This window comes from Crocuta crocuta, unplaced genomic scaffold (genome assembly GCF_008692635.1).
Source record: "Crocuta crocuta isolate KB4526 unplaced genomic scaffold, BGI_CrCroc_1.0 scaffold166, whole genome shotgun sequence".
NCBI classification, from domain to species: Eukaryota; Metazoa; Chordata; class Mammalia; order Carnivora; family Hyaenidae; genus Crocuta; species Crocuta crocuta.
The window spans coordinates 4,096,578-4,221,357 of NW_027531018.1; the positions used below are offsets into that span (position 1 = coordinate 4,096,578).

The 124,780-nt window shown below is 37.4% G+C and overlaps 1 protein-coding gene and 1 pseudogene across 3 annotated transcripts; one reads left to right on the plus strand and one right to left on the minus strand.

The window, feature by feature from the left end:
• Positions 1-23,153: 23,153 nt before the first annotated feature.
• On the minus strand, positions 23,154-23,589 carry LOC144237289 (ragulator complex protein LAMTOR3 pseudogene; annotated as a pseudogene).
• Positions 23,590-34,136: 10,547 nt separating this feature from the next.
• Positions 34,137-98,457, plus strand: GUCY1A1 (guanylate cyclase 1 soluble subunit alpha 1). 3 transcript variants are annotated; one of them, XM_077770936.1, is made up of 9 exons: positions 34,137-34,236; positions 66,251-66,619; positions 70,153-70,214; positions 73,274-73,332; positions 74,641-75,350; positions 76,184-76,669; positions 80,687-80,830; positions 85,055-85,209; positions 94,547-98,457. In XM_077770936.1, the coding sequence occupies exons 2-9, from the start codon at positions 66,365-66,367 to the stop codon at positions 94,746-94,748; spliced, it is 2,073 nt and encodes a 690-aa protein (XP_077627062.1). In that variant the 5' UTR covers positions 34,137-34,236; positions 66,251-66,364; the 3' UTR covers positions 94,749-98,457. The 3 variants fall into 3 exon arrangements, with proteins under 3 accessions (XP_077627062.1, XP_077627063.1, XP_077627064.1); XM_077770937.1 differs by lacking the exon at positions 34,137-34,236 and adding an exon at positions 57,976-58,032; XM_077770938.1 differs by lacking the exon at positions 34,137-34,236 and adding an exon at positions 57,988-58,032 and having other exon boundaries at positions 66,301-66,619.
• Positions 98,458-124,780: the final 26,323 nt, after the last annotated feature.

Genomic DNA, 124,780 nt, shown 5'->3' on the forward strand with positions numbered 1-124,780 from the left:
GTGGTGACAAATTCTTTCAATTTCTGTTTATTTGGAAAGGTTTTTATCTCTCCTTCTATTTTGAATGACAGGCTTGCTGGATAGAGGATTCTTGGCTGCATATTTTTACTGTTCATCACATTGAAGATCTCCTGCCATTCCTTTCTGGCCTGCCAAGTTTCAGTAGATAGGTCTGTCACCACTCTGATAGGTTTCCCTTTGTATGTTAGGACCCTTTTCTCCCTAGCTGCTTTCAGAATTCTCTCTTTGTCCTTGTATTTTGCCATTTTTACTATGATATGCCATGCTGAAGATAGATTCAATTTACCTCTGAGGGGAGTCCTCTGAGCCTCTTGTATTTCAACGTTTACTTCCTTCCCCAGGTTGGGGAAGTTCTCTGCTACAATTTGTTCCAGGACTCCTTCATCACCTTTCCCTCTTTCTTCCTCTTCCGGGATTTCTATGATACGGATATTGTTGCGTTTGACCGTATCGCTGAGCTCTCGAACTCTTCTTTCCTGTTCCTGGATCAGTTTGTCTCTTTTTTTGTCAGCTTCTTGTTTTTCTATAATGGTGTCTTCTAAATCACTCATTCTCCTTTCTGCCTCTTCAATCCATGCATTGGAGGCCTCTAATTTAGTATCTCATTCATCACATTTTTAAATTCATCATGCCTATCTTATTCTCCATGTTGTCTGTAGCCATAGTTTCTTTGATGTCCCCTATGCTTTTTTCAATCCCAGCTATTAATTTTATGATTATTATTCTAAAATCTTGTTCATTTATGCTGCTTATATCTGTTTTGAGGAGTTCACTAGCTGTCAGTTCTTCTTGGAATTTCTTTAGAGGAGAGCTCCTTCGTTTCGTCATTATAATTAGCTTTCTGGCTTTTGTTAGTTTTAAAGACTTGTTATGCTCTCTGCACCTGTGAGTGCTGCTGTATCCAAGAAGGCTCTTTGACTGTCCAGAGCCTATCCTTTCAGAGTGGTTTTTTTTTTTCCTTCTGAGTGGTATCTCTTAGTCTTTCTTGTTGAAACCTTGGTTATTTTATTTTCCTACTCATAGTGATATTTGGGACTATCCACCATGTGAACTTTGGCTTGTTTCTTGAGGTAGCCCTGGACTTTCCTTTTTCCTCCAACCTGGGATACAGACATTGTGACCCTTCCTCTTAGGGAAGTTCTTCAAGTTATTGTTTAGTTTTCTGTACTGGAGAAGTCACTAATGCCAATTCCACTGAGTTTCTGGTCCTATTTCTGGATTTAGCCTTGAAGACCATTCCTCTTGTTATAGCATTCAGGGTTAAGACTTCTTGAAAAACTGGCTTGAGCTGTGCGTAGATCTAATAATAGTCGCATTTCTTTCCTTGGCTATTATTTAACTTTTTTCGCTCCTCATCTCCCTCGCAGGGCAGGTGCTCTCTGGGATCAGTTACTGAAGTCTTTTATAACTCCTCGCTGGCTCTAAAGAGTCTCAGAATCTTTCTTGACCATCACTCCAGGCAGCCACTACCAATCACTTAGAATTGGCAAAGAAGAAAAACCAATTTTCCACCCTGAGACCAACAGTATAGATAGTGATAAACATCCAAAAACAAATGTATTTCATCCTACTTTATAGTAGATGTATCTTATTTGTAGATACAATCTTTGAGTGTAAAAAAATCTTTCTTGTAACTTAAATTATACTATGGGCATGAGATTTTACACAACTATTTTTTTTTACAGGCATCAACACAGGAATAAGGAATTATTATTTTTTTACCCCTACCCTCTGTTATTCTTTACTACCATCAAATATAATGAAATGCTAGCTAATTGTTAAACATTAAAAGCTCATCTAACAATGATCACTACACTCATTTCAAATAAACTTATTTTAGAAATGAGAACATGTTGACTTAAAATCTTATGCAGACTTTATCACTTCTATGACTACAGCTTTTTTTTTTCATATTTCAGCTTATCTTTTCATTACTGTTTGTAAAGCAATAACAAAATGGACATTTATTATACACTAATGTGGAAAGTTATCATTATTCTTCTGGAATGCATCCTTTTGCTTCTTCTTTAAGGGCATTTTTCTCTTTTTTTACATTATTTTAGTCTCTTCTAAATGAAACTCCACTAATTGCAATGTAAAGTCATATCAGGTAGCTTTTAAGATCATGTGGAGGTGTGTTGACAAAATAGCTATTTCAAACTATGTACATTGCCTTGAAGAAAGTGTTTTAATGACTAGGAAATGAGATTTGTTAAAGAAAATGAGTGGACTGAAGATAAGCAGCTGTTTCTGTTTTAAATATTCCACCTGTTGAACCACATTTTATGTCTTCAACAGATTCATCTTTTGGTATTTATTTAACAATAGATGTCTGTTATTTGTAGTTTTAATATATATATCAAGCTGTTTGGTGAATGTTATATTGGACCTCTCGGTTGGGGGCCGTTGGAAACTTTATTATAGTGCACAGTTCTTGGTTGACAGCATGAAACAGATTTCCAAGTGCTATGGGAAAATGCAATATCTCATTCCCCATAGCATCATAATGTGAGATCTTACCTTAATGTGAGGCAGGAAACCATCAAAATCCTAGAGGAGAACACAGGCAGCAACCTCTTTGATCTTGGCCAGAGCAATGTCTTACTAGACACGTCGCCAAAGGCAAGAGAAATGAAAGCAAACATGAACAATGAAGACCTCATCAAGATAAAATCTTCTGCCCAGCAAAGGAAACATTCAACAAAACTAAACTAAAGGGGAGCCTACAGAATGGGAGAAGATATTTGCAAATGACATATCTGACAAAAGGTTAGTATCCAAAGTCAATAAAGATCTTGTCAAATTCAACACCTCGACAACAAATAACATAGTTAAGAAATGGGCAGAAGACATGAATAGACATTTTTCCAAAGAAAACAGACAGTCTGAACAGACACATGAAACGATGCTCAACATTGCTCATCATCAGGGAAATATAAATCAAAACCACAGTGAGATACCACCTCACACCTGTCAAAATGGCTAAAATTAACAACACAAAAAACAACAGGTGTTGGTGAGGATGTGGAGAAAAAAAGAACACTTTTGCACTCTTGGTGGGAATGCAAACTGGTGCAGCCACTCTGGAGAATAGTACAGAGGTTCCTTAAGAAACTAAAAACAGAACTACCTCATGATCCAGCAATTTTACTATTAGGTATTTACCCAAAGGATGCAAAAATATAGATTTGAAGGGGTACATGCACCCCAATGTTTAGAGCAGCATTATCAACAATAGCCAAACTATGGAGAGAGCCTAAATGTCCATCAACTGATGAATGGATAAAAAAGATGTGGCATATATGTGCAGTGGAATATACTCAGCTATCAAAAGAATGAAGTCTTGCCATTTGCAATGATGTGAATGGAGCTAGAATATATTATGCTAAGCAAAATAAATAAATCAGAGAAAGACCAATACCATACGATTTCACTCATATTTGAAATTTAGGAAACAAAGCAGAACATATGGGAAGGGGATAGAAATAGAGAAGAGAGGGAAACAAACCACAGAAGACTCTTATGATAGAGAACAAACTATGGGGTTGATGGAGGGAGGTAGGTGGAAGACGGGTTAGATGGGTGATGGCCTCTAAGGAGGGCCCTTACTGGGATGAGCACTGGGCATGATATATAAGCAATGAATCACTGAATTCTATTCTTGAGGCCAATATTGCACTGTATGTTAACTAAAATTTAAATTAATATTTTTTTTAAATTAAAAATAATAACATAAGACCTTAGAAACGTAGTTCCTTAAAAACAAATCTTAATGTATTGGCTTTGTAACAACACTTAATATATCTCTTTGTAGGGAGTCCACATTTAAAACTCACTTTGAATCAATTTTAAAAACCCTTGCTTTGAAAACCTTTTTATGGCTACTTATCAAAGACTCTTTATGTTAAAATAATTACATGTCATTATTGTAATAATAATTATCATAAATTGTTATTTGTTGATTTTTTATCATTAATATGGTATACTTGTAGTAGTATACTCATTAAAATACATTCAGATTATGGGGTGCCTGGGTGGCTCAGTCGGTTGAGTGTCTGGCTCCTGGTTTCAGCTCAGGTCATGATCTCATAGTTTGTAAGTTTAAGCTTCATGCTGGGCTCTCTGCTGACAGCATTGAGCCTGCTTAGGATTCTCTCCCCTCTCCCTGGCCTCCCCCCTCCCCTCACTTTCTCTCTCTCTTCTCAAAAATAAAATAAAATAAATACATGCAGATTATTTATAGTAATCACTATTTAAACATCTTAAATAAATGGACTGATCCACTCAACATTAGGAGATTCTTACTAGCAGTATTTCTTAAAAATACACATGCCTATTCTCACATATATCCAACACTTCAGTCACCTAACATACCTCTTCTTCCATCAGATTTAGAGATACAAATATAATAAGACACAGCCCCTGTTTTTAAGGAGTTTATAATTTGGTGGAGCTTAAAGTCAAATAATCAGTCTGTTAAAAAACAAAAACAAAAACAAAACAGCAACAACAAAAACTTGAGCAAGATTTATTCACCTACTTAACTTGTTTGTTGACAAAATTAATTGAACAAATCACCAAAAAAAAAAAGTTGACAAATCACCTGTTGCAGTTTTGTTTTTTAATAAATTATAGGAGACTGATCTAATGAATGGACCTGGAACTGTCTGGAATGCATTATGGGTACATCAAAGGTCCATAACTTGGTAATGACATATCATATAATACCCTAGGAAGGGCCACAGAGACGCCATGTGCAGTTATGATTTACATGACTACACATGACAGGTACTCCCGGAACTGTGCAGGATGCAACATGTACAATCTTTGGTTGTCCTGAGAGCCTGCAAATGGCTTGATATTAATGTTTTGACTAATATGTTTGATGATTAATATGATTCTCACTTTTAGGTTAAGATTGGCCATAAGTTTGCTAAGAGACAATTTACTCTGTTCCATTCAGAGTGACTGTATTAAATGAGACAGAATTTCTAAATTATGGTTTGTTAAGGTTGAATTGTGAACGGTGTTCAAAACCTTATTAATTTTTAGCAAAACCTTCAAGTACAGGCAAGAGTTGCTTGAAAAATAAATTAAAGTAGATTCAAGGTTATCCCTACAATAGTGGCACTCTCATTTGCACCTCAAAGGGCTTTCTGGAATGACACCCTAAGTAAGCACCTCGAGGACTCTGTCTAACCAGTGCTCCCTCCTGCCTGCATTACGGTCCTTACTAGAGGTGGACCCATGGGAATGTGGGGCACGATGAACATCATTTTCTGTGTTGGGAAGACAAAAAAAAGAGGAAGTCTTCTCTGAAAAAATGAATTTGATTCACAAATGCAGTCTAATCAAGGGAAGTTCATACCTTTAAGAATAGGAAAGTAATAAACAACAACAACAACCTTGAGAACCAGAGTCAAGGGCAGCAGATTTGCATTGGCAGCTGTTTCTGGCCTGACTCAATGTCCCCTTTGGCCACATTTCCATGATTACTGCAAATGAAGACCTCCTGCTGACTAGGCCACTCATCTTAGATAAAGCTTCAAGGGAATGAATTCAATGTCAAAGTTCTAATTCTTTAGTAACTATGTAAGCTTTATTCTACTCATCCATTCAGTGAGTTTATATTAATTTCTAATCAATAAATATGACATAGTCTTTTTTCAAACCACTTATAGTCACGTAATGCAGACAGTTGTAAACAAAATAGTGCAATAAATAGTCTAAGTATTCTAAATTCTATAAATACATATATGTGAAAAACAAAAGAGAAGTATGCTCAATTTTTATTTAGGGTTTGGGGATAGAATGGGAGACTTCACACGTGAGAGGAAATTAGAGCAACAAGGGGGGCGAGACCCAGAAGAATGTCAGTGCCATACTTGGCTGCTCTAATCTTGAAATCTCCATGGAAAGGTGTGCAAGAGGCTGAGGTTGGGGCTTCTTGACAACAGAGCCAAATTCACCTACATCTTGCAGGAGGTGATGCTTTCTGAGAAGAAATACAAATCTATGAGAGAACAGAGTACACCATGGGTCCAAAGTGGACATGGAGATGAGAGAATGTGATCTCTGACTCCCCCCTGGACCACTGTACTTTGAAACACAGTTCGAAGTCAGAAGGTGTTCTTATACATTGCAAGACCACTATGACTTTCTCTCTGTCATTTCCACACCAGCTACACTCATCTCCCTTTCAGTTCTTCCAACATGCTATGTTCCCTATCCTCAGGACTCTTGCATATACTGTTCCCTCTGTCAAAAACACCCTTCCTTCCCCAACACTCCATTATATTCCTAAGCACACATCACATTTCAGCTTCTGCTTAACTCCCTCTGGGAGGCCCCTGACCACATATCCACCTCCCATCTGAGAAAATCAGATTGCCCCTTTGTAAGTTCTCATTCTTCCCTGTCCTTTGTTTTTTCATAGCACTTAGTGTATGTATTAGTGTGTATGTATGTATTAGTGTATAATCTCAAATACCCAAAGGAAAGTTATCTTTGCTTTTCTAAAAGTAAGGCTTAAAGGGAAAATCTTTAGTGTCCACTTTTTCATTTTTGCTGTTCTTTTGATACATCTAACTTGGCAGTTATAAAAATTTTCTTCTGAGAATGAAAAGACCTCTAAGCCACAGGCCTTTCTAAAGTGAGGCATAGGAAATTTCTGTTATAAACAGAGGAAGTTTGATGTTTCCTTTTCCATAACTTCTAAGAAAGTTATTATTGCTAACATCTATCCCCACCTAGGAATAAAAATAACTTAATAACAAATCCAAGAAGTCCCTCAAACAGAAATTTATTTGCTTCTTATCAACTTGACGGGAATATTTGTCATTTGTACCTAATATAGATAAGTATATTTTAGTTACTGTCAAGTCTACACCATTTTCTGCAAATGCAGGATGATTTTACAATTATCAAATATTTGAATATGGTAATGATAATTATATAATGAGTCATTATAGAGGAAACAGAAGACATTATAGTCAAACACTTGCACGGGGCTCTTAACTATAGGTTATCAAGTCCCCTCATACAATTTATAGTCAATTCAAACATTTTTGAAAGTGCAAGAGGATACTAACAGTAAAATTAAAATTATATAAATATAACTTTTTAAATGTTTAATTTTTTTCTGATATGACAGTGTTAGTACAATGTGGATTTTTTAAAAAATATGTCTATTTTCAAAAGTATTTTCTTCTTAAAAGTGACATATCTGGAGGTACCTGAGTGGCTCAGTTGGTTAAGCATCTGGCTTTTGATTTCAGTTCAGGTCATGATTTCATGGTTGTGAGATTGATCGAGCCCCATGTTAAGCTTTACATTGAGCACAGAGTCTGCTTGAGATTCTCTCTCTTTCTTTCTTTCTTTCCTTCTGCCCCTCTCTTCCACTTCTGCTCTCTCTCTCTCTCTAAAATAAAAAAGTAACATATTTGTATAAATTAAATCAAAATATTTTAATCTTTTCTATACTGATAACTTTGAATATAACCTGAACTTTTAATTTCATCTCTGACATGTAAAGAGCTAGGAAGTTGTCATTCCTTGTTTTTCAAAAAAAAAAAAAAAAAAGTTGAACAACAAGATTATCAGCTACTGTTTTAAGCCTACCAGAGAATTGAGGTGGCATGGCCAACCATACTCTCCGAATCTAAAGTGATAGGCGAATGGAGGGGACCACAGCTCGATCTGCCTACAACAGTAGAAGCCTACAACAGTAGAAGCCACTGGACATAAACTGGTAGGAACATTCACATGATCATTTTGATTAATTACCAGATGTTAAGAATGGTGGGATGAGAGTGAGAAACTCCTGAAGGCCATATTCTAAGAAAAATCCCCCAGGCTCCTGGGCAGCTCAGTTGATTAAGCATCTGACTTCAACTCAGGTCATGCTCAGGTCATAATCTCACAGTTCATGTGTTCCAGCCCTGCATCAGGCTTTGTGCTGACAGCTCAGAGCCTTGGGCCTGCTTCCGATTTTGCGTCTCCTTCTTTCTCTTCCCCTCTCCTGCTCATATTCTCTCTCTCTCTCTCAAATAAATAAACATTGAAAGAAAGAAAGAAAGAAAGAAAGAAAGAAAGAAAGAAAGAAAGAAAGAAAGAAAGAAGGCATCAAAAGTAGACTCAGGTGTGACACTGAAGTTAGAATCATTAGACCAGGAACTTAAAATAGACAAAATTCATATACTGAGGGCACTAATGGAAAAAGTGGACAATTTGCAAGAACAGATGGGTAATGTAAGCAGAGAGATGGGAACTCTTGAGAAAGAATCAAAGGAAAATGGTAGAAATAAAAAATAGGATAATAGAAATGAAGAATGACTTGGACTGATTTATTAGCAGACTAGGACACAGCCAAGGAAAGAATCAGGAAACTTGAAGACAGTTTAATGGAATTTTACAAACTGAAATGCAAAACCAAAAAAGAATGAGAAAACAGAACAGAACATTCAAGGACAATGGGAAAATTCCAAAAGATATAACATAATTGGAATGCTAGAAGGAGAAGAGAGAACAAAAGAAACATTTGAAATACTAATGGTTGAGAATTTTCCAAAATGAAGGACAGCAAACCACAGATGCAAGAATTTTAGGGGATACCAAGCAGGATAAATATAAAAAAAGAAAAAAGTGACACCAAAGCATACTTTATTCAAGCTGCAGAACTACAAAGGCAAAGAGAAAATTTAAAAAAAAAAAAAAAACTGGAGAGAAGTTGGGAGGGAGGAAATATAAACTGTAGAAGAATGAAGATAAGAATCATACTGGACTTCTCATCAGAAACACGCAAGAAGAAAGTAGAGTCAAATACTTAAAAGTATTTTAGTGAGGACCACGTGGATGATTCTCAGTCAGGGGAGCATGTGACTCTTGATCTCCAGGTTGTGAGTGTGAGCCCCATAATGGGAACAGAGATTACTTAAATAAATAACTTAAAAAAATAAACTATTAAGAGAAAAAAATCCACCCATCTACCATTATATGCCCAGCAAAGTTAACCTTTCCAAATGAAAAAGAAATAAGACTTTCTCAGACAAACAAAAACTGAGGAGGAGATTCATTGCCAACAACCAAGTAAGAAATGTATAAAGTTCTTCAAAGAGAAAGGGAATGATATAGGCCAAAAACTTGGATCCACATAAGTAACATGTTGGAGAAACAATAACAGTATTTTTTCTTTTTCTTATTTAAGCTTATGTAAAAAAAAGATTGTTCCTTTAAAGTAACAGTAGTAAAAGTGTGTTGAGTGATTATAGCATACAGATAAGTGAAGTGAATGACATTATGTTATGAGTTATCTATACTACATGTGAAGTAGTGTGTATATATATGTGTGTATATATACACACACATATATATATATATACACACATATATATACACACATATAGGAGGCGCCTGGGTGGCTCAATTGGTTGAGCATCGAACTTTGGCTCAGGTCATGATTTCATGGTTTATAAGTATGAGTCCTACATCGAGCTCTGTGCTAACAACTCAGAGACTGGAGCCTGCTTCGGATTCTGTGTGTGTGTCTCTCTCTCTGCTCCTCTCCCATTCATGCCTTCTTTCTTGCTCAAAATAAATGATATATATTATATTTACATATATATATATACACATATATATTGGAAAGTCTAGGGCAAGCCCTAAAAAATTTTTAAATGAGTGTAACTGATGTGCTAAGATGAAAGGTAAAACAGAATCATGTAAAATGCTCTTTAAAACCAGAGAAGGCAGAAAGCAGGAAGGGAAAAGAAACAATGAACAAATGTAATGAACAGAAAACAGTTGCGGATGTGGTGGATGTTAACTGTATCAGTAAACACCTTACATTTTATAAATAGGTCAATTAAAAAATAATACTTGTATGAGAGGATTATCTACAAGAAACCCACTTTAAATACAGACAGAGAGGCTAAAAGGAAAGCAGTGGAAAAAAATATACAATGCTAACACTAATTGAAAGGAAACTATAGTTGCTGTGTGAATCTCAGACCAAGTGGACTTCAGCATAAGGAAAATTATCAGTATATACAGTGGCTTTTGACAACAATAAGGTCAATTCTCCAATAAAGCATTACAGTCCTAAAGGTGAATGTACAAAACGACAGAGGATCAAAATGGGCAAAGCTGATTGATAAACAAATAAATCCACTATTATTGTTGAAGACTTCAACATCTCTCATTTAATGATTAATAGATTAAGCACGCAGAAAATTAATAAGCATAAGAATGACCTGAATAGCACCACTAATTAATTGGATCTCATTGCCATGTGTAGAATAATCCATCCAACAATAACAAATTACACATTCTTTTTAAGCCCATATGGACCATTTGCCAAGATAAACCACATTCTTGGCCACAGAACACACATTAACAAATTTAAAAGAATAAAAACAATATTAACACATTTATAAGAATACAAATCATAGGACATATTTTCTCAGATCACAATAAAATTAAACTAGAAATCATTAGCAGACAGAGACCTGGAAATTCCCCCAAATATTTGGGAATTAAACAATGTATTTCCAAATATGATGGTTCAAAGAAGTCTCAAGTGAAATTTAAAAATATTTTGAGCTAAATACAAATGAAAAGCTATGAAAGCATACTTAGAAGGAATTTATAGTACTCAATTCATATATTAGAAAAAAAGACAGATGTTTAAAAAAAATCTAAGCTTCTAACTTAGGAAACTAGTGAAAGAAGGGCAATTTAAGCCTAAATCAAGCTGAAGAAAAGAAATAGCAAAAATTAGTACAGATGGCAATGAACTTGAAAGTAGGAAACAATAGCTTGAAAGTCAACTCAAACACTGATCATTTAAAATGACAAATAAAATTGATAAATGTCTTAGGTAAATGAATTAAAAAAATAGAGAAAACAGAAATTATTAATACCAGAAATGAGAGAAGGGTTATCATCACTGATCATATGAATATTAAAGAATCTTATGAACAACTTTATGCCCATAAATTTGATAACTTAGCTGAAATGGACCATTTCTCTGAAAGACACAACTTAGCAAAGCTCACACAAGGAAAAATGAAAAGTCCTATATCTGCTAAAGAAATTGAGTAAAAAATCAATAACCTTCCAGAAAAGAAATCACCAGGGCTAGATGATTTCACTGGTGAATTTCACCAAATCTTAAAGGAATAAATTATAACAATTTTCAGCAATCTTTTTCAGAAAATAGAAGCAGAAGAAATATCTCCTAACTTCTTCTATGAAGCCAGTATTACCCTAATGTTAAGGCCAGAGAGACATTACAAGAAAGAAAACTACAGACCAGTGGATAGTATGGAAAGAGAGCATGCTATATGGGATTCTAAAAAAAAAGTATGCTATCACATAAAATCTAAGGGAATATGAATACACTGTGGAATTTAATTAATTGTAATTTATCATTATTGGTTTATTAATTTTATCAAATATACCATTTTAATGTAAGATGTTAATAACAAGGGAAACTGAATAGAGGGTATATGGGAACTCTCTGTAATAACTTCTGAAGTTTTCTATAAATATAAAACTTTTTTTTAATAAAATTCACTTAAGAAATTGTTGTGCTCTACAAAAGACACTATGAAAATAATGAAAAGTTGCATCATAAACTGGAAGAAAATCTTTGCAAACCATATACCTGATAAAAAAATTATGACCAACTATAGAAGAACTCTCAAGACTCAACAGCACAAAAACAAAATAAACTAATTTTAAAATGTATAAAGTATCTGAATAGGCACCTTACCAAAGAAGATATGCAGTTGGCAAATAATCACATGAGCAAAAATGCTCACATTATTTTACATGAGGGAATTTCAAGTTAAGACAACAGGATACTATAATACACATTACAATGCCTAAAACCCAAAAATCTGACAATACAAGTGGCTGGTGAAAATAAGAGCAACGTGAACTTCTATTTACTGCTGGTTGGAATTCAAAATGGTATAGCTACTTTATTTTTTTAAGCTATTTATTTATTTTGGCGGGGGGAGAGACGGAGAGAGAGTGGGAGAGAGAGGGAGAGAATGCAAGCAGGAACAGGGCCGAGAGAGAGGAAGAGAGAATTCCCAGCAGGCTCTGTACTCTCAGTGCAGAGCCTGGCATGGGGCTCGACCTCTCAAACCGTGAGATCAGGACTTGAGCAGGAATCAAGAATCAGACACTTAACCAACTGAGCCACGCTGATGCTCCCAAATTTTAATTCTTCCTGCTTCAAAACTTTTACTCCATTCTCAACAATAGCTGCAGGAAATTGACATGATGCATTTTCAGATGTCAAACAAAAGAATAGTACTGACGGACCTCTTTAAAAGGGCTAATAATTTAAAATGTCTATCAGAGGGGCGCCTGGGTGGCTTAGTCGGTTAAGCGTCCGACTTTCGCTTAGGTCATGATCTCGCGGTTCGTGGGTTCGAGCCCCGCGTCGGGCTCTGTGCTGACTGCCAGCTCAGAGCCTGGAGCCTCTTTCAGAGTCTGTATCTCCCTCTCTCTGACCCTCCCCTGCTCACGCTGTCCCTCTCTCTCTCTCCTAGGAATAAATAAAAATATTTTTTAAAAAATTAAAAATAAATAAATAAAATGTCTATCAGAGGCACAGCAAAGAGGCAATGAAAATACCCTGCATGATACTATATCACATGTCATGATACATGACATTATACATGTGTCCAAAGCCATGGGATATACAACATCAAGAGTGAACCCCAGTGAAACTGTGAACTTTGCAGATGATGTGTCAATGTGGGTTGATCAATTATAACAAATGTATCACTGTGCAGGGTGGGATGTTGACAGTGGGGAAGTTATGCATGTATAGGCACAAAGGGTTATGTGGAAAATCTCTATCGCTTCCTTTCAACTTTTCTGTGAGCCTAAAATTGTCCTTAAAAAATAAATCTTTCAAAAATTATCACATTCAAACTCTAAAATAATAAAATTTTCATAAAAGATCACAAGGGTTACCTAAACAAATATGGATTATATAATGTTACTAAATATAAATGGCCTCTTGTTTAAATCTTCAGTCAAAATTAAATACAGAAGATAAAGGCATTTATTACTCTGAAAACAAAATTACTTATTTTTAAAGACTGAATATGAGTGGAAGATTTTTTTGGATCTAGTACATATTTAATCTCTGAAGTGGTCTTTGCAATAGTGATGTTCCCTTTACATCTAAAATGCCAATTTTTATATTTAAATATGACTACCAATTTTTAGGGGATTTGTTATAAGTTCTTCTAAAATTCTTCATGTTATAAGTCCTTCTTGTTATAAGTCCTTCTAAAAACTCATCAGCTTTACATTGTTTCAAGTAACTAAAGACAACCTAAGTGGAGCAAAGTTTATTCCTGGAAAATTATTTTTTATGGGATTCATTTTTTTCCATTTAAAATTAAAATAATACTCTTTAATCTTGTGGAGAAAATGATATTTTAGTAGTAAAGATTACTTGTACTTGACTACACAATAGCATGTTAGTGAGGAAATGTATATTGCAATTTAGCCGGAGGACAAAATGCTAACTCTTTTGGAGAAGTGGCCCCCATGGAAGCTGTTTTCTAATAAATCTGTTATTTAGAGTTCTAAAGTTCACAAAAACATCTTTACCAGCATTATTTGATTTTATTCTTTTTAAAATTTTTTTTAATGTTTTATTTATTTCTGAGAGACAGAGAGTGACCAAGGGAGTGCCAGAGAGAGGGAGATACAGAATCTGAAACAGGCTCCAGGCGCTGAGCTAGCTGTCAGCACAGAGCCCGAAATGGGGTTCGAACCCATGAACCGTGAGATCATGACCTGAGCTGAAGTCGGACGCTTAACCGACTGAGCCACCCAGGCGCCCCTATTTGATTTTATTCTCGAGACAATCCCTTTGAAGTACATGTATCATGTTCTCCACTTTGTATTTGGAGAAACTGAGGCTCAAATGGTGACTAGTTCATGGAAAGTGTAGAATTAAGATGTCTGCAGTTTATTGTCCTCTGCGCCACATTTACTGAGCTCCAGTGGTGTACCCACGTTGTGCCCCAGAGTAAGCGGGAGGGGCAGAAAGAGAAGGAGAAAGAATCCGAGGCAGGCTCCAGGCTCTCAGCAGTCGGCACAGAGCCTGATGCGAGGCTTGAACTTATGAACCACAAGATCATGACCTGACCCAAAGTCAGACGCTTAACCAACTGAGCCACCCAGGTGCCTTAAAAGATTACAAATTAAAAAAAAAACTAGACACAATTTTGAAATGGCAATGTTCATATGAATGAAATAAAAATGTCCAGAGAGTTTTACAAACCTGTTTTATTTCCTTTTTAATTTTCTTATGTCATTTATCTTATTTCATAAGAGTTCCAAAAGCATTGCATAGGCTGTTTTATTCCAAGAATATTGAAACTCCCATAGACCTTGAACTTGCTCCATTTTTTATAACCTCTAGTGGCATGTGCAGAAATACACTGCAGCATTTTACACAGCATGGATTCTGAACAACTACTTCTTGCCTTAGTTTTATTTCAAAAATTTGTCTAATTAATGATATATTTATCATGGCAACATTATTATACCTGATAATTGTGCTTTAATTGCCCCCATGAGGGGGAACCATTGCTAATGCTGGAAGAAATAGTTCTTTCATAAATGTGTAAGTTGTTTAAAAAACAACTATGGCCTGGGAGCCTGGGTCTGTTAAGTTTCTGACTCTTGGTTTCAGCTGAGGTCATGATCTCATGGTTTGAGAGTCTGAGCCCTGCATTAGGCTCCACACTGGCAGTGCAGAGCCTGCTTGGGATTCTATCTCATTCCCTCTCTCTGCCCCTGCTCAGCTTGCACTCTCCCTCCATCTCTCTCTCACTCTCTCAAAATGAATAAACTTAAAAAAAAACAAAAAACCATGGCTTAAAGACAAAAACAATCTTTGACCTAGCAGTTATATTTCTGGGAATTTATCCTTAGTAATCACCTATTAATATTTAGAAATATTTAGAGTAATTGATGGTAAAGAGAATGTAATGTCATTTTAAGAAAGAAAATATGGTTTGATTTCTGCATTATTTGAAGTAGGCATGTGGATGAATAAAATAATAAGGATATATCTACCAAATATTACAAAATGGTGAATGTTACATGAGGTTTTAATTTTAATTTTTAAGTTTCTCTATAGTGTCCATATTTTTTCCAATAAGTTTGTGTTGCATTATTAACAAATAAATAAATGAATGTTACAAGAAATTCAAGGTTATATTGAAATGCTGACATAGCTAAACTCCATTATCACAGTTACAGAATCTCAGAGATGGGTGGGTTACAATCAGATGTCACCTTTCCTAAGTATCTTCCCAGCACAACCTAGTACCCTTGATGGAAGGTCAGCCAGCATTTCTTGACATTATTTCCAGTGAAAAACTAGACAGGGTCTGTGCTCTTAGGCTATAATTTTGGATTATAACTCACTATATGAGAGATTTTTCACTTCAGTAGGAACCACTTTGTCTAGAGAGTCTCTTGAAAACCAATTATCCCAATATAAATATTTAGAATTTAAGTTAGAATGCTTTTGTATGTAACAAAAGATATTAAAACAATCAAAAGCAATTTAAGTAAACTGCTTTTGGCTTTTCTAGCAAATTTAATCTTGTATTGGCACATAAAAGTTGCTCTGTATTTGAGTTAATGTAACTACTTAAAAGTTGAACAAAAGAAGTTTCAAAAATTCACTTTGAAAAAAGTGACTAATTTACCTCAACTCTGATCATAAAATCAATAGTTTGATCATGACTGCTATTTAAAATGCAGAGAAAAATACTAGCACCTTAAAGAAATCAATATGAAATAAATAAATAATTAGTCTGACCCTCTGGTAATACATTGAGAGAATATGGTTTTAAACAAGAACTATTAAGAAAACTATTAGAAACTATTGTAACCAGGAAAAAAATTAAAAGGATGCTTCAAAGATAATTGCAGAAATACACTTTAAGAAATAAGTGACTAAAAACTATTCTGGCAAAGCTACAGTTAAGTTTAAATTTTTATTGGAGAAAATCTAATTAGACACAAAAACATATATATGTACGACTATGATATAGATATGGAGTTATATACATATTAATATAGAAATTTACATATATTGACATATATTGAATTATATAATGTACTTTTAATATGTTTTATATATAGTATGTGTAGAGGGAGAAAGAGATAAACAGAGGTAGAAAGAAAGACAGAGGAAGATAGACAGGCAGAGACATACACACAGAGAGTGAGCTGTGAGTCCAGAAGGGGATTTATAACAAGTGGTTTGGAAATAAAATATCAATCAGTCTATGGTGAATACAGTATCACTAGTTGGTTTCTTTACACTATTTAAAGACTAACATATGTGGCAAAATATATATATTATAAATAGATCTATCCTGATGCATAAGGAAACATATCAATATAAGTGGAAGCCTACAAATAAACCAAATTTTGTTGTAGACAAATTCTTGAATATATATTTTTATAAGAAATATATTTAAGGGACACCTAGGTGGCTTAGTCGGTTAAGCCTCTGACTTCGGCTCAGGTCATGATCTCAAGGTTTGTGGGTTTGAGCTCCGCGTCAGGGTCTGTGCTGACAGCTCAGAGCCTGGAGCTTGCTTTGGATTCTGTGTCTCTGTCTCTCTCTGCCCCTCCCCCACTTGTGCTCTCTCTCTCTCTCTCTCTCTCTCTCTCAAACATGTAAAATTTTTTAAAAGAAATATATTTTAATAATTAATGTGTTCATTTTAAGTAAAAATTTGTCTTTCACTCATTTTTAATTATGTAACCCTTGTTTGTTTGAGGCTGATTAATTTCCTCTAAAATCATGATACTCTGTGAGAGTATCTTTTAAAATGACATTGATCTTTCCTGTGGAAAAATAAACTAGATTCATTGAAAAGGAAAAGATGAAGAATAGATTTTATTTCCATTGTTTGGGTACAGCACAAAAGGAAGTGATAATTTTATAAGACCATCAGTATTGCAAATGGCATAATGTAATCATTATCACAGTATCACAATTACAGACTCTTAGAGATGGATGGGTACAGTTAGAGGTCACCTTTCTTAAGTTCCTAATTTCTTGTGTTTATGACAAGATAGCCTGCCAAGTCAGGTGTAGTGAGTTGAATCGTGACCCCTGAGAGATAGGTCTACCTGCAACCTCAGAATTTGACCTTATTTGGAATAAGGGTCTTTGCAGATGTGATTAAGATATGAGTCTCAAGATGAGATCTTCCTGGAGTAGGATGGGCCCTAAATCCAATGACAAGTGTCTTTATCAGAGACAGAAGAAGAGAAGACATGGAGACAGAGAGGAGGAAGTCCTGAAGATAGAGACAGAGATGGAAGTGAAGCAGGAAGAAGCCAAGGAAGGTCAAGCATTGCTCCTTCTCAGCAAGAGAAGCTCTGAGAGTGGGATGGAAGGGCTGCTCCCTGAGAGCCTCCCTGGCAACACCTTGACTTCTAACTTTGGGCTTCCTGAACTGTGGGAGAAGATATTTCTGTTTGTTATAGGCTACCAAGTTTGTGATAATGTGTTATGGCAGCCCTAAGAAATTAACTTATGTGGTGATTCTCAAAGGATGTATGAAGGAAAAGATGGCCTACAGATTTAGGATTCTATAGCTCCATCTTAGGATATAGAAATGGGGGTATAGCTGAATAATAATAAAAGAACTAGCATCAATAACATTTAGTTTGCTCTCTTTTTTCAATATCTAAAACAAGAGTATGCTCTCAAGGAGATTTGGAATTATCTTAAGGCTAGTGCTCATTGGATTAAATTTATTTATTTTTAAATTAAAAAAAATTAATCCCAGTATAGTTAATGTGCAGTGCTATATTAGTTTCAGGTGTACAATATAATGATTCAACATTGATTCAATTTAGTTGAGTAAGATGAATGTTGGGAAACTGAGTGAATTAGTTTTGTTTTCAGGACAGGCAAAGGTTTTGGATAATTCTGATATCTTCCTTCTTGTGTTGTGATAAGTAAACTTTGCCTCTCAATATGGTGAAATTCATATCCTATGACCTAAAAAAGGAGCTAAAGCATTCTGATAATTGTTTTATCACTACAAAAATATGCTATGCTCTGTGCCAAGCACTCACCCAAAAACATCCACAATAAAAATAGATATTTATACAAATACATTTATATTCTCACTATGAATTTCTGCCAGTAAGAGCAGAAATGAGGGCACCTCAAATGAAGAAGAAAACACTGGAAAAGCTGAGCTATTATCTTTCTCAAAAATTTCAGAAAAACGTTCTTTCCTTATAGAAGTTAAGACATAAGTAGAAGACAAACTTTAGTGATTTGTTGAGCTACTCAGTTTACAAGGAAACTTAAATAATTCTTGAAAGAATCCAGCTACAAGATGTTATACTCACTGAGAAAGTTTCATTCTTCATTTCTGAGAAAGTAGTTATGGAATATAATCAAGGCTAAATTAAGCAAATTCTGAGAATAAAGTTTATGCTGAAAGAAAATAAAATAGACTAAATTAAGAGTCCAATGTTAATTAATGCTTTACTAATTCCAGATAATAGTTCCTGCAGTTTTGCACTGTTCTAGAAAGTTTAAAACATACTTCTTGAATTATTTTATATCCATAGTAATCACTGTTACTTGAACTAAGCTTTGCTCTCTGCAGTAGAAGCATGAGAGAAGGTGTACAAAGTGTTATCCTGTCCTGTTCAAAGAAAATATGGTGGAACCTCAAAAAAGATTGAATTATAGAGCAAATTTTACTCCATCAACTTTAACCATGCCCCCAAATCATGCTTCCAAATTGTTATGGGAACTTGAAATTCCATACTCCGTTATAATATTCATCTAAGAAGTCACATTTATTTTCTTATGAAACTCCCTATTAACGAGGAGAATTACTGTAAAGTATTTCCTATTTTTAAAGGACACTGCACTGTCTTTTTACATTGGTTGAATTAATTAAAAGGATATCGATGAGTTAATAATTAGTATATTAATTGTCATAGAGGTGGTGAGTAAAATTTCCTTCTTATGATAAATATGATTTTATAACTAAGTGAACAAGTATAATTTTCTACAAAAACACTAATGTTCTCAAAATTGTATCTCAGTTGTATATATTGAAACATATACTTCATAAAATAAGCCGATTCTTTGCCTCTTTTAGGGAATACAATTAAAGTGAAAGAGCTTTTGGACATAAGATACACAATATGTATAAATTAAACTTGTTACATGAACACAGGTATACAAATATTTTCTAGCTAAAAAATAAAAAAGCTAGTACTTTACCCAGTACTTTGCTTTATGTGTTCTCAAAGAACTAGCATCAGTAACTATTTTACTTCTGTTAAAGGTGCTTGTTTTGAAGCTTTATCCTTTCTACTCAACGTAATTTTAACAAAGGTTAAACTACAGGCATTTGAACTTACAATGTTTATTTTCTACTTAATAGATTTCTTCTTTAAATTGATATATGCCTATTTCTAGTACATATAAAAGAAATGAAAAAGAATACACTTTTTCTGATTTTTATCCCAACCCCTTAAATGTCCTCACAATATTCATATGATAACAAGCTTGTAACCCAGGAGGGGCTCTGGAGATGATTCAGCGTCACTCTCACCCCACCTCAAAGGAAAATAAAAAACACTGGGTGCTGAAAAGCTTATAGTTTGCTAATAGTCTCCTTACCAAATCGGTGTGCCTGCCCTAGGTCGAGTTACTCACCGTAAAATAGTTATAAATAAGAGCTCACAAAAATAATTTAAAACTCTTGAAAAGTAACTGAGCAGTTCAATGTAAAACACAAATAATTTACTCGAAATCAATGAGTATCTGAGAAGGGTTAATAACCACCAGCAGCCCAAATTGCAGTAGTCTTTTTATTGAAGCAACAGAAGATAAAAATTGCAATAAAATAAAATAAATAAAATACTAACATTAATAATATGTTAATGGTTAATCTACTGCACTGTGATTTACCAAGAGCAGAAGGAAGTCCAGACATCAGATTCTATCATCTGTTTCATTTGTATAACCACAAAGCTGTATTTGTTCTTCACTTTCTCTTTTATTGTTTTTCTGGTATCTATAAAAATAACTTACATGGATACATTTTCTTTCTTAATATTACACAAAAATCAAATGTCTTCTCAGTTTCTCTCTCTCACTCACTCTCTCTCTCTTTCTCTCTTTTCCTGACCCACAACTGTGATTTTAAGCACAGAAAATCCTGTTCCTCCATCTTCCATTTCCTCAGATCCCTTCACCACAAAGTCCCATATGCCTGTGAGCCACATTTATGTAGCACACATAGCTGCTGCTAATTTCCTTACTGCATCTGACAGGAGAAACCATAGGCAGGAATAATATGGCTAACCAGTCCATCGTGACTTTGACATTGTAGAGATAGGGGAAGAAGTCCTGAGTAAAATGGGAGATGGAAGAACCTTTAAGACTGGAGAGATGGCAAACTAAGAAAGGATTCCAAATTGCAATGTCTGACAGTCTAGAAGAGCATATGGGTGATGGGGACAGAGGGTTTATGTTCAGTAAAATGTATTGTCCTACATTCCCACCACACTGTTTGGGGGGGGTAGGATGTGGGGAGCATAGGAGTATTGATAGGGAAAGAGATAGAGACAATTTGCCCAGTGGTAATTCTTGTTTTACATCTATTGTCCGAAAATAATAATCGTTCATACCCTTTTCATTCTCATAAATGGTTGTTTAGACAAGTCATCCTGCCAACCTCAGACCCATCACCAGTTCTGATTCTTGAATAATTTAATATAGCCAGGTCTTTTTATTACCTCATTATAACTGTCTTGCTTCGCTAATCTTCTATACCAAAATGCCAGACAAAGTTTATTACTAAATATGCTAAATTATTTTGCATTATAAATTATTTCCATATTTCAGCGGATGGTCTTAAAGTCCTTAAAAATAATTCTATTACATGCACCAAATTATCTTTGCACAAAGAAAGAAAAATTAAGCCATAGAAATTTTACTGCTATTACTGTGCTTTTCTATCTAGCCACAATTCTTCTTTAACATATCAAATTTCTAGATACTTTAATTTACCCATTTTAACACCCAAAAGAACAAGTTATATTTGTAGAAGAAAAGCATACAGGTAATTGGATAAAAATGCTCTCATTCCTCCATTATGGTTAAAATAATTAATTTACTTGACAACCCATCAAAAGTGCCTGTAGATGTGCTACTTGCTTTCCATGACCTCTAGGTTAAAATAATTGTTCTGTAAAAGCAGTGGTCTGAGTTGGTTCTTGTATTTTTGATCTCTAATTTAGATTACAAATTTACAGGAAAAATAGAAAGTATTTGGGATTTCTTAATAGTAATTTGTTGAATTATAAAAAGCCATAATTAAAATCTATGAACGTAGTTGTGAATTTTCTTGAAGATTTCACTTGCCTTCTTGGTTTCCCTAGTTATGACCATCTAACATAATTATGTAGGTTCTTTAGGCAAGTTCAAATTATTTGTTCTTTTTTTTCATTGTTGGTGTTGTTTGGTAGGTTATTATCACAATTAAAATTTTGTCTTCTTTCATTTTTTTAAAGTTTATTTATTTATGAAAGACAGAGACAGAGTAAGTCGGAGACGGGCAGAGAGATAGAATCTCAGGTAGGCTTTGCATTGTCAGTGCTGAGCCTGATGCAGGGCTCAAACTCACAAACACGAGATCATGACCTGAGCCTCAGTAAGAGGCCACACAGGCGCCCTAAATATTGTCTTTTTTAATAAAGTACATCATGATTCTTTAAAAAACAAATCTGATTCAAGCACTAAGCATTATCTAAAATTTCAAAATATAAACCTTAGAAAACTTCAATAATGTTAAAATCAATAATATTCTCAACCCCATTTCTCGACACTAAATCACCCTTCGTCCTTCCATCCATTCAATAAATGTTGATATTAGGAGTCTCTGTTCTGTGGTAGACACTATGCGAAATACTGTAGGACTTCACAAGATTACTTAGCCTCTCTGTCAATTACTGGTCTGTAAAATTGGAATAATAATGTGTACTTCCATTTAGAAAATTATAGACAGCCCTGACATCTCAATTCAAACATCATCAAGCCTTTAAATTGTTCATGACCCTTCATGGGGTCCTAGGGCACACTCTGACTATTTCTATCATAGCATTTGCATTTCTGCATTGCAATTATTTTTCAATTTTCCTTTCCATTTTTAAACTGAAAACTTCTGGAGGGCCATAATTAGATCACTTTTGTAAAAAAGAAAATTCCCAACAGTTAGGTTAATAGGCAACTAATGACATATTATTGAATCAAGTGAAAGAATTAATTAATTAATTGAAGCATTATTATTAATGGCATTAGTTTATCTCCTGAGATGGTAGAATGTTTCAATGTGTGAAATCAATGAATAAATCTGGAAAATAGTTGATTGAATTAAAGTTCATATTGCTTTTCATGCTTTACACTTTCTATATTTACCAAAGAGCTCATAAAGGGCATGGCAATAGAACTGTTCTTTCTCTCAGCCCCCCACCCCGCCTTCCCACAATGCTCTCTTCTGATCTGCTCTTTATCTTCTTTGTTCCTTTCTTTTCCCTTCCTTCCTTCCTTCCTTCCTTCCTCCCGTTCTTTCTTTCTTTCTTTCTCTTGTGGTTGTATCAATTTTATTACTTTTACTAAGCCATTTTATCTTCCTCACACTCAATGCAAAGAAATAAAACAATACAAAGAAAAATATGCCCTCATTATTATTCATAGTAAAAAGGGTCTGCTTCCATTCTGCAGTCCTGGGCATATTCTATAATAAGGAGCACTTAATGGCCTATGTGGACCAAAGCACCGTTTTGATTCTGACCCACCAAATAGAATCTCATGCATATTTGGTGACTGGACTAACTTCATGGGAATAGTGATGTATTGAACTATTTCTGTGGTAGCCCCATATCTCACAAAATAAGAAAAAAACCCTATATACACAAAAGAAAAAAACAATTAATCTGTCTATAAATTATATCTTTCGGCTCTTTTCTTTAGTGTAAGGTAGAAAAAGGGGCTCTTTCTTGAGTACATAGACTCAAGTATAATTGTGGTCTAAAGATTGTTGGATTGCTATTGTGTCTGTTATGATGAAAATACAGTGTACATCAAAACCAGTACCAGATAAAGACATTTCCACAACTTCTCTCAATTCTTCAAATAACAGAGCAAGCTCCTTTTCTAAGCTGACAATTAGTCCTGTACAGGCATTGCTGCTGGCTATGAAACTCACTACCAAATGTAAATGATCAAATTGAACCACCTGGGAGATGATATTTTTTTGAAAGAAGTTTGCTCCTTTGGTCTGTTGTTGCAAAGGCAAAGGTAGATAAGAAACCAGGTCTCAAGGCATGCTCTGGAGCTTTATATTTGGTCACTGAAATAACTCCATCTCTATCTGATACAACACTAGCATGGAGTCCTTCAACACTTGGTAGTTTTTTATACAGAAATTGCTTTAGGTCATCCGCCATGATGAACCCCTTTCTCTGCAGGATCAATCTCCACACCCGGCTTTCTGGACTGCTGGCTAATTAACTCATGAGTTTATTTATACCTTAGATGAGCAAATTCTATACCCTATAACAAATATATTGTATAGGCTAATAGGACAAAAACACACTTACGCAGGTTTTGCAATAATAAATTTATTTCACACTTTGTTGGTATACCAGTCTTGTAAACTGAACATAAGTCCTGCCCTTTCTTGTATTGTTGCAGTTCAAAGATGCAAGCTGAAGCATGGAAACTACAGTTCCCAGAATCCCTCACCAACAGGATTTAGTTTAAAACCTGAACTTTAGGTGACAGAGAAAAGGAGAAGTCCCATTTCCCTCTGGCAGCAGCAGGCACCTGCATTGACAAAGAGACTTGTGAGATTTGTATCAGCCACAGGCGTGCTACATACAGGCAGCTAGCGTCATCAATGGTGTCTTCCTCTGATCTGTACGTTCCTCCTCAAGGTCTTCCGGGAGTTCTCTCAACACCTCTTCCTGCTTGAAATGCACGATGATTTCTGCTTTCCTGAGGAAAACGATCCTGATGTAGTGATTATAACAAAACTTAAATATTTGATAACTGAGATTTTTTTTTTTAATCCTGCTTGGTTGAACAGTTGAACCTCCTCCTTACCACCTCACCTCCGACTTCCTTCTCTGCTTTATTTTTCTCCATGGCACAAATCACTGTCTGACACTCTGTATATTTTACTTTTTAATCTCTTTAATTGCCCATCATAGAAAAAGTGCCATGACAACAAGGACCCTTGTTTATCATACTGTTGAGTCCCCAGTTTCTAGAACAGTGCCTGTTATGTAATAGCTTCTCAATACAAATATTTAAATAAATGGGTGAATCTGAGGATTTGTCTTTTCATTCTTCTTGAGGGTCAAACAGAAAAAAAAAAGGAAAAAGAAAGGAGGCCCCAATTATGGTAAGAAGAAACAGAGCATGCATATTTTAATTTTAAGTAAGTCCTTATCCTATTTGACTAGTCTTGAAACTGTGTTCTTCCTTCATTGTCCTGTTATGGTCATCATAAGTCTTACCTAACTTGAAAAGGGTAATAATCAGGCCAGCACTGAGTAGTATTTTTCTCATGGTTTATATTAAATTCCATTGCGATCTATAGTTGCTTGTAATTTTAATCAAGAAGAATTCAATTTGGGAGGTGATAATTTTGGTAATTCAGAAGAATATTCTAAGTATATAAGCAGATCCTTCAAATAAATTAGGAAGAAAGCACTACTACTTCAACTAGAGGCAAAGGGCATAAACTGCGTTTCAAAAAAAAAGGGATAGTGATCATATAATAACCAAATAAGTATATAAATAAGGTATTTAAAATCATTTTTGAAACTAGTACAATTTGAGATTCACTTTTCATGAAAATGCTTGACGTAAAATAAATGCCTAATTAAAATAATAGCAAGCATGTGGAATATCCTTTGTATAAAATTCATGTTACAAATTGATTAAAACTTATTAAATGATCTGGCAAGTGGCATAAGTAACCATAAAATAACTCATTTTCTAGAACCCAAATCCCTGGGAATGAATAAAGGAAAATACAAGGCAGGTGAATAAACCCAACAAAGTTGTTCATCCATTGTTAATTATGTGTTGTCAATAACTTCAATTTATATATATTTTATCTCTTTACTGTCTTTTATAGTGTCTTTGATGAAAGGAAGTTCTTACATTAAAACTAGTCAGAGTTTCTCAATCAGTTGCTTTGTTTAAATTTATCTGAAACATATTAAAGTTTTACTTTTTTTTTTTTACTCACCCCTCTGTCTTGCTTTCAGATCATCTGACTTGAGACACTGTTTTTTCTAAAAACTTTTCTAGTAAAAATTGAGTATATCTTTAGAAATTGTGTTATTGAGATTGATTGTTATAAAATCACCCTAACTGCCAGGTCTTGCCAGTCACTTTTGTTGCATATACCATTTTAAATTTTTCTTCAGCACTTTCTAGCACCTTGAAGGTAATAGTGTATTTTCTTCTACCTTCAATTGCTTCTGCTCAAAAGTTAAAAAAATTTACAGTCAACTTAATTGTCATTCCATTGTACTAGGTGTTAATTTTATTTTATTTTTGGTCATTTTTAACATCTCTCGTGTGGTCATTTCATCAAATGCTTTATGAGTGGATTTTTTAAAACTGCGTTTTTCCTCCTTGAAAATTGTTGGACTAACAGAGGATAGGGTGACTGAATTAAATTCTGGAAAATGTTATCAATTGTCCCTTTTAATATCCTTTTAAATACCTTTAAATATCCTTTTAAATACCTTTCTACTCAAGCTCCATTCCTTCTAAGCAGTGTCTTCATCTGTCTTTTATATTTTTATCCAACTAACTGTCTAAATTGTGGTTATTTCTTTAGATCTATTTTCCAGGTTATTAATATTCTCTTCACTTTAATCTGCTATTTAACTCTTCCAGCAGAAGAGTTCTTTTTACAATCATTATATATGTATAATATGTATGTATACATATATATTAATACATTAATACATATATATTAATGTTTTTTTTGTTTTGTTTTGAGAAAGAGACAGAGTGGGAGCGGGAGAGGGAGACACAGAATTTGAAGAAGGCTGCAAGGTCCAAGCTATCAGCACAGAGCCCGACGTGGGGCACAAACCCACGAACTATGAGATCATGAACTGAGCCAAAGTTAGGTGTTTAACTGACTGAGCCACCCGGGTCCCCCTCAATCATTACATTTCTATTCCTGGAAGTTCCTTTTGGTTCTAGTTTCAGACTGGTCAAGTTTATATTCTGGTTTCTTTCTTAGACAATGAATATATATTATTTTATTAAATAGATTAAATATACATATTTTATATTTTTGAATAATTTCTCCTTGTAGGCCTGACTTCTAATTTATTGAGTTTTTTTTCTATAATTTATGGTTGCATTTTTCCTCAGAATTTGGAGACTTCCTTATTACAGACTCAGTTTTCCTAGGACTTTATCTGTAGAAATTATTTGAAGACTTTCTTTAAAGTGGATTCCCCCAGGGGGGATTTGTGTCTGCTTCCGCCAGGCTCCTGTAGCATTCACCAAACATGGCCACTTTAAAATAAAGGTTCTGCCTGCAGATTTTCAAGCCCCTGAATTTGTATTAATTTCCAATCCCAAACAGTGGCTTGGGATCAAAAATACTTAGGAGAGACTTGTTTTCTATCCTCTGCTCCATTCTGAGTTGATATCTTATGAGCTACATACATTGTGAACATACCTTTTCCAAGATTTCTAGTAAGTGTGTTGTCATTTCCTATTTGTATTTGGTTTTGTCTTCTAGGTTACATGTTGTCCAATAACCCAAGCTCTGGCCTACAGTAGATAAGCACATGACCATTAAACAATTGCCAGCTACTGGTCTTGTCTCCCAGGGAAGTCTTTTGTTCTCACTGTATCTAGCTTCAGCTTGTTACACTTTCTGGACATCCAGCTGGGTGAAGCCTTAAAATCATGTTTAATTTTGTATCCAGCCTTATCAAGTGTTGTGACCCAGGCGGGGTTTCTCTGTACATCTGCCATAGTGTTGGAAAGGGAAGGCCTTTTTTATTACTTGCGTTACTTTTATAATCAGACCCAAATAGAATATTTTATCAACTAAGAAGAGATTTGGTAAGGCACTATTTCCCTTAGGTACTATTGCCAAGTGTTTAAACACATTATTTTATAAATATAAAAGCAGCAGCTATAACTGTCATTTTTGCAAAATGAGATTTCAACAAGTCTGTCTCGCATAATTTGCCTATTTTTTTTACATCAAAACAGAGTTAAAACAGAGTTACTTTGAAACTTGAACCAGTCTCTTTTTTTAATCCGTGACCCAGGATACTCCTTTTGGCCCCGTCTGGTGGAACTATCATTCAAGAGCATCTCTGTCTCCTTGGCCGCTTTTTCCAGTTTTGAGGTCTATGTGTTTCACTTTTCCCAGAAGGAGAAGCATACATGAAACACTCTTATAAACAAAGCTCGAAGAAAACATCTTGGCTTTGGAAGTAAATTGAAAACTGAAAGCAAAATTGATACCCATTCAGCGGATGTTTCTGACACACACTCATTAGCTCATTAGTAGAACACATCATCAGTTGGTGAGTGTCCTGTGTTAGAATAATGAAAACTACCAGGACATGGTCCCACTGGGCTGCTTAGTGAGAGGTATACTATGTTTCTTATACCATATTTTGTGGCTTTATATTATAAAAGAGTAACACAGGAAGCAGCAAAGTTTTTATCTGTTACAATACTTAAAAGGAGAAAGGGTATCTTTACTGACTAAAGTATACTTTTCATTTCATTTACCATTATTTAAAAAATTAAAAATGTGTCTTTGCACACAGATGGTTCTCTTTTTTTATAGCTCAGTCAGTCATGTTGTCTTGGAATATTTCTTTTACCATTGAAGCACTGATAAATGTTCACATACTGATACTCACACATATAAATTCTCATTTTGATTAAATGTTTTCCTTTACAAGTAATATTCTATGAAGACTGTGATATTTTTAAACTCTACTTTAACTCAGCTATACAGGGACCACCTTGAAATAGTATTGTCATCCTTTGGAGGAAGATTTCTTGGGAGCCTCAACTATAGGAGCTCTGGGGTTGTTTATATGCATAGTGCCTAGAGATAAAAAGAGTTAGAGACTTTTCAACTCTCTGTATAATGTATTCATTTAATAGATGATTACTTTATCTTTTTAATGTTTATTTATTTTTAAGAGAGAGAGAACCAGTGGGGGAAGTGACAGAGAGAGAGGGGAGAGAGAATACCAAGCAGGCTACACACACACTGTTAATGCAGAGTCTGATGTGGGGCCCGAATTCACGAACAGCAAGATCATGACCTGAGCTGAAGTCAAACCCTCAACCAACTGAGGCATCCAGGCACCCCAATGATTATGTTTTAACATGTCTTGCTTTGAGAGAAAGCAAGAACAAATCAACCTTTATGACATTTGAAGAATTGGGAGAAAATTACCCAAGTGTATTTTCCTTAATAGTTTCTTCTATGAGGTGCTTTTTTGAATATACTCCCAATGCTTTGCCTACCTCTTCAGGAATCTTCCTAGCTCTTTCCTTCCCTTCCTTCATTCCTTCTCTCTCTGTCTCCCTTTTCTTTCTATAAATACATAATTAATAGAGAACATACTATCCCTATTTAGTTAGCCATTCTATTGAAAAATAAAGTTATTGAAACTTTTGTTCCCCATTGCTTACTTGGTAGCTTAAACTAATGTCAAGCAAAGAATTTAAGAGAATATATAAACAGTTTGAAGTACAAATTGTTGAAAATCCAAACCTATTATTTAATTGTGTCAGGAATACGTACCTATTCAAAGAATTCTCAGTAAGACAACTTTATTACCTTGAAATATTTGTTTCTGAGCATCCTATTCAACCATTGGAATGATCCACAGGTGTTTGTTAAAATGCAGGTTTTGGGAACCAACCGGTACCCAAAGAATTGGATTTTTTAAAAAATTTGATGTTTATTTATTTTTGAGAAACAGAGACAGAGCACAAGCAGGGGAAGGGCAGAGAGAGAGAGGGAGACACAGAATCTGAAGCAGGATTCAGGCTCTGAGCCGTCAGTGCAAAGCCTGATGTGGGACTCAAACTCACAAGCCATGAGATCATGACCTGAGCCAAAGTCAGACACTTGACCAACTGAGCCATTCAGATGCCCCACCAAAGAATGTGATTTAATACATCTGAACTGGGTCTCTTTACTTTGCATAATTAAGAAACTCTTTGCAAGATAACCATAGTGATTCATAACTCAGGATTATGAGCCAGATGGCCTGAGTCTGGGTCCTGTTTTGCCACTTGCTAGCTGTGTGCTTTTGGGAAAGTTACTTAATCTTCCTATACCTCAATTTTTCAAGTGTGAAGCAAATATAATAATAGTGTTTATGTCAAAGGATTACTGGAAGAAACGAATGACCTAATGTATATGGTGCTTTGAACTGTGTTTGGCACATATTTAATATCTTACTATGCCGACTATTATGATTCTCCTTGATAACTGAAATGTTAGAATCCCAGAAAAAGAAGTCATTCACCTTTCTTTTGATAACTTTGGTTGTTGTTAATGTTTTCAAATCAACTTTATTGAGATAAATGTACATACAATAAAATACACTCATTTTAAGTGCGTAGTTCGACGAGTTTTAATTTGTGTATATACCCTCAGAACAACCACCAAAATCATGATATAAAACATTTTCATCACCTAGAAAGTCACCTGTGGCCCTTTGCTGGCATCTTCCTATCCTGACCCCAAGCAACTACTAGTCATCCCTCTGTCATTACAGATTAACTTTGCCTTTTCTAGAATTGCATATAAATGCAATCATGCAGTATATGTATTTTTTTATGTTTCCCCCCCACCCCAGAACAATGTTTTTAAGATCCATCCTTGTTATTCTGTGTATTAGTCATTTCTTCTTTTCTATTGCTGAGTGGTATTCCATTATATGAATATACCATAATTTGCTCATCCACTTATCTGTTTCTAGATATCTGAGTTATTTTCAGTTTGGGGCTATTATAAATAGTCCAGATAACCTTTGCTAGAGGCTGACACTAGTTTTTCTATTTAAAAAATAGTAAAATAAGAGACTCAGAATACAGAATCTGCCTTTATATGGCCAATTATTTTGGAAAGCCTAGAAGTCTTGTAAAAGCATGGTAGGAAGTGGGGACTTAGCTAGAGAAGAAAAAGTAATATTGAAAACTAAGTGTGTTTTGAATTAAGCTCGAATGACAGCTTAACCATAACTAGGGGCTTTTTGCTTTGTTTCTACAGACATCACATCTGTGTATGGCTGAAATGTTCCTTTTAATGTGTAAGTTTTTACTTAAATGAAATTGTCTTACTAGGTGAAGAGTTACACTCAATAAATATCTTTGAGCAAGTGTCTCAAGTCTTTCTTTTGCAGTATCCATCAACTCATTCATCTAAAGGACCTCTATGTCACTGTCCCCACTCTACGTTTTCTTTTCAATTTTCTGAGGTCAACAGCAGTAAACATATGCTGGTCTGTTGACTACCACTTTGGCTTCCTTTGGAAGCACTATTCATGGAATACCGCTGGTGCTATGTAATGATATTGGGACTAAAAGAGTCAATATGACTAGTACTTTAGGACATAAGAGTAGAATGTGGATATCTGTTGTATCAGTATATTCAGCCGATTTTTTTTCTCTCTGATGTCTGAGGCTCTGTATTTCTCACAAGAAGACAGGTCATGATGATGTTGCTGATACACAGATCACATTCTCGAGTAGCAAGGAGTTAGATCATATCTCTGGTTGCCATTGTCATTTGTAAGTGGGAAAAGAATACACATTTAAGTGCTTTTGTGCTAACATCAATTGTGGGTACTGGAAAAACAAAGCATTTTGAGGAGAAAAACTTGAGCATTTCTGCCCAAACTGACAAGTCTACCAAGGATTGTCTTCAATCAAATATTTGTCCTTGTTAACATTTTTATTAGGTTGTCATGACAACTTTCCGATTCTCAATAAAGTGGAGACGAGTAGGTTTTAACCTACACATCATCTATAAGATAGAAGGACAGACCTCGAAGATGATGAAATAGTCATATAGGCATTTATCCACTCAATAGTTATTTTACTGAATCCCTCTTATGAACCATATACATTGCTAGGCACATAGGCTGCAAAGATTCCTTCCATAACATCAACAACATCCTAACCTTTTTTCAGGGCATATCAAACATTGAGATTAGAGCATGTTTTTCATAATCATCCAGTGCCTGATTGGTTGTTTTTCCCACATACCTAATTTCCTGGGAGTCATAAAAGATGAGAGAAGGAGAACGCAAGCACTCTCTAGCTGAGAGTCTATCCTCGGTAAAACTGAGTAGCCCCCAGCAGAGAGGACTGAGGTTAAACGTAGTATGGACTCTGGTATGCTATAGGAAACGAGGATGGTAAGGGCAGGAATGAATGGGTTAAGCAGGTCATGTTCCATGATGAAAGGAATATAGACAAGAGTAATGCCTGTAAAGGAACACAAAAACACAAACATTGTTTTTATATATGCCTTCCGTGCAGCAACTAGAAGACAGGGCAATGAAATCATTTGGCCTCAACTGATGTTTCCACTTTACTTTCCTATACTTTCTTTTTCTTCATTTGCTTTGCATTTCTACCTAATGACATCCCTCTCTATTTGTTTGTTTGTTTGATTATTGGTCTTCATGACTTCCCACCTCCATGCCTTTGCTCACACGTTTCCCTCTGCTGAAACCAAACCAAAACCAACAAAAATTTCCTCTATTTTGTCTTTTCCTATAAAGGACCAAATTGTTAAGGTCTAACTCTAATGCTGCTCTGTTACGAAGTATTCCTGCTATTAGAAGATATCTCCTCTTCTTCTGGGCTTCCACATCATTAAATTTATTCTTAAAACATTATAGTAAGGACCTTCTTCTAATTATGGTGTCCACTGAAAGAAAGTCATCCTCACAGTAGGATTTCTTACTGAGGACTATATAGCCTTAGACATAGGATTTCAGATTGCTCCAAAGAACTACTTCGAAGCTTGCTAGTTACAGGGGGTTATATATACAAAAGGGAAAGGGGTACATGTGCTCACAAGTAGTTCTCCAAATACCTGTACATCATAAGTGTAATTCAGTTGCAAAATATAATGCAGTTATAGATGTAATACAGCGGTAAAACTTAAGGTTTTCTGCTTTCAACATAGATACAAGACAGATCCTTAGGTCATCTTAATGCATTATGTGTCTACCGCACCTAGATGTTTAAAAATATTGTTTGCATGTGTCTCAGAAAACTGGTTTTCTAGTTCTACCTGTTCTTGATTTCTCCTTGAGGTCACTTGAGACAATCACACAAAGTCGACCTAGTCACCCACTGCAGATTTAATGCACAATGCATTACTAGGTGTTTATTTTTATCTTTTATTCTAGGTCTTAAATTCTAAGAGCTCTGAGGATGAAAGCCCTACTGACTTAAGACATTTTCATGGGTTGGTTATGGAAGAAGTTTTGGAGATGGTAGAACCAAAAAATGCAAATTTATAGCTCTGAACTTTTGCCTGATACTAAGGCAAAGCTTATTTAAGTGCCTTTTTAAAAAAATTAAATCTTTTTTTTACCCCTTTTCTGGTTATTCTGACTAATGTTTGCCATGTGGAGAGTATAGTAGGCAAGGCTGGGACAAAGTTTGACAAATGTGGTGAGTCTAACATGGGACCAGATTGTGTGGTGAGTATTGGGAGAGATTTAAGAATTGTAGATAACCATGAACAACGTTTCAGAGTTACTGGGTTCTAAGAAGGATCACACAATAATTGCGATTAATTATGAATTCACAATGAAATAGCATAATGAGATTTTTTAAGTCAGAAAATTGACTCAAAATCAATATCAGAATTTATTTTTCTGTGCTGGAATACACACACACACACACACACACACACACACACACGTAAAAGTAGCTGCACTGAACCAAGCTGAATCAGGACTTTACTGGGAAGATGTATATGCTGTGCAGCTATAGGGATGCATTTGCAAAGGCACAGATTGTTGATTGTTTTTAAACCTGCATACCAGGGCAGGAAAACCGTCTGTGCGGATATTAACTTCTTAGCAAAAATGATGGAAGTTTTAACTACTGAAAACGACAGATTTTCCAGACCAGAGCATAGCGGAGAAGCGGTTTTGGGGGTGTGGGGGGGAGGGGCAGATTTTCCTTGAGTTCCTTCCTTTTGTTTGTGTTTGTCGTTGTTTTTATTTTGTTTGTTTGCTTGTTTCTCTTCTTTTGTCCCTGTCCCTTTTAGCGTCGGTCTCCACACAGTAACTGCTGGGATGGCGAAGGGGCGGCTGGAGAGGCCAGGGCTCAGGTCCCAGGCCCTAGTCTGGGCGTAGTGGGTGGGACTCGACACTGAGCCGATTTTCCAAAGTAGGTTTCTTCGAGGCTTTCCGACAGTTTCGCGGCGCTAGATCCGAGGCAAAAAGCTGAGAGCAGCTGGGGAGCCGCCCTAGGCGACCCGCACCTGCCGGAGTGAGGGGGAGTGTGGGGAGAGGGGGCGGGGAGCGTCAGGAACCGCGGCAGGACCCAGGCCCGGAGTGACCTCACCATGATGCATTTTAGTCGCTACTTTCTTTTTCAGTCTTTCGGTGCAGAGAAGGGGAGGGATTCTGAAAAGCACTTGAATGCAGTAGGGAAAGGGATTCTAAGGGATCCTTTGGGGTCATCAGAGCGAGAGATACGGAGCCAGGGAGGCACGGCGGCCAGAAGTGATTGAGTGCTTGGGAGCAGCGCGGGGAATACGGTTTGCGCGGCACGTCGCGTCCCGCCCAGCCTGTTGAGCAGGTAGACGGGAGAGAGCCCGAGCGTGAGTGCCGCGGTCGCGTGTGCGGTGCGTGCTCTGGAGCACGGACTGACAGGTGCCGCTGCAGGGTCCCCTCTCTCGCACACCCTCTCGGGTTCCTGACGCCCACTCTCTTCCTGCGTTGGCAGTGGGGATTTGCGAGGCGCGCCCCGGAGCTGCCGGAGATCCCGGAACGCAGCCGCGAGGTCCGGAGAGCCGGCGAGTAAGTGGTCGCCGCGTGCCCGCGCGGGTCGGGGCTCACCAGAGGGGCAGTCCGTCTGCACGGGCTCCAGGGCTGGGCTCTCCCCCCTTCTCCTCCCTGGGGAGACCTCCACGCGCTCCCAGCTGCTCAGCCCCCGGGGCCCGGGGCGCGGTTCCCACGCTGGGGAGGAGCGAGGGAGCGGAGGAGACGGCGCCCGGGGGCCCGGCCCAGGGCCCGGGGGAGCTGCGCGGCCAGAGGGAAGAAGACTGAGGGGGTGGGCGCCGCCGGGCCGAGCAGGGCCANGCTGAACGGCACCGTAGCCCCGCCGGCCGCTGCGTGGGCGAGCCAGTCGCCCTTCTGGAGAGCAAACAGCAACGATCGCTGAATTGCTTAGAGAAAGCATCCAGCAAACTTCCAGCAGGGCTGCTCGGTGCTCGACCGGAGTAAGTGTGTGTGTGTGTGTGTGTGTGTGTGTGTGTGTGTCCGCGCGCGCGCGCTCGCGGTCTAATTTGGCAGTCTAATTTCTGTTTTCATTGCGACTGCCGCACTTGGGGGTGATGGTGAGCAGGGATCACAGCCGTCTCCGCGCGTCGGGTCTGTGGCTGCAGCCTGTCGTGGTGAGCTGAGCAGCTTCACTGTGTCGGCCGTGCGAGGGGCTGCGGGCATCGTGGTCATGTGATGCAGGCTATGGATTTCGTGCGTCTTTCTTTTGCTCACTTATTCCATATGGTTCTGCCTTCATTTTGCACTTGATAAACAATGTGTGTCTTCTGAAATAAACCAGGGTGAACCTCTCACTTAATGGTAACTGGTCAAAGGCACCTTGGTTTCCAATATATTGAAAACCGGTCTGAGTTTTAAATAGAACAGGCTATAGATATAGATACAGATATTAATTTGAACATTTATTGTGTGTAAGTAGTGATTTTTTTCAGGCTCAGCCCTCCAATGGTGATACCATGAAATGTCTAGCTATTTACTTGAACTAGTCTTGGTGGGAACGTCATTAACCCTCTGGTTACACATACATAAACGTTGGTTGAAGCACTTAAAGGTAGAGATTTTTATATCTTGGTTCGTAATGCAGAAATAATCTGTTGTTTTTCCGAAAATGGCTATATTTTCTTTTCAAGAGTGGTCATTTCAGGTGCTATATTATGAAGAGTGGTAAAAATCAATAGCAACAAAAATGTAACAGCATGAAAATTTCAAATTCCAAAGCAAACTTTATTTTGTCAAAAAGCCATATGAACTCTATTACTCTTTTTGTGAGATTGTCTGTGTAGTCTGTGTTCTGTTTAGTTATTAAACAACTCAGTCTGTGTATCTGTTTCAGAGGGTCATGCAGCCCCTGATACTGTATTTAAAAATTTGAGTAGCTGTATTTTTAGGTGTAGTCCACAGCCATATTGACCCAATAGGAAAATAAGCACTACAGAGTTAAAATATATATGCTTTACTTCTTGTCAAAACTATAGGCTTTCTGCATAAAGACTGCAGACATAAAATAGGAGGGAAAATTCCGGAAGAATTAGTGTTGTAATATTTAAACATTTCATATAACACTTGCATATTTTTAAATGTATCAGGCAACTTTGGTAGGTGAGGTTTATTTAGTAGAAATTTGTGATGAATAGATAGGTACATTCCCTTCTTGTACTGGGAGAAAACAGTCTTGTCTTTTGTGGCATAGAAAATAAAAATTATATTATTCTCTATTTGAAACCCAACAAAAAGATAAAGTACTTATACTTGGTGTGGTGTTTCAAAGTATATGAATATAACTAATCTCTTAAAGGCCCTTTCAGGTAAAATATATCTAAGATAGTTTTCTGTCATTTAGAGAATGTGGAAGAAACTGTAGAGGTATTTGACTTCTATCTGGCAACAACAAAGGAAAAAGAAATGTGGTAAACTTCAAAGCCTTAGTCCTCATATCTTTTATAACTATGGTTTATAAAATAATCTTGTTTTAAGGTGTTATTTTGAAAAACTGTTTTAATTAATATTGCACTAAAAGCTACAGAAGTGATAACATTAAAGTATTATCTTATGATTATGAATATGTCAATAAGATATTTTTGTGCCTAAATGTCAACTGTTTTGTCACAGACATTTTTCAAACAGTCTAAAATCTTTAGTTAATACCATTTTTTTAAATAAATTAAGATTGGATAACCTTAAATTTTATCAGAAACATATCGGGGAAATTAAATCTTGTATTTACACTTGTATATTACATTTGCTAACAATTCATAATGACTGTAGGGGAGAGATTATTGATTTTTTTACAAGTTAGTTTGAAACAATATAGATACCCAAAAAAATCTGTAGTTAATATTTTTTCAAAAATAGATAAAAATCACATTAGCCTTAATGAATTTTTCCAGGTAAAGAGAAGTGGAAAACTAAAACAGTATTTGAATAAACCAAAAAACATGTTATTGATGGGAAAATACTGTGGAGGAAATTAGTTATTCAGAATATTTTCTATATGTCAGATTAGCCAGGAAGTTGCTTAGCTTTTCTCTTTCATTTGGTAGGATGTATAACTTTTATGACACTGATTTTTATACCATTTGTTTCTAAATATTCATCCAAGTGACTTTTCTCAAACATTACTACTACTTATTATTTTTCTACATAGCTGTGGAAAGACATATTTTTCTTTGTAAAATATTAATAATTTAATAGTTTTTACTTTCCAGAACATCCAGATTTATTCAGTATTTATTAGGTGCTTTATCCAAGAGGTTTGTTTTGAGTATCTCTATCTTGATCTGATACAATAAGAACTTTGGGCAATTTTTAGGGCTTTCTATGAGAAATTTAGTTGTTCATAGACTAATTGACTCACTTGGGGTTGGGATAAGTTTTGGGCTATCCTGAATCATATTTGCTTATTTTATTTCTTTCAAACAGTTTGGAAGTATCTGACTTATTTCATTTTTTTTTTTCTGTCTCCTGGGTTCAGGCCAACAGATTTTATCTTCCTATAGCCATGAGGGTTATTGAGTATGAATAGAATTATTTGCAAGGAGTAAGAGCTTTAGGCCAGCTCCCTCTTCAGCCTACAGTAGAAGAGAATGATTACCTTATAAAATCTGAGGGTCTCTGGTCATGATTCCCCCCTGCTACAAAAATGTGATTTTCACCGCTTGTGGTTACTTCTATCAATGACCTGAAATGCTTTCTGGCAATTAATACATTTAATAAAATGTACCTTCCCTTTCAGAAAATCAAAGGCAGCTCAATTAATTAACTCACATACCACCTCCTCCTCCTCACTGTAGTAGGAATTAGCAAGAAGTCAACCAAAGACCATGGCTTTGGGAGGGGAGCATCCTGGGTAAAGGAAGCTGGGCAAAGAAAAACTTCTTAATCCTGAAATTTTTTCCAGGTCTGACCTATCTACATATCTCCTTTCTCTGCACCACGTTGCATTAAAAATACCTGTTAAGATGTCTGTATTGCGTACCAAACTCCAGTCTCTTTCAGGATATTCAGTCATTGGATCCACAGTGCCTGCTACCTAGTAGGCGTCTAATGAGATTATGTTGTCTTACAATTTTGAATTAAGGTTTTTTATGTTTCGATGCTATAAGTTATTTTGTTCAGGAATATAATTTTTTAAAAAGTTGTTTTGCACTGACCTTCTATGGAATATTATGGTCTTGATCATCTTGAGACACTGCTGTGTTTTCTCTCATATGTCTTGCAGCCGGTTCAGAACTGCTTGTAAACGATTATTTCTTTTATCATCATCCAGTTACCCTTTATCTTTTTTTTTTAAGTTTATTTATTTTTGAGAGACAGAAACCGAGAGCAGGAGAGGGGAAGAAAGACAGGCAGACAGAGAATCAATCCCAAGCAGGCGCTGTGCTGTCAGTGCAGAACCCGACAAGGGGCTCAAACTCAAACTGTGACATCATGACCTGAGCTAAAATGGAGAGTCACACACTTAATGGTATGAGCCACCCAGGTGCCCCTATCTTTACCTTTTTAAATTTACATTCCCTCACTCATGTTACCCTCTCCCCATTACCAGTGCTTTTTGATATCCTGAACATTCTACTTTCCTCGGGAATCTAAAATAATGAAGGTTTTTCATCAGCTGTCATTGTTCAGAGATTCATTCACCATCTACAGATTTGGCTTTCACAGTAGAAGCCTGCTCTACTTCTGCTGGTCTTCTGGAGCCTGCTGGCATCTACCCACCTGGGTCTACTCATCACTCAGGATTGCCCCAGCTGAACAGAAAGCTAAGAATTTCATGTTCCCTTTTACACAGTCTCATCCTTCCGATCATTCCACTCACGCACGACTACCCAACACCCTTCTCTCCTGTTACTGTTCATTGGCCACCCAATTGTCTCATGTTTTCCTCTCTTTACTTACCACACTCCTCTTGGACAGTAGTGTTAGCTCTGCTGCAGACTTCAGGTCTCTAGCTGCCATACCTACCAGAATCTGGTTCCTTCTGACTTCAGCTTAAGGGATATTAACAATGCAAGGAAGTTCTTTTATCCTCTCTTGGATAATTCCCTATCAAATTCTCCATCATACTTGTTCTAGATGTGTCCAGGTTTTCCAGCCCATCCATATTATCCTGACTTTTTTTTTCATTTTTAGGAGATGACCGTACGTACACATTCACAGAGAATATTAAGGTCAGTCTAGGCAAACTATTTGTCAGGATTTATCTGGAATTTAGGAAGCATTTCTTTATTTCACCCATCTGAAGCATAAGAACTATTTTATTTTTAATTTTTTAAATATTTTTATTTATTTTTGAGAGAGAAAGACAAAGCACGAGCAGGGGAGAGGCAGACAGAGAGGGAGACACAGAATCTGAAGCAGGCTCCAGCCTTTGAGCTGTCAGCACAGAGGCCGATTCTGGAGTTGGGACTCGAACTCATAAGACACGAGATCATGACCGGAGCTAAAGTCGGGTGCTTAAGTGACTGAGCCATCCAGGTGCCCTGAGAACTCTTTTTTTTATGTTGAATAACACTGTTTAACACTGTAATATTCATATCCTGATTTTACCTCTTAGAGCACTTATACAAAATTCTTTTATATATGACAACTCTCATGTTGCTATGGTAATATCCAGTTCCTTCAACTCATCCTTAATTGACACTGCTTGAAAATCTCATTATCATCATGGGATTTCTTTTGGATGCACTACTGTTTTTCTCAAAATGTGGTCCCCCTAGCTGAACATGGATGAGTGGACTGATATCATTGGATATATCTGATTATCTCCTCTGGATACCATATAGTAAATTATCCTAAAAATGGAATGTGTCTTTCTCCCACTTTTTTTTTTTTTTTGGATCCACACTGTACTGTTTTTATCCATACTCTTCTGAAGATATACTTCTACCCACTCATACATTTGGCCACTTGAGTTGGGACTCATAAAAATGCTACAGTTAGGGGCGTCTGGGTAGCTCAGTTGGTTAAGCATCCGACTTCGGCTCAGGTCATGATCTCACGGTTCCTGGGTTTGAGCCCCGAGTTGGGCTCTGTGCTGACAACTAGCTCGGAGCCTCCAGCCTGTTTCAGATTCTGTATCTCCTTCTCTCTCTGACCCTCCCCTGCTCACGCTGTCTCTCTCTCTCTCTCTCTCTCAGAAATAAAGAAAACATTCTTTAAAAATGCTGCAATTAAATTTAATCTTTATCCTTAGTTAGCCTGTTGTTCCAGAAGGTCAAGGTATTTTTGGATTCTGATTCCCTGATAAAGATTAGCCATTCTTCCCAATTTGGAGACCATAACAGATTTGATTATGATATGGTTAATATCTTCATCCAAGTAACTGTTAAAAATGCTAACCGGAAGGACATCTGTCACCACCCTAGATACCTTCCTTTTCCTCACAGGAGTCCATGAGTTAGTAATCCTCTGTACGCAGATGTCCAACCAGTTATATCATCAAGTAACCCTCTTTCTTTGGCATTTACATTCCTTCATGTGGCCCAGGAGATAGACTTGGTCAAAGTTCTTTCTAAAATGCAATTCCACTTTTGGCAGAATAGATACCAACTAACCCTATTAAAAAACAAAAGGAAATAATACTAGATCAGTTTAGAATGATATACTCTTTGTGACACTTCACTAGCTTGTAGGTAGCAACACCTCATATTTTGAGTTGCCATAGCATACCATAGATTTAAGAATCTCTTTGGAATCATGCCTGTAATGAATGTCAAGCTCTCTAGGCTGCAGTTGGTGGAATCCACCTTTTCTATTTTGAAAATTGAGACAATGGCTGGATTCTTTGTTCTCTATCAACTCTTCTCCTCATAGTAATATTGTTATAGATGATTTTTAACTCTCCCCTTATTTCATCTGCAGATGCTTTCATTACTTTGTAATGCAGTTCTTCAAATGAATAGATTTAAACTCATTTAGAATAGTTAATATCATTCCATACCTTGAGACTTAAATGTGTTATTTTGATTTTGTCCTTACTTTTGCCAGTATGAAAAGTGTTTTCTTGAGGAATGGAGATGAAATGAAAGTAGAGCAATTCTGCTGGGCCAGTCATATGCCATCATTTGAATTTTCTTACATCCACCCCAGTCTTTGAACTCTTCCTACACCTAAACCAAATGCCATTATCTCCACTTTATCTGGTAATAATAAAGAATTAAAAAACCTTTTTTTTTGAATTTGTGATTTTTGGAAGCTTCGGCTTATTTTATATATTACAACAATCTTCTCAGAGGCTCAGTCACTTTTTTGTACTTCTCGCAATAAAGTTTATTATGGATTATGCTTGTCACTGCGGGACATACAAGCAAAGTTTATGACACAGCCCCCGACTTGAGGGAATTTAAAGTCTGCAAGTAAAGATAACACAACCCAGAAATAGTCTCAGAATTACACACGTCAGCACTTAACAACGAGCTTAATATTTGTGGTGCCTTTTTAATAAGTTCCGAAGAACTTGGAAGAGAAAGCACTTTGCAGGATGGAAACATTGAAGACTTTCTAGAGAGGATCTGGCTCTTAGCTGAGATTTTAAGAGGACCCATGTGGGACTTCGCAGGACCTGTAGGATTTAAATATAGAGGAGTGGGAAGAGTGTTTGGGGCAGAGGAAAGGAAAGGCACGGTGCAGGAAGCAGGTGAGTAGCATGAGTGCGGGGTGCGCATGCGCTTGGAACCGAGGTATGAGGGAGAAAGGACACAGGAGTCTTCCCAAGTACAACTTGGAAGTATTCCTTTGTGAAAATACTTCTCCCTCCGTTTCTAGATCTCTTTTCCCTTTTGCTCCCTTATCGAGAAGCCCATACCTACTCATCCTTTAAACCTCAAACTAGGCTCTACTTTCTCAGAAACCTTCCTTCACCCTCCAAGTCTCCGTGGAGTGCTTTGCTGTTTTCCTTCAATGCCCTGCACTTCCCCATCATGTGATTGTACTGTCCTGTGATTGCCTGACGAATTGTCCCTTTTCACCATTACACACCTAGTCAGTGGCAGGAGGTACCATTTCTGTTTCGTTCTCATTCTGTTCACAGACACCTAATAGAAGTGTCCCATGGATCATAAGCACTCAGTAAAAATGTGCGATATGATACGGGCCTGCTTGGAGTGATGAGGCTATGTTGGGACTTATTTATAAAAAAGATTTAAGGTAAAGAGAGGTTAGATCACAAAGGACTAGGATGTCAGGCTGAGTTTTTGCTTTATTAGGTAATGTAGAACCATTTTGTTTTTTTGAGTCTGGGGACAGGATACAGCACATTCATTTTACTTAGACCTTCATAAATCAATTCAAACTATTCAAAGCTTGACAAACATTTGTAGATTTAAGGAGGAAATCATTTGCCTCCTTACCTTGCATCAGGTGTTTCCATCTGTGAGGTTGGGAGGTCCCATAACTTTAATGCCATGTGTTTTATTAGAAAAGTTTTGTTATTTTACTAGTCTAATTTTCTTTTCTTTTTTATTTTTTTTAAATTTTTTTAATGTTTTATTTATTTCTAGGAGAGAGAGAGAGACAGCGTGAGCAGGGGAGGGTCAGAGAGAGAGGGAATCACAGACTCCCAAACAGGCTCCAGGCTCTGAGCTGGCAGTCAGCACAGAGCCCGACGCAGGGCTCGAATCCACGAACCGCGAGATCATGACCCAAGCGAAAGTCGGACGCTTAACCGACTAAGCCACCCAGGCGCCCCTTTTACTAGTCTAATTTTCTTTGTAGGAACTGAAATTATTAGCTGCTGATTGTGCTCAATTTTCAATCATTTTGCAGTTTCGGGGTACTTTCTATTATAAGTAGTTAAATGGTAAGGGTTTATATCGTTAGGTTAATAAATAATACACAGGGCAAGGTATTCCAATGTTCCACTGGTATGATATATACATTATACATTGTGAACATAAAGTTTAATCGAAATAGTACAATGGGCGAATACAACTGCAACATGAAAGAGATTTGGATAAACACATTAATATTGTCAATACTTGATATGTCAGTATTCAAAACAAGCTGTTATTACACTGGATTAACATTCATTTGTAAATGTGATTAGCAAAAGGAACTTTTCTCAGTGAAGACTCTGCATAAAATTCCATTTTTTAAATGTTTTAACATATTCACAGTCACAAGTTGTAACATTGCTCTTTCTCCACCTCTACCCCAAATAACAATTTAATATTCCATGCATCTATTTCTGTTTTTGCTGCTGTTGTTGTTGTTGTTGTGACTGACTTATAACTCATTCTTAAGCCCTTGCTGTGTTGTCTTATGCTTAAAAAAATAGCAGCAGTGGTATATAGGGAAGCTGTGGTATTTCTTGATAGAGTCTGTTCCTTGGGTTAGATAGCAAATTATCCTAACTGGATTTGCTATCTTTCCCCCTGTCTTTCTTCTTCATCCTTGGAAGCTGTAAGAATTTATCTTGACTTAGACTGGGTTACCACGTGCAACTCACCTTATGGCTTGGCCAAGGGCAAGAAGGTTATGTATGAAGTATTTATATGAGGGGTATCCTAAGGGCATCTACCACAGTTTTTCTTCCACTTGTCCAGTCCTAAGGACAGCTTCTTTAGGTTGACATAGTCCTTTGGATTTTATTTCTAGGAGGCCCTAGAATAACTGTGTTACTCAGAAGAGTAGTATAACCTTGTTTGCCCAATACCAAAAGTCACATTTATTATGTTGTCTTCTACCTTCAATCAAGAGCATGGTTTCTTGAATGTAGACTTTTAAATATAAGAAAAATATAAAACTGAAAGACATAGTATGTAGGGCATAATTAGGAAAGGCAGATACAAGTAGGGTGCATTGGATGGCAATATGGTGCTCAAACAGGAAGAGTAAGGTTAAAAAAAGTAAAGAAGGTCCTGAAAAGAGTTGTTTCTTTACACTTTTGTTTGCTGTCCGAACTGGGGGTGGTTAGAACATTTTCCTCATCAACATGTGTGACCTTGATTATCTACGTAAATCAAACCAGAGTAACATTGATTGAGTTATTTCTATCTTAACATTGGATCTGTTTCAGTACATAGTGGAAATTGGTGCCTGAATGTTGTTGTAGTCTGTTTTACACATAGCGAAATTGTGCTTTTCTTTACATTAACTGTCCTTAATAAATAATCAATGGTCATTGTATGAGTATCAAGCATTTGCTGCATGCCATGTGTTAAAAGCCACTGTAAGTGGCGTAGAAACATGCAGTGTTTGTAATTTCAAGCAGCCTTACTTGACAGTCTAACTCCAATGTCTTGATTATTCTCTTACTTGAATTCTGTGTTATAACCATATTGTCTTTGCTGTAACTGGCTACCAAACTCTTTTTTTGTTTGTTTGTTTGTTTTTGTCTTTGTCTTTTGCACATATTTTTTTACTCCCTGGAATACCTTTCTTGTTTTCTATGCCTTATCTCTTTTTCTACAAAACTCAAGTCATGTGGTTGGTTTTTGTTTGCTTGCTTTTTGAGGAGGCATTTACCAATGTACTATGTCTGGTTTAGATGCAGACTTTTTGTGTCCTCATCACCTGTCACCTGAGATCACACTTTAATTGAATTTGTGTGTTTTTATTCTGTGTGTTTTATTGTGTGTCCACACCCCAATCCGTACATGAGACATTCCTTAAGGATCTAGTGCTGGTTTGTTTTTGTTTCCTTTTGTTGTAATTCTTGAAACGTCATGTCTTAGAATGTAGTAATAGGGATGCTTAATAAATATTTCTAGGATATATGAACACATATAAGAGTGGTTGGATGGGTGGATAAATTGAGGAATTGTAGTAGAAGAAAGAGTAAAGATTTTAAGGAAGATGAGGTAATTATAAATAAATGCCCTGGAGAAAGCATGTTGCGATAGAGTCTAGAACAGTGGATACATTTTGAAGAGGAAATACATTGTCTTGTCCAGTATCACAGAGAGGATGCACTGGATACAGAATTAGTGGTGTGACATTATGGTAAAGACCGTGGAAGAGTGAAATGATGTTATCCAAATGACTTGTGAGATATAAACCTAAAATATATTATTTGTAAGCACTAACTATCCATTTGGTAAAAAAAAAAAAAATCCACAACCATTATATAATTGTTTGAAATAAAAAGTAATCTTTTTTGTAACATTTAATATAATCAGGTTTTTGGTTGAAGCATATGAAAAAATTCCAGCCTTACTTTGATACACAGTTGAAAAGGAAGGAGTGATTTAATAGTGTTTTCAGATAATTGTGGGGGCGTTTGAGTGGCTCAGTTGGTTAAGTGTCTGACTTTGTCTTAAGTCATGATCTCATGGTTCATGAATTCATGCTCTGAGTTGGGCTCTGTGCTGACAGGTCGGAGCCTGGAGCCTGCTTCCGATTCTGTGTCTCCCTCTCTCTCTGCCCCTTCCATGTTTGTGTTCTGTCTCTCTCTCTCTCAAAAAATAAATATTTTTTAAAAATTAAAAAAAAGATAATTGTGGATTTTTCTGGTATAAAAAATTTCAAAATTTGAAACATGAACATAACTTAAAGATTACTTTCAGTATGGGACATGAAACCACTAAAATCTATGTTCTGTGAATGGATCCTTTTTTAATTGATGATTTTGTAACATCATGGTCATTGGAAAATACTGGTCACTGAGCTTTTCAGATCCTCCAAATGTTGACATACATTTTATCATATAGTATCAAATACATATAGTATTCATTAATACCTCCATGGATATCATCTGGAAGATTTTTAAGTACTGGGAAGCTGTCAAGTTCACCATGGCAGGTGTAGACAGAACAGTTGTAGGCTGAGAAAGTCAGTCTCATTTTTTCAAGCCAAGAGTGCATCCATAAATATATGAAAAATACAAATAATTTTCCTTTACATTGGAGTAAATATTTTAAATTCTAAAATAACAGGTGAAAATTTAAAGTTTAAAAAAACTTCACATAATTTAGTAATACTGCAAAACAAAATAGCAAAGGATAGTTACTTTTTGTGTTTACATGTTGGTATAAGAAAAACTTAGAAATTTTAAAATAATAACATTGCACAATGATGAGGTTACAGAGATAATAGTAAGTATAGCCAGTGATTGCTGAGAAGAGCACAGTACAAGTTCTGAGAACAAACTGAGTTAATCCCTGAACATACATACATTTATACACTAAATCTACCCCTTAGAGAGTTCTTCACAAGCACACATTCCATTAGCTGGTAGAATGAAGACACTGTTAGATGTTGTATAGCTTATGGAAAGCTGCACTGTGCGCCTTTGAGAGAATGAGAATGAAAAAGGTACATAGTATCTCAGTACTGTTATGAAGATCACTCTGATCTTACACATCCTTTAAAGGGCCTCGTTGCATCCCCAAGAATTTACAGATGGCACTTTCAGAACTACTGCTTTAGTTCAACCAAGCCTTGAACAATATAATATAGAGGTGCTATAATAATTTTCTATCTAATTTCAGAAAATAGGAGTCAACGTTTATTAAGCACATACTATATTCCAAGAATTGTTAAAAATGAATTAAAATTAAAACTTTACTGAGCCCCTTGAGAAATATCTTACCTTATCACTTAATGATAAGTGATAGAAATGGAGTCAAAAGCAGAAAAGTAATTTGCCTTAATGTTAAGCCTTCAATTAGTGGTGAAATCAGTATTTGTAGCTAAGCAGTGTCCATCCTATTAAATATCATCTTTCCAGGCTATACGTAAGTTTTTCTGGTGGTTTGTAAATGATTTAGCATATGATCAATAGCATAGTTGCTTATACAGGGTTAAATTAGACTCTAGAGTTAGGTTTCAAAGACCTATGAAATTCCAAATCAAAGGCATGAAGTAAGAGAAAATCAATGCATTTGAAAGAATTTTGTTAGAAATTTAGTCAGATGAAAATAAAATATTTTTAGGATATATTTTGCACTGCTGGCGGGAATTGCAAACTGGTGTATCCACTCTGGAAAACAGTATGACGAATCCTGAAAAAATTAAAAATAGAACTACCATAGATCCAGCAATTGCACTACTAGATATTTATCCAAATGATACAGGTATGCTGTTTCGAAGAGGCACATGCACCCCAGTGTTTATAGCAGCACTATCAACAGTAGTCAAATGGAAAGAGCCTAAATGGCCATCGATGGATGAATGGATAAAGAAGATATTCCACACAATGGAATATTACTCGGCAATCATAAAGAATGAAATCTTGCCATTTGTTATGTGGATGGAACTAGAGGGTATTATGCTAAGCGAAATTAGTCAGAGAAAGACAAATATCATATTATCCTATTCACTCATATGAGGACTTTAAGATACAAAACAGATGAACATAGGAGAAGGGAAGCAAAAATAATAAAAAAAAAAACAGGGAGAGGGACAAAACATAAGAGACTCTTAAATATGGAAAACAAAGGGTTGCTGGAGGGGTTGTGGGAGGGGGGATGGGCTAAATGAGTAAAGGGCATTAAGGACTCCACTCCTGAAATCATTGTCGCACTATATGCTAATTGACTTGGGAGTAAATTAAAAATAAATAAATTTTTAAAAATAAAGAAAAAACTGGAAAAAATGAAACAAAATAAAATATCTTTAAATTGTCCATCGGTCTAAAGTTGTTCTGATTGCAATAATCAGGCAACTCTTTTCTTCATATATATTAACTCTTAAAGAATATTTCGTTGGATATATAATTTAAGGGAAGCAGGTTTGTTTTTTGTTTGTTTCCTTTCCTCTGTCCTTAATTTTTTCTTTCATTATTTGTTAGTTTCTATGATTATTTTGCTGTTTTTTACTTCCCTTTTCCTTTGAATTACAGAAATTTGGTAACAACATGCTTAGGTGTGATTTTCTTTGTATTTATCATGCATGGGGATTTGCTGAACTTCTTGGATCTATGAGTTAATGCTTTATCAAACATGGACTGTTTCTAGCCATTTCAAATATTTCTTCTTGCATCCCCACCCTCTTCTCTTCTCCCTCCACCCCCGGGATTCTGAATCCAGGTATGTTATTGATATTTTTGATATTTTTGATATTTTGATATTTTTGTATACATTTCAGGTGCTTTTTAAATTTTTTTCTGTTTATTTTAGTCTTTTGTGATTCTCTTGGAGTTGTTTCTTTTAACCCGACTTCAGTCCACTGACCCTCTCTTCTGATGTTAAGCCAATTAAATGGAATTCTTTATTGCAGATTGTGTATTTTTCATTTTTAGCATTTCCAGTTGTTTCATTTGCTTTGCTTTCCATTTCTCAATGGATACTGTATTTACATATCTACAAGTGTATATTAAGCTGCAGGTGCAGAAAACTGAGTCATTATAAATTGGGGGGCTTCTTTGGTTTCTAATCTGTCATGTAGCAGTTAAAAGTTTGATAAACACTTAACTGACTTTTCTTGACCCCTGCCTGGGGGTAGATTCTGTAACCTTCCACCACTTCATCTGGGATGAAAATAGCCATGGGTCTCTCATCTCTCCTAAACCTTGTTATTTATTTATTTATTTATTTATTTATTTATTTATTTATTTATTTATTTATGTATTTATTTATTTATGTATTTGTGAATCTAGTTCATTTAGGCTTCTCTGGATCCTTGACCTTTACAAAAACAACTTAGCCAATGTATAACTTACATACAATAAACCTCACATATATAAAATACACAGTTGGACACTACTTGACAGATGTATACATCTGTGAAATTATCGCCATAATCAACATAAAAAAGATTTCCGTCCCCTTAAAAGTTTTCTTGTATCTTTTTCCAGACAATTTCTCCCTCCTCCTCTGTCCCCAGGGAATCACTGATCTGCTTTCTATACTTACAGGTTTGTTTGTAGTATCTACATTTTATGTAAAAATAATGTATTCCTGTATGTGTGGTCCCATTCACACAACATACCCATTTGGAGATTTACCTACATTGTTGCATATATCTGTTGAGTAATTAATGGTTCTTTACATGTATGACTATACACAACATCTTTTTTTACTCATTTACATGATCAAGGACATGTAAATTATTTCCAGGTGTTGGCTGTTGCAAATAAAACTGCTTTAAATGTTTGCATACAAGTCTTTGTTTGAATATGTGTTTACCTTTCCTTTGGGTAAATACTTAGAAATGGAATAGCTGAGTGGTATGAGAAGGCATGTTTAACGTTTTAAGAAACCACCAAACCAAAGTATTCCAAAGTGGTTGTTTTTTTTTTTTTTTTACATTCCCACCAGCAGTATATAAAAAAATTCCAGTTATCTCACATCATCACTAAGTCTTGGCATTGGCAAACTTTCAAATTTGAGACATCCCACTGAGGTTTTGCCTCATTAATTAATATTATTGAACATAGAGATATTTATGGCCTATTCATACATCATTTTTAGTGAAATATCTGTTCAGATCTCTTGCCCATTTTTAATAGAATTGTTTGCTTTCTTATTTAGTGGTAAAACTTTATATATTCAGGATTTAATTACTTTGCTCATATATATGTGGCAAAATGTTTTCTCCCGGTGTGTGACTTGTCATTCTGTTTATTTAATGGTATCTTTTGAAGAGTAAAATATTTTAAATTCTGAGGAAGTCTAATTTATCATTTTCTTTGATGTTTCATGATTTGCTTTTCCCATTTAAACATCTTTGCCTTGGGATACTGGGTGGCTCAGTCGGTTAAGAGTTCAACTCTCAGGTCATGATCTTGTTCATAAATATTTGAGCCCTGTGTCGGGCTCTGTACTGACAGCTCAGATCCTGGAGCCTGCTTCAGACTCTGTGTCTCTCTTTCTCTCTGCCCCTCCCCCACTTTCACTATTTCTCTCTCTCTCTCTGAAAAATAAACAAACTTTAAAAAATAAATAAAAAATAAACATCTTTGATTCATACCAGGTCACAAAGATTTTCTCCTATTTTATTCTACAAGTATTACCATTTTAAAGTCTACATTTATGGCTGTGATCTGCAAAGAACTCGCTTTTATATATGGCATGAAATATGGATCAGTGTTCATATTTTTCCATATGTATATTGAGCATCATGTGTTGTCCCAACATCATCATATTGAAAAGCTTTTCCCTCATTGAATTGCCTTGATACGTTCACTCTATAATTGAACATGCAAATCTGGATCTGTTTTTGGACTCTCTATAGTCTATTGATCTCTGTGTTACTTTTTCAAACCAATATCCAACTTTCTTGATTACATTAGCTTTAGAATAATTTTAAAAATAAAGTATATAAACCTTTCAGTGTTGTTTTTCTTCTCAGTATTGATGTAGCTATTCTGTGTCTTTCATTCTCTCTTAGTATCGTTTTGTCAATATCTACCAAAATGATAGCTGGGATTTTAGTTGGGATTGCAATGAATCTATAAACAATTTAGTTAAAATTGATACATTAACAGTAATAAGCATGATACACCTCTACATTTCTTTGCCTCTTTACTTTATTTACCCATGTTTGTAGTTTTCAGTATAGAGGTCTTGCAAACCTTTGGTTAGATTTATTCCTAAGGACTTCATATTTATTGATATTATTATATGTAGGTTTTTTTAAATGTTATTTCCCAGTTGTTTACTATTAGCACAGAAATTGCAATGGATTTTTGTAGATTAGCATACATTAAGTACATAGTTGTATCTGCAATCTTGCTAAATTCACTTCTTAATCATAGTTATTACAAACATACCTCATATTATTGTGTTTCACTTCATTGAGCTTCACAGATAGTGTGTTTTCACAAATTGAAAGTTTGTAGCAACCGTGGATACAGCAAGTCTACTAATGCCATGTTTCCAAGGGACTTTGCTCACTTTGTATCTCTGTGTCACATTTTGGTATTTATCAGGATATTTCAAACTTTTTCATTATTATATTTGTTATGGTGATCTGTGACCAGTGATTACAACTCACTGAAAGCTCAGATGATGGTTAGCATTTCTTAGCAATAAAGTACTTTTCAGTTAAGGTATGTACACTCTTTAGACATAGTACACGCTTAATGTGTACTTAACAGACTATACTATAGTGTAAACATAACTTTTACTTTTATTTGTACTGGGAAACCAGAAAAATAATTTCACTCACTTTATTGAAATTTTACTTTATTGCCATTGTCTGGAAATAAACTTGCGGTATCTCTGAGATATGCCTATATTTGGTAGATTCCTTGGGAATTACTACATGAACAGTTCCATATACATACAGCAAATGGGGACAGTTTCACTCCTCTCTCTTTTTCCTTTTATTATTAATTTTTTTGAGAGAGAGGAAGACAAAATGTGAAGGAGGGAGAGGCAGAGAGAGAGGAAGACACAGAATCTGAGCTAGCTGTCAGCACAGAGCCCTACACAGGGCTCGAACTCAAGAACTACAAGATCATGACCTGAGGGGAAGTTGGATACTCAGCCAACAGGCACCCCTTCACTTCTCCCTTTCTAATTTTTGTATCTTTTATTTCTTTTTCTTAACTTATTACAATAGCATGGATCTAACTTCAGTGCAATTGATGAGGTATGGTGAGAGGAGGTATCCCTGCCTTATTTCTGATCATAGTAGAAAGTGTTAAATCTTTAACTTGGGGTATGACTTTAACTGTAGTTTTTATAGATAATCTCTGATAGATTTTTAAAACTATGATTACGTAGTATATCTAGATAGTTCTCATTATTGGGGCTGGAGTGGGAGTCTCTTGTGGTTTTCTACAACCTGATCAGAAATGAAGACTCTGTACTCTGAGCTAACTTGATACAATATGTAGTTAAGTATTTCTGTTTACAGAAAACTACCAATATACATAAACAAAGAACAAAAGATTTCACATTCTAAAAATCTTCTCAAACTTGGCTGTTTTTCAATGTATCTGCAATCATTCACACTGTAGTATTTTCTCATAATAACCCCCTGTTTACTTTCACTTTTCTCTTCTATTCTTGTTGAAATTTGTCTCATAAAACTTATAAATGTCTTTTTAATTTAAAAGACAGATGATATTTTCTCAGTCCTCCTAGTGTGAACTGAATTGTGTCCCCACCAACATTCTTATGTTGAAGCTCTTAAAAATCCCCAACGTATTTGGAAGCGAGGCCTTTGGGAGATAATGAGGAGTAGATGAAGTTATGAAGGTGAGACCCTCATGATGGGATTTGTGCCCTTATAAGATGAGACAGCTTGCTCTTTCTCTCCCTCTGCACAGTGTTACGATACAGAGAGAAAGTAGCCATCTACAAGTCAGGAAGAGAGTTTTTACCAAAACTCAACCATGCTGGCACCTGACCTTGGACTTCCAGCTTCTAGAACTATGAGAAATAAAGGCTTAAGCCACCCAGTCTGTGGTATTTTGTTGTGTATGTCAGACTGAGCTGACTAATTGACCCTCCTCACCTCTTCAGACATGCAAAATACACACTTCTTTGAACATGTGTACTCATTTGTTTCCATTCTCGTCATAGTTTCCTTTTTTAAGAAAATTTTTAATATTTATTTTTGAGAGAGAGAGAGAGACAGAGACAGATATGGGTGGGGGAGGGGCAGAAAGAGATGGAGATACAAAATCTGAAGCAGGCTCTGGGTTCTGAACCATCAGCACAGAGCCCAACATGAGGCTCGAACCCACGAACTGCAAGATCATGACCTGAGCCAAAGTCAGAGGCTTAACCCACTGAGCCACCCAGGCTCAGGCTTCCTCTCATCATAGTTTCCTGATTTCTGCTTCTCCATCTTAGTCATAACGCCTTTCTCCAACTCTTAAATAATGAATGTTCCCCTGGAGTAATGAGTTTGGCTATTTTCCCTCTCTACTTGCATCCATTTGACATTGAACAGTTTGAATTAAAGTCGACTTTAATAGCTTCCTCAGTGTGGCGGACCACACACTCGTATCTAATATTAATTAAATATTCCAGTTTTCAAATGCATCTCTACATAGATGCCCTGCCAACAGTTCAAGATGTGTACAAAACAAAATTCAGCATCCCTTCTCTCAAGCCTGCTTTTGTGCCATCTTTCTATTAATGGCACCATTATCTTTCCAGACAAAACGTCAGTCATCTCGTTCTTCAGACCTAGTCATTTGCCATGTGATGCCAACTTAATTTTGTGATATCTCTAGCACCCATCCTTTCCTGCCCTTTCCCACAACTTCCTTTGCTCGTCACATACATTTACACTGTTCTCCCTCTCTGGCATGAGGGAGTCATTTTTACTGATGACTTTATGCCCAAACCCTAGTCATTTTCTTTCTTTTTGTTTTTTTTTTTAATGTTTTATTTATTTCTAGGAGAGAGACAGAGAGAGAGACAGCATGAGCAGGGGAGAGTCAGAGAGAGAGGGAGTCACAGACTCTGAAACAGGCTCCAGGCTCTGAGCTGGCAGTCAGCACAGAGCCCGATGCGGAGCTCGAACCCACGAACCGTGAGATCGTGACCTAAGCAAAAGTTGGACGCTTAACCAACTAAGCCACCCAGACGCCCCTAGTCATTATCAAAACTAAGCTCAAATTGCATGCATTCCAAGAAGCTTTCCCTGATCACCTTTTTGCTGCCACTGCCGAAAAGCAATGTTTTTTATAAACATCATTGATATTCTATCTCTACGTATTCTCCACTTTTTACTATAGTCATTTTAGAAAATGTATATCACCCATATTAAACTTTGAAAAAAATAGTTTTATCTCTTTTAGAAACTCAGTAAATATTGATTGAATTGTAAGTTGATCTATTAATAGCTCATAAAACTTGTTTTCAAGAAGCAGCACATTTTATGTGTTCCAATTTATCTTTATTTTACTTCTATTTTATACTTTCTTGTCTGTGTTTTATCTTTTATATTGCTTATAATTAATAGCCTAATATTAGTCTATTTTATTGATATGAGTTCATAGTTATTGAATACCAAATAATGCATGATACTGTGCTCGGTGCTTCTGATAAAGCTGTGAGGTATTGGACACATGTATGTTTTTTTAATTACCTAATTTAACAAAGAAGTGTAAAAAGAGCATAGACAATTATCTAAGCATCATAGGATCCTTTGGCACCCTTTAGTAAACTTCATATATTTCCATTTAATAACAAGATTTTCCCCTTCCAAAAAAGGTAAACGATATAAGAAAAAAAGAAAGAAAAGAAATAAAATAATAAAAATAAGTAAGATAGTGAACACAGAATAATAAAATAGAAAAGGGAAATCTATAGGACTTTTTTGAAACATCTTTCTTCTCAGGTTGTATGCCATTTACATATATGTATTTGTATTTGCACACACAAAAGATCCATTAAAAATCAAAAGAAAAGATTGAATTTGATAATAAGGATTTAAGCTCTTTAGCCCATTCCATGCCTGTAACAGATGACTTCAAGCCAGTCATTCTGCTCTTCAATTACAGCATAAAAATAATTCATTGGAAGTTCAAAGTTGAATACATTGCGATGTGCATTAGTTAGTTAGATTAAGTCCAGAAACACACCTACTTTCAATTAAATGGCAAAAAATGGATCATGAGTAAGGTTCTTTAGAAAATATTTTCATGGGGCACCTGGGTGGTGCAGTCCGTTAAGCAACTGACTTTGGCTCAGGTCAAGATCTCACAGTTCATGAGTTCCAGCCTCATGTCGGGCCCTGTGCTGACAGCTCAGAGCCTGGAGCCTGCTTCCCATTCTGTGTCTCCCTCTCTCTCTGCCCCTCACACTCTGTCTCTCTCTCAAAAATAAACATTAAAAATTAAAAAAAAATATTTTCAGAGAATTGAGAAAAGACTAAAGGTAGCATCTTGAGAAAGTGCAAAAAGTGATGACAAAATCATGAAAAAAGTCTGGGGAAATATTGTAGAAATGACAGCGAAAGCAATCTTATGGTATGTATCAGTACTAATTAGTTAGTCTTATTATTAATGGTGTGCTGTGTAGGTGAAATGTAAACCTGCAGTCCCTGCAGTTGTTGAGGTCCACAAAAGGAGGAGAGGTTCTCCGCATTTCAGTTGAAGCGATGATCAAAGTATAGTTGATCCTTGAACAGTGTAGGGGTAAGGGCACTGACCCTTGCACAGTTGGAAATCCACATGACCTTTGACCTCCAAAACTTAGCTAATAGCATACTGTTGACATGAAGCCTTACCAATAGCATTTAAAGTATATTAATACGTATTTTGCCTCATATGTATTATATACTGTTATTTTACAATAAAGTAAGTTAGAGAAAAGAACACGTTATTAAGAAAATCATAAGAGAAAATAAATAGACAGTACTGTAGTGTGTTTATTGAGAAAAAGAAACATGTGTTTAAATGGACCAGTGCGGGTCAAAGTCATACTGTTCAAAGGTCAACTGTATATTGGGGTGAACTCTGGACTTGTCCATCTGCTTGCGTTCCTGTGTAACCTCCATACCTCAACAATTTTGGGGTATGAGCCAAGTCACTGATACCTGACTTCTGTCATCTTCAAGTAGGAAGTATTATAATACATAGTCTCCAGCATCGTTTCTAGTTCTAAACTTCTGTTATGTAAATGCCTGTGTTTTTATGTTTACTTTTATGTGAGAGGTACTGAAATAGAGAAGAAAAGTTGCTATGAACAGGAAAGTTTGTTTTAACATTTCCCGTTTTGACTCAATTAGATGTAAAAAGGCAGGAAAATAATATGGTTGTGGTTTTTCGTTTAATGGGAAAGAACCCAGCCTCCCTCAATATACAACTTTGTGAGTATCCAAATATAGACCTGCAAAAGACATGTTCAGATGCCCGAATTTGCTCTGGTAATGATTTCTTTTAATTTAATAGTCATTATGTAAAAGTTCAGAAGGACTGAGTTTGCGCTTTGCTGCATTTGTTTTGCTGGCCTGGTTCCAGCATGAGCATCCAGGATCTGTATCCCACTGTTGGTGACAGAAGGTCATTTTCTCTCTCCAGAACGAGAAGAGCTCTGCTGTTGAATTGAGCACTCAAGAAGGCCCTTGACCTACCCTCTTTCTCCCCCGCATCATGTCCCCAGGAGCTTCCAGAGAAACCTCTTTCTTGGGGTCTCCAGAGTGGGAGTTCTGAGTGAATTGTAGAAGAGGGAGGTCTTTTTCAAAATACAACCACCTCATCCCCTCCCCAGGCGTGTGCCCCACCTAGCATCTCCATGCATTCACCATCTTAGATGCTCACCAAAACCCCGTTGGTTAGGACTTTTTATGGAGACTTCATTAGGTAAGCATGATTGACAAAATCATTGACTGTTAGTGATTAATTAAATCTTCGGACAGCATCCTCTCTCCAGATACCAGGGTGGGATGGAGGGTTCCAACCCTTTAATCACATGGTTGGTTCCCCTGGCAACCAGGCCCCATCCTGAAGCTATCCAAGGAGCCTTATCACTTTGGAGATTCCTTGGGTTTTAGTAGTTGTGGCCAGGAAACAACAGGCAGAAACCAAATATATATTTCTTATTCTGTCATAGCACGGCTGTGTTCCAGTGAAATTTTATTTACGGACACTGAAATTTGATTCTCATATAGTGTTCGTGTATCATGAAATATTCTTTTGATTTCTTCAAACGTTTAGTAACATAAAGACCATTCATAGCTCTACAGCTGGACAAGAACAGGCAGCAGGTTGGATTTGGATCACAGGCCAGCCTCTGCTTGAAAGGGTCCGAAGGGTCCAGGATGTTCCTGAGTGGTGGTTTGGTTTATCTGCCCTTGCCAGCCCTGGTCCAGTACAAGCATCTCCTTCACTGCCTAAACCTTCACTATTGGTATATCTGTTACTGTTCTCCTTATGTTTCCTCTCCTTGTTGAGGGAAAAGTGCTATGTTTTCATGGCTTTATTAATGTGTGGCCCTTTTTCTCAAGGATATTGAGAAAAGTTTTAAGGGCTGGATTAGAAGAATCATGAGGGTTACTATTGTGTCTTCTTCCATAATCTTCTTTTCAAATATGACAGGTTAAAGCCCAGAATTGCACTTTCGTCTACCATAGGTGAATTCTGTGCTGGTCGGGTTACTCCCTTCTTCCTTTCAAGGATGAGGCCACTTTGGATATCTCCTCATTGTTAAAATGTTAATTCAAATGCTGCACAAGTATGACAGTCAAAACCAGAATCCACTTTATTTACTCTGGCTAGAAATCCTGGCATCTCCTATTTTAATCAGACTTTGGGTGACCACATAGATCTCCCAAATACCCTAAAATTAACATTGCTGGTTAGTGTTTTATCTCTTCTTGCCCATCTCTTCAAACTTTCTACAAGATAAGTAAATATTGAGAAGATAAGCACATAAAAGAGTTAACACTGAATTGATATTGAGAACAGTTGGCTTATAAAACCCATGATCGGAAGGCAAGAGTGTGTAACAATACTAATCATTTGTCAGTCTAACATTCTAGGAAAAGAAAATCAGATACCACAGAATTTCTGTTTCAGCTTGGTTGTTATGGGTTTATTTTGCTTAAAAATTTTTCCAAGTTGGAAATAATGTCAATTTATGGAAAATAGTATGTACTCCAATGATCTAAGACTTGCTTGATTTATATAACAGGTTTGGTTTCATGAGTGGAAAAAGAGATTTAAAATCTAGCATAGTCCCTCAATTTTTATTCTAATATTATATTAAAGAAATTTGACATGCAACTTATTAGCTAATGGAATTATATAAGATAAAACCAAATTAGAATCTTACTAGTCTGGGCTGTGCTGTAAAATCTATTATTTTGTAATTCAATAAAAGAAACCCTAAGCATTAACATAGATGTTATTTTCCCGGTATGTGTTAATGTATTTCAAATGGAGAATGTTTTCCAAATTTGTAGAGCTCCAAGTACCTGCTGTTATATTAGTTTCCTGAAACTGGTTTTGAAAAGTTATAGGAAAGGTGTCATAGGTATAAAACATTACTGGATCTTTCTGAGAAAATAGAACACATTTGTCAATCTTTTATTTAGTGACTTCCTTTAACATGATTCTCTTTTTTTTATTTATTTATTTTTTTTCTGAAAGAGAGAGACAGCGAGAACAGGGGAAGGCCAGAGAGAGAGGGAGACACAGAATCTGAAACAGGCCCCAGGCTCTGAGCTAGCTGTCAGCACGGAGCCCAACATGGGGCTCAAACCCACAAACTGTGAGATCATGACCTGAGCCAAAGTTGGACACTTAACCGACTGAGCCACCCCAGCACCCCAACATGATTCTCTTGTACAATGCCTTTGCATAGATTTTGTTCTAATCCTTCCTATATCCCTGTTTAATCACTTTTTTTTTACCATTTACAGTTGTGGTAACAGAAGCTTGGTGAAGTTAAGAAACCTGTCCACTGTTGCACTGCTGCTAAATAGCAGTTGTGATCATCAACATTAATCAGCACACGTTGGGTTCAGGTACTTACTCCAAGCCCGTTACTCTTATCCATTTGTTTACTTGCACAACACATTTATGAGATAGTGGCTGTTAGCATCCCTGTTTTCCAGATGGAAAAAGTTGAAATGAAGTTAAGAATTTTAACTAAAGTCCCAGAGCTAGTAGATGATAGAGGCAAGGAGCAGACACAGACCGTCTGGTCCTTGGTCCTAGAGCCTGAGCTCATCACTGCTGCACTAACCCCACCTATGCATGGCACCAACATTTGTGTGAACTGATCTTTCCAATCACAGAGTCTGTCTCATACTAATCATCTTCAGAGATAAAGATAATGATGTAAATATATATAGCCTCAGATGGTAAAAAAAACAAAAAACAAAAAAAACACCATTGTGTCTACCACTATACCACCCTGAATGTGCCCAATCTGGCCTGATCTCAGAAGCTAAGTAGGTTCGGGCCTGGTTAGTACTTGGATAGAAAAAAACAACCATTGCATGAGAGGGAAAGTAAGTGTCCTTGTGTATGTATGCAGGTGTATGAAGTCGAATATGTGCTTCCAGGTCTTCCTGACTGATCCAAATTAAAAAGAAAAGAAAATAGAGAAGTAATGATGTTAGAGTCAGGAGTTTCATTATGCTACTGAAATAAAATGTATCAATCAGCCCAATTGTTTAATCACCCTGGTCTTGTTTTCATTTTAAAAGTTTCATCAGTGGGGCGCCTGGGTGGCTCAGTTGGTTAAGCGTCCGACTTTGGCTTGGGTCATGATCTCACCGTTCGTGGGTATGAGTCCCACATCAGGCTCTGTGCTGACAGCTAGCTCAGAGCCTGGAGCCTGTTTCCGGTTCTGTGTCTCCCGCTCTCTCTGACCCTCCCCTGTTCATGCTGTCTTTCTCAGAAATAAATAAAACATTATAAAAAAAGTTTAAAAGTTTCATCAAGTTGTAGTACCTAAATCATAGTGGAATCTGTAGAGTCTTTAAGAATGTGGCCTTATTGGGTTTTTTTCCAAGCAGTTATGTCCACTTTCCACCTTACTTGCAAACTTAACTCAGACACTGTTGAGAGCACAGGCATTTCTGAAACAACACGTTATATATGTTCCTGAAAAACCTCATGTGCTGCAGAACTACACTAAAAATAAACGGACTTGTGGGAAGAAAATGTGTTAGGGTAAAAACCAGATGCTGCTCTGAGCACCAACAAAAGCGATCACAGTCATAAAACCTATATAAGCTTGTTAAGGAGACCAGTTGAATTCTGAGGAATCCTGCACGACAGCAGCTATAAGCCTGACATTAGGGGAAAAGGTGAAAGTAGTTTGATGGGAAGGGGCTATAAGAAAGTGCTGAGCCCGCTGAGCATCAGAAACAGGAGGGAAAATAGAGGACAGCTGTAATAAGTACTTCGGAGGCAGCACACTTGGTCAGATGGAGCTAGGACGAAGAGCATGGGGTGATGGAGACCCAGCATGACTGCTCCTCTATCCCCACGTTGTTCATCTCTTTATGACTACATCTGAACTGGTTCACATCACAGAAATACACAGTGTTTATCTGAAAACAGATAACAAACAAAATGGCTTCTTATGGGGTAAGAAGGGATTCCATTTTTCATTTCACTCCTTTAATAATAATTATTATATTTTCAGTAAATATATTTTTAAATGTCCAAGTCTCTAAGGAACTATTTTAGTTTAAAAAAAAAAAAAAAGCTATGATGGCAATTACAGAAATAGCTGCAGGAAATTGTTTTATATATCTCAGGAACAAAATATTGAAATGTTTATCTGATTTCTTCATGGCCTACATGACTTTCATCATCAGCAGTAATGATATTGAAGATATACTAACTATGTATATTCAGATTTTGGTGATAATCACACTGGAGTATTTTAAAAATAAAGATTTGGGATTTACAGTCCCAGAGGTTTGCTCTATAGTTATAAAATATTCTGTAAACATTTTGATATAAAAACTGAGAGCCCCATACTGCAAATTCTCAGAGTTAAAATCTCCCTACCAGAGTATACTAAATTCTGCTATCACTTCAAAGATGTCGGAGAATTGCCCCCGATTCCAATGAAAAAAGATTGTGAGTCGCACCCCCATTATTCTTAATAAAGAATTAATACTGCTTGGTAAAGTGTAATTATCAGTATTCATTATTATAACTGTTATTCATCATAATTTGAATCAGTCCTGTGGCTTTGATGAGGTAGTTGCCATCAGGTGAGGGGGAATTTCTGACATTTTGGCCCCTAGAACTGCTGTTGCCATTACCTTTAGAGTTGCTTTCTTTGTGTTTGTGCTACTGAAGTGAGCACTAGAGTTGACTTCTTTGTTGTGGGAAGGTTAGTATTATGAGCTTTCTAGTTACAAAAATTCAAGGTAAGTACCTCCCACTCTTCGTTAAGATAGAAGATGCACCCTACGCTTGCACGCAAATGCAGTTGTGGAAGGTGAACACTCTCTTCTGTAACATAAACTAGAGTCGGCTTTCCCACGTCTGGGCTTTTGAAGCAGGAGAAATTACTTTCCAAAAAGAGATTTTAGCAAGAGTGTTGGAGCATTCTGACTCCCACAGGGTGTTATGTAATAGTGAGAACCCAAAATCTGGGCTCAGTTATGATTGAATAACCAATGTTGTGAGAAATGGATTATGGACTCTTGATTGCTCTCCATGGGACCTAGAGTCTTTTCTTGGCTGTGGTAATGAGAAGTAAGGTCAGAGGAGTTTGTCCTCACTGTCCTTCAGCCCCCATATCCAGTCAGTAGCCAAGGGCTATAGATTTTCTGTCTGAAATACTTCTGGAATTGATCGAATTTTTCATCTTCAGGGTCACTATTTTAGTCCAACCCAGATCAGCCACCTGTCCAACTCTACCATATTTCTCATTCTCCATTCCAGATAATCTTTTAAAAATATAGTGTAATATAGTCACATCCTTACTTCTTAGACTTTCAGTTGGTTGCCCTCAGAATAGAGTTTTCCTTTGTTCAACAAGATATAGAGAGCCCTCCAAAATCGTGACCTCTCCCTGTCTCAGCCCCCTCCACCATCACCCTGCTCTCCCTGATCCCATGCTCTAGCCATTCTGGAATTCTTTTAGGAACTGGTCTATCTCCGCCTCCAAGAATGCTGTTCTTTCTGGAATTCTCTTCACCTGCTTCAGGGTCATAGCTCAGATGTCTCTTCCTCCTGGGACTGCGTTTGGATCCCTGATATGCATTCTTAGAGCGCTATGTGCTTCCCCTTTCTATAGCACACATCACAAGTCTAACTGATGTTGTCAGAAATGGTTCTCCTGCCGGATTGTAGACTCCACAGGGGCAGGCAATGTCCTTTATTCACTGCTCTGTCCCTGCGTCTGGAAGAATTCATGACACACAGTAAGCTATCCGTAAATACTTGTTGAATAGAATGAAAAGTGAATGAAGTAGAAGGAAATCCAGTGTATCAAAGAATCTGCGGGAGTGGAGATTATAAAAAAAGAAAATGCAAATAGCATTGGAGAACTCATCAAGTATGTTAAAAGCCAAAAACTTCATGAGCTTTAACTTCTCAGAGGTCATCATTGAACTGAGCGAGGTGCGTGTCAGTAATACAGTGGAAGCAAAGGCCAGGGAGGTGTAGACTTAGGAATAACTATTGTTGAAGGAAGTGAGCACAACACATAAGGCCTGATCTTTCAAGTGTGACCATAACGAGGAGCAGAGATAATGGTGAAGCTAAGGAGGCATTGTGAGATAAGGGGGTCTGAAATTGCTTGCTTTTTTCTGTTGTTTTTAAACTTAATACTGGAGTGACTTGGACGTTCTCAACCAGTTTTTCTAGTACTTTGTCCTGCTTTCCTGATATATCACCGAGGAATGTTCTATAAATATTTCTTACTGCAAAATGAAAAGAAACATCTTAAAAGTCCGATTTATGGAGTTTTATTTAAGTTTTTTTCAATTTTTGAAGAACAAAAGCTTTGTAGATTTTTCAGTCTACCTGCAAATTAAGCTGTATCCTTGACATCAGTTTATGAACATCGTGATTCGTTTGTGCTGTTGTATGCAGACTTTATCTTTACCAACGCACGTTGTGTTTCGAACCTCTCTTCTCCTTTCAGCTGCACTTAAAAATTTGGACTTTGGAGTTTGATCTTAAAACACTTCTATCTCTTTAACCCCAGATTTGGGCATGCTAGGCCTGATATTGGACACTGGATGTAACTGTCAGCTTTTGCTGAGGAGACTTCATCTTAGCCTCTCCCTTCCAAAGTTTCTAATTTGAAATGTGCTCTTTACCACCTGCTATTCTGTTTATGCTGCTGCAAAAGAGGCTTTCTGTGTCAGAGCCCTTACTCTGAGTGTTTTCCCTTGGGTCTTTCATATGGAGAAAACAGATTCTTCCGCATAACTCTGGAGTTTAAATGATGGACAGGCCCCTTACCTGAACAATAATGCATCCTGGTTTTGAATACGAGGCCAAGAGCTGGGTCCCTTTTCTCCCCATAGAAGAGTTAATCACTTACTAGGTAGAGGGAGAGAACATTCAATATATTTGGAGGCTGTTTAATCATTAACGTTGGGGATACCAAATAACGTCTCTGAGTTTCTGAGAACATATATCCCACTGCTTGCCAAGGCCTTGTCACTAAGCTTATTACTTTAATTAATTTGTTTTTCCCTTATTGTGTTACTCTCATTTTTACAACCAGCTATGGACTGAGTTCAGCCATTGACCAAACCATTTCCAAAGTCCCTGCTAATGTTACACATAAAAATCACCACTTGCTTAGTTGAAGAACATATTCTGTATTCCTAGCAAGCAAACACAAGACAAACATAGGTTTCCAAGGTATCAGCACTGAGAGCATCTGTTTCATAATGTAATTTCATCGGTTGAACAGATGAAGAATGCTAATTAGTTTGTTTATACATATGTGCTTTAATGAGACTAAACACTTAACGGAACTTAAAGTAAGCACAACTTGTTTCCTGTTGCTGTTTTTACTTAATAAAAAACAGCGTTAGACACATTCTCTGGAATTTATAGTGGTGTGCAATATAGGAGAAGAAAGAACTTCAAGGTTGACTGGTCAGTTTTATCCTTCTGCAACAAGATTTAATAGCAAACTGAGTGTCAAAATATTGGGTTTAGGGACAAGTGTTGAAATTCAACATTGATGAGAAGGTTAAACTTAATGGGAGACTTCAGGGCACCTGAGTGGCTTAGTTGGTTAAGCATACGACATCAGCTCAGGTCATGATCTCTCGTTTCCTGAGTTCGAGCCCCACATCAGGCTCCCTGCTGTCAGCACAGAACCCACTTTGGATCCTCTGTCCCCCTCCCTCTTCCCCCTCCTCAAAAATAAAAGAAAAACATTTAAAAAAAACTTAATGGGAGACTTTATCATAAATTGTATTGTGTCAAACTCCTAAATCCCAAACAAAAATTCTAATATGTACCAAAATAACTTATTTTAGAGGGCAGTTCTATACCTTCATCAGATCCAATCTAAAATCTTCAATCTTTTTTGCTTTCTTTTTTTAAATTACTCTCTTCTAGTTATTGTAGTTATCTTTTTTATATGACTAAAATCATGGCATTCAGTTAATACAGCTCTTCTTCCTTAAAATTAACATAAAGTAATGGTATTATAATTTTTATAGTTATTTAATAGTATCTACAACACTGTCTTTTTTACATACCGATTATACAAAACTAGATTCACATGGGATGCTATATTTTGGGCGTGGAGTAGGTAGAGGAGATGCAGAAGTGACTCTGGTCCCCTATAGTCAAAATTATATTTGGATTAAAGTCCTTCAGTTAATGTGCTCAGTTTTTGCAGCCAGGGGTCAGCAAGCTATGGCCTGATCCAAATCAATAGGGCCATTCTGAGGCCCAAATCCACAGCCTGTTTTTGCAAATAAAGTTTTATTGGAACACATCCATACCATTCCTTGTATATCAGCTATGGTTGCATTCATGATGTAATGGCAGGAGTTAAGTCACTGACAGAAACTTGCAAAGTTGACGTTATCTACTCTCTGGCCCTTCACAGAAAAGTTTGCTGTCCACTGATGGAAAGCATGTATGAGGACAAGAGTTAGTGAATAGTAAGAGTTATGTTCAGATGCATTAAAGACTGAAAAACATGTATTTGTGGCACTGAATCCACATAAATGTGGTTGAGAGCCTTGGTCTTTCAAAACCAAAATAACCATTCTCTCTATCACCAAATTACCTTTGGGTCACTCCGTAGCCTGCTGAGACAGCTCCTTATTTTATTCTGGCAGGAAATGGTTTCTGCGTGTGAATATATAGGATCTTCCTGTGTCTTCTTGAAAATTCATAAATTACATGTGGTCACAGATTTGTGGGAGGACTTTAAGTAGCAGAGAGTAGCACCCACTTCTTCTGGCCTGTCAGCATCAGTAATCTTCACCCATACCTAATAACTCATGACACACCCGAGGGCTGTCACGTGGGGAATTTAGCTTCCTTATTTGTCCCAGTTCAGAAAATGAATTGTCCATTGTTCTAAACTTATTAGAGAACATATCTGTGACAAATTACAAGTTGTTGCTTGTGTACATGAAGAACATATTAAGAGCATTAAGGCACACAGAAAAGAAAAAAATAATTGAACTCCAGTTCTAAAGACTGAAATATGAGGTTTTATCCTGAATGATTAAACTACTACCAGCCAACGAGCAGGAGAATTATATTTTTGTTTGCTTTTAAATATAAACTTGTAAACCACATCTTTACTCCTACCTTATGAACTAAGCCTGATGATTTAGAAACTGGTCTCGGAGTTGTGCTTAAATAGAAAACACATTGGCTCTGGCATCAGATGGACCTACATGTGAACCCCGGCTCTGTCACTCTCTAGTACATCAAATGAAAGAAAATAACCTAAACTTTTGAGCCTCTGGAACATCGAGGATTGTCATATGGTTGCTGTGAGGACTGATTGAGCAGCTCCTGTGAGGCTTACCTGCAAATACAGACTCTGCAGCACTGTGCCAGGCACACGGTAGGAAGTAAGGAAGCTTGGGCTCTTTTGCACTCTTTTCGTGTTTTTGATGTTCAAAGAATGAATAGAGTTGGTGGGCCCAGTTAATAAAGATGGTTAGCACTGCCGACAAACTGAATTCACAACCAGACAGTTTCAGCGACAACTTGTGAACTGTGGGTGGGGGGATTTGCAGGTATGACATCAGCAAAAACAAAAATGCAAAGGAAATATGCCAGAATAGCCATATATATATATAATTTCAGTGGGCCTCTGAGAGGAGAGGCCTTCTTGGTTTACTCCAGTGTCCTCTAGATTTGGATCCAGAGACCCCTGCAAATCCAGTGGCATGTGCTTAGGGATCAGGAGTTCTTTGAAAAAATATTATTTTTTTTTACATTTTGATAATATTTTTAAGTTATTTTGCTACTTATAGAAACAGGCATCTTCTTTGGCAGTAATCATTTCAATTAATTTTATCTTCTTTTTTTTTAATGTTTATTTATTTTTGAGTGTCAGAGAGAGAGAGACAGAGCAGAAGAGGGGAGGGCCAGAAACAGAGGGAGACACAGAATCTGAAGGAGGCTCCAGGCTCTGAGCTGTCAGCACAGAGCCTGATGCAGGGCTCGAACTCCTGAACCATGAGCTGAAGTTGGACGCTTAATCCAGTGAGCCACCCAGGCGCCCCTCAATTAATTTTGTTTTCATCTAAAACTCAGTATTACAGCTGAAAAACATATATTTGAGCATCATTACATTTTTTTCTTCTTTAAGTATTGGAGACACTGGTTTCTGCCATTCTGATATTTCAGGAAGGAAAGCATAATGAGAATGTAGTAGGACTTAGCGCTAAGACACAGATTTATACTTGGCTTCTGTCACAAAACCATAAAGTTCCACTCTTGTGAAATCAAACTTAACGAAAGAAGCTATCTATAAAAATGGAAATCAGTAGTTTGCAGTAGGGACATTTTGGAGAAAATTATATTCCATTTGAAAAATACAAAAACCAAGAATGTAGTACACTAAAATGCATACATATTAAGATCTTTACCAAATGTCTCATCTATATTGTAACTGACATGTCCACCAGAATTTTCTTTTTACTTGAAAATGGCCTGTGGATGTATGGTCTTTTCTTTCCTCACACCTGTCTTTTTCTGTTCTCACAAGTATACAAAATCACTTCTCTTTCTGTTCTGACTTTCCACTGCCCCTAGACACCCCAGTTGCCAGTACCCTTGATCTGACAGTGGCTTCTGTTCGCCAGTCCCACGTGAGAAGAACGGCTCACCGGGAGGCCATCCGCAGCAGGGCGAGAGGCTCCCAGCGCCATGTTCTGCACGAAGCTGAAGGATCTCAAGATCACAGGGGAGTGCCCTTTGTCCTTACTGGCGCCGGGGCAGGCTCCCAAAGAGCCTGCAGAAGAGGTAGCAGGAAGCTCAGAGTGTGGCAAAGCAACTCTGCCCATCTGTCAGGATGTTCCTGAGAAGAATGTACAGAGAAGTCTTCCTCAAAGAAAGACCAGTAGGAGCCGAGTCTACCTTCATACTTTAGCAGAGAGTATTTGCAAACTGATTTTTCCAGAGGTGAGTGTTTGCCCTTTTGAGATTTTCCTGATATTTTGAAAATTGTAAAAGAACATTTTTTAAAGGAAATATAAACATTTGCTTTCTCACTTTCAAAGCTACAAATAATAGATGTAGGGTATTTCCTAGAAGCATCCAAAAAACACTTCTTAAAAGTAAACATGTTCTTTTTTAAAAAAATATTTTTCCTCAAAGTTTATTTATTTTTGAGAAAGTGAGAGTGAACGGGGGAGGGGCAGAGAGAGAGAGGAGTTTAGAGGATCCAAAGCAGGCTCTGTCCTGACAGCAAAGAGCTCAGTGTGGGACTCGAACTTGCAAACTGGAAAATCATGACCTGACCTAAAGTAGGACGCTTAACCGACCGAGCCACCCAGGCGCCCCAGAGCATTCATATTCTTCAGTTGTGTTTACTTTTAAAATGTTTAAGATTTTGAATTCTTCTCTAAAGGATCCGGCACTCTGATGGGCTTTATGACTTTGAGCAACTGCTTATGCCCTCTTACCCTCAGTTTCCTTATCTATAAAATGGTTGTAATAATTGTACCTACTCCCTAGAGTTTTAATGAGCATGAAGTGAAATAAACCATAGCTCTTGCCATACCTTAAGTGCCTGATAGCTGTTAGCTATTATTTTTAAATTAAATTCCTAGAAGAATAACTTATTCTCCTAATTCCAAAGAGCATCATAGGTTCCCTGCCAACTTGTTGAGGTCGGAAAATCTCCCCTTTCCTCCTCTGGCTCTGAGTGTGAAGAAGTCTCTTTTCAAGGCAGAGTCCTTGAGTCAGAGTCATGGCCGCGTGCTTGCAATTACCCTTGACACTTCTTGATGCAGCGCTGGTGAGCTGTGTAGCCTAATGCCGCTTCAAGATCCGAAGCACCTTCTGTTAATCCACCTATAAGAGAACCTTGAGGACAAGGCAAATATCTAATGAGGTCACCTATCTTAGAAATCAAGGAGTGTAAGGAGCGCTCCTTTTCCCCTGCAGGTCTAAAGAGAAGAGCAGCTGAAAAATCCTCATGATGTCTTTCTCCCTCTGGCAGTTCTACATAAACTCACTTCATATGGGAGATTGGATGTTGATATAATCCGACTCCAGCTATACTAATCGTTGAAAATTTTTAATTAACCCAGCACCAACCCTCTGCTTTGTGTAGAGCACTAAAGAAACAGATTGCTGACTTTTAGAACTTACTGGAACTTCAGAAGTGATCTTGTCTCACTCCCAGAAAGGATTAGGGAGGTTAAGCAACTTGAATAAAGCCACCCAACTTTTGAAGGGGTAGAGCAATTACTGCTGTCCACAGTATGCCTAGAGTGACTGTGAAAGAAGAGACTGGCATTGTAGCCTGAAGACGGAGAAAGCAGAATCAGCAGAAAGTTGAGGGAACTTACTTCAAAAATAACATTAGCACAATGGCACCTCGGTTAATGGCCTTTGAAATGGAAATATTTCATTATTCTCACCCTGCCCAAGTCACTAGACAGCCAGTTTTGGCTGGGATGAGCAATGTCGCCTTTCTCAGAGAGCTGGTTGGCATCGTAGTCCAGGAAGTGATTGGGACTCTTATTTCCAAGAACTGAGTGAGATGCACAGAGATGAACAGATGGTGATGATAGAAATGCTGGAGGGCTTCCATGCTTTCCTTGGGTCCCGTCGTTACCGTCTTGGATTCGTTATTTTGTTTGATATATTTTGAATTCCTGCCATAAAATTCAGACACATTGTGGAATCTCTTTTAAAAACATTCTGAATACCAAATATAAATGATATTTTACTGTTTTTCTTTTTCTTTTTCGAGAATAATCTGTGTTTGTGAACCCCTAGGACTGAACATCAAAATTTGACTGTAATGTCATGTAGCAAGGAAGGCAAAGCTGTAGGAACTCTAGAGGGTGAAAGAGGTACCTTGGGCATTCACGACTAGAACTCTGACAACTGAGGAGTTGTCATTACCTTGTAACAATGGATGTCCCTGTGGTGGATGCATTTGGACTGTGCGGTGATCAGTGAATCCATCAGCCGGCCCACTGTCAGCATGTCTTGCATCAAATAGAGCAGTTTTTTTATTTTACTGATTCTTTTTTAAGTGAACAGATTTAATGCTTAGCCTACTATTTCGTTTCAGTTATATCAGGAACCCAAAGGAGAGACTCAAAACAGCACTTGACCACATTATAGTTCTTGCTTTAGATAATCTGATTTAACTCCACAATCATGACATTTTTTTGATGGGGGGTGGGCCAAGTATCCATAACACATTTAGAGTGGGGGGGTGTCATTCCAGAAAAGTGGAATCGAAGGACCTGGAAAGGTGCTATTGCTTATCCAATGCAAACTTTTCATTTCTGGTTTTTTTTTTCAATAAATTCCAGATTTGTTTCTAAGCTCTGTATGCACTTCAAAACTGAAAGTCCTTTTCATAACTCATTTTATTGAAGCATAAGCTTGCTCTATTTTGCTTAACTGTGCAAACAGTTGACCAGTGGAAACTCTAAGAGAGCTATAAATAGTTCTTAAGGAAAAAGGAATTTCCCAACTTGGAACATAACCAGAAAATTTTTCACTTTCCTCTGGGCAAACTACAGAAAGAATCAACAATTATATATACACATATAGATATGTGTGGCTTTTATATGGAATGCAAAAAAAAAAAAAAAAATTGGCAGCGCTGCTCTCCAATGTGCTATTTGCCACTTACCACCTAGTTAGAGAAAACAAGCTGTTAAGAGAGATTAATTGATAGTCAAGTATTTACAAAGTATGGAGGCTTACATAAAAATAACTTGCAATATAGGGAAAATCATGAAATACTCAGAAATCAAAGAGAGTAAAAGTATTTGATGAAAATTATTAGTTCAAAGAAGGGAATTTAGTACAGGTTAAGGTAAATCCGAGATTTGTTTCAAATCAATGATCAACTGACCTTGGTGAAAGTTTAGATTTTAAGGGATTAGAGGAGGGGGAAAAACAGAGAGAGCTGCAGCGTTTTCTAGGCCAGGACATGGAAATGAAATATGAAACACATTTGCATTTGTAGTTGAGGGCGGGAAGACAGTGGGGCGGCTGTGTGTAGGGTTTATGAAGAGAACAGGAATTTGCTTGGCTGGAGCCACACTGAGATTCAAGGATTGGCAGCACATCCAAGAAAATTTCCTGACCCAGAGGAAGTGATGCCCACAATTTCTACAGGGAAGACGTGGCATCACCAAACCAGAGTCTGCTGTTTGGATTTCAGTTCAACTTGGCCTTGTGTTGTGGCTGTCAGCGAGACCACCCACAGTGGGCAAAGCCTGTGAGCCACAGGCCACAGCCACACTCAGATTCGTCTGAACTCATTGTTTCTTCCAGATCTGAGAGACTTCTAGACAATTAGTGTCCGTTTCCAAAACATAAATTCACCATGCTTATCAGTAAAGTAGTCATGTTTCTTCTTGAGAAGCAGCTTACAGGACATATTTTTAAAATCTGTCTCTTCAAGTAAATTATTATTTAACAAGGGAATGTTTAAAACCTTTCTTTTCAATTTTTAGTTGGAGCGGCTGAACCTTGCACTTCAGAGAACATTGGCAAAACACAAAATAAAAGAAAGCAGGTAAATAGAACCACTGTAGTTGTATGAACAATCCCTGTTACCATTGCAAATGGCCACTGCTTAGCGACTGCATCAGCATGTTTCGAATCACTGTGATATGCCAGCAACTGGACTGTGTTTTAGCTGCTACTAATCTGAAATTAAGTGCCTTTATTTTCAACATGTGATACATCTAAGCTCAGATTTACGTAAAATGTTTAGGATTTTAACAGCTGTTTAGGACAGAGCGGAACTGAGTTGCAAGCCTGGGTTTTTCAGAGCCTGTGACTTTAACCATGTTGCCATATACCGCTGCTTTTGACAAATCATTAATCCTATTCTTTCCTCATAAGGGGTAATCTCCACAATACTTAACATGGAAGGCTGGGGTCCCAGATGTTCAGTTCCGACTCCGGGCCTGAAGTGTACTGCCAAAAGGTTGAGCAAGATCCCAGTGCCCCTTGCCTCCCATGGATTCAACTTTCTGCTCCTGCATCAGGAGGAGATTGAAGAAGAATCAAAGTTGGGAGGCTGGTTCAAGGGAGGGCTTGACTCAGAGGGTTAGCAGCAGCAACAATTTATCAATCCTTAGGAAGGCGTTTCCCAATTTTCAGCATTAGTTGGGTTATATTTGTGTGTACTGGCTGAGTATCCTTTCCTTTTATACTTTTTTCTTCTAGTTTGAATATTTTTTAAAGAAAGCTTTCTGTAAAGGCTTAAAATANATAATTTGATTGGCCTTTTTTTTTTTTTATTCCATGAAATCTCAAGGACTATTTCATTTGTAAATAGTAGAATCCATACTTGTATTCAAATCGGAGGAATTGAACATTGCAGCTTTACAAACCAGCACCATTGTCAGGAGTGTTTCATAAATTCATTCATCCGTCTATTTCTCATGAGTATGGATTATCTGTCTATAATTTTCCTTGTTGACTAACTGGTCCCAGACTGCAGGCAACAGGCAAGCCAAGAAGGGGTCATGAGGGGTCCAGAACGAGAGAGTGTGAATCTGTGTGTCTGACAGAAGCTTTGTTTACTCGAGTGATAGGAAAAGCATTCCAGAACGCCTCTGACCTTAATTCTCAGTCAAGCTGATAAGATAGGCGCAAGTCATGGTAGCTATGCTACTGTGTCTGTCTCCTTCAGATCTTGGCAGCCAGTTTGCTCAAAATTTATTCTCAGGGCTTTGTGTTCTGAAATGTTCCTAAGCTACATGCAGGGGTTCATTTAGGATGTATTCCCAGGGTTATATCTCTTTAAAAATACCTCAGAACTTAAAACAAAATCATTTTCTTTGGAAGTCTTGAAAATTTTTTTACTCATCCTTTATTTCTTCAAGAGCTGGTCATACTTTTAAACTGCCCTAATGATAATTATTCAGTTGTTGACATAAAATAGCAAACCTTTTTTCTCACGACTGCCTGCTGATATGCTAAATGGCTTTTCTCTGCTTTGCTTTTTTAGTTCTTGGATATATTTTTTTGTTCCTGTTTCTCCCCTATCTTCATTTTGGAAAGTCAGCTGCCATTTCTACTGCTCTCAGCTTGCCAACCACTGATCATAAGTTTTTTGTGGACTGTTCATTATCTTATATGATTTGAAAAGCAAAGAATCAATATATTAAAAAATAAACTGTCTCTAAATAAAAAATTGGACCTCCTTGTCCCCCACCTTTTAAGTAAATGACTTTTAATATAGTCATTGTAATATCTCCCTCGGTTGGTTTCAGAGAGCTTTTGCTTAGTTTCTTTCCCTGGGATCTTTTGATCACCTCATCATATCTGTGTATGGCTGGTGTGTGTGTGTGTGTGTGTGTGTGTGTGTGTGTGTGTGTTTATACATATGCATTTGCTGTTATATATGCAAGCTTACTCCTTTTTTTTTTTAAGTTAAAGATAGCGAACTTATTTTTAATTGCATTATGTGCTGTTTGACTTAAGTTTTGCTCACATCGCATATCATGGATGCTGGGAATTGGCAGAATTAGAGTCCCTTGAGCAGAAATGCTCTCATTCTTTAGGAAAAAGAAAAAAAACACAAACAGAAATTGTTTGAATGAGAAAAATAAGCAGATCTGAAGAGTGATTAATATAATACATAACAAATAATTATAAAATTATATAAACTAAATAGAAAATTATATAGTGATCCTCAACCAATTTAGAGAAGAAAGTATTTGTACATAGCATTTTAAACAATTAAAAGCAACATACCTTTGTGTGGTAAAGTAGTGGACTGAGCAGTTTTCCTTCTTGAAAATACTTCCTTTTGAAAATTCTCTGCATATTTTGTGTTTTATTGAAATCTGTCTAATATTTAGATTTTTGCCTGTCTGTAAACTTGGCTTATCTAATGGCAAATTTAACTACAAATAGAACTTTGGGTATCTTTTAAAATTTGTTAGTAGTTTGGCCAACTTGGTCAGAAATCAGTCACTATCAGAAATCATAAAAAGCAATTAGGTAAACATAAATCAATGTTATTCGGTTGAAGTTACCAAAACTTTTTATCAGTCAAAATGTATGCTATGATATTATCAACCTCTATGCCGTAAAACTGAGTGAAGCAACTGAATAAAGAATAGATTTCTTTTTACTAATTTTTATATGTGGATAGTTAAATGTAAAAATGCCTGAGAGTTAAATATATAGAACCTTAAACTCAGAAGCAAGACATGGCTTTAGAAAAAAGATAGCGGTACTTAAAAAGATAATGATTCATCAGTATGTAAATTTTTCTTTTTAGTTGTGTTATCAGAAGACCCCCTAGGCTGACTTATTACCATCCCCTACTTGGCCATTTCATCCTTCAGGTTGGTTCACTCACAGTGTAATCACCCACAGTATTAGCCTAGGTAAAGTTAACTTAAAAGGTAAATATGCTTCCGAAAATGGTGAAACACTCCAAATCAGGTATAGTTTGGGGTTTTCCAACATTGTTTTGGGTTGGCTCCTTTCCTGTAAACTCAGTAGTCATGATTTAACTCTACAGAAAAGGTCGTCATGTCTGTATGTTATGATCTGAAGTTGGAGCATCCATTTGTCAGTTTATAATTTAAGATGTTGATATATTTTCAGGAAATCTTTGGAAAGAGAAGACTTTGAAAAAATAATTACAGACCAAGCAGTTGCAGCAGGTAATAGAACTGTTTCAGTATATGTAATGAAGGAGTAATTATACTTACAGAAATAATATTTTACCTATAAACTAATATCTTCTCCTAGTAGAAAATACTTACCTGTAGAACTAATGTTTTCTCCTTAAAGGTGATTTCCAGTATGAAGTGTTCAGTATAATGGATTGTGGTAACATAAAGAATAATTATGTATTTTTGTTTGACCTAAAATGTTTCCCCTCCTTTATATGTTTTTGCTGAGGAGATAAGGCTGCATGGGAAGCTGACTTATAGACATTTACATGCTTTGTCCTTGAACTTAAACTAAGTATTCTTCACTTATGCATGAAAAATTTTACTCAACAAACTAAAATTAAGAAGTTTTTTTTAAAGGTTGGAAGCAAACATGAGAAAAAGGATTTACAGAGTTCTCATATTAATGAGTTTGAGGGAAACAAGTAGATGAGTGACTTTGTCCTACTGTCCTTTTCAAAATTGAAGTACATGGAGTAACAGTTAAATCTTTCCAAAAGTATAAGATATTAAGAATTTAATGACAACAATGATGATGATGATGGCAAACATACTAAGCCCTTCCTGAGAGCCAAGCACTATTCTAAACAGAGTCCCCACACATCACAACAGTGCTGTGAAAGGGCATTATTGTCTTTCCAAATTACAAATGAGAAAAAAAAAAGATGATACACAGGAATTTAAAAAACAAGAGATTAGGAAAGGAGAAGTTACAGGAAGTAAATATATTCCAAACAAATATTCTTTCAGGTAACATTAAACAAGAATGCTGTTTTACTAAAAAAAGAAAAAAAATATATATATATATATATATACCGTCTCTAGAATGAAATGACAAATTGAGTTTCACGAGCAGTGATTTTAAGCTCTTGTCTGACGTTCATACTGCTGGGGGCCCTGCAAGTGGTACAGTATCCCCTTCATCAAGATATACTGTTATTGCCATTAACAGAAAGGTGGGGGAACTTGTTCTGAAATGAACTTGATTCTATACATTCTGATTGTTCTTCTGTAAGAACCAGCTCTTAAGGGAGATTAAAATTATGTATTAGACTTTACTGATCATTCTTTTATAATTAACTGATTGGGAAGATTTTATTTGGAGCTAGCAGGATTTTGGAAATTAATCCATGCAGGTAATTTGAACACAGGTGGTTAATTTCGGTTGGAAATCTTATTACCAGATTTAAAGGGAACTAAATCATCAAATCAAACAATGTTAAAAATAGTAGTAAGGGTACAGCTCTTCTAAGAGGTATGTTTGATACGGCCAAAAAATGTATTCTTTACTTCCAGGAGTTCCAGCAGAAATCATCAAAGAATCTCTCGGTGAAGAGCTTTTTAAAATATGTTATGAGGAAGATGAACACATCTTAGGTGTGGTTGGAGGAACCCTCAAAGATTTTTTAAATAGCTTCAGCACTCTTCTGAAACAGAGCAGCTACTGCCAAGAAGCAGAAAAGAGAGGCAGGTTCGAGGATGCTTCCATTCTATGCCTGGATAAAGATCACAATTTCTTAAATGTTTACTATTTTTTCCCTAAGAGAATCACGTCCTTGATTCTTCCTGGCATCATTAAGGCAGCTGCTCACATATTGTACGAAACCGAAGTGGATGTGTCACTGATGCCTCCCTGCTTCCGTACTGATGGCAGTGAGTTCGTTAATCAGCCCTATTTGTTATACTCGCTTCATGTCAAAAGCACCAAGCCATCCCTGTCCCCTGGCAAACCCCAGTCCTCGCTGGTGATTCCTGCTTCCCTCTTCTGCAAGACTTTTCCTTTTCATTTCATGTTTGACAAAGACATGACAATTTTGCAATTTGGCAATGGCATTAGAAGGCTGATGAACAGGAGAGACTTTCAAGGAAAGCCTAATTTTGAAGAGTACTTTGAAATTCTGACTCCAAAAATCAAGCAAACCTTTAGTGGAATCCTAACCATGTTGAACATGCAGTTTGTGGTCCGAGTGAGGAGGTGGGACAACTCTGTGAAGAAATCTTCAAGGGTAAGGAGAACGGAGTCGTGTTTTGAATACGAAATAAGTCATTTCTTGTTTAAGGACAGAAGCAAAAAGGTAAAAAGATATACATCACTTCAACTGTATCGATAAAACATTTATGTTTAAGATGAGTGTGACATAATTTTAAGACAGATAAATTTAAATCAAAGTCCTTTTTTGCACTCGCTTGCTTACTTGATTCATTAGTTCACAGATATTTGTTGAATGCAGTGTACCTTTTAAAATCCTTTTGGAGTATTTTATAAACCGGATTAGATAAATATTTATGTAGAAATATGTTTTCAGTCATCATCAAGTAGCTGACAATTTTGAATAATAAGAGGCATTATTTGTGGTGCCTGGGTGGCTCAGTCGGTTAAGAGTCCAACTTCAGCTCAGGTCATGATCTGGCGGTTCGTGAGTTGGAGCCCCGCATAGGGCTCTGTGCTGACAGCTCAGAGCCTGGAGCCTGCTTGAGATTCTGTGTCTCCCTCTCTCTCTGTCCCTCCCTGCTTGTGCTGTCTGTCTTTCCCTAAAAAAGAAATAAAATATTAAACAATTTTTAAAAAGAGGCATTATTCTACAACAAATAAAAACTACTTGTTTATATTGGGAGATGACTAAATGGATTTTTTAATCAATATTTAATGGACGCGGAGAATCAATAACTTTTAATTGTTAAAGAATGTTGGGGGGATTGTTCTCGTGGTAAGAGAACTTTGGTAATCGGTTAGTCTAAGGAAAGAGTTTGCAAAATCGTAGCTGAGGGTACATAAGTAAAGCCAACAGTCAGCCTTATGATGCATATCACTTTGAAACATGCATAATTTGCTTCACAGGTTATGGACCTCAAAGGCCAGATGATCTACATTGTCGAATCCAGTGCAATCTTGTTCTTGGGCTCCCCCTGTGTGGACCGATTAGAAGATTTTACGGGGCGAGGGCTCTACCTCTCAGACATCCCGATTCACAATGCACTGAGGGATGTAGTGTTGATAGGGGAGCAGGCCCGAGCGCAGGACGGCCTGAAGAAGAGGCTGGGCAAGCTGAAGGCCACCCTGGAGCAAGCCCACCAAGCCCTGGAGGAGGAGAAGAAGAAGACAGTGGATCTCCTGTGCTCCATATTTCCGTGCGAGGTTGCACAGCAGCTGTGGCAAGGGCAAGTAGTGCAAGCCAAGAAGTTCAGTAACGTCACCATGCTTTTCTCAGACATCGTTGGGTTCACTGCCATCTGCTCCCGGTGCTCGCCACTGCAGGTCATCACCATGCTCAATGCACTCTACACTCGCTTTGACCGCCAGTGCGGGGAGCTGGATGTCTACAAGGTAGGGACGGAGGAGGGCGAGGCCCATTGTTTAGGCCAAAGTCACTGGAAGAAAGCTCCGCCACCACCAGGACTTGAATTACAAGGCAGAGGAAAGGTTATCTCTGCAGGGCCACCCAAGCCACATCCTGGGAGCAGGCATTGTGCATCAATCATGTGGGTGTTCTCTAGCCAGAAATAGCTCTTGAGTCCGCTCAGAAACAGAGAGAATTATTCCACAAAAGGACTGACACATTGTCTTCTCAAAGAATACGCATAGAATGTACGGGTGATTGAGTGGAGGAGGGGGTGTAGGACCCATGAACAGGTTCAGTTTAAGAATCAGTGAACCTGAGACTAGACTGTGGCAACTGAGTTATTAGAGACAATTCTTAAGGATGACTTGTATGGGGAAGATTTCTCCTTTGTGAAAGGAAAAGTATAAAAGAAACATGAGCATTTTATGATCTTTAAATAGATTAACTCACCCCACATCAGACTCTGCACTGACAGCCTGGAGCCTGCTTGGGATTCTCTCTCTACCTCTCTCTCTTGCTTCCCCCCCGCCATCTCATTTTCTTTCTCAAAATAAATCAATAAACTTTAAAAAATAAATAGATTAACTCAGTATCGAATTTTTTTTAATGCTTTATTTATTTCTAGGAGAGAGAGAGAGAGAGAGAGACAGCGTGAGCAGGCGAGGGTCAGAGAGAGAGGGAGTGACAGACTCTGAAACAGGCTCCAGGCTCTGAGTTGGCAGTCAGCACAGAGCCCGACGCGGGGCTCGAACCCATGAACCGCGAGATCATGACCTAAGGGAAAGTCGGACGCTTAACCAACTAAGCCACCCAGGCACCCCACTCAGTATTGAATTAACATGATAGTTTGCATGGCTGATTAAGAGGGGGAAACAAAACCCTATTTAAGACATTATTGACGGGACCAAGGTTAGAGATGTCTCTGAAGAAGAAAGGCTGTCTTCAAATCACATTCTCTACTTACTTTGTAAGCTGAGAAAGTTAAGTAGCCTTTCTCATTTCTAAAGCAGAGAAAGTGATATCCACCTACAGTTTATATGCCTGAATAACATACATTGTGTCCACAATCTTCATAAACAAGATTGTTACAAAGATTATGGAAAATAACATCCATTATTTGTGATGCATCAGCATTTCTTGAGTGCTACCACGCATCATTCTAGGCACGGGGAAGCACATTAATTATCCCCGGTGTGTAATAAACTTTTTAAAATGTAACTTTATTAGCAATACAAGAACTAATAAAGTGATTTTTTTGTTCCGTGGTTTTAGAATTAAAACATATTTTTACTCATTTAAAGTATTTGGCATTATTTTAGCCATTGTCATTAAGAATAAAGCCTCCTTCTCCTTTGTGTGGCTTGACTCACCTTTTAGCTTTCCCTGTAACAACCTGGCATTTCAGAGCTTTGCCCAACATGAAATAAATACATTATTGAAGACAAAACAAATACTATCTGTGGAATATATAAGCTTCTGCTTTGTTCCAATCTAGATGCAAGAAGTCAAGCCTTCCTTTCTAAAATATCTAGCAGGAAATTCCAGACTGAGCCATGATTCCCTTGGGAAAAAAAGAGGTCCATGTATAATTACAGATAAAATAATTGGCTTCAGTTAGGTTAAGCTTGACAGCCTCTTGTGGAATTGACTATATCTGTTTGTAGATAGTTTCTATCTTGACATTGTCTCCTCTAGGAACTGTGAGAAGAAATTCTTGGTCTCCTTTGCAACTGCTGTGATTACTTGCAGAAGCAGCAGCCCTTTTCTACAAATTTCGAATCCTTGAAACTGAAACAATGTGGTTATTCCAACCAAGTTTTCACAATCTGTGTTCCTTGCTACTTGGATAGTAGCCACAGATTTCCCTGGTTAATCCAGCCACAACCCCAGCTAGATAGTGAATCATCTTCTCTGCCCTTATTTCCACCTTCTCTTCGCTTCTGATTTTGCATGAAAATATCTCAAGACAGCTGTGAATACATCAGGAAGGGTCTTAACCATGAGATAAATGTAAGATATACAGAATGTCTCCTCATACACTCACCTGTGAGTGTGATGGCTTCCAAGGAGTAGTTAAACTTTTCTTTTCCGGGACCTGTTTGTTTCAGGACTTTATTTCATTTCGTTGTGTTACTGTCTTTCAGTCTTTTGTCCATTTTTCCATTGATTCGGCGTTTGTGTATTGGTTGTTTTAGCAAATAATTACTGTCATTCAGCATTGGCCAGCACGAGTGAGAACATCTCACATGTGGAAGCAGGAAAGGAGGGTGGAGCTGACTAATGCCAGATCTCTATGACCTGGTGAATGCCCGACTCTGAACACATGGGGACGAGGTGCTATAATAGCATAGAGAAGTAGGCATTGAACACCAAGGAGTGAGGACACCACTTCTTCTGATTAGTGACACTTATTGGGCACCGGAGATATGTTAGACATTATTTTCAGCACTTCTTTTTTTTTTTTTTTAAATTTTTTTTAAAGTTTTATTTATTTCCAGGAGAGAGAGAGAGAGAGAGACAGCGTGAGCAGGGGAGGGTCAGAGAGAGAGGGAGACACAGACTCTGAAATAGGCTCCAGGCTCCGAGCTGGCAGTCAGCCCAGAGCCCGACGCGGGGCTCGAACCCACGAACCGCGAGATCATGACCTAAGTGAAAGTCGGACGCTTAACCGACTAAGCCACCCAGGCGCCCCTATTTTCAGCACTTCTTATGTATTCATGGAAGAAATTCTTTTAAGAGTCACCACCACCTGGTTCATTCCTTAAACTGGGTACTGGTAATTCAGGAGTTAATAAAACAGACGAACTCAGAGAGCTAATATTCTACAGGGGGAATGACAGAAAATAAACAAATGAGTATATTTCATAGTATTCCAACTGGTGTAATATTCTGGATAAAGTAAAGGGGGGAGAAGTGCAGAAGACAAGGGGTGATTGTTATTTTATAGAAGGCGATTTGGACAGGCATTTCTCATATGGTGATGGCTTAGTGGGCCCTGAAGGAAATGAGGGACACGCCAAGCAAGTATCTGCAGGAGATTGTTCCAGGCAAAGGGGTAGCAAATGGGAACATGTTTGATATGTTTGAGGGATACACTGAGGCATTATAAGAGCTTCAAAATTTATTCTGAGTGAGATGGAGAACCACCGAAAGTTTGTTTCTCTTTCTACTTTCCTTTCTCATCTCCACCCCTCCACACTGGAGGGTTTGGAGAAGAAGAATGATATGATCTGCTAAGTTACCATAAATATTTAGAGGAGAAAATGCAATGATTACAATTGGGTGGATTATTTGTAGATTTAAATTAACTGGTAGCTTTGTCATCAGCATCACAGACAGATAAAAATCACTTCGTACAACAACAGCAATGACAATGATAATACTTGGAATTTATATAACAGATTGATTTTCAGTAGCCTTCCGAGCTCCATTATTTGACGTCTTTCTTGGTGTCTATACTTTGTGATTAATATTCATGTAGACACTTAGAGTTGCTATGAGAACCCCCAAATCCTTTTGAAAAACTAGAATATCTTAGTTTTACGTCTCACGTTCTTACTAATTCATATGACATTGATTGAGTAGTGACTGTTCAAAATACTGTAGCCTAAAAGGGTATAAAATCAGCAAGTGATTCCAATTCTCTTCAAACAATTTGTTATAAACCCAAAATATCATTTACATAACATCATTTGCCTCTAAAGAGCCATTTTACGTGGTAGAGAGAGAAAAAGGCGGAATGATGTGCTGAGTCAGCAGCAAGTCTGGAAGTAGAAACCACCTCCCAACGTTGTGCTCACCAGACCCCACTGCCTTTCAAAGCAGCGCCTGATAAGGCGTCTAAACTTTATGAATTTCCTGAAAAGGAAAGCCATATCTGAGTGTATCTGATTTTCTCTCATTTTCTATCGGGCCTGAACACTGAGACTTTCCACTCTCTGATGTGCACTAGAATTCTTTCTGAACTTGTATTTGTAATATGGAATATCTGTTCTGTGTAGGTGGAGACCATTGGCGATGCATATTGTGTGGCTGGGGGATTACACAAAGAAAGTGATACCCATGCAGTTCAGATTGCGCTGATGGCCCTGAAGATGATGGAGCTCTCTGATGAAGTTATGTCTCCCCATGGAGAACCTATCAAGGTAAGACAGATGCATATTGTCCAGGAAATGTCACAGAGAGTAAATGCTTATTAGTTATCAAAAGAATAGTGCATCCCTCAGGGTTTAATTGCAGAGAGCAAGATCTCTAACTTGTGGAAGCGGGAAGGAATGTACTTTGGGGTATCGAGTGGCTTATCGAGTGGCTTATCGAGAGGACTAAACATTCCATCGATAAACTAAATCTTCACAAAACGGCTCCCAAAGCAGCACTTCAGAAACCATTGTTTTTTCCAAGGTCGAGAAGCTGACTCCAACATCATACCACCACAGCCACAGTCAGGAAACTGCTGTGTTCAGAAAGCTGCTGCCTCTATCACTGGCCGCAGAACAAAACTGCACTTATTATAATTGGAGTCGGTAACATGGAAATCTTGCATCATGACCCTCACAGAATGAGTAACTGGATATGGGGCTCTCTGCTACGCATGACATAGAAAACCTGAAGACGTCCACGGTTGTGCTGGCACTTGGAAGCAGTCACGCCAGAAATTCTGGCTTCCAAACCCTTTGCAAGTATATGTGATCCACCAAACCTCAGTGCACCTTGAAAATGCAAGGGAGTTTGGAAAATGTAATTTTTAGTTTTCCAGTCCCTGCAGGGGAGGCCATTACACTATGAAAATTGACTGCTAATCCACCCATATTTTCCAAAGCACATAATACTCTAAAATTTCTAGATTATCTCAGAATAATGTCTTAATGCCAATGAGACCATAAAATTACCATGCTAGGCATTGGTTTAATAGAACACAAGAGGATTACCTTTATTTGTCCTACTTATAGTGAATCGGCCACTTAATTTTTATAGGATGGTCCTTAATTGATGACCTTCAGAAATGGGCCCTTGAAGTAATATAGAATCCTATCTGGCATGCTATAAAAATACAGAGAAAAGAAGGAAAAAATGCAAACTACAAATCTGTAATAGAAGCAAAGTCTTGGTGCTCTTTGTACTAGAAGCCACATGTCTGAGCCCAGCCCTTTACTCCTCCTTATCCTGCCACCCCATGGAATGGAATCAGAGTGAAAGAATAGGAAATATTTCCTTTTTTTCCCCCGCAAGCTCTGTGTGTTTCTCCAACATGCCATGTGTATAAGTCATCTATCACTACTGATTTCCTTACTCACATCCACCTACTCTGGCTTTGAAAACTGCAGGTGGAGTGTTGATAGAAACCAGAGAGCTCAATGTGGCAGGGAAAGTCAGTAAGTGCAAAGTGAACATGGAAACAGACGCCTGTTCCCAGACGTCCATGATGGGACATGGGCTGCATCAAAAGTGGTTCCCAAATGGAAGACGCTCCCAACAGGTTTCCGTTCAGGACTTGATATGCATCGTAAATTTTGGATCATTCTCTTGTGAATTTGAAATGAATTTGTAAATTTGCTTGTGAATTTGGAAAGTTCCCTGGTAAGAAAGCTGTGGAGTTAAGAGTGAAATTCAGAACTGGAGAAGGAGAGTGGGAGAGGGAGCACAGCATAGGAGGAGCTAGGTATTTATGCAAAGGATACAGAAGTGCTGTTTTGAAGGGGCACATGCACCCCAATGTTTACAGCAGCGCTATCAACAATAGCCAAAGTATGGAAAGAGCCCAAGTGTCCATTGACTGATGAATGGATAAAGAAGATGTGTTATACATATACAATGGAATATTACTCAGCCATAAGAAAAGAATGAAATCTTGCCATTTGTAACAACATGGATAGAACTAAAATGAATTATGCTAAGTGAAATAAGTCAGTCAGAGAAAGATAAATATATGATTTCATTCATATGTGGAATTTAAGAAACAAAGCAAATGAACATAGGGGAAGAGAAGGAAAAATAAGATAAAAACAGAGAGGGAGGCCAACCATAAGAGATTCTTAAATACAGAGAACAAATTGAGGGTTGCTAGAGGGGTGTTGTTTGGAGGTATGGGCTAAATGGGTGATGGGCATTAAGAAGGACACTTACTGGAATGAGCAGTGGATGTTATCATAAGTGTTGAATCACTACATTCTACTCCTAAAATCATTACTACATTTTATGTTAATTGGCTTGGATTTAAATAAAATCTTCAAAAAAAAATTTTTTAAAGAAAAAGCTAGAATAACTAAGTATATAGAGAGAAACTGGTTTAACCAGAAAAGTGCCCAAAAAGAGCAGAAACTTCTTGATTGAAATGTGCTAAAATTGTGTTTGACATTCATACATAGAAGTTAGCTTTTTGTTCATATTGATCAATTGGTATATGTGTAAACCCATATTGTCCCAAAGAAGAAAATGTTAAGGGTAACAAATGTATAAGTTTTGCTGATTCAAATGAGACTGACAAAGAAGGGGCTCTAAAACTAATTCAGTATTGTTTCATAGAGAAGGAAGTAGTAAGAGGGGGATAAGGAGACTTCCAGACTGTCAGGTATTAGCAAAGTCTGGTTGTGAATGCAGATCTCCTGATTTATAATTTGGTGCTTTTGTTTGAAAATTTTGCAGAATTCATGATTTGACATCTTCTAAACAGGATCCTGGAACATTGTTAGCAAATATCTAAAATTTGTAAAACTAGGGGCGCCTGGGTGGCTTAGTCGGTTAAGCATCCGACTTTCGCTTAGGTCATGATCTCGCAGTTCGTGGGTTCGAGCCCCACGTCGGGCTCTGTGCTGACTGCCAGCTCAGAGCCTGGAGCCTGCTTCAGTCTGTGACTCCCTCTCTCTCTGACCCTCCCCTGCTCACGCTGTCTCTCCCTCTCTCTCCTAGAAATAAATAAAACATTAAAAAAATTAAAATTTGTAAAACTAGGCAGAGCTGGAGTCTTCTTGAATAACATCTGAATTCTTGAATACTTGGTCTTTGTTTGAAATGCATATATAATGTAACTTTTTGTAAAATGGTCAACTGAACATAGGACTTGAAAATAATGAACACGGTATTCGATTGCCATATAAAATATCCCCACTTTAACTTGCTGTGTGGTAGCAGCAATTTAAGAATTTGTACATCCTCTAAGATCTTCAAGAATTTAGAAGTTTTGGAAGATGCCAGTTTAAGATATTTTAATTGTTCTCCAAATCATTGGTAGCCTTCAGAATTCCTAAGCTTTTAACCCAACATCTCCCAGACTGCACCTTATGTCTGGATATGGCACCACTCTGGTTTTCCCTGCGTCCCGGTGTGTTTAATGGAAGTGTATTTATAGTCACTGTGATACGAGCCTAAGCAGCTTCCACTCTGTTTCTTCTGTCATTTTCTATGGAAACATTCCAATGCCTTTCTTCTTTCATGTTAGTCATTGGAACAGTGGGATAGTGTTTGTCATAAAGATCTTTTTATTCTTTCTATTGTAAGAGCTGGCTTCGCTTGCCCTTCTCTGACAGTGCGTTGGGAAACACCTGGAGTCCAGAAATTCTGTCTGTCTCACTTGATGGACAGAGCAGGTTCACGTAAACTACCCATAGACATTTGTCTTGTCACTCTGAGGACTGTGACGGGTATGCATGGAAATGTGTGTCAGACATCGAAGGCAGGTGAAAGATGCTTTATTTAGACATAAGTGCTTAATGGAGGAGATTTAAGAAGTGTGATTGATTTTGCACTAGTAATTTATTTTTTTACTTTTTTTAACGTTTATTTATTTTTAAGAAAGAGAAAGAGAGAGGGGGAGATTGGGGAGGGGCAGAGAGAGGATCTGAAGCAGGCCCCACACTGTGAGTGCAGAGCCAGATGTGGGGCTCAAACTCAAGAACCTTGAGATCCTGACCTGAACGGAAATCAAGAGTTGGCTGCTTAACTGACTGAGCCACCCAGGGACCCCTGAACTAGTAATTGGATACCAATAGAAGGAAGTTGGCAGGAGGTTTTGCAGAGGGGAGGAATGGTGTAGTGACAGCAAATGGCAACATCATTTAAACAGCATTTGGGGCCCCTTGGTGGCTCAGTCAGTGGAGTTGAGTGTCTGACTCTTGATTTTCACTCAGGTTATAATCTCATGAGTTTATGAGATTGAGCCCCACATCGGGCTCTGTGCTGACAGCAAGAAGCCTGCTTGGGATTCTCTCTCTCTCCCTCTCTCTCTGCCCCTGCCCTGAGTACTCATGTGTTCTCTCTCTCTCAAGATAAATAAATATTTAAAACAATAAATAAATAAGCAGCATTTGTACAATACTGACTGGCAGGAAATGTTTTACCGATGATGAGGACCCTGTGTTACTTTTTGGTTTCAGATGCGGATTGGACTGCATTCTGGATCAGTTTTTGCTGGAGTCGTTGGTGTTAAAATGCCCCGTTACTGTCTTTTTGGAAACAACGTCACCTTGGCAAACAAATTTGAGTCCTGCAGTGTACCTCGGAAGATCAATGTCAGCCCCACAACGTACAGGTACTCTTTGCATTGAATGCCTATTATTTTTATTGATATACAGTTGCCATATTTTTCCCATTGGTTTCTTTCATCCTCCATAATATTTTCCTGCTTAGGTAATCTTGCAAAGAAAAGGAAAGCCATACCTTAATCATCCTCACTTTTTCTAAAATTACTCATTAGCATCATGAGAACAACTCTCCCGAGATATTTGTAGCCCAGCTGTAATCCTTGATACACATCCTACTCTTCCCCACGATTCTTTTCAAAGCACGTGTTGATGCTCTCCATGCTTTGATGGCTAATCTGGCCAGTACAATCCTGGCACTAGCTACCCAGAGTTAGCATGGTCTCCACATATTATAGGTCATGGTCCTCAACGTATCCTTAATTCAGGTGCCAGACATGGATGGATACGTTTCATCTCATTTTAAGAACTCAGTCATAATGAAAGTGATTGAATAGCAAAACGCTTTTGAGATATGTGCGGTAGGTGACTTCTCAAACTGACTACACCAAGCAAGTTATCTTTTCTATTCTCAGAGACAAATACTTTATAGCATCTTCTTTCTCCTTAAAACTCCACAACCTTTCCTTGGCAACCTTAATTCTAAGTTGACAACTTCACTTCATATTTCACAGGAAAAGAAAAAAAATGCAGTCAGGTAAGCACTATACCACCTTCCCCGGCAGATACCATCAGCCTAGCTACCCCAGTGCCCTGGTCTAAGCCTTTCATTCCGGTGACCATGTCCCAGCTGCCTGGCTCCTTTTCCAGATGATTCCCTCCAGGTTTGCTCTGAGTGCTGCTGCCCCTCACCTTCTCCAAAACTTACCTCCTAAAAATACCTGCTTTCTTTCTGTGATTAAGTTCTCTAGTGAAACGATTATTCCCGTCAGAATACAGACATATCTTACTATTAAAACTCTTAAAACAGTTTCTTCCTTGTTTCCCGGTGTATCTCAGCTATTCCCCTGTATTTCTGCCCGTTTTTCCAGCAAAACTCCTTGCAAGAGTTGTCTGTGTTCACTGTCTCAACTTTCTTTTACCTCCTGTTCGCCCTCTGACTCACTTTCATCAGTGTTTGTCCCTTGCACCCAATGAAATGGGTCTCATCAGGGCCATCAGTGTTCCTTGCTAAAATCATGCTTGGTTCTGTCCCCTTATCTTCCTCAATATCTCTGGCAACCGAAGGGCTTGAGAACTCCCTCCTTTAAACATTTTCTTTCTTATGCTTTCATGACACCACACTTAACCTGTTTCCTTATTACCTACCGCATGGCTACACCTTCTCAGTGTCTGGTGCGGGTACTCATTCCCTTTCGAATGTTGCGGTGCCCAGACCTCTGTCCCTATCCTCTTCTTTGTCTGAACTTCACTGACTCGCCTTTTCTCTCATCTCTAGCCCATCCCACAATTCTCCAGTGAGCTACACGCTTGTGTATCATATTCTGTATTTCTACTTGGATGACTAGTTGACATACTAATATTAACATGATAGTCTTAGAACGAGTGATTTCCCACACACTACAATATGATATAACCCACTTCCCACCCAGCCTAGCTTTATCAGTCTCCTTAAAATGGCATCGCCTTCTATTGCGTTGCCTCGACTATAAATCTCAGAGTGAGCGTTGCTTTCTCCCTCTTACAGCTTACCACTCCCTCCTACAATTAAATATCCTGAATACATCTTTATTTTTACTTCCTTCAGTACTACACCCCAAGGCAAGCCTCCTTCATCTGTTCCACCTCAGCCAACAGGATCTTCCTCATTCTCTGCTTGCTTTCTTGCTCACCTTCTGCCCACAGTTCATTCTCCACACAGTGGCCAGATTGTCTTTCTGAAGTACAAGTCAGATATCATCATTCCTGTGATAAAAACAGGAATGGCCTCCCATTGCAGCCAGAATAAAATTTAAATTTGTTACCACAGACTAAAATGTCCTCTTTGATCAATATCCTGCCAGCCTGTGTCACTTTATTTTCTTCCATTTTCTCCATCGCTCTCTGATACTCTGCCACCCTGGCCTTACTTGTGTTCATCAGACTTTCTAAACCCTTTCCTGAATCGAAGATACTGGCTATTCCTCTGCTTTCCACTTCTTTCCTGCATCACGTTGGGCTTCGTGGTGAGTGTGGAGCCTGTTTATGATTCTCTTTCTCTCTGCTCCTCCACTGCTGATGTACACGCTCCCTTTCTCTCTCTCAAAAACAAAAGACACTCCTTAACTGTCATACCTAGAGGAACAACTTTCGCCTCACACACCTCACATTATTTTATTTTTTTTCACCTTCTCAGTTCGTATCTGTGTCTGAAATGGTGTTTTCTTTATGTGTTTACTGCCTGCCTCCCCTTAGAGAATGTGAGCTTCCTGTGGTAGCAATTTCCATCTCTAGTTCCCAGATCAATGCCTAGAACACAGTAGGAAAGCTGAAAGTATTTACTGATTGAAGGTCCACTCTTTGATATGAAAATGAGTCACTATCCATGAGATTGGAAAACTCCCTGGGGATTATTGTGATGGTAATAGACCTGTAGACTTCTGGAAACGCCTGGAAGGGAGGAGAACTCCTGTCTTCAGGATTTGACTCTGCTCTCTTTGCAGGATTTGAGAGCAGGAATCCGGTGATAACCTAAGAGTAGTTGCTAGTCCAGTCACTACTGTTGAGTGTTCAGTAATGTCATATATGTGCGTGTATACCTCGAGAAGTCCGTGTGTGTATATATCTATCCTTAAAACCAAACCTCTGCATAGAAAAAGTATACTTTCTCTTTTTTCTATTTTAATTGTTTTAAAGCAGTATAAAAGAAAATCTTCCTTTGTTTCATATCTGAAAGTCTGGTTGTCTTGAATCTTGATAGGAAACATTGCTATCAGCTCCTCATTTCACTTCCAAAGTGTAATATCGGTTCTCTTCTCTTCCAACAGAGGATCATGACACTTTGATACACATTTCCGGCACCAGGACAAGGCCTTAGAGTTGCCATGTTGCCTATGTTACTAGACTTACTAGATGTGCAAAAACAGGATTCTACACCACAGTATTACTTTTTTTTTTAATAAAGTGTTTTTATGATAATAGTAATATATGCTTATTTTAGAAAATTCATATTTGCTATCAGAAAGTTATAAGTAAATAAAAATAACTCATAATTTCACTATCCAGAGACAATAACTATTCACATTTTATGTTTTTTTATTACTTCTTAGTATGTATTTATATGCACATATATAAACTATAATGAAAATTTAGTCAATACTGAGCATAAATGCCTTTGCTGTATTTATTTCTATCTTTTATAAGCAAACATGGTATAGTTTTTATCCTTTTTTTGTTTCAAGTTTTTATTTAAATTCTAGTTCGTGTATAGTGTAATATCAGTTTCAGGAGTAGAATTTAATGATTTATCACTTACTATAACACCCAGTGTTGATCACAAGTGCTCCCCTCCCTTTTTTTTTTAGGTTTATTTATTTATTTTTTGAGAGAGACAGAGACCCCGTGAGTAGGGGAGGGGCAGAGAGAGAGGGAAAGAGAGAGAAAGAATCCCAAGCAGGCTCTACATTGCAAGTGCACAGCCCAATGCAGGGCTCAAATTTACAAAACTGGGAGATCATGACCTGAGCTGAAACCTAGAGCCAGATGCTTAACTGAGTCACTCAGGTGCTCCAGAAGTGCACCCCCTTAATACCCATCACCCATTTAGCCCATCCCCTGCCCACCTCCCTTCCAGCAACCCTCAGTTTGTTCTCTATAGTTAAAGAGTCTCTTATGGTTTGCTTCCCTCTCTGTTTTATCTTATTTTATTTTCCTTTCCCTTCCCCTATATGTATCTGTTTTTTTTTCTTTTTTTTCTTAACTTCCACATATGAGTGAAATGATGTACTATTTGTCTTCCTCTAACTGACTTATTTCAGTTAGCATAATACACTCTAGTTCCATCCCTATTGTTGCAAATGGCAAGATTTCCTTCTTTTTGATGGCTGAGTAATATTCCATTGTATGTATATACCACATCTTCTTGATCCATTCATCAGTCAATGGACTTTTGGGCTCTTTCTATAATTTGGCTATTGTTGAAAGTGCTGCTATAAACATTAGGGTGCACGTGCCCCTATTTTTCCTTTTTCAATTTACCTGTCACTCTCACATAGGGAATATTTATGTCTTACGTAAAGGGCAAGCAGTAGTTAAAGTGCTTTGTGTTGGCAAGAAATAAATATTTAATGTGAAATAGCTTTGATGACATTTTAAAATGCTTTCTTTTAAAAATAGTTTATTTTCTTCCCAAATGATAGAAAAACTTAAAAAGAAAGTAGCTAATTTAAATTTCAATCAAAAGTCCATGCTTTGGGAAATTTAACAATTGGATTGTAAAACAGAGATATAATTTCAGTTCCACCAAAGTTAGGGACAAACAGTAGATGCTATTAGAAGTTGTACAGGGGCACCTGGGTAGCTCAGTCGGTTAAACCTCCACCTTCAGCTCAGGTCATGATCTCACTGTTTGTGAGGTTGAACCCTGCTGTGGGCTCTGTACTGACAACTTTGAGCCTGGATCCTGCTTCTGATTCTGTGTCTCCCTTTCTCTCTGCCCCTCTTCCACTCGTGCACTCCCTCTCTCTCTCTCTCTCTAAAAAATTAAAAAGAAAATAAGTTGTACAAATATAAAATCTAATTAGTTCTTAAGGAGAACTTCACTGGTAATGCATTGAATTTTGGGGTGGCATTTGTCAAAAAATAAAATAATATCAGATGTAGCTTCCTTGATATATTTACGAAGGACTTACAAATTTGAGACACAGAATACACACCCACATGAACAAAAAACCCTTAACCTCAAATCCTTACCTTTCACTTCCAGTTCTAACCAGTAATTTAGAATGTTGTTGTGTGATGACCATTACACATTTCTTTATTCTGAATGTCATGAGTAGTTTATTTTCGGGGACAGTTTTCCACATTCCTTTTAGCTCTTACCGAAGTGCATAAAAGTGAGCTATTGTCCAAGTTTCAGGTCAGTGGACTAAAGAGATAGGTTCATGTGGTGATGAGGGATCATTAAAGACAAAATGGCAGGTGGGAGGTATAAATGGATAGTACCCAGTGTAGGTGGATAGTAGACTTTGGAACTCTTATCTGCAAGAGAGATCTGAGAACTAATAACAGGGAAACAGGACTTAAATTCTATAAGGGGAAAGAACAAAGAGAAGAAAGACAGTATGAGAGAGATGACAAAAAACAGGATAGTTCTTGTAACATTTCAGGGTAACTGTTACCTGGTCAAGAAAGAATAAAGGAAAACTTCCACCACTTGCTTGAGGCTCTTGCTGCTTTTCTTAGGCCTTAATTCCATCAAGCTTTCATTTATATTTTTTAATTTTTTTAAATTTGCCTTTATTTATTTTTGAGAGACAGAGACAGAGCACAAGTGGGGGAGAGAGTGAGGGAGACACAGAATCCGAAGCAGGCTCCAGGCTCCAGACTCTGAGCTGTCAGCACAGAGCCTGATGCGGGGCTCGAACTCACAAACCGTGAGATCATGATTTGAGTCCAAGTTGGACACTCAACCGACTGAGCCACCCAGGCACCGCCATCAAGCTTTCATTTAAATGGTTTTATTTTTCCAACCTGTTTTCCTTAAAAATTCTGATCTTTTCTTAAAGATGATTTAATGAACATTTCTAACTCCATGACCTTCTAATTGTGTTCATCTGTAAGTTTCTTTAAAAAGCATAAAACTTGTATTTAGAAGACATGCCATACAGTCACAAACACGGAGCTTTCTAGATACATCATCTTGAGCAAGGCACTTAATAATTTCAAATGATATACTTTAAAGCCACTTCTAAATGCTGAATACTTTATATTAATATAAAGTTATGATTATAATTACCGTATTTAACAGGAAATGTTGGGATGATGTGAACAGAAAAAAAACGAAAGCTGTTAATCACTTATAATTTTATAATTTTTTATTTATCAAACCTTTAGTTTCCTGCACTTTTATAATTGTTTTTTTAAAATATTTTGAGCATACAGAAAAAAAATCAAAGAAAATATGATACCCTTGTGGCCAATAATAATATTTAATAAATGTCAACAGTTTGCCATATTTCTTTCAGATCCCTGTTTAATAAAAAATATATGTATATTCTAGGCCCCAACCCCCACTGTCTGACTTGCTGGACTCTGTGTCCCTTCGGGTTGGCAGGAGGAGCCTAGAACATAGATTTCCTGCACACAGCCAGGCTCCCAGAGAGGCAGGAAGGCCCTGAGAAGAGCATGTTCAGCTTATTCCAAACTCACCAATAAGACATGTCGCTTCTGATTACCAGGAAAGAAAGTGGACAGAGAGAGGCCAGGAGGCTAAACTCTCATTTAGGTTCCTGCAGGTAGAAAAGCAAAACCAGAGAAAAACGGATTCCCATTCAACCTGTTTACATCCTTTCATGACTTGCCTTGAATCTGTTTAATACTATGTTTTTGAGATTTTTTTTTGATGAAATGTAAATCTAGTTCCTTTAATTAAACTATTCCTAATGCAGTGGTGTGCTGGTAAACCAGCACAGGGAGTTGAGCGGGGGGTGGGGGAGGCATAAAGTGAAAAAAATCTCAACTTTTTAGCATTTACCAATTTCTATTGTGTACCTATTCCTACCATAGCAAGTTTCAGGTTACAGATGGTTTAACTGACTCATAAAAGTCCTGAATGTTTAACACTTGGTTCTCATAAGCCAGTATGAGCCAGATGTAGCATGGCACTATATGTGCGTGTGATATAATATGTAGTCTAGAGTATGAATAAGCCATGCACATCTATAATATACCTATAGACGGTATTCCCAGATCATAGGCTATCTCCAGTTCAGCTTTGCTGAGCATCAGTTAGCTGTCCAAATCAGTCTTACAGATTTCTATTCGACCAACAATATATGAAGGTTCATAGTCCCCAAATGTTACCAGTATGAATGTTGTGTGATAGCTAATTGATGCTTAACTAATCTGGTTTAATCTATTAATTTAATCTTCACAACTGTCCTAAGAGACCTGTACTATTAACTCCTTTTTACAGGCTAAAAAACACACACCTTTGCTGCTATTCAAACCTAGGTCTACCAGGCTTTGAAGCCTATACTTTTAATACTACGGAATTCTGTAACTTTTCATTATATGTTACCTAATATCATGTCTTATAAATAATAGGCACTCAAATATGTCTGGATCATGACTAAAACATCGTTTTATTAATTATTTTGCAGATTGCATATTTATTGATGAGTTTTCAAAAATGACCTAACTGAATACTCACATGTTCTTTTCTGCTTGGAAGTCTGTCATTTGTGAGACGTGGATTTCTATTCAGTTGGTTTCTTCATTGCATAGAACGATGTCACAGTACCAAATCTAATGCAGCACCATCATTCAATTGCATTCAGACATGACATCACAAACAGATGAGTAGGAGGCCATGCTCTGGTTGGGCAGAGATAGAAAGTGGTTTTCTGTAAAAGTTGGTTTAGGGCCCAGAACTGTCAACATTTTTCATCCATTGCCTGAATAATAGATTAGAAAGACACTTATTAAGTTTCCATTTGACAGAAAGCTAGGGAAGCAAGTAGAATGATAGGCCAGTAACTTCATCAGTAGGACTGGAATTTAAAATGAATTTAACTCATATGTGGAAGAAACAAAACAAATGAGCACAGAGAAAAGAGAGAGGAGGACTGAAAGCCAAGAAACAGACACTTGGGGCACCTGGGTGGCTCAGTTGGTTAAGCATCCAACTCTTGATTTCAGCTCAGGTCATGATCTTATAGTTTATGAGATCAAGCCTCTCATTGGGCTCCATGTTGTCAGCAAATTCATATTCTCTCTCTCTTCAAAATAAAGAAACTTTAGGAAAAAAAGAAGACACAGACTCTTAACCATAGAGAACAAACTGATGGTTACCGGAGGAGAGGTGGGCAGGGAGATGGGAAAAATAGGTGATGGGGATTAGGAGGGCACTTGTGATGAGCACTGGGCATTGTATGAAAGTGTGAAGTCACTCTACTGTACACTTGAAACTAATATAACATGTTTGTAATATATATTGTATGTTATCTAACTGGAATATAAATGAAAACCTTAGAACAAATTAAAAATAAATGAAATAAAATGAGTTTACCATATTGGACACATAGTTGGTAGTAAATAATAAAATTTACTTAAGAAGAAATATTTCAAATACTAGATAGTTAAGAAGAGTGTCAATTTGTACAATTAAATCTCCTTTTAGTCGTACTAACCTAGAAGTCATATAAATTCTACTGAGATTCAAATGCTATTCTCACATTATTTATATATATATATATAAAACTTACATAGAATTTTTCTTTCATAATTTATTGCCCTTGATTACTTCTCAGTAGCATTTATAAAATGAATGAATTGATAAATAGACAATGTTGTTTCTTTCAACTTAGGAAGCTTTATTCTAGCTTTATTCTATAATCTTATGTTTATACAAGGGCTTGGAGTTTTCTTGCTATTATTAGACTTTTGGATTATTTTGCATTTTCTCCCAGTACTGTGAATTAATGGTTATATGAGTTATTGATTATATCTTTACAAAAATATTTTATAAGTATTTTTCCTAATAGGAGTGAATACATTATTTGGTAGAATTATTTTCGTTAATGTGAATTGATTCTTCATTGTTCTTCTGTGAAGATGTTTGCTAACATCATTAAGATCTCTCTGTCATTCATACTGAAAATGGCTGCTCTATTAATACAGACAGTCCTCAGCTTGCAATGATACAACTTAATGAATTCTCAACTTTACAATGTACAAAAACTACATGCAGTTAGTACAAACCATAGTTTGAATTTTAAATTTTGATCTTTTCTCAGGTTACTAATATGCCACGTGATACTCTCTCATTTGCAGACAGGGGGATAAACAACCCATACACTTAAAACCATTCCGCACCCTCATGGTCATTCTGTTTGTCGCGTTCAGTAAAATATTTAATACGTTACATGAAATATTAAATGTTTATTTATAAAACAGGCTGTGTGTCAGAAGATTTTGCCAAACTGCAGGCTAATATAAGTGTTCTGAGCACATTAAGGCAGGTGAGGCTAAGCTATGATGTTCCGTAAATTATGTGTACCAAATGCGTTTTCAACTTATGATATTTTCAGTTCATGATATTTTTAATTTATTGAGGGATAACTCATCATAAGTCAAAGGAGATATGTATTTCCAGGAATATTCATTTAGGGAGAGTGTCTTTTCTTGCATAGACAGTTTTATCAGTAGTAGATTTTAATATTAACACTTTTATTTTAATCTTTTCAGATTACTCAAAGACTGCCCTGGTTTTGTGTTCACCCCTCGATCAAGGGAGGAACTTCCACCAAACTTCCCCAGTGAAATTCCTGGAATCTGTCATTTTCTGGAATCTTATCAACAAGGAACAAATTCAAAACCATGGTTCCAGAAGAAAGATGTTGAAGATGGCAATGCCAATTTTTTAGGCAAAGCCTCAGGAATAGATTAGCAAAACATACACCCGATTAGTAGTCTTGGGTTTTGACTCCTACAAGAATGTGTGGAATCTCTGAAAGCACTTTACGGTTGCAGATGACTAAGAACAGTATTCAAATTTCAGGAGCTAAGTCACCACCTACTTTTTCTTCCATTTAACGTGACAAAAATGTATTCACTTCAATACTTCAAGTCTTCAGAGGAAAAAAAAAAAAAGGAAAGAAGCCTCAAAAATGGCATTTATCTGTTACTATAAAAATCACTTGTTACCTGTACTCAAATTCGCACCTTGTACATATATCCGGTAATTGTAGTGACCTGACTTGCACAAACTGATGGGGTCACCTGCAGTCTGTGCCCTGGTGGAATGCCCTGGTTGTTAAAGTGTATTTGTGATAGTGTTGCCTTAAAAAAGATGAATAGAAATGATAGTCTTTGATACCACTAGCTCTTTGGACCTTTCAACTCTGCATTTTATTACATTTCTTCGTTTAACTGTTGGCATACATAACAAAATAGGTTGAGCATTTTTTTTTCTGTTGCACTATTTCATCATCTTTTTTTAAGAAAATAAGCAATCATGGGTTAGATGCAATATGAGTATAAAATAGTTCATCTATAAATATCAAAGATTGTTTTATAAAAATATCTGCCATAACATAATGTGTCATATCAATAAATGTTAACTTTTGTTTGACATTATTCTACACTTTGGGAAAGGCTATTTTCATTCATATTAGCAATTTAATTCCTATTAGTTCATTTTTATGTCGTATTATCCAAGATGAAAGAGGCTAACAGCCAACATAAAAATGCAATCATATGATTTTGATTTAATTTAACCTCGGAGTTATTAAGAATCCAGGGAATATACCATGAAGTGCAGAAGTAAAACATTTACACACACACACACACACACACACACACACACACATAGAACAATTTGGATCTATTTCATCAGCCATCTTGCATTGCCATGTCGAGTCATATAAAGTTCCAATGAGAAAATTCAAGTGCAGAAGTGGGAAAGGAGACTTGTTCTTTTTGCTAATAGCTTATTTTTAAATATTTGTGCTGGACACTGGTACGTATGTCCTAAGACTCATCAAGTTTCTCTGTCTAATTAAGTACACATCTGTGAATTTTCCTATCCTATTTGAATTATCACAATGATACATTTTTAAAATTTTTAACATTTATTTATTTTTGAGAGACAGAGGGAGACAAAGCACAAGTGGGGAAGGTGCAGAGAGAGAGGGAGACACAGAATCTGAAACAGGCTCCAGGCTCTGAGTTGTCAGCACAGAGCCCAGCGCAGGGCTCAAACCCATGGAAGGTGAGATCATGACCTGAGCTGAAGTCTGACATTTAACTGACTGAGCCACCCATTCGCCCCTCGGAATGCTATTTTTACCAAAGGAATGTCAGTATTGATGAAGAAAATGATGCTGTGATTCCATAATGGAAATTCCTAAACATATTTTCTGGAGCTGGAATTTTATTTTTAATGGCATTAACCTAAGCTCTCTGAAGAACTAAGTAATCTACAGAGTTTGGTTTTTTATAAAGATGAGATTTTTAAAAGAGCTCAATTTCAAAGCAGGAGAAATATGAACCTTGCAATCTTTAAATCACTATTAGCAGAGTCATGGATACACTAGACTGGTGACCTCAGGAATAAAAAGTCACTTTGATTGATTCCTAGCATCCCCAGTTTTCTACTACAGATATGAAAATGATTATCATTCACTAAATGATATCCCAACATCTTGAAACATTGATTATAAATCACTAAATACCAATCCTATTATTGGAAAGGACCACAGGTCTTAGAAAAATAGAATTTTGGAATGAACCCTTATTATAGCAAAATAATAAGACTTAAAGGAATTAAAGGAAATTAAAAAGCATAGAATAAAACGTCTTCTTTATCAAATTTTTAAACAGACCCCAATCTAGTAATAATTCATGTTCTAAGTTTGTAAGTTAATTAAAATTTAAAAAGTATTTTCTCGGTATACACACACACACACAGAACCAGTGGAAAAAAATGTAAATATTGTGAGTAAAAGCTATAGGGGAATTCCTTGGACTATTCCTGTAACTTTTCCATAAGTTTGACATTTTACCCAAATAAAAAGTTACCAAAAACACATTTTCATGGAGAAATTAAATCCTCTGTGATAGATACCCCAAGGCCAGCCTACAAAAAAGCTCATTAATTATGGACTACCTTGGGGCCCCTGGGTGGCTCAGTCAGTTAAGTGCCTGACTTCGGCTCAGGTCATTATCTCACAGTTCGTGGGTTCGAGCCCCACATCGGGCTCTGTGCTGACAGCCATCTCAGAGCCTGGAACCTGTTTCAAATTCTGTGTCTCCCTCTCTCCCTGACCTTCCCCTGCTCACATTCTCTCTCTCTCTCTCTCTCTCTCTCTCTCTGTCTCTCAGAAAAAAAAAATTTATAAAATTTTTTTAAAAAAAATTATGGACTACCTTGTGGATTGTAAGTAAGGTGAACATACATTTCCATTATAGAGTGTATTAAAAATTCACAGCATGGATACCAAGAAAATAAAGGAACCCTTTTTTTGTCTTTCTTATCCACTTTGGAGGGTATTGGTTATGGAGACATTTACAGATCCAGACCCCTGATGGCAGCCAGAGACCCAAGAGGGTAAGTTTTCAAAGAAAGTAAGGGATCAAACTAGCAGCTCTGAGGTTAGGAGTGGAACTGAGGATGAAGGGAAAAATGGACAGAGAGGGCCTGTGACAGGGTTGGGAGCTAAGTTTTCTGAATATTGTTGCCTGTTCAACAAGAGTGTTTCCAGATCGGCCTGTTTCTCATAACTCCAGGGATTCTAGGAACTGTTCCTTCAGTTCTGATCTTACTGTTTCCATCTGGGGCTTCTTATTTCTTCTGTATCTCAAAAGATACCCTGTTTCCTGGGTATGTACACATAGGTATGAACTGGTGTCTAGCATTGGAATTTCATATTACTCTAAAGGTCATTAGTCCTCAGATCCTTTGGTGGGAAGGAAGGAAAAGTTACGTCAACATTTTTTAACCTTTTCTCCAGATTACTTCTCCCTCATGTTGTCTGTCATGCCAAAGCAGGCCCCTCCAGGCTTGTCCTGTGGTTGGATCAGGATATTCTCTGGTGGACTTAGCAAGCAGAAGAGGTGAACGAAGGGGAGTGTTTACTCCACATAGTGTCTGGGGCATACACATGGTTCCCTGAGACTCCTCAGCTGGGAAAGTGCAGAACTGGAGTTTCATATGCAAAGCCCCAAGGACGCCTAGGGCTATATAACGCTTTAAAGCAATTTTCAAATCCCTGTCAAAACAAGAGTTAATAGTCCCAAAAAGAATAAGTTAATGAATTATTGTAATTTTAAACACATGGATTTTACCTGGACAAATCATTATTAAAAAGTGAAAAGAAGAGGTGCCTGGGTGACTCAGTCCATTAAACATACGACTCTTGGGGGCGCCTGGGTGGCTTAGTCGGTTAAGCGTCCGACTTTCGCTCAGGTCATGATCTCGCGGTTCGTGAGTTTGAGCCCCGCGTCAGGCTCTGTGTTGACTGCCAGCTCAGAGCCTGGAGCCTGTTTCAGAGTCTGTGACTCCCTCTCTCTCTGACCCTCCCCTGCTCACGCTGTCTCTCTCTCTCTCTCCTAGAAATAAATAAAAAACATTAAAACAAAAAACAAAAAAAAAAAAACATTCGACTCTTGATTTCACCTCAATTCATGAGATCCAGCCCCATGCTGGGCTTCATACTGAGCAAGAAACCTGCTTAAGATTCTCTCTCTCCCTCTCCATCTTCCCCTCTCATGCTCAAGCACTTTCTCTCTGTCTCAAAAAAAAAAAAAAAAAAAAAAGGGTTGGGGGGTAGGAATCTCTCATACACATTCATTGGGATGCTTTGAGAGATCATTAATGTTCACTAAACAATACAACACAAAGCGTGTTTTGCCTGATTGTGCACTTTGGTGGTATTCCACTCATTAGATGGCTGTACATGGAAAGTTACATGAAGGCATATTTGAAAGGTGGAAGGATTGGGGGATATGGCCTGTGTGGGAGGGGGAAAGCAGTCACTGGAATGAGTTGGGCCAAAAGTGCTGCAATTCCTATGTTGAAGGCCTTACCATCTTCTGCAAAGCAAGAACTTAGTGCTGAATAGACCATAGAGAAGTGCAATTCCCTTGTCTAAATACAAGGTAGAAGCAGGGATAGCTTGCTTTATTGAGCAGAGACCACCAAAATGTAATTTTTTACTGAAGTTTACAACGTTAAAAATGTACGTTTGTGGTTAGGATTCTCCCCAAAGCCTGAGAAATCTTTGCTTTCTCTAGTGAGAAGGGGAAGCATCACTCCTGTCCTGAAAAGCATAAACTTATGGAAGTAATTAGTCCTTGAAAGTCTTTGTTGCATTCAGCCTTCTGCTTTTAGCCACTGTTTGCTTCCAGGTTTTACCTTAAGTGCAAGCTTCCTTTTAAGTGCTGCTTTTATTGTGTTGATGTGTACTCATTTGGTATTGTTACTTTAAACCACTTCAAACATTTTACATTTTGTTGCCATCTATACATTTCCTGTGAAGTAGCTTTGCTCTGAACCTGTCACACCTGCATCTATTTTGACTAACTCACACAATCTACACAGTTTTTCATTCAAAGCTATTCCCCTACCTATGCCCATTTCTTCTATTCAGTGCCTGTCAAAAAAAAAAAAAAAGGCATAGGTTTATTAAATGCATAGATTCTGATTTTAAAAGAATAGAAACTAAGCAAAGGAGTATAAAGGTGATAGTCTTCATCTTTCTATCATCAGTGCAGATTCTTTTTCATCATAGTGAATTTATGTTCCAAGAAAGTGTTAATATTTTAGATTTAAATATCAGGGTGGAAATCAGGACAAAATTTAAATGGCAGATCTAGGACTTTTCAGATATTCTGGTAGGAAATTTTGGATAAGGTTGTGCTGCTTTTCCTTTTTTTTTTTAGTATTTAATGTCAAAACATCACATTGCAAATAAACCTTACAGATTGTGAAGAAATTTGCTTGGCAGAAAAATGACTGCATAATGTCCAACCCTTAAAGTATCTGCTAAGATGTTCGTTACATCTGAAATGTTGTCAAATCCATTTATATTAAAGAAAAAACTCTGAGGTAGCCTCAGAGAAAATTGAAACAAAGTGAAACAAACCTACTGTTACAGGAGTTGGACAATGCCACATAATACATAGTGGAACAAGAGAGGCAAAACTGAACTGGTCTAGAAAGTTCTAGTGATAGCAGTCATGGAATTCTGTGCCTTCAGAGATAGTGATGCCCAGGGAAGCAGGGATGTGCAGCACCTAGGCACAGTTCAATTACAAGAAGCTGACTTCTTCCCCAAACAAATTGTGTCTTGGAAATTTGAAGTGAATAAAAATATATTAGTATTTGAGAATGTACTGTTCCTTCACCTCCTCCCACATGTTAATTAAAGATGCCCTGCATCTTATGACAACTAAACATTCACTAATCTAGAGCAGTGTTCTTCAATCTTTGGAGTCTTGTAACTATTAGTGAGGAATTTTGGTACATGGACACTATATTATCAATACATAAGCATAAATGTAAATATCACTAAGATTTATGATTTATAAACATAGTATGCTGCTCTCAATCTGATATACTATGGTATAGTGGTAAAGCTTATTTTTTTAATAAGCATGAATATAAATAAAAATTCTAATATTTTCTTCACTTACCCCTCGTGAATCAATCATTTTTATATTTTACTTTGGAAACTGCTGCAGTAGACTCATGGATCTTCATTTTTACTGAGCCATGTATCACTATGAGAACTGGATGAAAGATGAAAGATACAGACCATCACCCTTCTAAAAATGTGCCTATGAACTTATACCCTAAGACCTATATTTTCAGAGGGCTCCCTGAATTCTACTCTTAGGCCACCCTAGTGAGGTAGCATAATCTTCAAACTAAGAACTCATTATGAAGAGAAGAAAAAAAAAGTAAATAATGCTTGAAATGAAAAGTATATAACCAGGAGAAATCAATGACTTTTGGTTTAGATGAAACCACTTTTGACTTTTTTTTACAAACCACTTTTGATTTTTGAAGAATAAAGGGAATTAGTTTATTTGGTACTATTCTGTGGAATAATTCATGGGGCTTCACATACAGGCAACTGAAGTTTCTTTTCAGCCAATATTCAACATATCTCTAGACCTATTTTTCTCTAGTTTTTGGTAAATGTGTATTGCTAGAGGTATCCCAATTTTTTTTTCTAATTTAAGTACTTCTTTTCATTTTTCTTCTCTGTGAATAAAATCACTGTTGGACCTTGGATTGAAAACCTTGATATTAACAACACTTCTTTTATTATTACTCTCACAGTTGCTTTAAATAACACATTTATTTTGAGTTCTGCTTCTGGCAGAGTTGCAAAGTCTATCAAAAAGTTATCCTGTGTCTCAGAAGCTTGTTAGATATTGCTGCCACATAAATATTGTAATAAATGTGTTAAATAAAAGCCTTTTTAAAATTTAAGACGAGTGCTGTCTAAAAAGAAAAATGAACTGTTGAGTCAAGTAAAAGCAATGCTGTTTCAAGTCGTACAAACACATTTGTTCTCATGTATGTCTTGCCCCTACAGATAGAGGAAATCTCCAACAAGAGTTGGAAAAACGAGGTCAACAACTATTATCTCTTTTCAAAAAGTTACAGTTAATGATGGTACTAATATAAGCAAAATACATTTCTTTAGGTATGCAAAGCTCCTATTTTCAACAAAATTCATATCCAAGTTTTTCAAGTCACCCATAATATCAAATTACTTTCTAAAGCTAAACCTAAGAATAAAACTGTACTCTGACTACCCAAGTGTAATGGTCAGTAGCACAAGCTCTGGGGACAATCTGCTAAAAAACAAAACAAAACAAAAGCAAGAAAACAAAAAACTTTCCATCGCTGCCTTTATATTTTGTAGAGAAACAGGAGTACAGATTGCCTTTTTTCTACACTATCTTTTCAGGATGTTTGTATAGGAAACCACCTTAGAAAATAGAGATGATGTTTCCCCTGAGCAAAAGGGCAAGCATATTATAAAAAAAAATTATAAAAAATTTTTGTTCCTAAGCTCAGGGCTTCTTTTCTATAATGCAACCCACAGTGTATACAGGGATGACTTGGTCCTTTTCACTTTATCCTGTGGAAATTGGGGCCCAGGGAACCAATGCAAGATAAAGCTGATGCTCTCTGTCTGATATCATAGTTGTAAGAAATGAAGCCTTTTATCTCTGACCCAGGATTCTTATGTTATCTGGCCGCATCCACTAAACTGTGGCAGTTTAACTTGTTAATTAGCAAATGGTGTAAAATTTCACTCCTCAAAAAAAAAAAAAAATCACTCCTCATAGTTATCAACATTTTTGGCAAAGAGGATAGGATGTTGACAGAGACATGGCTTCCTGAAGAGAGGGTATGAGGGTCTTGTGGGCTGATTTAACAGGATTTGATGGAAGAGTCTGAGCGAATCAGTGGCAAGGATGGTGACCAAATCGTATATTCAGCAGGGTGATAAATGGTCCTCCATTTTGTTGTCTGCTGGTAAGGAGGATTTAGAGAGGGATTTGCATGTCAAGTATCAGAAGGAAGGTTCAAAGCCAGTTGCCTAAATAGCAGCTTGGTTGTTGCTTACACTCCTCTGGGGAGAAGACTTCCTCTCCAGTCAGGCTGCCAGCCCCAAGTCTACTTCCATATCATAAATGGTAGAAAGAACAATCCCGGGTTAAAAGAAGTTTCCAACCATTTTCAGATAATAGTTACTGAGATATATACACTTACACTCAGAGCAAAGGAAGTAAATATGCATAAACCAGGTGAATTATTAAAATTTCAGATAGCTCGCTTGGGAGACAAGCATGCTAGATGCACAATGCTTGTGAAGGAAGAATGGCAGTAGCCGGAAGTCTTAAGGCTTAACCCTTCCTGCAATCTTTCATGTTAACCTTAGATCTCTTCAGAGATGACAGTCGAAGTTCTTGACATTCTTTTCAATAGTCCTGGCTGCCACAGGGGAGCTTGGTTCTTTTGGGGAGACTTCCCTGAAACAGACAAACTCCCATGGGAAACCATAGGAAGGCATTGTTATGGGTTGTGTTGTGTTACGTTACCACAAACTCATATGTTGACGTCCTAGTCCCAGCACATCAGAATGTGACCTTATTTGGGAATGAGGTTGGAACAGATATAATTAGATGAGGTCATACTAGAGCAGATAGGCCCCTAACCCAATATGACTGATAACCTTATAAAGAGGGGAAATTTAGACACAGACATACAGGGAAAATGCCATATGAAGATGAAGGCAGAGATCAAGGTGATGCTTCTACAAGTCCAGGGAAATGGATTATTGCCAAGAAAAACTAGAAGCTAAATGAGAGACAGGAGACAGATTCTTTCTCACAGCCTCACAAGGAACCAACTCCTCTGACACCTTGATCTTGGACTTCTTGTCTTTTGTACTGTGAGACAATAAATTTCTAATGTTTAAGCCACCCAAATCCTTGTTGCAGCAATCCTAGTAACTAATATAGGCATTGGCCTATATTTGGACCTTTAATGATCTGAACTGGATTTACAATGCTGATCAAAGTGACTCACTAGAGAATGAAAGAGACTGAAATAGATCAATTATTGAAGGCAGACCTGCAGCCTTGGAAAACTCCTCTAGACCTTACTTTTAAATTGGGCAAGAATTTAAAGATATTTTCTTAGTAATGGCGGCAACAATTGCCCCAGATTAAGGTGATCTCCTTAAGAAGGTACTGCTGTCTAAGTCAATCACTTGTCAGCTAAAGCGAGCAAACCCATGTCCCCGGTTGGAATACAGTGTTGCTATGGCTGATGAATTAAGGGAAGCCCACCCGCTAGAGTGTTGTGTGGGGTCGAAGACTTTGGAAGTTTATTTTTTCAAGCCATGAACTGCCACCATGTACTCCAAACTAGTAGTAAATGTCCCTTGCTTCGTGGATTAGAGCCACTCTTGACCTCCATTCCTCTTAACCTACCCTTTCTTCTCTACTCTGGCCTCAGTTGCATTGAGAAGAATAATTATGGGTGAAATCAAGGAAAATCAAAGGTCATAAGTTCCTGTCTAAATATATGGGGGTGGGGGTCCTTTGGGGAGGAGTAAGAAAGGATATCAAAGTAGTATACCTCTGTTGTATACATGTCATTATCCTACCTGTCCTTGGTGGGATGGGGCAGTGAATTAAATTAATGGGATTTAGGCAAGAATCATAGTGGAGAAGGGAGGCAAACATGTCTTGTGTTTGGGCCTTTTAGACTAATTCAGTGCACTGTTGTCACATCAATATCTGAATGTATATTAGGATTTGATGTGTTATACGCTTGTACTTCCTTTTCCCTAAATGCCAGGAGGAGTTCTCCTGATCAATAAGAGCAGCATGGTACTAGGCTCTTGTCAAAACTGAGTGCCTTACTAATGAGGCATTCATGATATTCCCATTTCAGGGTGGGTTGACTCAGCCTGAATGATTAACAAGGTGGGAATGGTCTACAAGCTATACTTGGTACACAGAAATGGGATATTCAAGCAGGCAGATAGCCTAACACCAGCAGTATCTCCGCTTTACATGTAAAAGTGGCAGCTGTAACTGTGGGGGAAACTTTCTATCCTACTCTGCTGCTTAGAGCGAAGCTACTGGCTCAGTGGAGGCCTTGGTTGACCGAGGTTTCCCACATTTCTGGGCCTGGTTCACTGATGGTTCAGCTAAGCTAAAACCCAGTGGTGCCCTGCTATATTCTTACTTATTCTTGGGCTGTTGCTATTGTCCTGGCTGTTTGGACTGCTACATATTAGCAGACTAAAGACACCCCTCTCTGGGGCCACGAACAGTCAAAACAAATCACAATTGCTGAATCATTCACGTAAACGCCTGTGATGAGATCTGTTCTCTAAAGATATGAGATAGAACACAGGGACTGAGTGAAACTGCACCATTCAGATTTCCACCATCACTACCCTGGATCCATCACTCTAGCTAACATAGTAACACATTTGCCATCACAGGCCAGGCATAACAGTGTGCTTCACACCTTTGACCCCTTCTTGAAACTCAGTGGTTCATCGCCAATGTTGACACTTTCTTTGGATCAGAGTGTTGAGTTCCAGCTACACTATTGTAGCCCTTGAAAATAAGCTCTGTATTGTTTTAGGTTTCTTGAAACATTTACAGTCTAACAATGGTGTACTTTCTATTGCAAAAGCCACTCAACAATATGCTGATACTCAAATTGTTCAAATCCATGCTTCCGACCATCCTAATACTTGTATCGTTGACCACTAGAAGGAGTTCTCAAAAATTGGCTAAAACTCTTTTGAGTCTACTCCCATCACCTTCTTTTAGTTTATACACCTTAATAAGGAAGTTTGATTACTGAATGCAATTTTCTCAAGAAAGCAATCATCTCTTCTAGGCTATGTCTTGGATATTAAACAGAATGAAAGGGATAAAGAGCTGCTATATAGACCTAATTTAAAAATTGGGGATTTTGCTCTGACTTTTCTTATGGGCATGATGATTCTTTCTGCTCCTAACAGAAATCCCAGGCCAGTGTAGCTGTCCAGTCTCTGCACTGGCAGCTGAAATACAATGGGACCTAAAAAATTCAGACTTAATTTGAGTTTAGCCACTTGGATTCCCTTGTTGGGTTAACACGGTCCTAAATCACAAGGGTGACCTCTTGATTGACTGTATTTTTTTAGTGAGTCCCCAGATAGACCAAAGGAGAATTCAATCCATTTTTCTAAATTTTATTAAAAATGCCCTTGTCTTTCACCATCTAACCTTTCTAGGTAAATGGTCTGGGTGCAATTAGAGAAAGAGTTTTAAAAAGATGAAATCATAACTACTAAAATAGGACCAACATTCATGGTAGTAAAGGAGAAATAACCCTGTCACCTGGGGAGCAAACACCTTGAACTCCAGGAATTGTGGCAGAAGGAAGAATATTAATGATCTTTATCATTCAGAGCCACTCCTGCATCCTTTCTTATAAGAGAAAATGCTCTAGTATAGCTCTAAACTGTTTGAAATGCCTTAACTTTTGCTGACTACTGGCCTGCCATTTCCTGTGAAACAACTCTGAACATGAATTAATTGCCATTCCCTTACTTTACTGAATCTGTCAGACATAGCAGGGCGTGGCCCTAGCACATGTGTAACCTACACAAATTACCTGTGTTCCCCACCCCATCCTTGTGACCGTTGCTCAGCCATTTCGAGGACCTAATAAATACGGCTGGTAGTGGCAAGGATCTATAGGACAGCTTGGGCCACCTGCCCCCAGTGCCTCCACAAACAAAGACTAGACTCATGTATTCCAATGGAACTGGGCAGCCCAATGACTACTAGCTTGTTGGGAAGCAGCAGAAGAGGCACTATCAACCTGTGCCCCCTGACTAAAGTAAGTTGCACTTGAGAGACCTCAAGAATGGTAAACAACCCCATTTCCATTCTAGGGATACCACATGCGACCTGGAACCATATTCTTCTTGTGGATGCACAGCATTAATTTTCCTTCATTCTCAAAACACAATGACGTGTACTGTAAGGGTATGGAGGGATAAGGAAAGAATATGCGACCTTTAAATGTTTAATGCCTCGCCCGGAGTAGACAACTGCAGACAGCTACTGAGATCTCTCCAGAACGGGGCTGCCCTTGAGTACTCAGGGAAGCTTCCTGGAGGAATAACTGACTGATTACTTATGCATATACTGCAAGCAGTTGTCTCTGTGAGGGGAGTCATACAGTTAGAATGGTGCAGTTAAATTTTCCCTGACTTTAGTTGAAGTCATAGACACTACATAGACACTTAGCCTCAACTCGCTGGTCTGGGTGATTATGAATGATGATAAAATTGTCCTAGACTTTCCCCTATGCAATCTCTAGCATTACCAAATAGAGAGGTCACTATGAAAACTTGAAAAGAATGCCACCTGGCCTTCTAAATGAGACCTGGTGGATTATGGGGCCTGTTCAACTGTTTGAGTGTGGGACTCTGGGGCAAGGTTGGGGTCAGTACTTTAGCATGGCCCCATTCTGCCTCTAGAGTGCTGTTGACACTAGCTATAATTACCTGCTGTATGAGCCAAACTGAACAGATTTGGACTCAGCTCTTTTAATTACATTAATCAGAGTGCTATACTTATAAAATTCACCAGAAACCAAGATGGCGTGGAAACTAAGGATGAATATTGTGGAGAGATAATTTCCCACGGACTCCTCATATTTGTGCATGTCTTATGACCAGAGGCTCTGACTGCTTTTTTTCACACTATCTTTTTCAAGGATGTTTGTATAGTAAACTACCTTGGAAGATACAGATAGTATCTCCCTCTGGAGCAAAGGGAGGCACACTTACAGTCCAGGATAAAAGACTCAGGTTCCCTCAGGTCAACGTTCCTATCTTTTAACCCACTGCTTGTACAGGTATCTCCTGGGCCACTTTGCATCACCCTGTGGGAATTGAGACTCAGGAAACTGGCTATTGCTATTGTGAGTAATACAGTCCTTAGTCAGTCTCCTGAGTCTGGAGTTTTCTGCCAGCATCCTCAGAATGGCCCCAGGCTAACTTGTTAGCTTGCAAGCAGGAAAAGGTTAGGACAGAATGCCAAAATTTAAAAAATTAGATTAGTTTTCATAAAAATCTAGTTATAGATCTCAGTAAGGAACTTCAGTGTATTTGGCATTTTTGGCCCACGATCTATCCTGCTGATGAAAGGCTGTCCCTGAGTAGCAGAGGCCTCATTTGGGCTGGAAAAATATTTGTTAGTTCACTGCCTTCCCCAACACTCTTTTATCTTAAATATATCCAAACTGCCTTATCACTTTATATTACCTTCCCAAACTCAGTGGGCTTTAGAGACCGTGGCTCTTGCATATTTCACTGTGGTAGCAGACCTGCTTTATGAAAATTATAAGATGGAACGTTCACTGTATCAAAAGAGTCTTTCCTTGATAACCCTTAGCTCATTTTAGTGTTTTATTAAGTATGTACCCTTGGCACATCTAAATGTGATTTGATTTATGTTCTTAAGAACTGCATGTAGTTGTCAAGAATACAGTTTCTATAAAGGGAGAGTTACTTTAATACCATTCTCTCATCGTTCTGATATGAGAGAGAAATAGGTATTTATTCTGTAGACGGCACAGGGTGGTAGGCTTGTGTCTTGGAGCTGCTGGCCCAGTAATACAGACATTCATAGCTTTGTGTCCTCGGAGGGTTGTTGTGTCAATAACTTGAATATTGTGACTCGTGCCAAACCTTCTGGTGGATGATTTTGAGACCACATAAAGTCCCAGATTACACCTTTGCTTCCTGTTTACGGAAAAGTAATCCTCTTAACTGGAACCATGTTCTTTTTTTTTTTTTTTAATGTTTATTTATTTTTTTAGAGAAAGAGAAAGCATGAGTGGGGGAGGGGCAGAGAGAGAGGAAGATGCAGAATCTGAAGCAGGCTCCAGGCTCCAAGCTGTCAGCACAGAGACCAACATGGGCCTCAAACTCACAAACCATGAGATCGTGACCTGAGCTGAAGTCAGACGCTTAACTGACAGAGCCATCCAGGTGCCCCATTAACTGGAATCAAATTCTTAACACAAGGGCAAGACACAGTTCCCACACTTGTTTGGATGGACAGACTACAGGGGAAACAGTTTCCTCAAGTTCCTATCCTGGGAAAGCTGTATACAGTACAGGATGCAGACGTATTACTAGGGTGAGTAATCCAGCCTGCAAGGCCCTCAGCTAGTACTGTGTTATTTAAGGCAGGCTAACTCTCAAATAAAGAAAACTCCAAATGTTAGCAGCCCACATGAGCTATTTATCCCTCACCCAACTGGGACTGGGCAGGAGTGGTGCTTCACCATTTGTTCAGGGCTTGGACAGAAAAAACTTTCTCATCTTCAGCACCACCCTGAGCATAGATGTCCATTGGGCAGATGGCGAATGAAAATGGGAATGTTTGTGTTGCAGACTGTTATGTTCAGGCCTGGAAGTGACACATGTCCCTCTGGTGGGGACATAACGCATTCTGTTAGCTTAGACTAAGGGCCATGGCCAGCTTCACTGCAAGGGAAGGGGAAGAAATTGGTCATTTGTGTGATCAGTGCAATTCCTGGCACAAAGACTTATTGAGGATGTACCTGGCATCAGGCAGTGCTCTGTACTTTGTGCCACAAATTATTTGGCAGTTCCACATAATCAGGAGATTGGACTTTTTTGGCCAGATCAGACCCATCTTCAAGCGTGGAAGCAATATAGCAGTGACAGTAGGTGACAATGAAAGAAGAATCTTAATGTGGCAGTGCATCTAAGCCTCTGTGGGGATAGTGTGATGTGTCTTCTTCCCCCTCCCAGATCAGGACAACCATTGACAGTGCTTTCTGGATTTTGTCCATCATTTGCTGAGCCTACTGGACCAGAGCCCAGAACCCTTTGTCTCCAGGGAAAGATGAAACACATCTGAGTTAAAGGCAAACAATGTGCTCCCTATTATAAACCTCAGTGGTTCCCAGGTGAGGGAGGTAAGGCATTCCTAAAAGGAAACTCAAATAATGGAGTCCTGTTATAACCTACCAAAGACAAGGAAATGTGTCTTACTTACAGATTGTTCATGTGGGTAAGTAGTGTCACCACTCACCTCCTACAATGTAAACCATGCAGGGATTCTGGAAGGGTTCATTCTTTAATCAGATACTCTGGCCAATCAGTTCTTACATGCTGGTTTCTCCCATCCCCCAGCTAATTGTATACTGAGGGCAGTTTTTTTTTTTTTCCAGGACAAGTTTTACACTTAAAGCAGAAGCTTACAGAACAATTGCTAATTGGAGCTCATCACTGCCCAAACTGGAAATAGTCTGTATAAATTTTCTTGCAGCTGATGCAACCTGCATAAGAATGTCTTGTAGTTTTGTTGTTGTTGTTTACTTTTTTTTAGAGAGTGTTCCCTGCACTTTGGATGTCATTCATCTTTCAACCTTGACATCAAAGAAGAGGAGACCAAGAGTACCACGCACTAGAATTCATCTGAGAACCAGACAGTGGTCCTCTAAATATGACCACATGCTTTGCAATCATTGGGGGGGGGGGCGCCTGCGTGGCTCAGTTAATTAAACATCCGACTCTTGATTTTGGCTCAGGTCATAATCTCGCTGTTCTTGGGATCGAGCCCCACGTTGGGTTCTGTGCTGGAAGCATGGACCTGCTTGGGATTCTCTCTCTCCCTCTCTTCTCTCACTGCCCCTCTCTTGTTTTTCCTCTCTCTCTCAACATAGAAAAAATAAACACTAAAGAAAATCATTGAAGGAATAGGATGCTTGTTAAAACTGCAGAATCCCAGGGAACAATCACAGAGCTAACAATTAGAATAGCAGGGTTGGCTGAATGGAACTAAAGTGTATTATGCTAAGTGAAATAAGTCAGTCAGAGAAAGAAAAATAGCATATGACTTCACTCATATGTGGAATTTAAGATACAAAACAGATGAACACAAGGGAAGAGAAACAAAACAAAGAAGGAGATAAAACATAAGAGGCTCTTAAATACAGAGAACAAACTGAGGATTACTGGAGGGATGTTAGGTGGGGAATGGGCTAACTGGGTGAGGGGTATTAAGAAGGACATTTGTTGGGATGGGCTCTGGGTGTTATATGTATGTGATGAATCATAATTCCTATTCCTGAAATCATAAACAAACAAACAAAACAAAACAAAAAAAGATAGCAGAGGGATGCCTGGGGGACTCAGTTGGTTCAGGGTCCGACTTTAGCTCAGGTCATGATCTGACAGTTAGTGAATTCAAGCCCCATGTCAGGCTCCGCTCAGAGCCTGGAGCCTGCTTTGGATTCTGTGTCTCCCTCTCTCTGCCCCTCCCCTGCTTGCTCTCTGTCTCTCTCTGTCTCTCAAAAATGAAAAGCGCTAAAAATTAAAAAAAAGAAAAGAATAGCAGGATTGGAGCCCAAGGAATTCTCAAGAGATTTTTATCAGCATTTTCAGTCCTACTAACCTACTATAGTTCTTCCCAAAGGGTTGGGGTAACTGTTAAGGTTTACCCACTGGGTGGCAAGCTCTGCTAACAAGTAATATTTCTCTAACTATGTGGATTGCTTGGTAAGCATTTCAAGTCACAGTTCCCCTACTTCCTGGACCATGGTGATATTTACAGAGGTAAAGAACATGAAGCTTCCTTGGAATCCTTCCATCTTGCTTATTCCTAGCTCTCCAAAGCTCAGTATGTTAGGGAGATGATATGCACAGTCCAGTACACTGAGTCTAGAGTAAAAGAGACCCTAAAATGCCAGACCGTAAACCATCAGGTTACATCTGGGACCAAGATTAAAGGACAGATCCTAAGAATCTGTGCCAACAAGTAATAGGGAAGCCATGAACCTGAGATGAATGGTAGAATTGAGAAATAAACAAGCCAATCAATTGGCTTACAGGGGTTTCATTGCATTTTTTCTCAAATATGTTATCAGCATCTTTAGCTAAATCCATGATAAGTAACCTTTTGATTTTTAGTCTCACACTCATCACTGAAATGTGACTCATCTCTGGATTTTTTCCCTACCCCCAAGATGATTAGTTTCATATGTTGCTCCCCTTTTCCTTTCCCAGCCTTCTATTTTCACAACTGGCATTTTCTCAAACCTCACTCCCAACTCTCAGGATGAACTACCTCCCTCTACATATTCCTGATGTTAAAATGTAATTTAGAAAAGAAAGGAAAATTAATTAATGTTGGGAAACAGACCAAATATTTTGATAATAGTGGGAGGGAGGTTTCTAGCTCTGAGAAAACAGGCAGGAAAAAACTTCAGACCCTATACGGCAGCTACCAGAGCAAAGAGCAAAGATATTTTTTTTAGTTTCCCAGATCAAAACTATTAAATAAACTATCTATCTTCTTGTAAAAAGCAAATCTCCCCAAATCTACATACCTATGTAATATATACAATACAGATGACTCAAATCAATATCTTTTGGATCACTCTTCATGCAGGAAATGAATAGAATTACACATAATTTATGTTTTTCCCACTGTTTTTTCTAGTCTTCCTTGTGATTCTGTGAATTATTCAGTATTCATATGTTTATTTTTGTGTTTAAGTCAGCCATAGCTGGTTTCTGTTGCTTGCAATGCAGAACTTTGACTGATGGAAAGACCAACAATTTCTGTGACAATAATTCTGGGGAAAGATCACTCAAAGAAGTCTATGGCTAACCATGGGGGGAGGGGGCCACCCACAGTCCTACATTATATAGCAGCTATATCAGTATGATCTTTTTCTCAGTGAAACACAACATAGCCAATGGCAGAACAAGAGATCTATACACATAGTGAAAGGATGTTCATGGACTAGAGTGAAAGATGTGCTATTATTACCGACATCTCTGAAAGATCAGTGTAGAAATATAACTTATAGGTCTGTCTTGGTCAGCGTGCGTTATTATAACAAAATTCCATAGACTTGGTGGCTTAAATATTATACATTTATTTTTTATAGTTCTAGAGGCTAGGAAGTCTAAGATCCAGGTGTTGACAGATTTGATTCCTGGTGAGGGCCCTGTTCTTGGTTTGTAGATATCTGTCTTCTTGCTGTGTCTTCCCATGGCTGGCTACTTCCTATAAGGACACTAATCCCCTCATAGCGACCCCACGCTTATGAGCTCATCTCAACCTAATCACCTACCAAGAGCCGTAATACCATCACATTGGGAATTGAGAAATGCTTCAACATATGGATTTTAGGGGATGTAAACATTCAGTCCCTATCAAGGTCTTCAAGAGATCTCAGAATTTGGTTGAGAAAAGATACTGAGAAAACTGTATTAGTATTTTATTGCTGCTTTAACAAATCACCCAAGATTCAGTGGCTTAAAACACAACGTTATTATCTTACAGCTCTGAAGGTCAGAAGCCCTAAAATCAAGGTGTCAGCAGGGTTGCATTCCTTCCAGAGGGTAGAGAAGAATCCATTGTCTTCTCTATCTAGGGCTACCTGCATTCCTTGGCTCATGGCTTCTTCCTCAAATCACTCCCACTTCTGTCTCTATCACCACATCTTCTCTGACTCTGATGCTCTTGTCTCTCTTTTACAAGAACCTTTGTAAATATATTAGGCCAACTCAGAAAATCAAAGAGACTCTCTCCATAGCAACATCCTTAACTGACTCTCATGTACAAAGTCCCTTATGTCATGTGAGAATATAGCACAAAAGAGATAGGAGAGTGGGCTATGTAAGACTGCTGGCATTTGGCTCTATGGTGGACCATTTACTGAGCTGTCTAAACCTGTAAGACTAAGGCAACTGTGGAGATAGAATATGATAATATATGTAAAGGACATATCACAGTGCTTGATGTACAGTAAGTACTCATCATATGTGAATTTATAATCCATTTAAGAAATATGTTTATAAAAATATCCATAGTTTATTTTATTTTATTTTTAATGTTTTATTTATTTCTAGGAGAGAGAGAGAGACAGCGTGAGCAGGGGAGGGTCAGAGAGAGAGGGAATCACAGACTCTGAAACAGGCTCCAGGCTCTGAGCTGACAGTCAACACAGAGCCCGAAGCGGGGCTCGAACCCACGAACCGCAAGATCATGACCTAAGTGAAAGTCGGACGCTTAACCGACTAAGCCACTCTGGCGCCCCTATCCATAGTTTATTTTAACATGAGTTAAGAAAACACTCATGTTCACCATTCATAGCATTCAGAGAATCATATAGTAAAGACAGGAAATACAATGTGCTTTAATTCTACTGTACATAAAATGCATTTCTATATATTTACTCATCTGATCCTTAACAAAGCTCTACATAAGACATAAAGGTTATTATTTATAATGTCTTTGTTTTAAAGGCAAGAAAATTGAGGTTTATGTTAGTTCCTTCCAATTTACATAGCTCATTGCAGATAACTTCTCTTTTGATTTGATTTCTTTTTACTCTATTAAGCTTTATAATAAACAAACACCTAACTCTTGATTTCTCCAGACACATAAAGGAATAGAATGATGTTATAAGGAAAGAGCTATGGGTTTGGATTCAATGATCTGCCAAGTGGTCAATGAGTAGAACCATGGCCCTTGTCATTTATTGTATGAGTCCCTCACCCCTCTAGGCCTTGGCTCCTCACATCTATAATAAGCAAAACCACCTCCCTCAGAGACAAGGGGATAATGTGTGTGAAAGTACTTGGTGAATGGTAAAGTCTATTTAGAAGCAAGAGGTATTTAAAAAAAATAGCATTAAGGTCATTCTAGTAGGGCAACTGTTGTTTTGCACTCTAATTTTTTCAACAGGATATTGATGCTTCTCAAGTGAAACATCACTGCCAGCTCTTTGAATCTGGTTAAACCAGTTTGGGACTTTCTGTTTATACATTCTAGTTTGATGTTCTTTGTCATGTGGGGTGCCATCATATAGAGACACCAGAAATCATAGTTAAAAAATCCTTTAAAATGCATTCTAAATGATATTTTATTAAATACTTATGTTTTGTAAACATACTCATGACTACATTCAATGCAATTGTTTTACTTTAAATATCAATGAAAATGAGTAATATTTTATCACATTTTAACTTTTTATGTTGCTGATAAAGTACCCATTCAGAAAAATATCTCATCCTCTATGTAAATGGATCGCATGGACAATTTACTTTCCTTTTATTATTTTTACTCATGTTGTGTTTGTTAAAAAATGTATAACATTATTGTATCATTCAATTATGTTTGGACTTTATTTTGAACAAAAAGAAAAAGAACAGCGATATGAATGTCAAAGGTAGATGCAGCTGTTGGGGAGAAAGAATTTACTATGTCCTCAAGATCCTAGCTGGACTAAGAATTGAATTGACCTAAGACAGACTAACTAGAGAAAACCTGAATTGCATATACATGGGGAATCCACATAGACATGAAATCCCAAAGACAGGCAACATGGGGTTTATATGAGCTAAGAAGGGGGTAGGAGTCCAAGGGTATAAAGAGGAGAAAGACCATTAGGAGGAAGGTGAAAGATGTTTGGAAAACAAAGGTTGCCCTATTATACAAATAAGTATCTTAGATAAAGAGGAATCTCTGTTAATAGCTCTCTTCCTAATACCTGCAGACAATTGGGAGGAGCTAATGAGCATATTCTGAATCTGTTGGGTTTTGTTTCCTGTTAATAGTTTTTTTTTTTTAATTTTTATTTATTTCTAGGAGAGAGAGAGAGAGACAGCGTGAGCAGGGGAGGGTCAGAAGAGAGGGAGACACAGACTCTGAAATAGGCTCCAGGCTCTGAGCTGGCAGTCAGCACAGAGCCCGATGCGGGGCTCGAACCCACGAACCGCGAGATCATGACCTAAGCGAAAGTCAGACGCTTAAACGCCTAAGCCACCCAGGCGCCCCTCTTCTTAATAGTTTTAAGTTTTATTTATTTTGAGAGAGAGAGACAGAGAGAGAAAGGGAAGGAGAAAGGGAGGTAAGGAAGGAAGGAGAGAGAGAGAGAAAGAAAGTGTGTGCATGTGCGGGGGAGGGATAGAAAGAGATGGAGAGAGAGAGAGAATCCCAAGGTAGAGCCCAATGTGGGGCTCAGACTCACGAACTGTGAGATCATGACCTGAGCTGAAGTCAGATACTTAGCTCGCTGAGCCCTCGAGGCACCCCAGGTTTCATTTGTTCTTTACTCAAAACAATGTGTATGCCACAGTGGCCCATCTTGGGGCAGCCCACCCTTGACCTCTACAAAGCCAAGAGATTGTCAGATTGCACTTGTCACTCAGTGCTTCTTCTGTGAGTCTTTGGCTTGTTTAGTTATCAATTCCATACAATCTGTAACTGAGTGTTATAGCTCTTCGTGGTTTATGAGAAGCCTTCAAACATGTCTCATTTGATTCTCCTAGTATCTTAGTTTAGGAAAGTGGGGCAGGCAATGTTATCACCATTGCAAAATGGAGAATTGGGGATTCAGGTTAACTTGCCAAGCAGTAACTGACAAGGCTGATCAAGATCTTCTAAATTGCTCTGTTCCAGCTCTTTTCATTACGTGTGCAGTGCCAGTGAGCCTACAACATATCTGTAGACGAGATGCAAGGAGTTGAGTCATGGTAATGGTTGATTGTAAAAACAGCAATAACAGCAACAACTTCAAAAATAATATTAATTAATAGTTTCTTAGTACTTAAGGGTGTCACTCTTGATTTAAATATTACATTTGCATTAATAATTAATTTGCTATTCACAATAAACCTGTGAGGTAGGTAATATTTTTAATTTTCAACACTGGATTATACTGGCCTACTATTTTTCCCATTTTAAAAGTGATGAAACTGTAGTTCAAAAAATCAAGTACCTGTCCAATGTTACATTATTACTAAATGGTGGGGGGAAAAGCAGTCTGACTAAAGAATTTATGCAATTAACTATGACACTATATTGCCCTCATAGCTAACCCTGTTCTTTGTTGTTGTCTTTTTTTTTTCAGTCAAGAAAAGATAATCAAACAAATAATCAAACAAATCAATTAGTGGCATATTCTCTCCTGTTTCCTTTTGTATCATTAATAACTGAACATGGACTAGAAAAGATCAACATTTTAATGTGATACCTAGAGACTTTTAAGAACCGTGAACTGTTTTAGAATAGGCACATGTAGCTCAAGGGCTAGATTCCACCTACCACTGGATGAGACTATGGGAAAGTATATTTAGCTCTAGTTTCATGGGAATCTTAAATCTTTCAGGGCTTCTGAGGACAATAATGTATTACTTTACTAATTATTATTTCTTAGCTAAGATTGTAATTTTTCATTGTTCCCCTAACAAAACAAAGTGCATAAAAGGTTTCCTGATATAGAAAAATAAGGTTTTACTAAATGACCTTTAAAGTATCTTTCACAGCTCAAAGTAGATAAATCTTTGACAAAGTCAGGATAGACCTATCCTTATTGAAAAAAAAAATCTGATAATCTCTCCCAGCCATGTGTAAGTGTGGACTGTGGCCAAAGTAAGACTTGATAGTTGTTCATTTTTTTTAAATATTTTTATTTTTATTTCTAGGAGAGAGAGAGACAGCGTGAGCAGGGGAGGGCCAGAGAGAGAGGGAGATACAGACTCTGAAATAGGCTCCAGGCTCTGAGCTGGCAGTCAGCACAGAGCCCGACGCGGGGCTCAAACCCACGAACCGGGAGATCATGACCTAAGCGAAAGTTGGACACTTAACCGACTAAGCCACCCAGGCGCCCCTTCCTTTTTTTTTAAAGACCAGTTAGTTTTTATTTCAATCAGTTTGACTTCATCAGCATAATATTAGAGCTGAATCTTGTTTTCATAAATTTTTCTCAAAAATAAAACATATATTTATTTAATTGTATATGTTCTAGTATAAATATAAATAATGGGTTGATTTACCTTAATGCTTCTAATTCTTACTCCATTAGTAGTAAGCATTATCCTTCATTCTTTTTTCATTTCTTTCCATTTACTTACAGAGGAAATAATTATATATTTAATGCTTGAATATATGTGTGTGGGTGTTTACATGGGTGGGATTATTTTTGTTTATTTGTTTATAAATTCTGATGGCAAGATAAACATTTTAAAAAATCGGTACAGAAATAGTAACTTTTTAGTCAACTACACTTATAATTAATTTGCAAATTGAAAGGAAATCTGAATGTCACCTCTTTAGGAATCTGAACTATTAAATGTTTGCCATTGATCCAGGACCACATCATTTAATGTGTCATTTAGAACATAGTTTTGGCACATAAGTATTCTTAATTCTTTGTTTTAGGTATTGAGTGCTGTATTAGCAAAAACTGCAACAGGTATGATTATTAGGTGCCCATCCAACACTAGTACTGGAGGCTCCATGAAGAAACATTAATAGGGCTTTGTACCATGCAGATTAAGACACATACAAATGGGAATCAAATCACGGTATAAGGAATTATTGAAATTAAAGAACGTGCGGCTCCATGAAATAATCCAAAAACAGAAGCCCGGATTCCATGGTAGAAAAAAACGGCAAAACACCAAAACCTTGAAAAACACATGCACGGGCCTGAGAACACCTTCCAAAAATGTGTCCCTTTTTGTCACCAACCTAAGGTTTATTATTTTCATATCTCTCGAAAAGCCTTGAAAGCAATAGTTGAAATACACTTAATATTTAACTTACCCAACAAATTCATTTTTATTAGCTGAAAATGTGAGTTCTTTCAGCTGGTATTTCTGAAGGCCACATATTGTCTTTTTATATATTTTTCATGCATTGAACAGATCTTCAAATAGTGTTAACTTTAAGGCTGGCTAAGGAATTCCTTAAGATCTTCCTGTTCCTACCTAACTAATTCTTCTCAACGTGGGGTGTCCAGAGAAGAGGGTGTCAGGGAGCACAAAATCCTTTCCCCTTCAAGGATCCTTCTAGCTGGACCAGGAGTCAAATTGACATGAGACAGATGAACAGGAGATAGTCAAATTTAATAGTGCATACAAAGAACCCACACAGACATTGGAATTCCAAAGACAATCAGGAAAATGGGGCATATATGTCATTCTGAGCTAAGGAGAGGAGAGTATTAGTCTAAGACTAGAGGGGAAAGGAGTGCACTTCACAGGGTGATAAAAAGAAGAGCAAATGTTTCATAATTAGATGTTGGCCCTGCTGTCCTGCAATCAGATGCACCACTCATATAAAATTTACCTCTATTAAGGGCCCCTGGGTGACTCAGTCGGTTAAGAGTCCGACTTCAGCTCGGGTCATTACCTCACAGTTGGTGGATTCAAGCCCCGTGTCAGGCTCTGTGCTGACAGCTCAGAGCTTGGAGCCTACTTTGAATTCTGCAACTCCCTCTCTCTCTTCCCCTCCCCCACTCATGCCTCTGTTTCTCTCTGTCTCAATAATAAATAAACATAACATAAAAATATTAAATTATCTCTATTAACTCTTAATCCGGAAAAAAATTCCCTGATTTAGATTCTGCTATGTAGTTAAGGGGAGGGCAAAAATTTCACATGAGACTACAGAGTCTCAATTGCCTTCAGGTCAAGTAGTCTACATGCCAAGTGGTTCATCTTGGGGCAGGCTGCCCTTGGCCCCTACAGTTCCTTCCTCTGAAATTTCAGGGAAGTTGACCTGGTATGTTGTTTCATCTCAGTGAACTAGTCCCTGACTCCTGACAACAGGTCAGTTCAGTTAAGTTCATTTCAGGAGGCAATGATACAGTTGTGTTCTCAAAGTTAGGCCTATAGTTCAAGTAATCAGGTATTAAAGGAGAGGTATTTCTATAGAAACAAAAGAAAAACAATAGTTGATGATTGGATCAAATTATAAACCAGTTTCTGAGTTCTTAGAGGTAACTCATTAAGATTTCTAGATGTCAGGCTCCAGGCATCTTCAGATACAGTGAGGGTAGGCAGTGATATTCTAACAGACTGTTCTAGTTTGTAGTTTAAATGTCTCTAGGGATCTTTTTGAGTGGTCCACAGAATAACAGACACAAAGATTATCTATACATGAACAGTGTGGCAATTTCTCTGAAGTTTACATCAAGTTGTTTATAGTCAGTTTGCAGGGCTTTAGGACAAAGAGAAGTTTTAGCTCTCAAATGGTTGCAAGTTGAAAAGAAAAATCAAATGTTGTTTTAGAGAGTGGTATCTAGACATTGGAGGACGCTAGAATAAGTCAGGATTTAGTCTGGTTTATAATGAATAGTATTAAAATCTAATATCTACAAAAGTGTGCTACTGAAACAAATTTTCTTCCTATAATCATTCTCAATTCTACCAAAGATAGCCATTTTAATACTAATTTGAAGATACATCTAGTTTCAAAACACAAAAATAGAACAAACTTTGGCCTGATTGTTTGCATAAGCACTGTGAGAGCAGCGGTGTACCATACAGACTCTTTAAAACCTACTTTACTGGAACTTTTCATTAGGAATCTCTGGATTGAATTTTTAACAGCCTCTCAAGGACAGAAGCCAAGCCAAAAACTTGCCATCAGACAGTGCCTGCAATACGTATAGATTTGGGTGAATTCTTTTCTTCTGAAGGTCCTCAACATATTCTGTTTCCTGCACCTGCCAGGAAGTGACCTTCTTTATTCACCTGGTAAGGCTTTGGGAATTCTGTAAGCAAAGTACCATGCTGGTATTTCCAAAGGGCTTTATTAGCTCTACAAAGTCAACCTTAATTCCTTAAAGCCGGTCATTTCTGAGTCTATGCATGTCTCTCTCAAATAACACATTCCAGTAAAAATTTTGGTCATATAACCGATGTTTTCAGTTGTGTCCTGTCATAAGAAATGTGAATTCTTACTGAAATTACGCAAATAAATATACTGCCATGAAAATATAAGAGTACTGAGAGTTCTGAGTTCTTAAGCGTTCAGGTAGGGAGAAAACAAATGTTTCAATCTGTTCACAGAGGTGTGTATTTTATCAAATTATTATCAGTTTGTTTAGAAGTTTTCTTAAATCAAGAAAAACAAAGTATTTTTAAAAAGTCAACGATGTTACAAACAATAAGTTATAAAATTTATAATTCCTTAGTTTATTCAGGTCCCATGATATTAATTCTTGTACTACTTGAATTCAGCTTTTCTGGTAGAACCAGAAATTTTCACCTAGTCAGTTTTATGATCTTAAAGCTATCAGAAACCTGTACTCAGACTTCTTTCCATGAGTCTCACTAAAGATGAAACACATCTGCAGGACACTTTTATAAGAGCATCTGAGTAAAAGTATCACTGTCTATAAATAATAAAAGACTTAAAAAATGGCCTTGATGAAAGAGCTGATTCAAGTTCATTACAATGCAATTGACAAGAAAATCTGCTTAGTTTGTGACACAAACGACACTTCAAGATAATAACATACCTGGTTATTATCATCAGCTTTCTGGGAATTTTATACAATTTTTAGAACATTTATTTTAATAACGCATCTCTATAAAAATAATCTAAGAAAGTTTAATATCACTTATCTAACAATGCTTCCCCTGTAACTTAACATACAAAATAAGCCTAATTAGTTTAATTTCTCTCAATATTATTGTTTTGAAATGTTTCAGGGGTCCACTGGAAAATTTCAGCTAGATAATGATCAAAATGTTTCATTTTAGAATTTGATTTGGGTAAGTATGTCAAAAAATATCATTTGATTAAACATGAACATATATCATTACGGAACAATATTGAAGTATCCATTTAATGAAGGTGACAATAAAAGATATCAAAGGCAGATACAGAAAGTTACATAGTTGTGAGAGCAAAATTTACCTTATGTTTTCATAAGTAATAAGTTAATAAATTATCTGTAATAAACATAAACAATTATTTTGGCAAAACAGAATCTTTTTTTTTTTAGGCAGATAACTTAAAAAGTAAAGAAACACTTTTCTTTATATTTTCTTATTAATGAGCAGACTGGGGTGGCTGGTGGCTCAGTCAGTTAAATAAGTATCTGACTCTTGATTTCAGCTCAGGTCATTATCTCATTGTTAGATAGAGCGCATCGTGGGGCTCTGAGCTGATAGTTTGGAGCCTGCTTGGGATTCTTTCTCTCCATTTGTCTCTGCCCTTCCCCCTCTCACATGTGTATTTGTGTGTGTGTGTGTGTGTGTGTGTGTGTGTATGTGTGTGTGAAAGCTGTCCCTCTAAATAAATAAATAAACTTAAAAAAAGGGCAGACCCATATTTGAGAAATCTTTGTCATTTTAATACAAAAATATTTTGCACTAGTGTACTTTTGATGTTAAAAGTCATTTGTTTACTAAAATTTATCTTAATCTTAGCAAGCAAGGGTCCACCACACATATAACTCCACTCTAAAGAATCCCCCTCCACAAATCTTCTGCAACCTTTTTACATTTTAGACTTTGTCCTCAGTCTTCCTAAGTCTTTGTCTCACTTTAGGACAAAATGACTTTCTTTTCCCCAAACAAAACTGTAGTCTTATTCTTCATACCTTTTCTTACTGAAATCACAAATCTTACTTTCCTTGTATACAAAGTTGTTTCCGTAATGATTTTCAGTAGTCATCATTACATTGATCAGATTTTCTAATGCTTAGAAACCTTAATTTTGAGTGAAAGCTAAGTAGTAAGCAATTGTGAGCTGTTACACAAGAGTTCTTTATTTTGGCAAATATGTGACTACGTTTCATAGCTTTTAGAAACTTTTTCACAGTAAATGTTATTTCACTAAAGCATAAAGCATATTTACAAAAAGACCCAAATTTATCTTTAGTTTTTCTGTAGTAAGACAAAAGTAGATAAACCTAGGTTAAGCACTTACTGTTTCATTATTTATCTAATTTAGACATGACCTATATATTCAATAAATTTAACTGAACTCATCATTTAACTTAACAACACTTTAACGTTTTAGATTACCAAAGATTTGGGGAGCTATTTAGAAGTGTATCCACAAAACTTTTCATTTATTTACATCTCTTCCATTTATTTGTTCATAACAATTATGCTTATACTACAAATAAAATTTCATGAGGCACTAGACACAGACATTCTAAGCTTTTTTTTTTCTAAAAATAATTTGCAACAGATATACCATGAACTCATCTGACTTTTAGTAAACACAAACAATAAACATTTTATATTTAATGCTGATAATTCTAAAGACATGTATATCTTACTTAAACCAACTATGTTAAATTGCTTTTAGACTGAATATTTTGCCAGATCATGTGAACTTGAAATTGAGTTAGTTCTTATCTTTCTGAGTTTAGAATTCCCAAGCCTTACAAATGCTTGTCTTCAAACCAATTAACTAGAACACTTTTTTCAGATTAGGTTTAGCAACACCATCCAGAGGTAGCAAAAAATACCACACTTACAACAAACATGGACATATATTTAAAAAAGACACAGATAAGACTGTTTCTACTAGTATCTGTGGAGAGAATATTATAGGCTCAATTTTCAAATACCTTCCTCTTTTTTTTTTTTCGTTTTTCTTATGAAAAACATCTTCCTTAAAGTTTGTATTTCAAAAGCTTGTTATGCACTCTTGACCTGCAAGTATCTCAGTATTAAAGAAGACTCTTTGACTGTCCAGGGCCTGTCCGTTCAGGAAGTGTTCTTTGAATGGTGTGTCTTGGTCTCCCTTTTTGAGACTTTGGTTGTTTTATATCCCTACTCATAGTGGTATTTGGGACTCTCCACCATGTGTACTTTAGCTTGTTTCTTGAGGTAGCCCTGGGTCTGTGTTGCTGGCTCCGCTGGTATGGAGGAGAGGCCACCTACATTGGCTCCATGTCACTCTTTCCTCAGTAAATTGGCACCAGCTGCTTCATCCTAGTCTTTTACATCGTTCCAGCCCTGTCAACGACCTGGGCTCCTCCTCATGCTGGGCACAATTGTCCATCAAAGCTTTGGAACCGCTTGGCCTAGATCCAGGCTGAGGAGTGCTAGGGACCTTCTGGCTAGCCTCTCCCCTCCAGGGGGAAAAAAAAAGTTTGTATTTCAAAGAATGGCTCTTAAGTCTTAAAGAATGTGGAAGGAGAAAAGTTACATCACAAAGGCACAGAGAAACTATCCAAGATTTTTCCAAAGTGGTTATTGGAAAATATCTATCTGTCCATTATCAGAGGTGCTAGAATCTGTAGTTTTTATGTGTTTATTTTTTTAGTGTTTACTTTGAGACAGGGCAGGTAAACAGGTAAGGGGCAGAGAGAAAGAGAGAGAGAGAGAGAGAGAGAGAGAGAGAATGCCAAGGAGGCTCCACACTGTCAGCATAGTCTAATGCAGTGCTCCATCTCATGAACTATGACATCATGACCTGAGCAGAAACCAAGAGTCAGACACTTAACCAACTCAGCCCCTGGGTGTCCCTGCAGTTTGTATTTTAAAAAGGCCTCTTTCCCGTTGTTTTGTTTTGTTTTCAGTCTCAAGCAACCGTGGGCTATGTTTATATTTCAAAAAAAATCATCAGATTTATAATCTGAAGGGATGGAGAAAGAATGTAAAAGAAACTTTTTTCCTAGAGTTTCAGGGTAATTGCTATTTAAAATTTACTTTTTTTATTTTTTATTTTATTTTTTTAATCTTTATTTTTAAAATTTTTTTAATGTTTTATTTTTTTCTGAGAGAGAGAAAGACAGCGTGAGCAGGGGAGGGTCAGAGAGAGAAGGAGGCACAGAATCTGAAGCAGGCTCCAGGCTCTGAGCTAGCTGTCAGCACAGAACCCTACACACAGCTCGATGCAGGACTCAACTCAGGACTCGAACCCATGAACCGTGAGATCATGACCTGAGCCGAAGTCGGACACTCAACCGAGTCACCCAGGCGTCCCTAAAATTTACCTTTTTTAAAGTACAGAACAATTTAGTTTCAATATCCCGATCTTTTATAATATCCACAAACATTTTGACAGGAATAGGTGATGTTTAGAGATTGGTAAAAATAGGTGGCTTTTGACTTGTCTTTAGAGCTGCCTTTCTGGCTTTGCAAAAATTTGTAAGACAAAAACAGTTGATTCTGATTCCCCAAAGAACTGGATTATAGCTTAAATACCAAGGGTCAGGCTCATCCTTTTAACTAAATTTGCTTCTTTATATCAGGGAAAAAGTTTAAATAGAATAAGAACCAAAAGATTTATATCTTTGTAAATGTGTAATGCATTTTAATACAAGCTTTTTTCCCCTGGGTGCACAATTCAATCTTCGGTTCTTTCAGTCCCTCAATCTTGGCCTTCCACCCACCATTTGTAGAAGGGCCTATAAAAAATTTTTATCATCTTGTTTCCTTTGTGAAGGAAAGGTGGTGAATATAGCCAAATAATCTTTCTACTTACTTTCTAAATTTAGTAGGATCTTTTCAAAGTAGGGGTAAAATGTCTTGATAATTTAAAAGACCTGCTATTGTCGAGGGGACACAAATTCTTTTGCAGGGGGTGGGGTGGGGGGAAGGGGGTCTA

Coding starts and splice junctions, on each gene's coding strand:
- GUCY1A1 (XM_077770936.1), top strand. CDS start 66,365: ATGTTCTGCACGAAGCTGAAGGATCTCAAGATCACAGGGGAGTGCCCT. Junction 70,215..73,273: donor CACAAAATAAAAGAAAGCAG/GTAAATAGAACC, acceptor ATATATTTTCAG/GAAATCTTTGGAAAGAGAAG. Junction 85,210..94,546: donor GTCAGCCCCACAACGTACAG/GTACTCTTTGCA, acceptor TAATCTTTTCAG/ATTACTCAAAGACTGCCCTG.